General features: G+C 39.3%; 3 protein-coding genes and 2 pseudogenes across 3 annotated transcripts; 4 read left to right on the top strand and 1 right to left on the bottom strand.

The window, feature by feature from the left end:
- Positions 1–45,665: 45,665 nt before the first annotated feature.
- LOC101701256 (transformer-2 protein homolog beta pseudogene) lies at positions 45,666–46,721 on the top strand (annotated as a pseudogene).
- Positions 46,722–47,575: 854 nt separating this feature from the next.
- Positions 47,576–94,903, top strand: LOC101702748 (uncharacterized). The gene is made up of 4 exons (XM_021247272.2): positions 47,576–47,737; positions 91,717–91,843; positions 92,032–92,092; positions 93,110–94,903. The coding sequence occupies exons 1-4, from the start codon at positions 47,735–47,737 to the stop codon at positions 94,482–94,484; spliced, it is 1,566 nt and encodes a 521-aa protein (XP_021102931.2). The 5' UTR covers positions 47,576–47,734; the 3' UTR covers positions 94,485–94,903.
- Positions 47,744–85,121, top strand: LOC147821657 (ubiquitin). The gene has a single exon (XM_087199612.1). The coding sequence runs from the start codon at positions 73,410–73,412 to the stop codon at positions 73,641–73,643; it is 234 nt and encodes a 77-aa protein (XP_087055738.1). The 5' UTR covers positions 47,744–73,409; the 3' UTR covers positions 73,644–85,121.
- Positions 94,904–98,822: 3,919 nt separating the features above from the next.
- LOC147821656 (programmed cell death protein 5 pseudogene) lies at positions 98,823–109,869 on the bottom strand (annotated as a pseudogene).
- Positions 109,870–109,881: 12 nt separating this feature from the next.
- LOC101703132 (uncharacterized) lies at positions 109,882–129,973 on the top strand. The gene is made up of 4 exons (XM_087199607.1): positions 109,882–110,273; positions 125,147–125,273; positions 125,414–125,474; positions 127,167–129,973. Exons 1-4 carry the CDS (start codon positions 110,097–110,099, stop codon positions 128,890–128,892), a joined length of 2,091 nt encoding a protein of 696 aa, XP_087055733.1. The 5' UTR covers positions 109,882–110,096; the 3' UTR covers positions 128,893–129,973.
- The last annotated feature ends 9,774 nt before the right edge of the window (positions 129,974–139,747 follow it).

Genomic DNA, 139,747 nt, shown 5'->3' with positions numbered 1-139,747 from the left:
CACTCTGTTTTCCTGATGTGAGCATTCACTCCTACAAATTTCCCTTGTAGGACTACTTTCATTGTGTCCCATGAGTTCCAATATGTTATATTGGCATTGTCATTCAATTGTAGAAACTGTCTAACCTCTTCTTTAATTTTATCTGTAACACATTGTTCAGTAATGTGTTATTTAATTTCCATGTGTTTATGTAGTTTTTGTGGTTTCTTTTGCCATTTATTTCTAATTTCATTGCACTATGATCTGATAATATCCATGGGATCATTTCAATTCCTTTTCATTTACTTAAGCATGTTCTATGAGCTAGTATGTGGTCTAATTTGGAGAAAGTCCTGTGGGAAACTGAGAAGAATGTGTATGCTGTGTTGTTGGGTGGAACACTGTTGATATCTACTAAGTCTATTTGTTCAAAGGTTTGGTTCAGCTTTGATATTTAGTTGTTAATTTTTTGTCCAGTTGATCTGTTTTTGACAGGTGGAGTATTAATGTCCCCAACTATAATTAAATTAGTGCTTACCTGATTTTTCATATCCCTTAGTGTTTAATATAGTTGGGTGCACAGCTATTTTGTGCATAAAAATTTAAGATTGTTATCTCTTCCTCTTGGATTGTTCATTTAACAAGTGTGTAGTAGGCTTTCTTTGTCTCTTTTCATCAAGCTTGGCTTGAAGTCCATTTTGTCTGCAAATAGAATAGCTATCCATAGCTTCTCCAGGTTCCTGTCACATGAAATATTGTTTTCTATACATTAGCTTTCAGTCTATGGAATTCATTTTGAGTTAAATTTGTTTCTTATATGCAGCTTATTGTTGGATCTTCTTTCTTGATCCATTCTGCAAATCTATTTCTTTTGAAGACATATAAACAGCTCTGAAGAGAACTTGGTAGTGTGCTAATAAGGTGGACTTCATTTATGGAGAAGTGGACTTAATACAGATACTATTGATGTTTCTTAGAGGAACTGCATATATATAGTTGTCAACTATGGATTTCTTAGCAAGAGTCAAAATATTCTATTTGAACAATCTTTAATGGAAAATATATGTGTAATAAGAATGGATTCTGTGTAAGCATTTTTACCAATCCATTTTAGGTAAATTCTATGGTGTTAAGCAAGGTTTTAAAAAATTTTTATTGGAGTATATGAGTATAGCTTATTTTCCTTTTGCAAGCATCAAAATGTCATTATAAATAACCTATACAAATTTTTTATTTCTGTAGTAGATAGAATTAAAAATAAGATTCTAAGCATATGTATTTGATTTTTCAAATTCCTATCGACCCCTATTCTACCTCTGTTGTATATGATGCACTCAGTAGTAATTATTTAATAAAGGTAGTTTTTGGGCCTGTAAAAAAAAATCTATTTCTTTTGATTGGTGAGCTGAGACCTTTCACATTGATGGTAATAACTGATATATATTGACTTGTCTTTGTCATTATTTTTCTGTTATTGGTTCTCTTTCTTTGCCCTTTGTTCAATTATGTATCTTGCCTGGTGAATTCATTCTATTGGGATGTGTGTATTTTTTTGTCTGTTTCTAGAATATCCATCAGAACTTTTCTGAGTGCTGGTTTGATTGTCACGAATTTTTTCAGGTGTTCTTTTTCTTGGAAGTATCTTATTTCTCCATCAATTTAGAAAGACAGTTTTATAAGGTACAATTATTTGGATTGGAGATGCTTGAAATACTTCACCCCAAGCTCTGCTTCACTGAATGGTTTATGTTTTGAAGTATGCTGTGATTCTGATGCATTTTCCTTTATTGGTAATTTGTTTCTGTTCTCTAGTAGCTTTTAATATTCTATTCTTGTGTTGAATTTCTGGAATCTTGACTATTATATTCCTGTGGTTTTTCTTCTCATCATGGCTACTTGGAGTTCTATGCCTCACTTAATTGTATGTCAAATTCTTTTCCCATGGGTGGAAAGTTTTCTACTATTATTACTGTGAACAGCTTTTTATGTCCATTGTGTTGTCTTCTGATTTTTCATTGATTCCAATTTTTCTTATATTATTCTTCTTTGCATCATGTAGGAGTTATTGATTTTTCATGGTCCCTTTCTGTTTTTAAGAAGCCCTTCATTTGATCAACACCAAACACAGCATTGTTTTTGAGGTCTGATATTTTGTGTTCACATTGGGTGAGTCTGCTGCATATGCTTTCAATATAATTTTTAATCCCATAGGTATACCTTTGTATCTGTCTTATGGAATCCAATTCTTGCCTGTGTTGGGCATTCATGGTTTCCCCAAGATGCTCTATTTTTTAATCTGTATCTACTCTAGATTCACTCATCATTTCCTTAATTATTGTCATCATCTCTTTAGCCAACTGTATGATTATTTCTGATTTGTTTACATCTAGGTATTTATTCATTTCCTTTGTTACTTCTGCTGCTTCCATTTTATAAAATTCAGGTGAGCAGCTTTTGATTTCTTCCAACTCAATGTCCTCTGGCCTCATTTGGTTGAATTGTTTGTTTAGATTGCATCTTGCTGCTGTGTTTTTTCATCTTCTATTTTTATTTGTCTTCTGCATTTAGCCTTGAAAGCTGTTTCTGGTGGGTAGTTTTATTACTAGGGTAACACTTTGTTAAGTAATGACTACTTTTCAGAACTGTCTTCTATGTTTAGCTGGATTTTGGCCTTTAAGTCTGTCCCAGTATCCTACCTCTTCTGTTTTTTACAAGTGAGAGGTTACAGCCTGTTTGACCTAGCACCAAGTTCTATCATACTGGGCTGCTGTAGTGTTTATGACCCCCAGACAATCTTGGTATTGGCATGGAAGAAGGATCAATTTATCACATCAGCTTTGTCACCTTGGCTAACTTAGTATAAACCAGTGGTAACTATGGCATCAAACATAGACTGGAAAAATGACAAACTATAGTAACTAATTCTTTGTCACATTTAACCCTAGGTACAAGATTTATAGTTATATAACAAAATCTAGCACAAATCAGAAAATTACCTACAGTATATTCCCTTGATAGAGCAATTTACCCCCTTTTGCCATAAAGCAGTATTCAGTTGTATATAGTAAGATATAGTTTACCACCTATTGATACATAAGTGTAATCGGTACATGTGTGGAAGTATGGAGAAAGCAGGCCAAAAGAAATAGATTATGAGTTTAAAAAAAAACAAAACTGTGTTAGGGCTGGGGATTTAGCTCAGTGGTTCTGCCGCCTGCCTCACAAGCACAAAGTCCCAAGTTTGATCCCCGGTACCAAAAAAAAAAACCCCAAAAAACTGTGATAGATCTGAAGATTGTGTTAACTGATGAAGCAGATCCAGTTAAGGAGTAAGGGGTAATTAGTTGTATTAGGTAAAAGTAACAGAGATGACCACCTAAGAGAAGGTTAGATGGTAGGGAGTGGAGATGAAACTAGATTACAAGAAAATAAGAAAAAAATACTAAGGCAACCAGTTGAAAAAGAGAATGTGAGAAAAGAAAGTGGAGAGAGAGTAAAAGGGGGCCCTATTCAAGCACATAAATCAAATCAATGTTAACCTAGAGGGAAAGGTACATAGGTGGTTAAACTCCAGCCTCTGCCAAAAATGAAAAATGAAAAAAGTACCAATAATTAAGAGAAAAAAACAGATGAAAAAATAGTTCCTATGTTTTTGCAGGTGAGTGTTTAATTCCTGGGTCAGTAGTCTTTAATCTTACAAGTCACATTCCCCTTTGGCTCTCTATATAGTCTGTGAGTTTGTATGGAGTTCATTCAATTCAAGGGAGCCTCTCTCCGTAGTTCTGTGACAGCTGTTCAAGCTGGATAACTGGACCAGAAAAAGTATGGTGCCTTGCTTCTGAGACTCCTGCTGTGGATTTTTTTCTTATTGAAGATCAATGCTGGTTACCCAGTGGATTTCCCAGTGTCTTTGGGAGAGGCTTCTGATACACAGGGTACTGTGGGCTCTCAGACCTAACACTCCTGTCCATGCTCAGAGGAGAAACAAGGACAGTGAGAGCTCAGTGTAGGCTTAAGGGACCCCAGGGTGGTGAGTACAGACTCAAACTAGACCACTTTTAGTGGTGTGTGCCAAATGAAGTTCCCAGTTCACTTGTGAGAACCTACAGAATCCCATCAGTGACTTAGGTATGCTCAGGGTCCAATATTGAAGAGTCCTAACATAGGCAGTGGTTGCTTGTTTATCTGTTCAGAGTCTGAAAATGAATGAGTGGTTGGGGGAGAGAGCATGTCCCTGGTCACTTGCCCCTGGTGGGTGCTGGCAAAAAAATGCTGGCAGGCTGTGATGTTCTCTGTTTGGAGAGAGGACAATGAAGTGAGAGGCCCTATATCCAAGTCTACCCTGTGTGGCTTGACTATGCCATGCAACTTGGATCCCACCAGCTATTTGAGAGCTTCTTGAAATGGCGGTTCCTGTGTTGTTTGCAGGTGGCAACTCTGTGCAAAGCCCTTCTGCACTGCTTTGCCTCTTTTAAAGTCCTATGCATGTTTTGTTTGATCTACAAGTCTCCTCTCGGAAATTGATTTTTTGCATGACAATGTATGTCCCTCCCCTTCTTCCAATTACCTATGTTTTTGGTTGATATTCTAAGTCTCTCTCACATGATTCCTCTTCTATTCACACATGTTGCTCTCCCACTTATTCAAGTTTTATTTGTCCTCTATTTTATTGCGGTTATTAAAGACCAAATAAGCCACATCAACCAAGTGACTTATCTCAATTTGTGGGCTGATTCGGAGTTTTTCAAACTTTTTCCTAATATCTGGAGCTGACTGACTAATAAAACACTGCCTTAGGACAATCTGAACTTCTCTAGACTCAGAGTATAAGTTGGCATATTTACGGAGTTCCTCTCCAACCTGGAGCTGAAAAGGAACTGGATTTTCATCAGAGCCTTGACTAATAGCCCTGAGTTTATTTTAGTTCACAAGTTTGGACATCTCTTGCTGAATACCTGCTAAAATGGCTTTGATGTATAACTTTTGATTGGCTTTTCCACCCACTGTGTTATAATTCTACCCAGGCACCTTTTGGGGTCCAAATGCAACAGCAGTTTGCTGATTATCAGAGGGTACATCGGTGAAAGGTTCATCATCACCCTACTTTGCAGCCCTTATAAGCATTTTTCTTTGTAATGTTGTGCAGCAAGTAAGCAGGATGAATTGTACATCTCACCAGACCAGATGAAAAGACATTGTTACAGGGCCAGGGATTTAGCTCAGTGGTTTTGCCGCCTGCTGTGCAGGTGCAAGGACCCGAGTTCAATCCCCGGTACCAAAAAACCCCAAAAACAAACAGACATTGTTACGACATGGAAAACATATGCAAATTTTTCAGGTTCCTCAGAAATCCTACCTGTTCATCTTGAATCACTGAATATTCATAACCTCAAACAAGACTTGTTCAGAAGGCATTTAAACAGAGTTAGGTGCAATGGATGGTGGGTTTTGTGGACAAGAAGAGTTGTAGGAAACCTAACAGACCTATCTCTGACTTAGTTCCTAGCCCTTAGTGGGAGCCTGACAGCATCTCCTCATAGTTTCTGAGCCTTTCAGCCCAAAGACTATGACTTCTTAAGGGAAAATTACTTGGTATGAGGTCATAGAAGCAATATCAAACTATTCATTTAGTGAATTCTTACATTGGAACAACCCAGGACATTCTCTAGATTGTCTATTAACATTTTACATTTTTATCAAAGTATGCCCTGGTGAAGCTAAGTCCCTGGGTACTGGGTATTTCTACCTTCTGTGGGTGTGTGTCACTTTTCTTTAGAATTTTAGAATCTCCCCTATGTCCACAAAGAATCCAGACAAAGAATATAGAAGTAGCATGCCTCCTAGCCAGTTTTTAAAACCACCTAATATCCTCCCCAGGGAAGGATACCAATTTCCTACTCAACAAAACCCTCAAACCTTGAGAATTTTCCTATACATGTGACACTTAGCCTTTGGCAGAGAAACAAGCATTTCAACTGATGGTTCTCATTATTGGGCAGTCTATGAACAAGGAGTGAAAGATTCATCCAGAAAAAAATCCTCATCTCACTAGGTGAGCCACAAATGATACACATCTGATGACAAAAACCTCAAAATAAAAATCAGGCACAATGTATATTCAGTCAGCAAATACAGGTTACACATCCTTTTAGAATGGGGCATAAACTTGGGGCCATAGTTATCACAACAAAAGCAAAACCATGTAGAAAGGAGAAAAGTGAACCACTGGAGGAGACAACTAAAGGTAGGCATTAGGACCTGAGAGCACACCAGCTGCATCAGCCAGTGCTGGTGCCTCTCACATTCACGGGCAGAAGTGGGACAAAATTTAAAATAGAAAACTTTTTTTGTCCTTTTCCATCTCTTTGTCTCTCTGAGATTCTCAGCTCCAAAAAATGAAGTAATGTGAATTCTCCAGCAGAGGAAAGCCTTAAAAGAGCTGGGGGACGAGAGGGAAACCAGAATTTCTTCAAGAGAGGGGGGACAAATGTAACTCATAAAAAGCACTCACTCCTTGTAAGCCTATTACAGGCCCCTCAAACACCCTTGGCATTAAGCAAATGCCTGCTGAAGTTTAGAAGGTGCAGCTCACACTGCCATTCATATTCCACAAAGAAAAGCAACAATTGCAAGTGGTCCAGTCCCAAGGAAGTTGCCTGGAAGACTCTGTCCAAGACAAATGTCCCAATCCAATTATGGGCTGGCATGCCCCCTCCAATTTTAGGCACCTATGCCAAAGCCAATATCTATCACTCATCTCCTAGCCATGTCCCTTTGAATCAGCTCAGGTCCACTCCCCCAGAGGGAAGGAGATTTATGGACACTGAAAACAGAGCAGCGCATTGTGAATATCATAAGTAAAATGTCACCAAAACCATTCCACAGGGGCTCTCCAACCCCTGCAAAGTCAGAAGCCTTTTGCTTCACAGTCTGGTCATCTTCAAACAAAAATCAGCATACCCACTCATTCCAGGGATCAGTCCCATACACCCAACAAAGAGGAAGAGACAGAGCACCCCCTCCCTAGTGAGAAGAGAGTCACCTTTCTTTCTGTCTGGGCTGGTTTTGACCGCTGCCTGGTGGCTGCTAATATATAGTGAGGCCTTCTGAGGTCTGATGATTTCTCCTGCGCTCTGCTGAATTCTCCTAGCTGGCTTGCCAAATGGTACCATGTGATACATCCTCAGGTAAACACGTTTCTTTTGCACAATAAGCAAAATTTTGCAAGCACACAGTTCAAATGGCAAGTGAAAAACAGCTACATTTATGGAAGATCATGGGAAATTGTGCTCAGAGCAAGTCTGTGATAACAAAAATGTGACACGCATAAAAAAGTAGTGCTGGAATGACAGGAAGGCAAAAAAACTACACACAAAACACGCCCCACTGAAATAAATGATATGCACCCAGATGCCTTCCACTGAATCTCTAGGTAAGATGGACAGAAATGATTGGCCAGGTGCTAAGTGATCTTAGACACTCTCAACATCCATGCCTATCCCACAATTCACTTTCATCTTAATTCGATTTATGATATGCAGTACATATTTTTGATCGTTTAGTAAGTTTTGAGTAAGATAATTGTGACTGAAGGTCAGGTCAGGAAATGCAACATGCATGTACTCTCACCTGAGCATCAGAAGTTACCTGGAATTTTGTTATGTTATTTTCTACCTTTCTTATGACACTGAAATGAGGAATGACTGATGCGGTTGGAGGGGAGTTAGTTCTTCAATTCCATTGTTCTTACTGTACAGTTTCAGTGTTGTCTAGAAGCTTCATACTATCCACACATGTTGCATCAAGGATTATATAATGAGGGAGCTATTGGAGATGTCATCTGGCAATTTGCACGTAAAGTAGAAAACGCCACCAATTTGAAGACCTGACAGAGTACTCCATATAGTATAGCACTCAAAGAAAATCTCTGGCCAGGAGCTTCCCTTTTCATGGGAGGACAATTCTCTCCAATGCAGTATTCAATTGGAGGTTTAAATCTATCCTACAGAGACATTCAGCTTCATCTTTGTGTGTGTGTGTGTGTTTGTGCCTTTTGTGAGCAATTTGAGCTAAAGTCCTTCTGAGGCTTCCTTTTGAGCCAGTCTGTAGCTTGAGGTTCTTGAATTGTTTGTATCAGAGAAAAGTTTAAATGAAGAAACATTACACTATTACAGATACTGGGGTGTGTTTGGAGAGTTCTGTTGTGATTGACTCTGACTGAAAATACTTTGTGTTGCTTCTTGGCTCTTTAGAAACACTTTAGTTGCCTATGACTTAGAAAACAGTGACTTTATTGTAATACAACATGGCCCATATAATTAAAAAATTCCCTCAGATTTTATGCAACTGTTTTAAAGAAAATATGAAGGAGAAAATTTTTTTGGTACTGGGGATTGAACTTAGGACCTTGTGCTTGAGAGGCAGGTGATGGCACCACTAAGCTAAATCCCCAGCCCTGAAGAAGTAATTTCAACCAGAATAATATGTATAGCTTCTTTCTTTGCCTGTTTCTGGATTAGTGACAAGTGCAAGTAAAGCCTTTTATGCTCATTGACCATGCAACTACTTGGAATACAGTGGTGAGTGACTTATTGGGGTTTACATTCTCCCTTATTTTGGCCAATACTCTTTGCTTTTTTTTTTTTTTTAACTTATTGTAACTAGCGAGGTGTGGTGGCACATGCCTATAATCCCTGCACTCAGGAGGCTCAAGTAGGAGGATTGCTGTGAGTTTGAGGGCAGCATGGGCTATATAGTGAGTTCAAGATGAGGCTGAACTACATGATGAGACCTGGTCTCACACACACACACACAAAAACCAAAAACATTTGTAACCAAGTGGAGAGTCCTGAGGAGATTCTTTTTAGGTTCTTGTCCTGAACAAAGAATTGGACAAGACACATTGAAAATAAAGTGAAGGTGTACATTTAATGAAAGTGGAAATGTGGTGTTCTATAGGGTAAGGGTCATTGGAAAGTCTCACAGTTGTCCCATGAATTAGGAAAAGTGGTTTTTTGTTTCCAAGTATTCTGGATTGGCTTCTTCCTCATTTAAACGAGACACGGAAAGTTCTCCTATCCAAAACCACATGTTGTAATCCCAGATTTAAACTGTCCTACCATTATTGGTAGGACATTATTCTAGAAATAACTCTCCAAATAAATGTTACCAAGGTGGAGGTGGTCACTTCTTGGTTTCCAGGTTCTTCTCATTTTGAACAAATAGTTGAACAAGACAAGCAAAATCAGTGACAATGTTGATTTCAAAAGTGAATGTTAAGGGTCAGGGATTTAGCTCAGTTGTTCCGCTCCCTGCCTCGCAAGTGCAAGGACCTGAGTTCAATCCCTGGTACAAAAAAAAAAGCGAATGTTAAGGTAGAAACTGACTCTGCAGAGTGTGATTAAGAGCAAAATAGAGGAAAAATACAAGTACACTCTGGAGGACACTGGACATACTACTGTGAGTGAAGCCATGGTAACACTTTCAGTGTCATCCCAACTCTTTATTCAGTCCACACATTGTGTGAACCCATGAGAAAGGGCCTTGGGAATTGTTTATCTCTGGGAATCATTTGGCATGTGCCCTAAGATCTTATAATTAACAGCTTCTGCTTACACCCCCAACCAGTTTTGCCATGCCCTGCCTTCCTGCCTCAGTACAGAAAGACTCTCCAGGCATCTTGCCAGATATAAATGGAAGATTAAAATTAGCACTTTTTTGCTTGGTCCTGTTGTAGAATATAGTTTATTTGTTTAGCTTATGAATTATGCATCTAGTTAGGGGAAAGGCTTGAGATAGATTGGTTAATCAGCCATACTTATGAACCAAAATAAGACTATATAGTGAACTAGGGCTGTGGACCAAGAATAAACTTCCTTGGGGTGTGAGAGAAATTTTAGGTTTACTAGAGGTATAGGAACCAAGTGGCACTCAAAGAGGTATAGGGAACCAAAAGCTTTATTAGCTAGTGAGTCCAGAGGAGGTAACACTCCAAAGTCTGAGCCCCAAGTTTCTAAAAGAGCAGGGTTTTATACACTTGTTTCAGTTGGGGCAGGCTAAGAGCAACTTGAGTGCAATTTTACAAAAGCAGAAGTGTTGTAGGTGGGTTATCTTTTGGAGAAGGGTGACCTGGATAGTGGGTGATGAAAGCTTGTGTACAGAAGCAAAAAGAACATTTCAGTTATGGAGAAAGAATATTATATTGGGACAGCATGCATCTGGGAGAGTTATGGAGTAACATATCAGGATGTGGTCTAACTGTTGCTATCTGTTGGTGCCAGGGTAATGAGCAGAGCTGAGGGGGGCTTTTATTTTCTGCCACATTTCCCCTCTTAGATATCCCTACATAGGCACAGCCCTATAGGGCATCACTAGTTCTTATGGGATGGTAGGGTAAGTTTTTACCAGTAGCTAGTGTACTGACTGGTTGGTGAGAGCTTGAACCCAGATCTGGAGAAACTCTGTGATTCACCTGAAAAGACATGAGCCAAACAGTGGCAGGAAGAAAATGAAACTTGGTGGTTGGATTAAGGGCATTAGCCATGTAGTTGCTCCAGGAATATAGCCATAATCCATTTGTTTGGCATAGTTTTAATTTGTTGGCCCTATCTCTCAGCTTTTTGGCAGCACCTTGTATAATACCTGACTGATTATTGTAAAAATAACATTCTTCTCCCAAGAAATCAAAGAATTCACCCTTTTCAGCAGTTAAAACATCTAAGCTTCACCTATTTTGGAGGGCCACAGTTATCAGGGAGTCTCCTTCACTTTGTATGGTGAGCATAGAATTGAAAATTTCTTTAACTCTCTGAGACCTCTTGGGACAGTGACTGGTATGAAATTATAGAAGTGGCCAATCCTGCAATACTGGTGCCTACACCAGAAGTGATATCTAGTCCCACTAGCAGGGGTATCAGTATGGGGAGTTGTCATTGTCTAGTGTCTGTGTAAGTGGGGACCCTGAAGCTTTGTTCTTCTGGTGCAATGTCTATTTTGAGGCTAAGGTATGCCAGAGTACACATTTCTGTCCAGTTGGCTTGGAGACAGAAGTAGGCAGAGCTGCCACAGAGCCAGAATATTCCCAGGGTGCATAGGCAGAAGTGGTTAATATTCAGACCTAAGCAGGGACTGTGTTGTCCTCATCAGAGGCCATAGAGGTAGAGACACATAGCCAATAATCTTGGGCCAGAGTGGGGTTTATCTGATTTAACATGGAATGGACTAGGTTTTGGGTCCTTCATAAGTGGGTGGGGGGTGAGGGGTTGTTTTGAGCCTGTATTGGTATGGGGATGGAGATATATGTTAGGAGACAAAGAAAATAATATCCATGAGGTTTCCCACCAATAGAATTAGAGTTTAAATTAGCAAGCATCTTTTGACCTTGGTCCATCCTTCTGGAGCAACTTTAGCTCGATCTTTTATGAAGATCAGGGTCATTAAGCCAATGATGGGCAGGGACCAGGGATGGAAGTTCATTAAAATAGTCTCAAGGGAGGGGATCTTCCTGTGAACTGCATCCTCAGGCATCAGCCATGCATTCTAGTCAGCTTCTGGTGTGGCTAAAGCAGGACTGTTGTCTGTTGGTAGTTTCCAATGGAGTTTTGTTCTGAGTAGACCTCAGGGTGAGAGAGAGCAGTCCAGGCACCTCTGTAGTCTGTAGGGTAGGTCTTTTTGACCCTTGAATGGTGTGTCCAGAGGACTGTATCTGTAACTTTCACAGCAATAGGGGTACCAAGCAAAACAACATGAGACCCAGTCCATATAGGCTGAAGTGGTTCTTTTCTTCCCAGTCTTTAACCCAAACTGAGTCCCCTAGTTAGAATGGGTGTGGAGGGGTGCCTAAAAGGATAAGGATTCTCTCAGGGACCACTTTGTGGATGTGTTGAATATTTTTCCTAGGGCCCTCATCTCAGTGGTAAGGTTGGTCTCTCCTAGCTGTCTGATATCAACTTTAAAGGCCCTGATAATTGGAGGGGGCTGCCCAAACAGAATTTCATAGGGGGAGTACCCTGAAGGTCCTCACATGCATCACACTTGGAGCACGGCCAGGGACAGCATGTCAACCCATGATGCCTGGGTTTCCTGACAAGACTTGGCTAGGGTAGTCTTTGGGGTGCAGTTCATGTGCTCTACTTTTCTTAAATGCTGACGTCTGTATCCTGTATGGAGATTCCATTTAATTTTAAGCATGTCTGCAAGGGTGTGAACAATATCTGTTACAAAAGCTGGCCCACTGGCATTTCCTATGGTTAGTGGAAGCCTGTACTGAGGGATGATCTCTTTCAAGAGAAGGTTGACTACCTCTTATGCCTTTTCAGTCTGGATGGGAATGGCGTCCTCCCAGCTTTAGTATGTGTAGACGAGGACAAGTAAATATTTGTTGCCCCAACTTGGTTTGATTTCTCTAAAGTCTATTTCCATGTCTTCAAATGGTGAGGTTCCCATGTGTTGTATTAGGGGGTTAGATTTTGGCCTTCAGAGAGGATTGTTTTGGGCACAAGTCAGGCATTTGTGTTTTATGGTAGCACAGAGGAATAACAGCCAGGGGACATAAAAACACCAACCTAACAGAGTCTCCAGGGGAATCACCCCACTGCAGACAGGCAGGTCTGCCTATGCCCTACCTAGGTCCTGAGTCGCACAGAATACGCCAAATCAGGCCGCTGCAGACAGGCAGGTCTGTGCACGCCTGTTGGGAGCAATGCTACATAATTCTAGGGAAAAATCATTTGGTTAGCCTAGTTCTCTTGCCTACAGCCCAGCTACAGAATAACTCCAGTTTGGCCTCCGGTCACAACTGAGACTTCAGTGATCCAGTGATGCTGTGATTCTCCAGGACAAGAAACATCCTGGGAGAACAAACATCTGCTCAGTTCCTCATTGTTCTTGGACTGATTAATATCTTGTTTGCCGGAGATGTACTGAACTCTCTGCAAGCCTTCCGTTACACCTTGTTTATCCCAATGTGAACTGTTGAACTCTCTGCAAGTCATTTGTTACATTTGTTTCTCCCGATGTACTGAATAAAAGGTGTGGTAAGCTGCGGGCTTTGTCTTTGCTGCCCAGAGCAGCACTGATCAGAACCAAAGCTCAGCTTCTTCTCAGTCTCGTTTTTCTACCTTTCCTGTAATTCGCCGTGTGCTGCCGTGGCTCGCAGGAGACCAGGACTCACTGCAGAGGTTCTGGTAACGTCCCCTTCCCCTGTCCCCTACATTTGGCGCCCAACGTGGATGTGAATCGGATCCAGGGGTGAACTCGCCTGTGAGACAAACTTGGAGTAAGAGAGACAGCACACGGATCTCCCAGGGTGATTTCCGGACTAGGACGAGGGACACAGGTGGTAAGTGTGTCCAGCTGGGGATAATTTTCTGTCTTTGCTGAGTTATAACTATGGGTCAGTCTCTGTCAACAGAACAGCGTAACTTTGCCAAATTACTTAAGTCGCTGTTAAAGCAAGCTATGTACCCAGTACCTAAGGGTGCTGTGAAGATTTGTTAAAAGACATGCAAATGTATATCCCATCTTTTCCCCAGGAAGGGACAGCTTAACTTAATATCATGGGAACGTGTAGGTACCGCTCTCTGTGAGGCCTGGCAAAGGGGTAATTGTCTCTCCCCTGAACGTTCCCCTCTTGGGCCTTAGTCCACTGAGGTCAGAGTTGCTAGCCATTATATTTGTGATTGAAAACTTCCCTCCCCAACCTCTTAATATTTTAAATGATTCCTCTTATACAGTTTGGTTGACTCAAAGACTAAGGAGCAATGGTCTACTCTACCTTAGAACCTAAATTATTAAACTTGTTTTTAAGATTACAAAAAGCCATATGTCAAAAAATTTCTCCTGCCTTAATAACGTGGGGGAGAGGTTTCGCCCGTGCCCTAACAGATAATGAAAAAATCTTGTGGCTGCCCTCCTGGAACGTGAGACAGTGGGTCAAGCTAGTGGAACCGCCACCATCTCGCAGAATGAGTGATAGCACCCTGGCTGAAAGCAATGAGCCAGCTACACCTCAGGGACCCACCTCACCAGCGACAACCAACAAATCCATGGCAGGGTCCAGGACTGAGATGATGCCCCCAGAGGAATGATAATTATAGATTTATGGTAAAATTTATAAAGGTGGGGGACAACTTCAAAATGCTCTTTTTATATTTACAGGTATAAAAACGCTTTCATTCCTTCTGATTCTAATCTCGAGATCTCTGTTAATTGACTATTCCAAAGTTTTTGACCAGTCATACAATTATAAATCTAATAATCATAAAAAGGATATTATGATTCAATTTGGCTAAATATATTTGAGTGCACTCTAATTTTATAAATTGTCTTATATGTTTGTCTGTTGTCTGTTGTTTGTCTGTACAGTTGAGCTCAATTTTTTTTTTCTTTTCCTTTTCACCTTTTGAAAAAAATTTTTTTTAAAAAACATATTCACCTATTGTTAAATTGGCTTACAGATAAATGTTATTAAATTAAAGGCATGCCTTCCTTCCCAGGTTGCTAACTGATCAAAATGCCACCGAGATTTATTTTATAAAAGTAATGTCTATTGTCACCTACATGCAATAATCAGATTGCAATAAGCAGTTGTAAAATAGGAAGATATATATATTCTTATTCTTTGTTTGTCAAAATAGGTAGAGACTGTGGGTACTCCCTTTGGTGAATAAAGAAGTGGCCACCCAGAAAATAATTATTCTGGTCTTAATTCATTAAAGGGACCCCCTAGTAATTTTTATAATCTTATGGGAGACACACCACAACAAATATTGTCTCAATGTGTTATTATAAATTGATTACATTGGTTATCATTGAAGTTTAAATTCTAAATATGTTATAAATTGATTACATTGGTTATCATTGAAGTTTAAATTCTAAATATGTTATAAATTGATTACATTGGTTATCATTGATGTTTAAGCACTAAAAATGTGATTGTAAAATGTTTACATTGGTTACGTTCTGAATGTTATTGTAATATGTCCACATTGGTCATCTTCAAAAGCTTAATTTCTGTGTCATAAAAAAGAGTGTTATTAGAAAGACGGTTTTGGTACCAAACTACAGTGAAGAACATAAGGTTTTATGTAACTGTGATATTTATTACTGCTCCTTTTCTGGTGTACAAAATGTATTCATGCCCTCTAATTGTATGGGTTTTCTAACATTGTTTATGGTAATAACCTTTTGATTCAGGTATTTGCCCTTCTCTTATGCTCCAGCCACCTATGAAAATAGGCACACTTGTAGGCTGATAAATTTTCCTTAGATGACGTCCTATAAAAAGATAGCTACTCAGGGATCCAACCACAACAACAACTATCATTGGCAATAATAACAGTTTAACTATATTTTTATTCCAAAATGCTTATATCCAGGTAAAATTATAATAGTTGAATTCACTACTCCTCTTACAATGCTAATGTTATTGATCTTCTCTTCTGGGTGTTCAACAACCAAAGTTTAGAGACCAAAACTGAAGAGGTATTTGGGCTAAGAAGGCAGCCAATATTTTGGCCCTGGCCCTCCAAGGTCAACAACAATAACAAAAAGATCCAGGACATGAGGGAACCATCTCTGAGATCCTGCATTTTTGTTAAGTCATCCAACCTCCTGAGCAGGGAGGTTGATGAACACCAAAACAGTAAAGATCCAACAAAAAGTGTGCCAAAGGAATGTCACCTGGAGGAAAAAAAATCTCCCATGCTTTCGCAGGAAGCAACATGGTCAAGCAAGGCCGTGACATATCCTGATGCGTGACACTGACAGAGGAGCTAAGAGGCTCTATGCATGGTTCCAAGACAGTGCCGGTGGAGACTTAATTGACCTTGTTAGATAACAAGAGATTGATTTTATTTAATATAGGTCTCACCGTAACTTGGTCTTAAACACCCAGTAGAAAAGTATAACTAAAGACAATAGTTATTTGAGTTCAACAAAAGTTTTAAGTTTTTAAACCCAATGTTTAAAAGCAAATTGTTAGATTTTTTAATCCTTTTACAGCCCCAATTAAGAAAAATTATGCTTATTATAGACAGCTAAGCCAGTCAAACTATAAATCCTCACACTACATAGGGACAAGCCATTGTTGGGTGTGCTTGCTTTTCAATAAAACCCCTTCACATAAAACAAAAAGAAAGGGAGATATGTTGGGAGCAATGCTACATAATTCTAGGGAAAAATCATTTGGTTAGCCTAGTTCTCTTGCCTACAGCCCAGCTACAGAATAACTCCAGTTTGGCCTCCGGTCACAACTGAGACTTCAGTGATCCAGTAATGCTGTGATTCTCCAGGACAAGAAACATCCTGGGAGAACAAACATCTGCTCAGTTCCTCATTGTTCTTGGACTGATTAACATCTTGTTTGCCGGAGATGTACTGAACTCTCTGCAAGCCTTCCGTTACACCTTGTTTATCCCAATGTGAACTGTTGAACTCTCTGCAAGTCATTTGTTACATTTGTTTCTCCCGATGTACTGAATAAAAGGTGTGGTAAGCTGCGGGCTTTGTCTTTGCTGCCCAGAGCAGCACTGATCAGAACCAAAGCTCAGCTTCTTCTCAGTCTCGTTTTTCTACCTTTCCTGTAATTCGCCGTGTGCTGCCGTGGCTCGCAGGAGACCAGGACTCACTGCAGAGGTTCTGGTAACGTCCCCTTCCCCGGTCCCCTACACACGCCCTACCGAGGTCCTGAGTCACACAGAACACGCCTAATCAGCCCGCTGCAGACAGGCAGGTCTGCCCACACCCTACGGAGGTCCCTAGTCGCACAGAATACGCCAAATCAGCTCTCTGCACACAGGAAGGTCTGTGCATACCCTACTGAAGTCCTGAGTTGCGCGGAAGACACTGAATCACCCCGCTGCAGACAGGCAACCACCTGGTTCCACCCTACAAAGACGCAGAGGACACCAGACCACCAGACCAAGGTACTGAGTCCCGCTGTTCCTGGCCCAGAGGTAGGGGCTTCTGAGCCATTGTCCCACTGCTCCTGGTCCAGAGGAAGGGCCTTCCCAGTCACCATCCCTCCCACTGCTCCCAGCCCAGAGGAAAGGGCTTTTGGGCCACCTTCTGTCCCGCTGCTCCTGGCCCAGAGGAAAGGGCTTTTGGGTCACCATCCCTACCGCTGCTCCCGCAACTCACCCAGCTCAGAGGAGGTAATTCGTGCAGGCGCTAACAGCCCCCCACCCCAGTCGAAATGAGAAAACACGTAAATAAGTCTCAAAACCAGACTTCCAGATCACCTACAGCAACCCCAAAGGGAAATGAGATGGAACACTCCGATACTCAACCATCTGGACCCACTGAACTGGCAACAAAAGGGGACCTGGAAAAAATGAAATCAGAAATAATTTCTCAGATAACAGGAGAAATTGTGCCCCTAGTGCAAGACATGATTAATAAATCTAGAGAGGAGCTCAGGAACATGATGGAATCCCAACATAAGAAACAAATGGAATCCATAAAACAGATGCAAATAGATTTACAGGACAGAGTCTCCAGGGAAGCTTTTCCCAAATGGGTGATGTTATGTCATTCTTGGACAAATGAGTAAGCAATACGTTAGGATATGAAAATCCTCATCTCTAGCAAGGTCCACTATTCTCCATTTTTGAAGGCTCTTTCGGCTTGGGCCTACTGGTTTTCTTCTGGGGTGTATTTTGGCTCATGATTTCAATGTTACTGGGCAGCTATGTAAAGACTCTGGTGGTTACATCAGGTAGGAGCTTAGTTGTTTCTTGTGTTAGTGTCAGCACTGTGGCCTGGTATTTGGCCACCTCTTTTGCTGACAGACCTTCCAGTTGATTTCCCTTTATAATTAGACTTATTCTCTCTCTCTCTCTTTTTTTTTTTTTGGTACTGGGGATTGAACTTGGGTCCTTGCACTTGTGCAGCAGGCGACAAAACCACTGAGCCAAATCCCCGGCCCCTAGACTTATTCTCTTTTTATGTCCATGGCAGTGCATAATGGCCACGCTTTTTGGCTCCCAGAGAGCTTCCAAAACTTAAATCATCTCATCTTTGTTTTTTTGCCCCCTCCAACTCTTAGTAATCCTTTCTTTTATATCCCTGAGGATGGCTTCTTAGTATCTCATGAGAGAGAGACTTTGCCCCCTTCAGAATTAAAGTCCCAAACTGGCTTGGTGTCTTGGGGTGGATCCTCTTGCTTAATCTTCTAGGTCTAGGATCCCCATGGGGACCTGTCCAGGCAGTCATGTCCTGGCTTCTGTGAGGATTTTGTGACTCTCTTTGGTGTTGAAGAGTATGAGAAGTTGGTGACAGTCATGCCAGGTAGGGAGGTATGTCTGGAAGATGGACTCCATGAGATCAATGAGGTCCTGGGGCTTTTCAGAGTAGGCTGTGGTGTGATATTTCCAGTTGAGATTATCAGTATTGGTAAAAGGCTGGTAATAAAGTGAGTTGACCAGGCTGGATAGTGCCATCATCTAATGTACACACAGGGTCATGTGCTTCTCAGAGGGGTACCTGAATAGCTACCTGGTCGACATTGTGTCAACCAGGGATGGTAGACAAGGGGCTCATCTGGGTGATATGTCTCAATGGAAATAGAGGCAGTGGCAGAACTGGATCATGGAAGTTCAGCTGGGGGTGGTGGATCTGAGGGAGGTGGGCTGTCTTGGAGGTCAGATGGCAGAGGCACTGAGGGGGGTTCAAAAAGTAGGGTGGTGGCTGTAGGTCTTCTTTTGGTACCTCCTGGTGAATAATCTTTTTCTGGGCAACCATGCCTTTTTGAGGTATGGTTGGGGACTCAGGTGACAAAAATCTGACTCTGTCCCTTCCTATTAACACAGAACCAGACCCAGGGTGGGAGGATCTGAGAAATTTTCATCCTGGAGTCAATATAGGGGAACTGGTTGGGGTGGCCTGGTTTATCAGTGATGACTCTTCAGACTGCCCAGACAGTTTAGGCATCTAGAGTTCCTTCAGAGGGACATCCTATATTGAAGTGGGGCCAGTCTACCTCACAGAGTGTCTGCAGCCTCTGGGGTTTAAATTTGATACCATATTCTCCACTAAATGTCTTTTTTAAATTCTTGAGCATGCAGTCTAACATTGTAGGTTTCCCTTCTGTATTTTCCGTGGTGTATGTGGTGTCCCCTGAATGATGTCACCACAGACAAAGGAAGGTAGTCCCCAAAGGAGACAATTCAGATGCATAGGTGGTCTAGCCCCTTGTGGGAACTTACACATGTCTTGGCTAAGGTGCACCCATATGAACTCAGGCTCGGTCAGTCTTCTATATTGGGTGATGAGTCATGGTTATGCCATATGATGCCACCATGGAAACTCAGGTTAGGACCCACTCAGACTCCATAGCACATGCCTTGGAGCCACAAATATGTTCACATTTATTCATACAGGCACTCAGATGTTATCACAGTCCATCCAATCCTGGGCTTATCTTGACACTGGGGCCTCTATGAGACTCTGTGAGGTGATCAAGCTCCCCTTCCATTTGTGGGTGGGCCTGACTGGGACATAGCCCCAGGGCCTTACCTTGTACTGAAGTCTTGACAGAGAACTGGTCCACCTCTACTCTAAGTCTGGTCTGGAGAACTAAGTGCAGTCAATTGATGATTACCCTTGCCTTTAATTGAAGGAGGCCCCATCAATTAAATGGGTACATACTACCTCATTGCCCTGGAAAGGGCCCTCATCAGCCACTCTTCAACCCAGAACTGGTGGTCAAGGGGCCAGTGCAATTGGTTTCCTGGTCAAGGAATCAAATTGTAACAGCAATTTTAGGTTTACCAGAGGCACAGCAACCAAGGGGCAGTCAAAGATGTGGAGAGAACCAAGTGCTTTATTATGGTAGCAGGCCCAGAGGAGGTAACACTCCAGAGTCTGAGCCCTGAGCTTCTAAAAGAGCTGGGTATTATACACTTGTTTTGGTTGGGATGGGCTGAGAGCAAGTTGAGTGGAATTTTACAAAAGCAGAAGTGTCGCAGGTGGGTTATTTTGGGGGAAAGAGTGTTCTGGTTAGTGATTGGTGCAAGCTTGTCTACAGAAGCAGAAAGAGCATTGTGATTATGGAACAAAAATATCATTTTGGGACATTGTGCATCTGGAAGAGTTGTGAAGTAACATCAGGATGTGGTCTAATCATTGCTATTGGTCAGTACCAGGGCGATGAGGAGAGGTGAAAGAGGTTTTATTTTCTGCCACAAGAGCATATGGAATGCAGCACACTCCCTACTAAATAGAGTTAGAGCCAGTCCCTACTAAGCTACTGAGTTTTCATAAACTTAAAATGTAAAATAACCAATTTTTCTCTAAAATCTTAAGTTCCTTTAAACCCTGCATGCTAAGTAACTGCATTAGAGAGTCTGAGTTCTGATTGGTCATTTTAAATCTAGAGAGCTACTTGTGATAGTGGCCACTAAACAATTGAACAATGCCTATGTTCTACTCATCCAAAAAGGTTAGAGCAAGGTGCCAGGGGGATATTCCACATTTAGGATTCTCCTCCTGGAGAAACCAGGAATCTATTTTCTTCTCCTTATTTTCAGTAAAATCTCTGCTAACTTCCTCCTTTGTACTTGAGACTTCATTCCTTGATGCTGTGAGACTATCATAGACAGCTAAGCTAGTTAGAAAATATTATAAGGCAGTTAGGCAAGGCCAGCCATCAGCACAGGTCAGGATTCAAAAAGGATGAACTACTACACCCATATACTTTCACTAGGGATGAATAGCAGTGATTGATATTCTAAATAGATATCAATCATCTTAATTGGGGACCAACCCCTCCCAGCTCATTTCCTTTCCAGAAAATCTTGACTCCTTTGCTTGCTATGTGACCTGCTTCCCCAATTGATCTCCATTTCATCAACATTACCTAAGTGGCTATATTTATAATCTTTTTTTTTTTTGGTATTGGGGATCGAACTCAGGACCTTAAGCTTGTGAGGTAGGCAGCAGAACCACTGAGCTAAATCCCCAGCCCTATTTATAATCTTATTGGTTGTTCATAGTATAGTCCTACTTCATACTCACCTTGTGATTTTCCAATTGATCTTATTAGTTGACTCTAGTTTTTTCCCACCTTGAACCCACCTCACTTCATGGCTTTGCTCAATGACACACTTTTGAGAAGCGGGTTGGGTGGGCAACCCACTTTCTGGTCCCCCTTCTGTTTATCATAGACAGAATCTACCTTTCTCTCAATAAATTCTTCCTACTCTTATACTCTGTTCTTCTTAGAATTCATTCTTTAGTTTTAGAGAACACAAACTTGGCATTTCAAATGTCTAGCAGGTTGGGAGTATACTATTTCCCTTACATTATTTAGATTATCTGGAAGTCCTATATCATATACCCTATATCAAGACCATGAACTTTGTACAAAATTAACTATTTCACTGCAAACATGCCAAATCTAAGCGATTGAAAATATTAGGCTTTGGGTTGTTCTGTGTACAGTGTTTAGAAGTCCTGGAGTCATTTTAGTTCCTTTGTTCTGTACATATCTTCTGGGTTTTTTCTGACTTTTGACATAATCCATTCAATTGTTCAGTTTCCAAAGCCCTAATCTCCTATTTGTTTTGTTTTGATAGTTTTGTCAAAACTTGTATCTGCTAGAGCTCTATTTTTGCCTTCTGCCAACTTCATTCACCAAGTAATAAAATGGAGAATTTGACTACTGATAGTTTGCCTCTTTGTTTTCCTCCATGGAGGTTATTGTTCCTAAATGGGCTTGTTTTTCCCTACATTACAGGCTTTGATCCATAGATCCAGGATTAGATAATGTTAATTCTAACCAGCTATATCTAAAATTTAGCACAACGGCAAATGTCTAAAAATCTGAGGAAAGAAATTTTTAAGTTGAATAAGACCTGTAAGATAGAGAATAAAAGCTTTAGAAAATTCAAATTCAAACTCATTGGGCATGCAATTTCCTTTGAGATGTATATTTCTCATCTTCAAATAGCAATCTTACCTTCAGACATGCAAGTTTGGGATTAAGTACTCATGTATACTTTCTTTTTCAAAAATTATAAGTGGTAATGTTTGGTGTCTGTTAAATGTATTTCATAGATTGTTGATATCCATGTTTATGTATAGCAGTAATGTAAGATCAAAAGATAGTTATCTTTAAAAAACTTTCAGACCCTAAAAAGAAAATCATGCCATTACTTTAACTTTTAAAAACCTAGTAAATGATAATTTGTTTTGTGTGTGTTGGCACACATGTGAGTATTGTATATTGTGCCTCTATGTACACTTCTGTTTGCACATCATGTGGGTCATATTGGATTATTTTAAAAATTAGAATATCAAATAATTAAGAAAACATAAACCATAGTGCTTTTTCATCCACATGATATTTAATAAATATTTAAAAGATGAAGTGAAGTTAACAGAACTGTCAATATGTATTTTGCCTACCATAGTCAATTGGAATTATATTTTAGGTGTTTGACTTTCCAAAAATAATTTTCTATTTCACAAAGTTTATAAGAAAGACTGAGGAGCATGAAGAAAATTCAAATATAAATTCTGACTTTATTATGATCTTAAAGATTTGGTAATAATAGTTTTACACTGAAAAAATGTGGTCTACATATAATATAGCACTTGGTTGGCATTCTTTTATTTATAAGTTTAAATTGTTTAGCTTCTGAAAACTACATGTAGCAATAATCAGTGGGAAACCTGCTTCTAGTATTAACATGAGGTTCCTTAAAAGGCAGTATGTTTGCTAGACATTGTTTAATAGTGTTATGGTTTATACAGCTAATGGCTTTTAGGCCTCTGAGTGTACCAGAAAAAGAAGATACATGTCATCCTTTTAATAAGTAGAGGGTAAATGCTCAGTTCCTCTTGTTCCCTAACCTATGGTGGTCTCCACATCATGACTGCATCTGTTTTGCATCAGTTTTCTTCAAGAATTCTCTAAGGACTTACTTCATGAGCAAGAATGGTTTGCATAGACTGACAGCTTCTACTTGTTTATTCTACACAGTCAGAAGTTATCAAGTTGGATAACAGATATCCCCTATGGCTTGTTACAAAAGTGAAGTGGAAGAAATTGAAAAGTTCCTGCTCATTACACATTAATCTGATTATAGTCTATGTGAGATGTCCCTTACTATGTTTATAAGAAAGAATAAAAAATATTTTATGCATTGACTTCTGTCTGAGTAAACATGGTCCAGGCATGTTTTTTCCTAATTTCTTGAATGAGTTAGGTCCACAGAAAGTGCATAAGAGCTTCCTGAATTCTGGAATGATGAAGCCAATATGTGCTGATGTGCAATGAGCATTTCCTCCTGTATTTTGTGGCTCTTCTTAGATCATCTCAGTTTTTCCATTTTATTTTATTTTTTTTAATACAGTATTTTCATTTTACAAGATTTTACTATAAAAAATGGTGAATTCTCATAAAACAACTGAGAACCTAACTACAGTTACAGAGGCAACATATAGCTGCTTCAATGCAAGAACGTACTTCCCCTTCTATCTCTGCAAAAATTTTTTTTGTTAAATTCTTTTATTGGTACATTGTAGGTATACAACACAATTACATTTCTCATTGGGAATTGTACCTTTACATAATGCATCTTAGTTCTTATTTTTTCCCCATTCCTAGCCCTCCCTTCACCCCTTCCACCCTTCCCTATTTTACAAAGACTTTATTTCCATTTTTTCCATTTCTCATCATTTTTCCTTTCCCTTCTTTCCTTTCCCCTGCCCCTCCCACTACCCCTACCCCTTTGGACCTTTTCTTCCTATTTTGCATTATTGGTTATTCATTCTAATCACTGGTAGTTTTTCCATTTTAAATGCCCAAAACTCATAAAGTCTCCGAGAGTTTTTCAACTAAATCGCTTATAGGCATTCTCATTATCCAGAACAGTTTCTTTTTCATGACATGAGAAGTTGGTTTGAGAGTAATTCATTGGGATTAATGTAAATATTGAAGTTCAAAATCCCAGAAAACATTTCAAAGAATTTTAAATACCTTTTTGTTATAGCACATGTAGTAGACACATTTTACATTTTCATTATAACTTTTGAGCATTTTTCTTCTCAGTAAAACACAGTTCTGGGACCCTAACTTCCATTTGTCACATTTTGCAGGGGGGGGGCAGCATAGAGGTAACTGTTCAAAATTAGATTAGATAAATATGGGAGTTATTTACAATTAATGTACAATACTGAAGTTATTTTAAGCATAAATTCATGTATGCCTTCCTTTTCAAAAATTATAAATGATGATGTTTGGGGTCTACTAAGTGTATGTCATAGATTGTTGATATACATGTTTATGTATAGCAGTGATGTAAGATCAAAAGATAGCTTATCTTTAAAAAAAGTTCAGAGAACTTCTAGAAAGACTATTATTTTGAACTGTAGATCAAGTAAAAAAGAACTTTAAGTAATAAGTCTCAAACAGATTGAAGGTTATGTTTGTTCATCATTGTGGGATATATTAAAGTTAATAATTTGTACCAGGATGACTCATTTAATATTCTAGTAAAAGTTAATTTTAGCATCTTTTGTTGTAATGAGTTAATGGCTAATATTTATCTGATCTATTAATGGGTTTGTTTATGTAGCCTAATGCTAATTTACAGATAGCTAAGTTAGGTAGGAATATTATAGGCAGTCAGACAGTTCTAGGCCCTCAAGGTAGTCATGCAGAAGATGAGCACAAATTACAACTCTGGATGGAATCACATCTGTTGGAGGCCAGGCCTCAAGATACAGATGGAATGAACAGGCCTACATACTTCTCCAGGGGATAAGAGAATTGGTATCACCTGGTCCAATAAAGTCTGGACAGACATCAGTCACCCAAGTGGGTGACTAAGAGCCTCTAATCTGTCACTTCCTAAAGGAAGTCTGTGTTCTTTCCGTGTATAGTTGCTGTATGAACAGCTTCTCCATTGGCTCAATATTATTTAAGTGGATATATTTGTAATCTTATTGGTTCATCACAGATTTGACCCATATTGTACCTACCTCATGATTTTTCTTGTATAAAACTTCCTTTGAGAACTCTGCTCGGGTCACAGAGAACCCGGCCCATCTTGCCCGCGCCAGCCAGGCACATCCGTGGACGCCACAGAGGGGTCCCCGTCGCAGGGAACCCGCCCCATCCAGCCCGTGGCCCCAGCAGCATTCCACTTAGCTGTGGGGGCGTCTGCAGGAACACAACCCCCCCCCACACACACACCCGCTCCTCTGGCCTCTTGGCTGTACTGCCGCTAGGTTCCACATTACAAAGACACAGGGGACACCAGACCACCAGACCACCGTACTGGGTAAGCGGGAGGGATCATCACCTCCCATCGGAACCAGGACTATCTTCAGGGGAAGGGCAGCTGAAATGTGCAGTACAACCCTGAAGAGTTCAACCCTAAAGGAGGACAGGGAGCTCACCGTGGGACTTGCAGCCAGGAATCTGCCTGAATCTCACGGGTCTGCAACTGGCTTGCTGAGACTCATTGACTTATATCTGCACACTGCTACCCACGTTGTCTATTGTGACAGCAGAGACGTGCCCTGAAGGAGGTCCTTCGTTTTCATTTTTATTTTTTATTTCCAAAATTAGTATTATTTGTTTGTTTTCTTTTTCTCCTGTTATCTTTAATTTTTTTCCTACTCCTTGCAAATTTTTGTTTTTCTCTCCTTTTTTTTCTTTCTTTTCTCTTTCCTTTCTCTCTCTTTTACACTGACTCTTGCTGTCCCACATTGTTCATCTCTCTTTTTTTGTTGTTTTTGTTTTGTTTTGTTTTGTTTTGGGGTACTGGGGATCAAACTCGGAACCTTTCACTTGTGAGGCAGGCAGTGGCACCACTAAGCTAAATTCCCAGCCCTCATCTCCCTTTTTGTTCCTGTTCTGGCCCTCATTTGGATTTCTTCTTTTCTTATTATTATTCTCTTTTTCCTTCACTCACCTGTGTCCTCTGGCCTCACTGCTAAGCTTTCCCTATCCTTCTACCTATGTATCCCTCCCTCCCCAACTCTTTCTAACTCCCCATCCCGAAGGGTAAAGTTGTTATATTGAAGAGTTTATTCACTATAAACATATGTTGGGTTGGTCCTCAATTTTGATTTAATTCACACAGTTAAAGGTGATAGATTAATAACTACCACAAAATTCTAAGATGTACTTGATGCTATGGTATTGCTGATTGTATCCCTTGGGCTAAGGTGTTGTTATTGATCTAGTCAGTGGTCCTTCCTGGTATAATGATAATAAGATAGCCTCAGAGTCATTAGAGATTCAAAACCGAAAGACTAGCTATATCTGGAAGACACCTCTGAGAAGCAATCATTCCATAAGGGTTCTAATTACAAGCAACAAAGATACTTACAATAAACAATTTTGAAGTATCAACCCAGGAGTTAAATCAAGGACAGTACCAAAAACAAAAATGAGAAGACATTTAAGCAAGGCACAAACTCAGACTTCCACCCCACCAAGGGTAAACCCTGGGGGAAAAGAGGTGGGAAAGTCCAATAATCAACCACCTGGACACCCTGAACTGATAGTACAGGAAGTAACCAAACAGATAAATGAGGTTTTAGAAAAATTGAACACAGAAATAATCTCCCAGATATCTGCAGAGATGGTGAGCAGAGTGAAAGACATGATTAGAGGCTCTAGAACAGAAACAGATAAAAAAGAAATATATGAGCTCAGAAACATGCTGAAAGTTATGAATGCCCAGTATAAGAAAGAAATGGAAAAAAAAGAAAGAAATGGAAACCATGATCACCCAACATAAGAAAGAAATGGAATCCATGAAACAGATTCAAACAGATATTCAGGAGATTAAAAACTCCACTGAAAGTTTGCACAGCAGATTAAGGGAATCTGAAGGTAGAATATCAGATATAGAAAACAGGATCATGGTTAAGGACCATGAAAACAGAGATTTCTTAAAAATAGTAAGGGACCACAAGAAATCAATCCAGCAGCTGCTAGATGATGCAAAGAAGAATAATGTAAGACTGATAGGAGTCCACAAAAAAACAGGAGAAATTACAGTTGACATAAAAAAACTGTTCTCAGAAGTAATAGTGGAAAACTTCCCAGACAGAGGTGGAGAATTAGACATACAGATAAATGAGGCATATAGAACTTGAACTAGCTAAGATCCAAAAAAAATCTACATTTAGACATATAATAGTCAAGATCCCAGAATCCCAACAGAAGAACAAAATCTTACAAGGAGTTAGAGAAAAGAAACAAGTCACCTACAAAGGAAAGCCCATCAGAATCACAGCACACTTCTCAACACAAACCTTCAACTCATGGAGAGCCTTGAGTGAAGTATTTCAAGCCCTAAAAAAACTAACTTCCAACCTAGACCGTTGTATCCTGCAAAATTATCTTTCAAAATTGATGAGGAAATTAGATACTTCCAGGACAAAGAACACCTGAGAAATTTCATGAACACCAAACCAGCACTACAAGCAATTCTAAACAATATCCTAGAAAAAACAATGAAGGTCACAACTCCATGAGGCCCCAATGAGGGAAGCCACTAGGCAAGGTAAGAAACTAATGGGAAAGGGGGGAAAATAAATAAAAGAGCCAACAAAAGTAAAACATCATGACAAGGATGAGTAAATATCTATCAATTAAAACCATCAATGTTAATGGCCTCAGTTCACCAATCAAAAGAAATCAACTGGCAGAATGGATTAAGAAGCAAAATCCAATAATATGCTGTATACAAGAAACACACCTAACTCAAAAAGAAATTCATAGACTGAAAGTAAAAGGATGGAAAACTGCTCTCCATGCAACAGAAACCCAGAAAAAAGCAGGGGTAGCAATCTTATTTGCAGACAAAGTAGATTTCAAACCAAAACCAATTAAGAGAGACAAAGATGGTCACTACATCCTTGTGAAGGGAACAATCCAAGAGGAAGAGATGACAACCCTAAATATATATGCATCAAATACGAATGTCCCCAATTATACAAAAGAAATATTAATGGACAGGAAAAACCAAATAAGCACTAACAAAATTGTAGTGGGGGACCTCAATACCCCACTATCACAAATAGACAGATCATCTAGACAAAAAATTAACAAGGAAATTCTAGAACTGAACCAAGTTATTGAACAAATGGACTTAATAGACGTTTACAGAGTGTTCCACCCCACAAAATCAGAATACACATTCTCTTCGGCTGCACACAGGTCATTCTCCAGAATAGACCACATCCTAGCTCATAGGACATGTCTGAGTAAATGTAAAAGAATTGAGAACTTGGCTCATTGGCAATCCTCTTTTGGGATCCCTTCTGTGTCTCAGGAGCTATCTCTCAATAAACTTTTTCTACTCTTAAATTTCATTGTATTTTAGAATTCATTCTTTATTTTGAGTAACACAAACTTTGCATATATGACATCTATCAGATTGGGAGTTATATTTATTTCCCCATATCACTAGTAGTTTAAGAAATGTAAAAATGCTTACTTGCCTCTCTAATAAACTGTTATTATCTTACTATCTAGTCTTTGCTTTAGATAAGTACTTAAAATGCATTAGTAAAAAACTCACTTTGTTTTTACAAAAATGTCTGCAATTCTCAAAATAACATTTATCTTTTCCCACCCTAACGAGGCTATGTTTTTTTCTAGATGTACAGTGTGTACATCTATACATGACACTTAAATTAGGGACACTCATATAAGTTATAATATGTCCTTCAAACTGGTGAAAATATTTGTGTCAGATATAATTTTGTGATGATCTCAAATTATGTTTTGAATTGATCATATACCTTAGCAACATATGTTTTGAGTAAAACACTTCTATTTAGAGACAGTTTATTAGAAAAATAAGAATTCAAAATGTAATGCTATAAATAATGTCAGCATCTTTGAGTTTTTGTGGGTTTTTTTGGTACCGGGGATTGAACTCAGGACCTTGCGCTTGCGAGGCAGGCACCGGAACCACTGAGCTAAATCCCCAGCCCTAATGTCAGCATCTTTATATTTAAAATGAAAAGGGTTAGGATATTGTTCTGGAGGGATGGGAAAGGAGTAGAACCTAAAACAAAGCTTTAAAATATTTTTACATTACTCAAAATAATTTCATGAGCTGTATGTTGTCTTTTATTAGGTTTTAAGTGTTCAGCAAAATTCCAACTTCTGAAGTTCATATTCCCCTAGATATCTGTTTAAAGTTTTGTTTTACAATTCTGATCAACTACATTACTATTATATATTATTTGCCTTATTTTTAAAAGTGTTATTGTCCAGGCATAATACAGTCAGTTGTGATTGATTTCTTTAATAGTCTGTAAAAGAAACTAAAACAGGTTGCTAAGTTTCTACCTTGTATATTGCTTATAATCACTTCATTGGCAAAATCAACATTAGTCTTGGTAAGAAACAGTCTAATTTAAAAAAATTGTGTTTTTTCTTTATTAGTACATGTTTGTAGTACATAACAATTACATTACTTGTAGGAAGTTGGTATCTGTATATAACTCATTGTAATTCTTTTTGTATCCCTTGTCCCTTTCTACCCTTCCCTATACCTGCATCTCTTGGTCATAAAAATGTGTTTTCAGTTGGTTGAAAAAACATTAATTCTTTCACACTATATTTAAAATTTTTACACTTTTGCATGTGTATACATAAAAAAAAATCCTGCAGGTATTGTTGAAATGTAATCCTTGGTCTTTGTAGTAGTAAATTATGTGCTTTCTCCTAAATGGTAGTTTACATTGGTTTACAGCACAAGAGGACTCTATGTTTTGGCTTAATATAACTTTCTGACAAACCTAATCTTGTCTCATGGAAATATTTCTTCACCTAACTTCATTATTCACTGCATCCTAGTCCAAATTTACATTACTGATTGGATTTGCTTTGCTTTTATTGGCTTGCTTTCTATCTACTTATAAGCTTTATACATATTGTTTGTCAAAGTTCTAATATGTTTTGTGTGCTAACTTTAGAATGTAGAGAGTTGAACTTAAGAGTTGACTCTAGATAAACTCAGCTTAAGAGACACATTTTCTAAATCTCTGATATTGCTCAAATTTGCCAAGAAAGGTTTTATGGAAATAACTCCAATCCCCTGTCACATCTCCTCTAAATGATTATGACTAAGAAAAGCTACCTCAGCATCAAGGACAGGGCATAGGTCATTAACTGTCAATGCCTTAAGGATAGAAGGAATGCAATGAGATGGGGAAGGGGGGAGAGTTGTGAGCATAAAATAGGTACTCGTGTGTCAACCCTACCAAAAACAAGTAGAACTATAAATTTTATGAAAGATAGTTTTTATGCATGATTGCAGAAAATCACAAAGCCCTTCTGACAGGTGTTGCTGTCTGCTGTCTCTGAACTTTAGCTTTCACAATTTCCAGTGATACATTTGTAGATGGAAGCACCCAATTTGAGTATCTTATACCCCAGCTACCCAACATTAGCCAGCCGTCTAGATGCTGTGGCACTTCAAGGCCTTCAAGACTGAAGGATGGGTGAAAGCAAAGGGGATCTGCAACCAGCTCTACAGAATGAAAGTATAAAAGTTACATTTTCTTTTTTAGACATAAGCAGCTTCTCCAAACTTTCTATAGCCGAACACATAAACCACAACCCGTCTTCCTTTCAGTCCAGAACAAGTGATAGAATATGCAGATGCTGGCCTGTGGCTGAAACCATTTCCCTTTCCAGAAGAAAGAAAAGAATTAGCTGAAAATGCCTAAAATCCATAAACTCTCTGTGTTTTCCATCCTCTCTGCTCTGTGCTATAAAATTCTCTTTCAAAACTGTTAGAAAAGTATCTTTCAAAACTGTAAGTGCGGAGATTCTGAGGTGAGGCAAATAGCACCCTCCATTTTCTCAGTGGAAGCTCTAAATAAAATTTTTGTACAGGTGAGTGTTGTGACACATGTCTGTCCCAGCACTTGCGAGGCTGAAGCAGGGGATAACTGTGAGTTTAAGGACAATCTGGGCTATTTAGTGAGTTAAAGACCAGTGTGAGCTATACAGTGAGACCCTGTCTCAAAAAACCAAAAAAAGAAATAAAAGTTTTATATTCTTTTACCAAAATAAAATGTATTTTAAAATTTTGGTCAGTGCTGAACAAAGGAACCTGAGCTTATGCATCTAAGTGGCTGGCAACACACATAAACAGTTTCTACACCTAGATAAACACTATGTATCCAAAATTACCGTTGAATTCTGATGAATGTTGGCTATGTGTCTGAATCCACTGGCATTGTGGATCAGTTTCCCTGAACCTCTATCATGTCATATGCCAGCCAAATAATTGAGTGTTCATGGTTCCTTTATTTCTACCCAATGTGCTACAGATTCCCCTTCTGACAATCTATCCTTCCTTTCCTTGTGTTGTATTTTATTTACTTATTTTATTTTTTCTGGTACTGGGGATCAAACTCAGGACCTTGCACTTGCAAGGCAAGCATGGTGCCACTGGGCTAAATCCCCATCCCTGTGTTGTATTTTTTCTGGAATAAACCACAAGGCTCAAAAAAACTCTTCACATATTGTAATAACTTAGCAATTAAATAAAAAAACAAGAACAGCCAAATGGAAAAGGTGTTTATAGCAAGGACTGAAGGTACTGCATATGCCAACTGGAAGACCAAATCTCTAAGCCTAACTATGTGTCTACAAGGATTCAAAATTTGAAAACACTTTTTATGGGATTTTTGTATAATTTTCTGATATATTCACATAATTGATGAGGCTTTGGGGTTTTTTTGGCTTTTTTTTTCAGTACTGGGGACTGAATTTAGGACCTTGCGCTTGCGAGGCAGGCGGCAGAACCACTGAGCTAAATCCCTGGCTCGAGGCTTTTTTAAAAAAAATTCTTTTATTAGTACATTTTAGGTATACAACACATTTACATTTCTCATTGGGAACTTGTACCTTTACATGATTTATCTTGGTTCTTATTTTTTCCCCATTCCTAGCCCTACCTTCACCCCCTCCACCCTTCCCTATTTACAAAGACTTTGTTTCCATTTTTTCCATTTCTCATCATTTTTCCTTTCCCTTCTTTCCTTTCCCCTGCCCCTCCCACTACCCCTACCCCTTTGGACCTTTTCTTCCTATTTTGCATTATCAATTCTTCATTCTCATCATTGGTACATTTTAGGTATACAGTCTAATGACATTCATCATTGGAAATTTGCACCTTTACATAATCTTTCTTGGTTCTTATTTTTCACCCTTCCCCTGCCCTCCCTTCAACCCCTCCATCCCTCCCTATTTACAAACACTTTGTTTCCATTTTTCCATTTTCTCATATTAATTCCATTCCCTTCTTTCCTTTCCCCTACCCCTCCCACTTCCCCTTCCCCTTTGCCCCTTTTCTTCCTATTTCACATTATCTATTCTATTATACCTTTTAGTCCTTATTTATACTTTCAGTTTTTCACACTAGAGAAACTTCGGTATTTGAGACTTTTGTTTTTAATCATTCCTCAAACTCAATTTCTTTTCCCCTTTGCACAGGTCCTGTGGATGGATGTTATGGCTTATATTTAGATATCCCCCTAAAACCTCATGCAGTCACAGCTGGGGTTTTTCATAGGTGGCTGGATCTAGGGTGTGTGCTTCTGGGATCAAGGATGTGATGCTCAGATTGAATCATGGTATGATGCTAGGATTAAGACTGTCCCATCCTGGGTGTGAGTACTATATACCCTAATGGTGGTGGCCTGGATAAAATAATAAGAGACAGAAAGAAGGTCATTACTTGTTGCTTGCTTCTCCTTTATTACTTTTCTGCCTTCTGCCTGCTATGAACTGTTTCTGTTCTGTAATATCCCTCTGCCATGCCACCCTGGTTTGGAGCCAGCCAGCTATGAAATCAACCATCTACAAACCATAAGCTACAATAAGCCTTTCCTCATTCAACCTTGGGTGTCCAGTATTTTATCTCAGTAATGGGAAAAGTAACTAAGATAGTGGGATTTAACCTATCAACCCATTTTTCAATTAGAAATAAAAATAATTCTTAAAAGTCCCACCTTTTAAGCATTTCTTGATCTTCCTGTAATGTGAACCATTCCTAATCAAGAAAGTATGAACAGTTGTCCAACCACTAACCAACTTATTGGCATACAGTGTACAGAATTTTCACTTCACAGGTTTCAAGGATATTAGAAAGTCTTTTATCAGAACCCTTAAAGTATGGTCCTCTAACACAATATTCTATGTATATTCTCATACTTCCTGTGGTGTGACAAGAAATACAGAACAGCAAAAATAAGTATGTCCCTAGAATTTACCAGTAATATCACCATATTTGTATGAACCTGTAGGGGACAGGGGAAGGGGACGTTACCAGAATCTCTGCAGTGAGTCCTGGTCTCCTGCGAGCCACGGCAGCACACAGCGAATTACAGGAAAGGTAGAAAAATGAGACTGAGAAGAAGCTGAGCTTTGGGTCTGATCAGTGCTGCTCTGGGCAGCAAAGACAAAGGCCCCAGCTTACCACACCTTTTATTCAGTACATCGGGAGAAACAAATGTAACAAATGACTTGCAGAGAGTTCAACATTTCACATTGGGATAAACAAGGTGTAACGGAAGGCTTGCAGAGAGTTCAGTACATCTCCGGCAAACAAGATGTTAATCAGTCCAAGAACAATGAGGAACTGAGCAGATGTTTGTTCTCCCAGGATGTTTCTTGTCCTGGAGAATCACAGCATCACTGGATCACTGAAGTCTCAGTTGTGACCGGAGGCCAAACTGGAGTTATTCTGTAGCTGGGCTGTAGGCAAGAGAACTAGGCTAACCAAATGATTTATCCCTAGAATTATGTAGCATTGCTCCCAACATGAACCAATTTCAAATGTATAATGAAATAGAGGTATATCTTTAAGCCTCAAGCTGAGTAAAGTCTAGGGTAGTATTGATTTTTCAAAGGGAGGGGTATTTATAACATGTTTAGGCTTTGAGTGTAGAGATAATTGGATGAGTTAATAATGGTATGGAAGAGCCAAGAAATAGGTGATGAGAGCATGTAAACAGAATATGTCAAAATGTAAACTGATGCTGGCTGAGGTGGTGCACACCTGTAATCTCAGCACTTGGGAGGCTGAGGCAGGAGGATTAACGTGAGTGCAAGGCCAGCCTGGGCTACATAGTGAGTTTGAGGCAAGCCTGAACTACATATTATTCCTTTGTTGTTGTTGTTATTTTGGTTCAGGGATCGAACTCGGGACCTTGCACTTGCAAGGCAGGCACCAGAACCACTGAGCTAAATCCCTGGCCCCTGAACTACATATTGAGACCCTGTCTCAAGAAAAAAAAATGTAAATTGAACATGTAAATTCCTACACCACTAATGGGAAATATTTCAGAGACCAAGTGTCCAAACCATCACCCAAACCCACTTATTTATCACAAAATGCCAACACTACATTTAAATTTGAATGCTCAGCTGTTGGGACAATGCTGGGATGAGTTGGCTCATATGCTAACAGAGAGGGCTTTGTGTGCCCACTGCAGCACAGAGGCCATAGGTTCACCACCACTGATCTACACTCTAAGCAGTTTGTGAAAACATTCTAGTAGAATAATGATGGAACCATCAAAATATAGGACAAATTGGAAAATTTACATTTCATTAGTTGTTTTTAGTTCATATTTTGTCAAATGAAAATAACTTTCCTGTCATCTTTGTTTTCTAGTACAGTAGAGAATAATTCTTCATGACTTTTAAATCCATAAGAAGCTCATTGAATCTTCTTTTTTATGTCATAAGAAAGGTCAGAAGGAAAGCAAAGACTTTCCTTGTTTATTTTTCAAGAATTTGAACTTAGAATGCTCATCTCATTTAATTAATATTCATCTCATTATTGCTCATATAAAGCAGGTGAATAAACTGTAGTGGGAAGCAGAGACTTATGTTCAGTGAAGTTGAAGTTGAAGAAAATTCCTTTGGTGAACACTAGGCTGCAGATTTCTCTGTGTTGTGGCCTCCAGCTGCCCAGAACTAGAAGGGAGTTAAGAGTGACAAGCTTCAGAGCAGTGGAGAGCAGATGAGTCATGTGTAGGTGTTGTTGGAGCTTTTGTCTCTCTGAAGGTCTTACTGGCTTGGTGGGGCTATTTCCTGGAAAATGGTTTTGTTGTGCAAACTGTTGCTTCAGCCAGACTGAAATATGAACATATTAAGAAAATATGTAAAAAGCAGTCAAGGAGAACTTATATATATAGTCTTCTCAACAAAGGATCCATGCATTTGACAGTTTCATTTCAGACACCTACCATGAATTTTATTATCTTTTTGTTGCTGGGACAAAATACCTGGTTACAGAAGTGAAAGAAGAAGTTTTATTTTGTCTTAGGGTTTCAGAGATTTGAGTCTGTGTTTGACTGTCTCCAATGCAGAAAAGTCATGGTGAATAGAAGTGAAGAAAGCTAACGAATATATGAGAGCCAGGAAACAAAGAGCAGGGGAAGAGCCTGTGGTGAACATGCCAGGGGCCAGATATTGTCCCTAATATCACACTCATGACTCAAATAGATTCACTTTAAAGTGTGTTTTATTAATATCCTATGTATCTTTGAAGCCAACAAGTTGTGTAATAAAGATTGTGTTATGACTCCAAGTAACATTTCCTGTCTAGTGTACATTAAAGTGTTGAAAGATGGAGAATTTTAACCTATGAGGAGGGAACTACAGAGCCTGGGTCACACAGTCTGAAATCTTTAGGTGGCTCTGCCTTGACACCAGTAAGTGAACAATTGTGTACTCCTCTTCAGTAATCATTCTTCCCTTCATAAATGGGAGTAAATTTATTTTTATAGATTTTCTTTGTTACCTTCTATGAACTAGCGTGCCTATCTGCAGCTGTTGGAATATTTACTTTTCTTTAATTTTGACTCTTTTGCAGCGTATCACTATCACTTAACTATATTTCCTTCTTTTATTCAATAATTGTACTCCTTTTTGGCATGTATTTATTTTCTTGACTTAAAATAAGTAAATAGAAAGACTGTGAAACAGAATTGTTTATGAAGCAAATGGCCTCACTCCAAATTTTTGCCCTCACATCAGATGTTTGCTTTATTATATGTGTCCTATCCTGGCTTGGATGTATGTTTTTTGGGGGTTTTTTTGGTACCAGGGATAGAACTTGGGTCCTTGCCCTTGAGCAGCAGGCGGCGAACTGCTGAGCTAAATCCTGGGCCCCTGTTTGTTGTTTTTTGATGTAAGGATATTTCTCTATGAACTTTTGATTCTAAAAGTATCTAATCAAACTTCTGACTTTATTTTTAGGAAAACACACAGGATGGGTGAACAGTAAGAAGACATAGGCACCTCTGAAGAGGTACAAGCAAGTCCTACTTCAGTGTGATGATCCTTCAGACTGGGTCCGTCAATATCCTAGGAACAATCCTAAATTTGAAAGGTTTTGTTGAGTCTATCTTTGTAGGTAACAGGGAAAGGGGATGTTACTGGGACCTCTGCAGTAAGTCCTAGTCTCCTGCAGGCAGCACAAAACTTATTATACTTATTATAGAGGAAAGGTAAAAAAAAAAATGAGACTTTGATAAGAAGCTGAGCTTTGGGTCTGATCAGTGCTGCTCTGGGCGGCAAAGATGAAAGCCCCCAGCTTACCGAGCCTTTTATTCAGTCCATTGGGAGAAACAGATGTAACAAATTTGCAGAGTTCAGTACATCTGGATAAACAAGGTGTAACAATCCAAGAACAATGAGGAACTGAGTAGATGAAGATTTTGTTCCTCCCAGGATGTCTTCAACTGGTGTAATCTTGTCCTGGAGAATCACAGCATCACCGGATCATTGAGGTCTCAGTTATGACCAGGGGCCAATAATGAAATTATATCTCAAAATGACATAGCTGGGCTGTAGGCAGGAGAACTAGGCCTAATCAAATGATTTTTCCCTAAAATGATGTAGCATTACTCCCGACATATCTTGTGGGTTTCCCACAAGGAGGTAGGGTAGTAGGCTTTTGTTTTTTGTTCTTGGGTCAGTGGATGACTGTAGACCAGCAATGAATCAGTTACATGATGAGGCTCTATGAACTGTCCAATCAGGCATGCTAGTCAGAGAAGGGAATCTTTCCCTGTCAGGCACCAAAGTCTGAAGCTCCCAATGTCTTGCTGAGGAACACCCAAGCTCGCTCAGTGTGACTTGATCTGTGAATTCTATTTACTGAAGGCTGTGTGGGAAGGAACATAGGAGCATCTCAATCATGATAATAATGAACAAGCACAAGCATTATGTGTGGAGTAGGTGATACAAGATTTGGTTGGAACTGGAAAGAATCAGCTTTGGGAGGAAATTGGCCTCCCCACATCAGCTGAGGTTTCTATGTGCTTGGATGTCAACTGCTGCTACTACACCCTTGGTCTTTTCTGGCCTTCAGGATGGTAATGTGGCAGCTACCAGTGCCTAAGCATCCTACACTGTCCTAGTGATGTGACTTTAGCATGGGCAGAGCTCTGTCTTGGGTAGCTCATTGTTTGCACCCTTGCTTCTAAACCCAATGTGCAATGACAGCAGAAGGGTTGTGTGGACAGTTGACTCATGTGCACCAAATTGTGATGTGTTGGTGCCTGTTCTGTTTTCTCCCAACAGTGGCCCTGTCATGATTTATATCTAAAATATTTCCCAGATTTTCCATATGTTTTGAAGATTTTTGGATTGGGGGTATCATAAGTTCATTAGAGGATTTATCCAATCTTGAGTTCAGGAGTTGAATGTTCTGTGAGGAACCAGGATCTGGTGGCAGGTGGATCACTGGGAGTGGGACCTGAAAAAGTGTATTCTCATCCCCAGAGCCTCCCTTCTCTCTGTTTTCTACCTGCCATGGGTTGAGCACCTTTTCCTCCACCATGAAATTCTGCTATCTTGTTTCTGCCTTAGAGCCAACTGATCCTGGACTGAAACCATGAGAAAAACATACAACTCCTGCTTCAACTTGTGGTGTTGGTAGTTTTTTACAGTGACAAGAAAGTCACTAAGACATTTATTCATGCTGGCTTTGATACCGGTTTCAAATGCAAATTCTCAAATGCACATGCTTTCTCTTCAACCTATAGGGTGTTTATAAAGGGCATGAAAATCTAAACCAATGTTTAACATTGCAGGGAACAAGGCTCACTTGTAGGTCCTTTATGATCCATGGTACATTGCTTTTATATCCATAGTAATGAAAGGGTGAAAGAAAAAAGAAAAGAATGAAGCAAACAAAAATAAACACAGAAACAAAGGACGTTTCCCTTACAGTTTAGATTGTCAAGAAAATTGTAGAAGTCATAGATTCAGAAAGGTAAAATGAAGATAACCTTCAAACAACAAATTCCATAAGGGGCTCCTTGTTAACTTCACACTGAGAATCCATGTGAAGTACATGGATTTTTGTGTCAGTGGAAGGAGAGATAGGCACCACCTCTCACATCACTCTTCACACAACTAGTTGGTTTTTGGAAATGGTTTAATACATTATTTGCAGATTGATGTAGCCCATTGTAGAAAATGATGTTAAAGTTACAGAACCAAATGTTAGGTCTACGTGAATATCAATGTTTAGGCATCAGTCGGTGTTCTGTGTAGGGAAGAACAATGGGGGTAGACAAAATGTATATAAAGAGGGCATGATGGAAAGTGGGGACATCAGCTTCTGAAACAGTTTGATATCCCTTGAGGTTAGAATGTGGTTAGTGGGACAAGAAACAAGGATTGTATTCTAGTTTGGGCTAAATGTGGGTCAAAGTTCACAGTCCCGAAGGAAAGAGAAATTTAGGAAATGTTACAGTAATAAGTCCCCTGTTACTACTAATCAGTTCACCTAGTTGATGTTTAGGCAGAATTGGAAAGTAGAAAATTATGTCTGGCCATTCTGTGGGTTTAGTGTAGTGTGGACCTCATTGTCTACATGTCATGGGAAAAGTACTAGGAACTGAAACCTGACATTTGCTCTGAGCTATATATTATTATTATTATTATTATTATTATTTTGAGACTGTGTCTCAGTGTTGTACAAGCTGGAGATTGAACTGATTGAACTTCTTTTTCTTTCCTTTTTTTTTTTTTGAGACTGGATCTTTTTATGTAGCCCAGGTTGGCCTTGAACTCACAATGATCTTCTTCCTCAGACTCTGAGTGCTGGTATTACATTCATGTGCCACCATGCCTGACTGGAGATTGAACTTCTGAACTTCTGACCTTCTTGCCTCAGCCTCCCAGAGAAGTATGACTACAGGTGTGGATCACCAAGCCTAGTTAAGGTGGGGTTTTGTAATCCCTTCTACTTACCAGTATCACAGTGCTGTACCACAGACCCCTGTAGTCAGGTTCCAGTACCCACCTGCCCAGTATATGACGAAGGCCTGAGAAAAAGAATACACTAAGAGACAGAACTAAGAGAGAGAAAGTAGGGTGCCAGGACGACCAATGCTGGTGCAACCGACAAAGGCCCTGGACAGTCCCAGACACTGTCTTTTATTGGCAATAAATTGGGGTAAAGGTGATGTATGGTTTCTATGGAAATTATGTAAACAAGGCTGATAAAGGACAAGACAAAGCATTCTCAAATTAGGAACAGAATAGACAAAATATATGGCTGTAATTAGAACATTGTTCTTCTAGTCTGAAGGTTTAGTTGTGGGAATGGAAATTGGGTGCAAGTTACTCGGACCTGACCTCAGCACGTAGGCTTCAGCCAGACTCACTTCTCAAAACAGGCCAATTGTTGGGTTAACTCTTTACATCCTGCCTTGGGCATAATCAATATTATGGTCCTTTGCAGTGCTGGGTTAAATTAATCATCATCAACTATTTGGTTTTATATCCAGCAACTTGTGGTTTTTCCTCCATTGTTAAGGAGGTACATGTGAAAGACACTTATGAATCCTTCCTGCTACAGATAAATGTCAGTAAATTTTGATTACTTGGCTGTGTGATATATTTTTTTGAATAATGTTATTTTTCCTAGATTCTAGAACAGAGAATTTAAAGCTATCATGAATTTTGGAAGAGTGGGAATGTCTACGTCTTTTATCATCAGCTCATTTGAGGCAGTTAGTTATCTTCAGTTTGGCTACTAGAATAGTTCAGTGTACCACCCCTCAATAACTTCCAGATGATGGCTCATGCTGGAACACAACATTACATGTTGTGGCCTGCAGTCTGCACTTGAGCAGTGTACTAGGACTGCGGTATGAATTTGTCAAAATTAGGGTAACTTTGGGTGTGAGATGAATATTGGGCCCACCATTTGCAGTTGGAAAATTGCTTCATTTTTAGCAAACACATTTGAGTTCAGAAGAGAAATTGGAAAAAAGTGTTTAACATTCTGAGTGTGGGTTTAACATTTAAACATTAAAAAGTGCTTAACATTCTGAGCTAGAGTGATGCAGGTTTCTTCCCTGAGCTGCTTCCCTTTTGCTACTTTTGCAGCTGTTTATAGAAAATAGAAATTACCACACGGATTTAGAACTTTTCATGATTTACCCATACAGTGGTGATATTTTTAGATGGAAACTGAATGTAGAGAATGATTGGATCTGGAGAAGCAAAGGAAAACTTAGAAGTAAATTATTTATTTTATATTAAGCATCAATATGTGTAAAGACCCATCAGAAAAGCAATGCAGGGGAACAAATCATCTATGATTGTCTCTAGCGCATCACTCTGATTTCATCTGACTATTCAGCAAGGTGGCACAGCATAGAGCTTTTGGAAAATCTTTAGGCTTTATCATTTTGTCACTAAGCAGACTGTTATTTGACTTAAACCTTTCAGAATTTTGAATGAGTTAATAATTGAGCTTAATATAAAATTTTTATGATGTTAAAAAGATTGTGATTTATTTGTGTCAACCTATTGGCCATAGTTTTGTAGCAAGTGTCTTATTTCAGCACTTTGTTCACTTAAACCAATGCCTCTGCTTTTGTTTTATTCTGGTTGCTTTTGATGTTATTAAAAATACTGTTCCTGTTTTCAAGTGATAATGAACGAAAAGTTTTGACAGAATAAGACAAAAATTAGTGGAGTGTAGAGAAAAAATGAATTCAAAATTTGTGTAAAACTTTGTTACATAAATTTGTCATATAATGTTTCATGGGCCCTGGCTTTTATGTTGTGTGTGTGTGTGTGTGTGTGTATGTGTGTGCGTTTATTTTTGGTTTTTTTGGTACCGGGGATTGAACTCATGACCTTGCACTTGCCAGACATGTGCAGTGCTGCTGAGCTCCATCCCCAGCCCTATGCCCTGGCTTTTAAACCAGAGATTGAGATTAAAACAGAGATAGAGACTGAGACAGAGACACAGACATGGAACACACAAAGAATATTACTCTAATTATGCCAATGATACTTTCAATTTTTCACAAGTTGTAGAAAATTCTATCAAAGTGTACAGAGCATTAGTGTACCAACCAAATGAGAAATTGCTTGCTCCAAAATGTTTTATTGTTTGTGATTCATAAAGCTCTCTCAGAGAGAACTCTAGTCTGAACAATCATGTGCTGCTGTGTCCTCAACATTACCACGTCACTGAGGCCACTTTATATCTGCATAAGTAGTGGCTCCCCCACATTTCCATCACTGCTCCCTGTAACATTGCACTATGTATTCTGCCTTTCTCTTTCCCCTGTACTTATTTTTGATCATTTGTTTCCAGTGCACACTGTGAGTTCAAGGAGAGCAGAGACTACAGTAGTCATTTATAGCACTGAAATCAAGACAAACATAGCCTAGAAATGGTAATTGCTCAGGGAATTTTCTAAATCAATAATACGATGTAAGATCTCACTTACCAATTGTAAAGAGCTCATATTTTGAAAAGCTACGATAATAATTAGAGTTTAGTTTCCTGGAAAGGCAGGTAGGCAAAATGACTTCTAAATGGCTCTTTTCTCTCTCTCCAGTTGCTACTTTGGAGTTCCCAAGTGGCTACTTTTGCTCTGAGCTAGAAAAAATAGAAAGAAAAATATATACCTTTATTATTGTTTCCCCAGAGGAGACATGTAATGAATGTACAATTTCTGAGCAAAAATTGGCTATCATGTCCATTGTAAAAACTAATCTCGTCCGCTTGATTGAATTGAGAGCTGCCTAGGAGATTAGTAAATTACACCTGTGGCTATGTCTGGGTGGGTCATGCAGGCCTGGCCATATGGAACATATCTGGTCCATCCCCCAGTCTCTGTGGCTCTTCCCACATGAAAACACAAACATGCTTTACATCTTAGCCATTGAGGAAATGCAAACTACAACCACAGTGAGGTTCCCCTTCATAATTTAATGAAGCAAGCTTTGGTAAGGATTCAGAGAAATTAGAACCCTTACACATGGTGCAGCCTCTGTGTGAAATACCTTGGCATTTCCTGAAAAAGTTGAATATAGATTTTCTGCACTACTCAACCCTTCCATTTCTAGGTAGATGCTCAAAAGAACAGAAAGCATGTATTCAAACAAAAATGAATGTGTTCTTCACATCTATCAAGTCATGGCAAGGAAAGAGTCCTAGCAAAAAACTTGATCCAAGTGGAAAAAAGAATTTTTGTCTCAGCCTAGAGAGATGGTGAAAGTTAAACAGATTTAAGGATTTGCTATTCAGGTTGAAGCCTTTCAATTTCCTGACACAGGGGCTCTGTGGTGGTCACCTAGGAGTGTCTGTACTTTGAGCAAAATACATGGAGTGTTTCACATAGACTTGAAATCTGGAAAAGCAGTAACCACAGGAAAGGGGTGAGGGAATAAATGAAAGGTACTTCCTAACATGATTGCAGGTGTCTTATAAGTTTGAAATTATTGAGAAGTAAAATTTTTTTTACAATATTCATGTCAATATTATGCCAGAAAAAGAAACATCAATCTTCACTCTACTGGCTAAGTGATTAGTGAGCTTTCTCATTGTGGAAACATCCACAAATAAAAAGGGGGAGGGCTGGAGATTTAGCTCAGTGGTTCCACCACCTGCCTTGAGAGCACAAGGTCCCAAGTTCAATCCCCAGTACCAAAAGAAAAGGTGGGGGGGGGGGAAAGGGAGGGAAACCTTGGCTCGTGTCTATGAGGGACTCAATTCATGATTGTCTGACTCAAACACAGCAACAGTATGGAGGAAGTATGTGGCAGAGCAGAGCTTCTTTGTTCATGGTGGCATAGAAGCAGAGCAGGGAACAGTACCATAGAGAAAGGTGTATGTGACCGCACAGAGACACCAAGGTCATACCTCCATGTCTTATGCAGACACACCCACATGTGTACACCAACAATCCCTGAGTAGATTTCAAAGCCAATCAAGGTGACACTCCATATTAACTGTCATTTACACGACATTGATTAATTACATCATGTTGTATGCTATTATACATGTAGTTCATCATTAGTAGTGGGGTTAATCTCTACCTTTGCAAAATTTATCAATTAATTTTTTTTTTTGTACCGGGGATTGAACTCAGGTCCTTGTGCTTGTGCAGCAGGCATGAAATCACTGAGCTAAATCCCTGGCCCTTATCAATTAAATTTTATCATAGCTTTTCATGTATAGGAAAAAGAAATATATATGTGATTTATATGGTTATTAATATCCAGTGTAGGGTTTGAGGAATACATTGGAGACATGGAAGCACAGCCTTTTCAAATAAGCATCTCAGTTTATTTTTCATGGAAACAGAGAAGGGACAAAACTGATGCTGACTAAGCAGACTCATGGATGAACAACTTGCTTCTAGACAAGCAGCATACTATAACATTATATCATGCACACCATATGGAATGGTTGAGCAAAATTTTGAGCTGCAACGGCAGAGTTCAAAGCATTCAAGAAGAATGATTGACCCTAGTTTGTGTTGTGGAAGTGGAGAAATGAAAAAATCCTCTGGATATGGTAGGAGCCTGGAGTTTTTCCCATCCTGAGTCTTGATATCCAGCTACCTCAGATGCCTGATGTAGCTGCTAGGTCAGTGGGTCTCAATATGTGGATATGTCTGGAGATTTTTTTTCTCAAGACAGAGAGGGAGTGGTGTCTCGCTAGCATCTTAGGTCTTTGGGCCACAGATGGTGCTAGATATCATACAATGATTTTTAATTAGCTTTCATTACAAGGAAATAATTTTATGGTATATTGACATGGTTGAGTAGGATTTGGGGTTTTGACTAGGAACTCAATCTCAAACCTTTTCCCCCTCTGCACAGATCTGGTGGGTGAGTCTTATCCTTTCATCCCACTTGTTAGTTACAAATAAAAATTATTTTTATAAGTTCCACCTTTAAGCCTTATTCAGACTTTCTGGACTTCAGATTCTTCTCCATCAAGAACCTAATAACAGAGCAGGGTGTGGTGGCCGATGCCTGTAATTCCAGCGCTTGGGAAGGAGAGGCAGGAGGACTGCTGTGAGTTTGATGCCAGCCCTGGCTACATAATGAGTTTGAGCCCATCCTGAACTACTAGCGAGACCCTGACTCAAAAAAATAAAGAAATAAAAGGAAACTAATAACAGTTCTCCAGGCCATAATAATCTTATTATGATAAAAAGCAGAGATGTTTCATATAAGACCTTTCAAGGTCTTTGAATTTCTTGTATCTGAATTCCTAAACTAGGATCTAATAATGTAATATTCCGAGTGTTTTCATAGTTCCTGTGGTTTAATAGGCTCTGCAGAATGACCACAATAAATTTGTCCCTAGAGTTTACCCAAAATAGCACCATATTCAACACAACACAGTTTCAAATAAACAACTGAAACAGAAGGATGGGATTTATCCTCCAGAAGATTAAATCTTAAGTTAGTTTCACTATTTGCAAGGGAGAGTTACTTATAAATGATTAAGATTTGACTAGAAATATCATTAGATGGGTCTCTAGTGCTGTGAGAGGATCAAGAATTTGTTCTAAAAAGGTAAACAGAATATGGGTGGAGGGAGAAGATAAGGTCTCTAATGCCAAACCTCTATGACTTGACCAGACTTGACCAGCAGTGTGCTTTACTAATATCCTGCACACCTGTCATGTCAAATAAAGTATTACTCATGAGTGACACATGACTCTGGGTAGTTTTCCTTCTAGCAGCATTAATGTACTGGAAGACAGAGTTGCAGCTTTTGAGGAAGAAACTTCAGGACACAGGGAGCTTACAGTCTGAAGTCCTTAGGTTTCCCTGCCGCAACACCAGAAAGTGTGTTTATTCAGCAATCATATTCCTTTCTTTGGCTTTTTTTTTTTTTTTGCTTAGAATGAGTAAATCAAGAGATACAGTATGAGAAATTTTGTCCATGAAGCCAATGACCTGATTCCTAATTTCTCTCCTATCACCACAGAAGGGCCTTCCTGCCTTCCATTGTGTCCCGGTCTTCCCTGGATTCATGACGCTCTCTCATAGTGATTTCTCTATGATGAATTAACTCTGAAACTGCCTTAGCAGACTGGTGACTCCATTTGGAAAAGCAATACACAGGAAGATCCCACTGAGTCCAGTAAGAAGACTGGAGTAGCCAGGCAGGGTGGTGCATCAGTGTAAACCTGGCACTGGAGAGACTGGAGCAGGAGGATCACAGCGAGCTCAAGACCAGCCTGAGCTACATAGTGAGTTCCAGAACAGACTAAATTGAAAGTTAGAGCTTGCACAGAGGTGGTGTGGAGCGCTTCGACTCTGAGCGGCTGAGCAACCCGATCATCCTGCAGGCTTTGGCGAAGCCTCTATAGAGAAGGCAAGAGCTGCGAAGCCAGGAGTCATGAGGAACAGCGGCGAGCAGAACTACGGCGAACGGGAATCCCGTTCTGCTTCCAGAAGTGGAAGTGCTCATGGATCGGGGAAATCTGCAAGGCATTCCCCTTGTAAGGTCTCGCTCCAAGGAAGATTCCAGGCGTTCCAGATCAAAGTCCAGGTCCAGATCTGAATCTAGGTCTAGATCCAGGAGAAGCTCTCGAAGGCATTACACAAGATCAAGATCTCTCTCTTGCTGTCATAGCCGTTCTCGTAGCAGGTCTTACAGTCGAGATTATCGCAGACGCCACAGCCACAGCCATCCTCCCATGTCTACTCGAAGGCGTCATGTTGGGAATCGGGGCAAATTCTGACCCAAACTGTTGTCTTGGAGTGTTTGGATTGAGCTTGTACACCACGGAAAGAGATTTAAGAGAAGTGTTCTCTTAATACGGTCCCATTGCCGATGTGTCTATTGTATATGACCAGCAGCAGTCTAGGCGCTCAAGAGGATTTGCCTTTGTGTATTTTGAAAATGTAGACGATGCCAAGGAAGCTAAAGAACGTGTCAATGGAATGGAACTTGATGGGCGTAGAATCAGAGTTGATTTCTCTATAACAAAAAGACCACATACCCCAACACCAGGAATTTACATGGGGAGACCTACCTATGGCAGTTCACGCCGTCGGGATTACTCTGACAGAGGATATGATCGGGGCTATGATGATCGGGACTACTACATACATACAGAGGAGGTGGTGGTGGAGGAGATGGATGGAGAGCTGCTCGAGACAGGGATCAGATTTACAGAAGGCGGTCACCTTCTCCTTACTATAGTCGTGGAGGATACAGATCACGCTCCAGATCTCGATCCTGCTCACCTCCTCGCTACTAAAGCATGAAGATGAAGACTTTCTGAAACCTGCCATAGAGCTGGGATATTGTTTGTGGACAATATTTTTATTGTCTGTTTAAAAAGTGAACAGTGCCTAGTGAAGTTAGGTGACTTTTACACCTTTTATGATGACTACTTTTGGTGGAGTTGAAATACTGTTTTCATTCTGCATTTGTGTAGTTCGGTGCTTTGTTCAACGTGTTTTCAGAAAAGTATGTTTTGCATGTACTTTTTACTGTCTAAATTTTGACTGCTGAGAAGTTTCTATTGTACAAAACTTCATTTAAAAGGTTTTTCTACTGAATCCAGGGTAATCTGAAGATCAAAGCCTGTGTGTAAAATGCTACCAAATGGCAAAAAGGAACAATAAACAGTTTTGATTTTTCTTTCGAACATTGATGCTTAGCAGCACTATTCAAATTTTTTATCAGTAAATTCGAAGGCGAAAATACCCATTTTCCTCCAGTCCGTGAAACACCATATTTAATATACCTGCAACGAAGTGTTAAAAATATGCTCTGTAAGGGGCCGGAGATTTAGCTCAGTGGTTCTGCTGCCTGCCTCGCAAGCGCAAGGTCCTGAGTTCGATTCCCGGTACCAAAAAAAATATGCACTGTAACTCTGTACTCCTCGTATTAGAACTGTTTTTCAATAAAGCAAATGCTTAATGCTTATATAAATGTGGATTTGTCAACCTGTATGTAATCTGTATTATGTATAGCAGGGAATAAGAAAAGAGTTAAAAAAAAAAAACAAACCAGACTAAATTACATAGAAAACCCCTATTTTAAAAACAATAATAAAAAGACAGAAGCAGCTCTGCACTGCAAGGAGTAAGCTCTTCTTAAATGTAGGCTAGGACAGATCAGCATCCTGAGAGACTGGTCAAGTAGTGTCTGGGTTACAAACTCCCGTTTGAGTGGCACTCAAGCTGGCAAGGATTGGCTTCTGTTGTCACTTTCGGCTCAGAGGGCGGGCAGTGGCACAAGAGCCAATCAGAGTTGAGGGGTGGGTCATATGAACAGTCCAATCAGGTGGCCCGGGGAGGAGGGCTCTGTTTCCTGGCTCCAAAGCCCACATCCTGAACGCAGGGCTGAGAGCCGCCCCAGCTGGCTAGGCCGTCCTGCTTTAGGATTTCTACTGGCTGCAGGCTGCGGGAAGGACCCGAAGAGACCCTCCACTGACAATGGTGAGTTTGTGGGACGAGTGCCCTGACTCAGGACGGGACGGGAAGGAGCGAGGCCTGGGCGGAAGCGGTGGGAACAGCAATGGCGCCGGCGCCTCTTCGCTGCTGCTCGGATCAGAGCTCCTCCTGGTCTCCGCGCCGTGGACATTCCCTCCCTCCCGCCCTGCCTCAGGCAGGTCTACACTGTGTGCCCAGCACCCTGTCTGTCCACACCCGCCAGCCTGGAGTGCCGTGTCGGGCAGCCGCAGCTACGTCTCCACCTGTGTGCAGAGAGTGGGAATTGTGGGGAGACCCTGCTTCCGGTGGGGAGTTAGCCTGGGGTACCTGTGCTGTGCTGGTTCCCTGATCTCATTCGTCCCTCCGGCTGACCTGCAGGACCTCAGTTTTATAAAGGTCTGTGATGCGGGGTCTCAGCTATGCCTTAGCTCTGCGGGCCAAAGCTCCTCGATAATGAGAGTAAATCACTAAATTTCCATTATATGCCCACTTTGGATAAGTGGTGAGTAATGCCATGAGAATTGAAAGAAAGAATCGCCAGGCGTACACATATAACCCCAGCACTCGGGAGGCTGAGGCAGGACTTTGGTTGTGAGTTGGAGTCTAGCCTGGGTCACCTAGTGAGATCCAGGCCAATCTGAACTAGTGAGACCTTGCGTCAAACAGCAACAAAATATTAATGAAAAGAAAACAAAAAGAAAGAAGGAAAGGGAAAGGGGGAAAGGGAAAGAGGGGAAAGGGAGGATAGCTTAGAAGGAAGAAAGGTTCTGTATTGCTGCCCATGTGAGTAGGTGGTAGAGTGCTTACCAAGCATGTAGTGAACTCCTGTGTTACATACACAGCAATTCAAAAACAATTATGTTAATGATATAGTTGGTTCCTCTACCAACAGAGCACACTTCAGTAAGGCCTTCCCATAGAGTTTAGAATGCTGAGAGAAATGGAGGGAATGTTAATATGTGAGCAAGCGCAGGAGAAAGTGTTCCTGGTAAGGAATACTTCCAGAAGGGACTGCCTGTTACACACACAGTGTGAGAGTCATTAAACTCAGGCATCTACACGGACGTGATTCGGTAGGAGTGGGAAAGCATAGGGCCAGCACCTCAAATCATTGCTATAGTCCTTGGACTGTGCACATTGTTTCAAGAATTGGAATGCTGATGGAGGTGGACGTTATATTCCACATATAGGTGATTCTTTTTTTTTTTTTGGTACCGGGGATGGAACTCTGGTCCTTGCGCTTGCGCAGCAGGCGGCAAAACCACTGAGCTAAATCTCGGGCCCCATATAGGTGATTCTTGATGGTGTGTTGCCAACACTTAGGGTGATGTAATTTATTTATATTTCTCCATTTACTCTTAAATACCATTTTCTTTATTATATTATCATGTGTTAGTTGATTACATCTTGTGTTGAGCATTTTTCATGTGTGAGCTTTTAACGTGAAGTTGTTTCTGTGTCATAATGTGTGCTGCATATGGTATAATATCAATTTCTAATTCAGTTAATAGTACATAGTAAAATGACAGATATCTGTGACTAAGCTAGGAATGTACAGCATGCTACAATCTCTTAGTTTTTGTTAGTTCTTTAATTTTTCCAACATATACAATGATGCTATAGGGAAGTGAACACAATTTTATGTACTTCATTTTAATGTCAAAACTTTTTGTTTATTACCTGCCTAGTGTTTTCTGTGCATTATATGAGCTTAGAGTTTCTGTAGGTTTTTAATGTAATAGATGACAATTTATTATGCAGTAGCCCATTTGTACATTTGTTTTTTTGTTTGTTTGGTTTTTTGGTACCAGAGATCGAACTCGGGTCCTTGTGCTTTCGGGCCACGCAGCGAAAACCGCTGAGCTAAATCCTCGCCCCGCCCCCTTGTTTTGGTCAGTGACTTTTTTTTTTTTTTTTTGGTACTGGGATCGAACTGTGGACTTTGCGCTTGTGAGGCAGGCGGCGGAACCACTGAGCTAAATCCTCAACCCTTATACATGCTTTTAATAGTTCTCATTGTGTTTTATAATCCAGGGTGAATATTGAGCATGGAATTTGCAATTATTTGTTGAGTTATTTTCAGTTTTATCTTGCTGATGTTTCACTGATTTCTGAAGTGAGATATTTGAATATTAAGTTGAATTCTTTGTTGTTTTCTAATACATGCATTGTTTTAAATTCTTCTGGAAACACTCCCTGAAATGATAATATGTAAATTCAATTTTAATTATGAAAACAATAATAATTTTATAAGCCATTCTTTTCACACGTCTTTTAAAATTTGTGATTTAATCTCTATTTTTAAAAGTTTACCAAGCATTTTTCTGCTGCTTGGTTTCCAGTTTAATTCCAGTACTTTTTGAGGGCTCAATTGACATTATTTCCATTTCTTTGAATATGTTGAGCTCTTTACTGTTGCTCCATTTATTTGTCTTGGTAAATATTTCTTGTGGTTTTGAGAAGATTGTTTCCTCTACATTTGTTAGATAAAGTATTAACCAATATTCAGTGAATCTACTTGGGGTGATGATGATTTTAAGTATATCATTATGATTTTTTGCCTTCTTGTCCTCTTAATTATGGATATCGTGCTTTTTAATCTTCAAAAACATTAAAAAATCTCTGATTTTCACTTTAATTTCAATTTTTTTTTCATGTCATTTGATGCTTTGTTTAGTAAAATATTAAGGGCTAATAGTACTTCTCAAAGAATCTCATTTTATCATGATAATCATTGTCTTTGAGGTACAGATTGAATAATGTCAAAATAATAAAGATTCAGTAGATTTTATTGAATCAATGCAAGATTAGTTTATCTTTCTGGATAACATTCTATTTGATGTATATTTGTATTGCAAACTGTGAATCAAGGGCTTCACATTCCCCAGAAGATTCATAGGAGACACATTGTGATGGAATGGATTGATGAATTCCAACACTTTCAGAGTAAAAATGGACTGCAAAGTTCTTGTATATTTAGGTTGATTTCTACTATGAAGAAATTTAAGAACTAATGTGTGCTATTGATTAGGCTTGTTTAGTGAGGGGTTTGAGTTTATAGAATTCCTGCATGGTAAAGCTGAACTGAAACAGTTCTCAAGAATGTATCAACTGTATACATGACAGCTTCTCCCTGTTTCTTTGAAGGCCCTGCACCTTCTACCTTGTGGTCACAGAATCTATACTAAGGATGTATGGTCAGACATACTCAGTAGTAGATCTGCTAAATCATTAATTAAATCATTAATTCTCAATCTCTGTGTTGTAGACCTGCAAACAGCTAATTTATACACTGCTGTCTATATCAGTTTGCTATTTTAAATATATTCTGATTTGTTTTGTTATATGTTTGTGATTTTTTAAAAAGCAAGCAGTATCCCTTTTCTATCATATATAAACATTAATTGATATTAAGGGATATAACTACAATTTTTTTTTTTTGGTACCAGGGATCGAACTTGGGACCTTGCACTTGTGAGGCAGGCGGCAGAACCACTGAGCTAAATCTCTGGCCCCAATAACTACAGTTTTTAAAGCAAGCATTCCATAACTCAAGCAAGTTAGATCTTATTTCTGCAACTGTTGCTGAAATATGGCTTTGCTATTGTTAAATTTCATGCCAAAAGACTTACTAGGCTATATCTGTCTTTTTAATTGTCAAAGTTTGTGTTCATTTAAAAATAAGATGGTAAACATCTTTTGCTGGGATGTCAAATAGTGTCAGTTTTAAGTAGTTGTAGCTAAATGGATGAACATGAAGGCCATATTCTTAAGTGAAATAAATAGGACACACATGTATAAATACTGAATAGTTTCTCTGGTGTGAGAAACAGAAAGCTTGAGGATCAATGAGGGTCAAAATGTATAATAGATAATGTGAAATAGGGACAAAAAAGGTCTGAAGAGGAAGTGGGAGGGGTTAGGGAAAGGAAAGAAGGAAAAAATAAATACGAAAAAAGGGAAAAACAGAAACAAAGTCTTTATAAATAATGAGGTGGAGGAGTTGAAGGGATGCCAGGGGACTTGGGAAAAAAATAAGAACCAAGAAATATCATGTAAAGGTACAAATTCCCAATGATGAATGCCATCATATTGTACACCTAAAATGTACCAATAAACTTAATGAAAAAATAAAATAAAAATTAAAAATCCAAAAAAAGTACTTGAACATAAAAATTGAAGCATATTAATCCATGCAAAATGAAAAAAACCTGATGAGCTGATAAACTGACTCAAGATTCATTCTAGTTACAAATAATTATCTTCTAAACTGTGGGTGGAGATAGTGATTTTTTTATGTGTAGTCTGGAAAGTAATTCAGAGTAATTTGTAATTCAAAGTGATTCAGATCTTTCCCAAGGGGAAAGTGTTATCTCCTGGCTGGCAACACCAAAATGTTGTTGGGCAGTATTGTCAGGTAGCTCCTTTAGAAATGGGTCACCAGTTAAACTTATTCCAAGTCCTTCATGCCTCAAACAAAGAAATGGATGAGACAAGCCAAAAATGTGTGCAGTGTTTATTTGAAAAGTGAGGAGTGGCATCCAGGAGACTGTGAGCACATGCATGCGTGCGCGCGCGCACGCACACACACACACACACACACACACACACCCGGCAGGCACACGGGCTGCTAGTTTGGCCTTGCGGTCAGATGCTGGTAGTTGTGTCCTGCTCCATCCGGCTTGCCCCACCCACTTGCCTCCAGGAGACCATGAGGACACCCCGCCCCCCACCCACAGGCCCACTGGCTGCCAGGTTTGCTGCACGGGCACCTGCACCAACAGCCAGCGCCCCCCCCATCTCTCGGCTGTGCAGCTACCTGGTTCCACACTACAGAGCCACAGGGGGACATAAAGGCCATTGTCCTGAGTTGCAGAGGTGAACAGCAGAGAGAGGGCCTCTCTCAGGCTCCCTGATGAAAACTGAAGCCCACTGGAAAAGTGAAGATAATCTCTGTAATATAAGCACACCAGATCGCCGTACTTGGTAAGTTGGAGGGATCATCACTTCCCATTTGATCCTGGATTATTTTTAGGGGAAAGACAGCTGGAACCTGTGGTAGAGCCTTGTGGAGTTCAGCCCTGCAGGAGGGTGGGGAGCTTAATTTGGGACTTCCAGCCAGAAGTCTGTCTGAATCTCACAGGTCTGTGACTGGCTTACTGGAACTTATTGACTTATAACTGACAGTACCAAAAACAAAAATGAGAAGACATTTAAGCATGTCACAAGCTCAGGCTTCCACCCCACAAAAGACAATTTCTGGGGGAAATGAGGTGAAAAAGTCTGATAATCAACCACCTGGGCACCCTGAACTGATAGCACAGGAAGTAACAAAACAGATGAATGAGGCTGTAGAAAAATTCAAACAGAAATAATCTCTCAGATAACTACAGAGATGGTGAGCAGAGCGAAAGACATGATTAGAGACTCTAGAACAGAAACAGGTAAAAAATAGATGAGCTCAGAAATATGATGGAAGCCATGAATGCCCAGCCTAAGAAAGAAATAGAAACCATGATCGCCGAACATAAAGGAATGGAATCCATGAAACATATTCAAACCGATATTCAGGAGATTAAAAACTCCATTGAAAGCATGCATAGATTGAGGGAATCTGAAGATAGAATGTCAGATATAGAATTCAGGATTGTGGTTAAGGACCATGAAAACAGATTTCTTAAAAATAGTAAGGGACCATGAGAAATCAATCCAGCAGCTGCTAGACGATGCAAGGAAGAATAACATAAGACTGATAGGAGTCCATGAAAAAACAGAAAATACAATTAACATAAAATGTTCACAGAAGTAATAGTAGAAAACAAACTTCCCAGACGGAGGTGGAGAATTGGACATAGAGACGAGTGAGGCATATACAACTCCAATTAGCCATGATAAAAAAAAAAAAATCTACGCCTAGACACATAATAATCAAGATCCCAGAAACCCAATAGAAGAACAAAATCCTACAGGCAGTTAGAGAAAAGAAACAAATCACCTATAAAGGAAAGCCCATCAGAATCATGGTAGATTTTTCAACACAAACCCTCAAGTCAAGGAGAGCCTGGAGTGAAGTATTTCAAGCCCTAAAAGAAAATAACTTCCAAGCTAGACTGTTGTGTCCTGCAAAATTATCTTTCAAAATTGAGGGGAAAGTAGATACTTCCACAACAAAGAACACCTGAGAAATTTAATGAATACCAAACAAGCACTCCAAACAATCCTAAGCAATATCCTAGAAAAAGACAATGGAGATCACAACTCCATGAGGCCCAAAAGAGGGAAGCCATGAGGCAAGGTAAGAAACTAAAGCAAAAGGAAAAGAAAAAAACAAATAAAAGAACCATCAATAGTAAAACATCATGACAAGGATGAGTCATTATCTATGAATTATAACTATCAATGTTAATGGTCTCAATTCACCAATGAAGAAAAATAGACTAACAGAATGGATTAAGAAGCAAAATCCAACAATATGCTATATACAAGAAACACACCTAACACAAAAAGAAATACATAGACGGAAAGTAGAAGGATCAAAAACAGTTCTCCATGCCACAGGATCCCAGAAAAAAGCAGGGGTAGCAATTCTATTTGCAGACAAACTAGATTTCAAGCCAAAATTACTTAAGAGAGACAAAGATGGTCACTACATCCTTGTGAAGGGACTGGGATCTTATTAAAAAGCTTCTGCAATGCAAGAAAAACCACCAACAGAGCTAAGAGACAACCTACAATGTGGGAAGAAATTTTCAGCAACTGTACCTTAGACAAAGGACTTCTATCTAGAATATATAAAGAACTGGAAAAAAATCAGACCCCTCAATTTCAAAGACCCAATTCAAAAATGGGCATCTGAAATGAACAGACATTTCTCAGACAAAGAGGTAAAAGCAGCAAACAAATTTATATGAAAAAATGTTCAACATCACTGGTTATTCGAGAGATGGAGATGAAAACAACACTGACATTCCACCTTACCCCAGAAAGAATGGCTGCTATCAAGAAATCAACCAATAACAAATGCTGGCAGGGGTGTGGAGAGAAAGGAACCCTTCTCCATTGTTGGTTGGAGTGCAGACTGGTGCAACCACTGTGGAAATCAGTATGGAGATACCTCAAAGAACTAGGACTGGAAGTCCCATTTGATCCAGCTATTCCCCTGCTGGGTATCTTCCCAAAAGAATTAAAAGAATCTTACCACAGTGATATATGTGCACCCATGTTTATAGTGGGACAGTTTATAATGGTAAAAGCTTGGAAACAGCCCTAGTGCCCATCAGCTGGAAACTGGATAAAGAATATGTAGTACTACTCAGCCATAAAGAACAAGAAACTAGAGACATTTATAGCTAAATGGATGCATATTGAGGCTATCCTCTTAAGTGAAATAAATAGGACACATGTAAATACTGAATAGTTTCTCTAGTGTGAGAAACTGAAAGTGTAATTAAGGATACACACGGATGAAATGGCCTAATAACATATTTCTCGGATTGTGTTTCCATCACGTGTCATATGACTGTATTGCAATTTAAATGAGGGAGAAGTTTGGCTTATGTGGAATCTGCTAACTAACTGGAGGCTTTTTTTTGTTTTTCCAGATCATTATTTGTTCAATGTTGGTTTTGGGAATCTTTCTGAAACAAATCACAACCTCTGGTGTCTTATTGGTGCTTGAGCTGCTTTTTCAAGTAATGTGCAAAAATGTTTAAGTGCTTTTCAGTTTTGTTTTGGTTGAGATCTACTGTATTTGAATATTGTAGTTTTTTCCCCCTTGCATTGTTCTTCTTTGAATGGTTTTAATTTTTGTATGTGTGTGTCTGATAATAAAGTTATTTAAAAGTTTTTTAAAAAGTGAGGGTTGAAGGAGTAAGGGAAAATCCAGCTCTACACTGTGAGCTTGGGCTGAAAAAGAGAAGAAATGATAAAAAGAATAAAAGTAGAAGTATACTCTGTGTCTGGGAGACACAGCCTGGTCTCCTATGAAGGTCACAATAGCAAGCTCCTTGTTGCATCTGTGTCTTTATATGCAGGCCACATCTTGTTGGAACTCACAAAAGTTCTACATACAGGGTCCTGGTAATTATTTGGCTCTGTCTGTATGTTAGAGAGAAATCTCAGATGAATTATCAAAGAGTCTGAGAGCCATGGTCTTAGCAAGATCTTGTTTACTTATCTGTATCAGCACAGGAACCTTGCTTTTTGAAGAGAAATTGTCTTCCAGAGGCTCACACGAGTAGCTTTCTCCTTTTGCGTGATCTTGTTTTTCAGACAGTTCAGGTGGGATTAATTTTAATCTAGAAAGGTGATTCCAATTATCTATCTCTGCCCCTTTACTGCAGTTGGTTTTGTGAAGATCCCTAAAAAAGTGCTCTTCCATTTTGGCTTTAACTGGTCTGCTGGTGTTCCCTTGCTCCAGGTTTTCACAAGCACTTGGTCTCCAGGGCAAACTTTAGGTGGTCCCCCTAGGCCAGGAGCGGGCAGGACCCTCATCACATACATTTGCTGTTGATTTCCAATTTCATTGCACTATGGTCTGATAATATGCATGGGGTAATTTCAGTTCATTTCCATTTACTTAATCATGTTCTATGAGCTAGTATTTGGTCTGTTTTGGAGAACATCCTATGTGCAGCTGAGAAGAATGTGTATTTTGATGTTGTGGGGTGGAACACTGTAGACATCTACTAAGTCCATGTGTTCAAAAGTATGGTTCAGTTCTGATATTTCATTGGTGATATTTTGTCTAATTGATCTGTCTATTTGTGACAGTGGAGTATTGAGGTACCCCATTACAATTGTATTAGTGCTTACTTGATTTTTCATGTTGGTTAATATTTGTTCTATATAGTTGGGTACACTAGTATTTGGTTCATATGTATTTATGATTGTTATCTCTTCCTTTTAGATTGTTCCCTTTACAAGAATGTAGTGACCTTCTTTGTCTCTCTTAATTAGTCTTGGCTTTTAATCCACTTTATTTGCAAATAGAATAGCTACCAAAACTTTTTTTCAGGTTCCTGTTGTGTAAGAGTATTGTTTTCCATCCTTTGACTTTCAGTCTATGAATTTCCTTTTGAATTAAATGTGTTTCTTGTGTGCTGCGTTTTGTTGGATCTTGCTTCTTGATCCATACTGCCAGGCTCTTTCTTTTGATTGATGAGTTGAGACACTTACATTGAAGGATATAACTGATATGTATTGATTTATCCTTTTGTTATTTTCCTGTTGTTGGCTCCCTTTTCCTCCTCTGTTTAATTTCTTGCCTTGCCTAGTGGATTCATTCTGTTGGGGTTCATGGAGTTGTAATCCTAATCTCTTTCTCGAATATCTTTCAGAACATTTTGGACTTCTGGTTTGGCGTTCATGAATTTCCTCAGGTGTTCTTTGTTGTGGAAGTATTTTATTTCTTCATCAATTTTGAAAGATCGTTTCATAAGCTACATCAATCTGGGCTGGAGATTGTTTTCTCTCTCTCTTTTTTTTTTTTTTTTGGTACTGGGGATCAAACTCAGGACCTTGTGCTTTTGAGGCAGGCGGCAGAACCACTGAGCTAAATCTCCAGCCTTGAAGAGTGTTTTCTTTTAGGGCATGAAATTCTTCACTTCAAGCTCTCCTTGACCTGAGGGTTTGTGTTGAGAAGTCTGCTATGATTCTGAAGGGCTTTCCTTCATATGTGAGTTGTTTCTTTTCTCTAATAGCCTTTAATATTCTCTTCTTGGTTTGGATTTCTGGAATCTTGACTATTACATGCCTAGATGTAGATTTTTTTGATCATGGCTAATGGGAGTTTTTTTTTTTCTTTTTCTTTTTTCTTTTTTTTTTGGTACCAGGGATCGAACTCAGGTCCTTGCACTTGTGCAGCAGGAGGCGAAACCACTGAGCTAAATCCCCGGCCCCATTTTCTTTTCTTTCTTTTTTTTTTTTTTTGGTACAGAGATCAAACTCGGGTCCTTGCACTTTCAAGGCAGGCAGCAGCGCCACTGAGCTAAATCCCTGGCCCCTAATTGGAGTTTTGTATGCCTCATTTATCTGTTTGTCAAATTCATTTTCCCTATTTGGAAAGTTTTCTGTCATTCCTTCTGTGAACAGCTTTTTTATTTTTGTTTTTTTGGTACTGGGGACCAAACTCAGGACCTTGCATTTGCAAGGCAGGCATGGTCCCACAGAGCTAAATCACTGGCCCTATCTTTTTTATGTCATTTGTGCTATCTCCTGCTTTTTCATTGACTCCTGTCAATCTTATGTTATTCTTCCTTGCATCATCTAGCAGCTGTTGGATTGATTTATCATAGTCTCTAGCTGTTTTGAAGAAATATTTCTTTTCATGATTGCTAACTGCAATCCTATCCTCTATATCTGATATTCTGTCCTCACATTGGCTCATTCTGCTGTGTATACTTTCAGTGGAATTTTTAATCTCCTAGGTATCTGCTTGAATCTGTTTCATGGATTCCATTTCTTTCCTATGCTGGGCATTCATTTCCATCATTTCATAAGTTCCTTTTTTTTTTTTTTTTAAATCTGCTCTAGAGTGACTAAACATATCTTTCATTTTGGTCACCATCTCTGTAGTTATCTGAGAAATTGTTATTGTTTCTGATTTCATTTTGATTTTTTTAGAGCCTTGTTCACCTGCTTTGTTACTTTCACTGTTACCATTTTAAAGAGTCCAGGTGGGTGGCTTTTACATTGTTCCACCTCATTGCCCGCTGGGTTTGTCTTTGGTCAGCTGGAAGTCTGGGGTTGCATCTTGTTTAAGTGTCTTCTCATTTTCTATTTTTTTGTTTAGTTTAATTCTTGGGTTGATGCTTATAACTTGTTTATGGCAAGTAGCTATATTTCTAGTATTTCGAAGCCTTTGCAAATGATTACTTCTCTGAAGTATCTTCTAGATGTAGCTGGCTTTTGAATCTGTTGCAAGATCCTACCACTTCAACTTATTGCAGATGAGAAGTTGCTGCCTACTTGGCCTAGCCCCTGGTTCTTTGGCACTAGCCTGTAGTATTTCTACAACCCTTAGGCAGTCTCAGTCTTGGTATACCAGGAAAAAGACATGATTAGAACAATTATGTCACCTTGGCTAAAGTAGTACAATCCGCAATAACAATAGCATCAAACAACCCAGAAAACGACAAACTATGGTAACTCTTAATTTGTTGCCTTTAACTGTATGAGCTAGATGTGTGGTTATATAACAAAATCTAAAATGTATCAGAAAAGTGTATGCTGTAAATAAGCCCACAATATAGCAGTTTTACCCTCTAGAAAGAAAATATAAAAGGAGTTGTGGGGAAATATAGAGAAATACAAGAAGAGGAAGAGATTAGAAGCAAGGCTAAAGGACAAAGGATGATCACGCAAACTTTGGGAAACTGATAAAGAAGACAGGAGGGAAAGGGAGAAGGAAGAAATAAAAACAAGAACAGAACAACAAGAAAACTAGAAACACTGTCCACACTCATTTAAAAAAAAGACCAAACAATCAAAAACAAAAGAAAACAAAAAGAGATAAATGAAAAACAAGAAAATAAGAAAAAATATTGTCCATTTCAAGGTGTGTCTCTGCTGTCATTGGAAGATAACAGAGGCAGAGAACAGATCCAAATTGATTAATCCCAGCAAGCCAGCCATAGCTTTACAGCAGGGTAGTGGATAATCCCAGCAAGCCTGCACCTTCAGTTCCACTGAAGTTCAAGGTGGTTTCTGGCTGTGAGGCTGGAATTGGACCTGTGGAGCCTGCAACAGTCTTTATGCCACCCACTGGCTCAAACTTGGCTTCCTCCTGGTTGAACTCAGCCGCTGGAAGCCACTAGATAGAGTTGGCCCACAGATGTTCTGAGTTTTGAACTTAGTTGTCCCCTCTCCAAGATGGCTACTGGCTGATCGCCTTCTCTTGGGGGATGTCCAAACCCCAACAAGTTACCAACCACTGCAGTCCACTGCTGTACTCCACTAGTGCGTTTCTCCATGGAGGTCTCTGGCATAGCCCAGCAGTCACAGTTCATCTGCAGGTTTGAGTCACCCTTCTCATGCAGTAGTAAGTCCAGGCTTAGAGAGGAGGCACTACCTGCAACCTCTTTTTTCTTTATTGGAGATTCTCTCTTCATTCTCCCTGTGGGCTTTAATTCTTACTTCATATCCTTCCTTGGTCCCTGCGACCCACTTCTCTCCTTCTTCTCTTCCTCACTTTGTTTTATTCCAATGGATGAACACCAAACCGCAGAGAGACTCTCTGTGCTGCTCACCACTCCACCATCTGCCCGAAGTCTGCTGGTCACATATATTTGGATAGCCTGTTGTACTTGGCCTGGATTGATGAGATATTTGTGAGAGTCCCGTAGCCTCTGATATTATCATATCAGAGAATAGAAATAGCCTTCCATATAACATTTCAAATGGGCTCCAACTTAGCCCAGTTTTGGGTATGCTACAAACTCTCATGAGTGCTATGAGTAGCAATCAGAGCCAAGACTCAGACATCTCATGGCAGTTTTGCCATTAGTCCTAGTCCTATGAAAACATGAGTCACCATTTCCAATATAGCATATCTTCCCATATGAAAGGAATTAAGTGTTTTGTTTTGGTTTTTTTGTTTGTTTTTTTTGGTACTGGGAATTGAACTTGGGTCCTTCTGCCTATGAGGCAGGAGTGGAACCACTAAGCTAAATCCCTGGCCCAGAATCAAGTGTTTTTATAGCCTTCCACTGTGTCCCTTGTGGAAGGACCAGTTTGTTTCCTAAATACCACTAGAATCACTTTTGAATTCCCCTTTGTCCTAAGGTCTGTTTATCTTCCTGGGGAGTACAAACTAGATTTAATGATTCCTCTGGAACTGAGAATAAGGCTAGTGTCTTAAGGGGCTATAAGGCTATCCTTTTTACTTCCTTGTCAGCCTTCTGATTTCCCAAGGAGACTTCAGATATGTTTCCCTGTTGCCCTCTACAATGCACGACTGTGACTTACCTAGGAAGATTTACCGTGTCTAAGAGTTGTAGAATTTCCTCTTTTATAGACTATTGTTTCTTTGTCAGTAAGCCTCTTTCTTTCCAGATTGCTGTATGTGTGTGTAGCATCAGAAAGGCATATCTAGAGTCTGTATAGAAGTTTAAACTTGTTTCTTAATATCAGTCCCCAAATAATAACTATCAGTTCTGCCTTCTGGGCAGAAGTTTCTGGGGGAAGAGATTTAGCTTCAGGGACCTGTTGTCAACTGACAACCATATAACCTTCCTTTCGATGTTCTTTTCAGAAAAAGCTACTCCCATCAGTGAACCACACCTCCTCAGTATCTTGGAGGGAAATGTCACTGATTTCTTGCCTGCTTGGATAGGTCTGGGAGATTACTTGTTCGTAAGAGTGGCTAACTTTTGGGCTACTATGCATCAAAGTAGTGGGATTAATAATAGTGCAGGGTTTTTTTTAATAATAAACTGAGGGGTGTCTAACAGCATAGCCTGATACTAGATAAGTTATTCCCCTGTTAACCACAAGTAACCTTTTGTCTCCAGAATAGCTTTGACCTGATGGGGAGTCAGAACTCCTAGGCTGTGTTCCAAAGTTAACTTTGTAGCTTCTTCTCATAGTACAGCTGTAGCTGCTATTCTCTGGCAGGGTAGCCATCCATCAGCTACCTCATCTATTTTTTGAAATGTATGCCCCTAGGTGGGGTTCTTGTCCTAGCCTTTGTGTCAAGACTCCCAATGCAATTTCACTGTTTTCTGATACATAGAAAAAGAAGGGCTTTTAAAGTCAGATGTCCTCAGTTCTGGAGCATGAGTAAGGGCATGCTTTATTTTTCTAAAGGCATTGTCAATCACTTTTTCCATTATAGGGGCACAGGCTCATGGCCTTTTACAGCCTCATATAAAGGCTTTGTCATTAGTCAAGAATTATGTAGCCAGATCCTATAAAAGCCTGTCATTCCCAGGAAGGAATGAATCTGTCATTTGATGACAGGAGGCTGGAGATCACGGATAGCCTAGATCTGGTTCCTAGACAGCTGTTGTTCCCCAAGTGTAAGAATATATCACAGATATTGTACTTTTTTGGGTATATATGAGTCCTTTCTTTGGAAATTTTATGCTCCTTCTTAAGAAATGGCATAAAAGTTGAGTTTGTACGGTGTTATGATTAGATAGTTCTTGAGTTGGGATCCAGACTAGAATATTATCTACATACTGTAGGATGGTTCCTTTTTCTAGCTTGAAATTCTTCAAGTCTTTTTCTAGTGCCCAAACAAAAATGTGAGGGCTTTGTCTCTAAACCCTTGTTAAGAAAACTGACCAGGTATATTACTATTTTTCTCTTGTAATGGCTTTTCCTATTCAAAGGCAGACAGAAAGTGAGAGTCAAGATGTAACAGGATGGAGAAGAATATGCCTTTTGAATCAGACTCAGAACCAATTAGTATCCCTTGGAATGTGAGAGAGAATTGTATATGTATCTGCCACCAGAGGACAGATTGGAATAACACCCTTGTTAATGAGGCAGAGGTCTTATACCATCCTATCTTCTTCTGAGGGCTTTGTTACAGGGAGAAGGGGGAGAGTACTGCAGGGGCATTGACAAAATTTCGAAAGGCTGTATTTGAGAAATCTGTCAGTGTGAGGCTGGAGGCCTTTGTATGCTTCTTCCTTGATTGGATACTGCTTTCAGTTGGGAAATACTTAGGGTTGTTTACTCTTGTAACTCCTGGCATAGCTGAATTTGCCTCACCAGGTATTTCCTTATACCATGCGGTAGGGTGTAACCATTGGGTAATTTGGTCAGGTAAACCTAGTGTTGTCCCAGCAAGTAAAATCCATTTAGGCCTTAGCTGCAATTTAGAATTGGCCCTAATTTTGTTAATAAATATCTTTCTAGCAAAGGTATAGGACACTGTGGGATAATTAGAAACTTGTGTTTAAACATTTGACCTTCAGAGTGACACATTTGAGATGGAGTAAAGAATCTCTGACTAGGAGTCCCTTTGACCTTGACTATGGCTATACATGTAGAGGAAAGTTTGCCATAGGAGGAAATCAAACGTAATGAGTTGTCCCCCCCATTTATAAGCAGTTGAATTGACTCCCTTATGACATCCAGAATTACCCAGGGTTCCTCAGAGGAGATCGTGATGTCCATGGATAGGGGCATTGTAGTTTCCTCTGGGGCTGTTCAGATGTCAGAGCATGAAATGAGGATTTTAGGTGGCCTATCTCCTCTCTGAAAGTGGGGACAGTCAAATCTCCAGTGCTATGAGTGAGGCACATCAGCTGTCTTACACACAAAACAGGGCTCAGGCAGAGGTTTGGTGCAACCTCAAGCCCAGTGTCCAGTTCCTTTGCACTTGAAACAGGACCGGTTGTTCCTTGGGTTATTTATTTTTTTTATTTTTGGGTACTGGGGATTGAACTAGGGACCTTGTGCTTGCAAGGTAGATGCCAGATCCACTGAGCTAAATCCCCAGGCCTCCCTGGGTTATTCTTTAGACGACCTGCATGAGTTTAAAACACTACTAATAGCAATAGCTATTATCTTAGCCCTTTTCTTTTGTTTCTCCTCTGGGTCTGGACTGAACACAGAAAAAAAGAAAAGAAAAAAAAAGCAGCCGTACCCTGCAATTGGGCCATAGGTGTCTGTGGCCCCATCTGAAGTTTTTGTCACTTACAATAGATATCTGGGACTGACCGACAGAGGAAATGTTCCATTATTATCCCTCCTTCCCTGAAAGATGGAACTATAGCGGTATATGTGTGAAAGGCTTCTGCTAGTTACTTACAAAAGCTAGCTGGGTTTTCTTCTGTGACCTGTATGAATGCATTCATTTTATCCTAATAGAGTTTTAAAATCACCTTTTCATCCCCATAATAAAAGGAGCTACACACAATTTCTAGTCCATGCTGAGTATTATAGTCCCAGTTTGGTTCTGTTGAGGAGAGAATAGCTGTTCCAGAGTGGTTTCCTTCTCTTTTTAAAGCATATTGTTCATCAGTGTAGCTCCTAGCCTCTTCTAGGATTCTTTATCTTTCATTGGAGGTATAGCAAGTGGCCAAGATAAGTTAGACATCTCACCACGGCAAGTCAAAAGAAGCGACTAAGTTTGGAACTCATCTTTAAACTTACTAGGGTATTCTGATAGTTGGCCTAGCCATTCTTCGCATTGCTGGACATCTGCAACTGAAAAGGGGGAAAGTACTCAAGTATTTTCTTCCACCTGCTACTTTTCTTTGCCACAGAACAAGTTGTGAACCAGAATAATAAGAAGCACCACTCTGGGTATGACCTCCAGGCTCAAAGGTGTCTGTACCCAGTGGGATTGAGGGCTGCCAGAGGAGGCTGCCAAGGGAGCTAAGGAATGTTGGGTTCCTCTGGTTCCCTAGGTTCTGCTGGAGTACCCTGGTCACTTGGAGGGGATGGACCTGATTTATTGGTGTGAGGATTATGGAAGGGAACTCAAGAAGACCTCCTAGTGTGGTTATCCTCCCTAAATAGATCAGTGAGACTCAGTTCCTTTGAGAGATAAGTGTGGATATCAGAACAAGGTCATTTAAGATATCTTTTACTTCCTTGGGGCCCACATTAAGTACCACAGTTTTTGGGCACTCCCTTTGATGGAATCACAAAAAGCCTGAACATGAGGCTATTTCACTCCACCTTTTATGTTCCAAGCCTAAATGCTATAACTGGAGAATAGTCTCATAGTTTAAATTACATCCTGTATCCATCTTTTGGTACCTCCTACTTCATATTGAACCCAGATCATATTACAATTGTAGATAAGCTATTCTTGTTTTAATTATCAGAATCAAACCTGTCTCATCAAGGATGTGGCCTAGTGGGAAAGTTGGTGGAATCTGTGTGGTGAAGAGATCCAATAGATTTCCCATCTGCTTGCTTTGGGATCTATAGAGAGGAGACAGCTAGGCCTGCACTCCTTAAGATGGTACCCTATTCATAAGGAAGAGATCTGAAGTCCACATGATGCCTCTGGTGAGAGTTTTATAAGTGTGAACGGACATCTCCATTTCAACCTTAGGTCAATACAGTTATCAAGACCACAGAAGCACAGAAGGACTCCCCCAACCCTGAGAGTTTTTGTCTCTAATTTGGGGACCCATTAACTCCTTAGGGAAAAGGGAGCTGAGCCATCTGCTGTCTTCTTGTAGTCCAAACACCCATGAGGTAATGGCAGAACTTTCCCAAGCAAAGTTCTCTTAACCACTTAATTGAACCACTTGATGGCCCAACTTGTATTGATTCTAAGCTCCTTGCTGGCTAAGCTGGTATTTCAAGTCTTTTGATGACTCCACTTAACCAGAGTGAAACCATATAGGCAAAATATTTCTTGCATTTACTCTGATGAAAAAAGTACTAAGACCTGGGATGGCTCTATTTTTATATACTCACAGTCACTTTAATTTAGTTTTAAGTATTAAATGTTGTTCTAATACTATATATGTCTAAATTCATTTCATGATTTACTATGGAAGTAACAGATTACTTAATAATGTGCAGTAGTTTGCATCAAAAGCAAGTGGGTGGAATGAGAAAGTAGTTCAGTGGTAAAGTACTTGCTTTGTGTGACTAATATTCTGGATTCCTTCCATTCCTGCACTGATTGAAAAACAACAGAACATTTGTAAAGCTGTTCCATCCCCATACTTTCTAATTTTTCTCTATTACAATCAGTATAATATTTACATTTTGCAAATATAATGTTTATAGTTTGTCCTAAGACATATAAAGGTTTATTGTGTCCTAAGAGAATTTATTATGAGTTGCCTACTTTCTATTTAGTAAACAGTCTAAATGTATCTAATATTACTGTCTGCATATTGTTAAGTGCATTAGAAGAAATAATTGCTACATTGCACTTTTGAAGCCTTTTAAAATTTGCAACTTCAATGATCTACTTATGTATGATTAATGATTTAAATATTTCAGCTTACAGCTCTTTGACCTTATCCTTTTTAGTACTTGAATTCCAGAGAATTTTTAAATCTATTTGCAACTTTATGCTGGTTGCCCAGCAATGCAAACTCATGGTTAAGTTGACCATTTTGACATTGAAATTGTGATTCTCTTGCTTTAAGTACACTATTTTTAGAATCTATGTTTGTAAATGTGTAGCACCACTCCTAGCTTCCTACATTTCCTATATAACTGGAAGTTTGGTATCTGGAGTGAATAACAATAATACAGATATAAAATAAATGTAAATCAATACATTCTAAATTATCAAGAAAAGACATATTTGGGAGAAACATTTTATAAGAGAAACCTAATTAAAGTATGTTTCCTAGAACATATGCACTATGATACCTATCATAACATGTCCCACCATTCTTGTCTTCAATGACTCCAAATGCATGCACTTTCCTGTAGTCAGTGTTAATAAAACCCAACTAGTTGCTAAAGTCTGGTTTAACCCTTTAATATGTCATACTCTATTCACTATTCACTCAATGGTGAATGTTAATGAAAGGGAAATAAACTTTTCTGTAGCTAAAGCTGGACTTGCTAACAGGGAAAGATGACTTCCCTCCAATTCTTTTAGCATGCCTTAGCCTGCCTGTGTCCAGCTCCCTCAAACATCTCAGAATTTTCTTTGTTCTTAAACAGTTTTGTTACTCCTGCTTTCCTGCCACATGCAATATGTTGAACCCCAGTGCACTGGGTTAACCAGTGAACCCACTATATGTGAAACTCTGTAACCAATAAGGTTGCTGGGCCCATATAAATAAATAAAGCATTGATACTTGTAACTTTCTAACCAATGAAATGATGTTAAATGCCTTGTTCCTGTAACCCCGCCCCTTCCCTAAGGGTATAGCAACCTAGCTCTGGCTCAGTTGTTCAGTCAGTCTCTTTGCAGAGAAGTCCCAGACTGACCCGCCAGTGTTAAGAATAAAGCTGTACCCTTTGCCTCTGAGACTCCTGGATGTGTCTTCCATTCTCTTGGGCTACCTGCACTGAGCTGTAACACTAGAGCTGTATATACTGGCTGGCACTTTGCTGCTACATTGTGGGGGCTTGTCCAGGATGAATTGACTGCACTGATCACTTGATCAATGGTGGAAGCCCTCCCTGGCCCTTTGAAGAGATGACACGCCCTCAGAGTCCTTTCTCTGAGTCTCTCCAGAGGACAGAGACAACAACTGCTCGCAGCCTGGGGATTTCCAAACCCAAAGGGAGTAAGGATGCATTGTTTGGTCTGGTCATCAGAGGAGATAAGACCCTGGAGCACTCTCACTCGTTTGCTTCTTAGACCTGCCCCAGTTTTGGGCAGAAGGAGGGCCTGGTGGCCCCTGTAGGAGAAAAAAAGCTTCTCATGGCTAGAACGAAAGCTTCTCACCTGTTTTTTTTTTTTTTTTTTTGGTATGGGGGATTGAACTTGGGTCCTTGCACTTGCTCAGCAGGTGGCAAAACCACTGAGCTAAATCTCTGGCTCTCTCACCTGTTTTTTACTCAGTCCTGGTTGCAAGAATGAAAGCTTCTCACCTGTTTTGATTTGGTCTTGGTCTCAGTTTGCCAGTGTGAGGGACCCCTTGAGGGAAGGGAGTTGGAATCCAAATGTTTGTCATATAAAAATATGTAAATGAATGTAACAGGTAACATAAGCCATAGGCTGTTTTGTCCATACTGCTCCACAACGAGATAAGAGTTTTCTTTTATAGGCTCCAACTTTGGTCTTTTTGCTTCATAGATTGTAACTTTCATTTCATAGGCTCTGGACGTTTGTTTCATAGATTCTTGTTGGGGTTTTTTTTGGTACGGGGATCAAACTCAGGTCCTTGCGCTTGCACAGCAGGCAGCAAAACCACTGAGCTAAATCCCCAGCCCTCATAGATTCTTGTTTTTGTTTCATAAATTCTGGCCTTTGTTTCAGCTTTTGTTTCAAAAGTATCTTAATTTTAATTTGTGTGCTTTAAATGTTTGCATATTTCTTGTTTCTCTCTTTTGTTTTTTTTTTTGTATCCTGGATTGAACTCAGAACCTGGCACTTGCGAGGCAGGTGGTGGAACCACTGAGCTAAATCCCCAGCCCTCTTGTTTCTCTTATGCCTTGTACTTTGTTAAAATTAGGTTTTATTCCTGTTTTGTATATGTTGCATTTGGACTTAGTTGCTTAAAAATATTTTTAAATGGGTCTGTTATAATATTGCCTCAGATAAAGGCAGTTCAAGCTTTTATCTATATCCCTTATAGAATGTCAAACAGTGGTTACTCTGCCAGCTAGTAATTGCCCTTGGGGCAGCTGCCACTCTCAAAGCAGAGAACAGATTTCTCTAGTTGCCCTCCAGTGAATCTCCACTCCCATTGACGCCAATGGCAAATGCAATGTTGACCACATGGTCAGTTGGGTTCCTTTCAGAGACAGATCTCTGATTGCATGGAACTAGTGGAAACTGAGTTGACAACTGAGGGGTCATGGCCAGGGCTACTCTCTGACAGATACCCAAAGATCCTTCAGAAGAAACTAGCTCCAGACAGCCCATCCAGGTATTCAGCAGAAAATCTCCATATCTTCTCCCTATCTGAGCTCCTCAGTGAGGTGAAAGGGGAACTCTTGTCAGTGATCATCAGATACCCTCTGTCTCAGAGTGATCTGAAATGATCCTATCAGAGCCCTTTCTTAAGCCTCTGTTAAGAATTGAGCTACAGGTTTGGACTGTTTTCTCTACTAGTAAGATAGGACTCCATGTCAGATGTAAAAAGCAAATCTTTGATAGGTTAAAAACTACCTGAACTGCGCCCCCCAGCCATGATCTTCATCATTTGTATGTGTAGGAAAAAATACCTTTGCCAATAGTTTGTGGACTTTGTAACTTTCACTGTGGACTTTAGAGTGCTATATGGTGATTTTTTTTTTTTGATGTTTAAATGGCTTAAATTTTATTTGGACTTTTTCTCTCTGGTAGTGAATTAGTTTTCCCCTTAAACTCTTCTCCAATTTGTTGGGAGTTAATTTGATCATGGCTAGTTGGAGTTCTATATGCCTCACTTATCTGTATGTCCAATTCTCTACTTCTGAGTGGGAAGTTTTCCACTATTCTGTGAACAGTTCATGTCAGTTTTACTTTCTCCTGTTTTTTCATGGACTCCTGTCAGCCTTATGTTATTCTTCTTTGCATCGTCTAGCAGCTGCTGGATTGATTTCTCATGGACTCTTATCATTTTTAAGAAATTTCTGTTTTCATGGTCCTTAACTGGGATCCTGTCTTCTATATCTGATATTCTACCTTTAGATTCCCTTAATCTGCTATGGATACTTTCAATGGAGTTTTTAATCTCCTGAATATCTGTTTGAATCTGTTTCATGGATTCCATTTCTTTCTTATGTTTGGTGATCATGGTTTCTATTTCTTTCTTATGCTGGGTATTCATGGCTTCCAGCATGTTTCTGAGCTCATCTATTTTTGGTTTGTTTTGTTTTTGGTACTGGGGATCAAACTCAGGACCTTGTGCTTGTGAGATAGGCACCGGAACCACTGAGCCAAATCCCCAACCCTTATCTATTTTTTATTTGTTTCTATTCTAGAACCTCTAATCATGTCTTTCACTCTGCTTACCATCTCTGCAGATATCTGGGAGATTATTTCTTCTTTCAATTTTTCTAGAGCCTCATTCATCTGTTTGGTTACTTCCTGTGCTATCAGTTCAGGGTGTCCAGGTGGTTGGTTGATTATCAGACTTTTCCACCTCATTTCCCCCGGGGTTTACCCTTGGTGGGATGGAAGTCTGAGTTTGTGCCTTGCTTAAATGTCTTCTCATTTTTGTTTTTGGTACTGTCCTTGGTTTAACTCCTGGGTTGATACTTCAAAATTGCTTATTGTAAGTATCTTTGTTGCTTGTAATTAGAACCTTTATGGAATGATTCCTTCTTAGAGGTGTCTTCCAGATATAGCTGGTCTTTGTTTTGAGTGTCTAATGACTCTGAGGCTATCTCATTTTCATTATACCAGGAAGGACTACTGACTAGATCAATAACAACCCCTCAGCCCAAGTGATAAAATCAGCAACACCATAGCATCAGGTACATTGTAGAAAATGACATTTTGTGGTAGTTATTAACCTATCACCTTTAACTGTGTGAATTAAATCAAAATTGCAGACCAACCCAACATATGTTTATAGTGAAGAAACGCTTCAGTATAACAACTTTACCCTTCAGGATGGGGAGTTAGAAGGAGTTGGGGAGGGAGAGATAGGTAGAAAGATAGGGGAAGCTTAGCAGTGAGGCCAGAGGACACAGGCGAGAGAAGGAAAAAGAGAATAATAGAAAAATAAAGAAGAACTCTGAATGAGGGCCAGAACAGGAACAAAAAGGGAGATGAACAATGTGGAACAGCAAGAGTGAGTGTAACAGAGAATGGAAAGAGAAAAGAAAGAAAAAAAAAGGAGAGAAAAACAAAAATTTGCCAAGAGTAGGAAAAAAATTAAAGAGGAGAAAAAGAAAACAAACCAAAAATACTAATTTTGGGAATAAAAAATAAAAATGAAAATGAAGGGCCTCCTTCAGGGTATGTCTCTGCTATCATGATAGACAGCATGGGTAGCAGTGTGCAGATAGAAGTCAGTGAGTCTCAGCAAGCCAGTTGCAGACCCATGAGTTTCAGGTAGGTTTCTGGCTGCAAGTCCCAAGCTGAGCTCCCTGTCCTCCTGTAGGATTGAACTCTGCAGGGTTGTACTGCAGGTTCTAGCTGCCCTTCCCCTGAAGATAGTGCCAGTTCTGATGGGAGGTGATGATCCCTCCAACTTACCCAGTACAGTGGCCTGGTGATCCAGTGTCCCATGTGTCTTTGTAGTGTGGAGCCAGGTGGCAGTACAGCCAAGAGGCCAGAGGAGCGGGGGTGGGGGTGGGGGGTTCTTGCAGGCACCCGTGCGGTTAAGTGGATCACTGCCAGGGGCTCGGGCTGGATGAAGTGGGTTCCCTGTGACTGGGGACCCCTCTGCAGCATCCTCGGATGTGCCTGGCTGGTGCGGGCTGGATGGAGTGGGTCCCCTGTGACCAGGGACCCCTCTGTGGTGTCCATGGATGTGCCTGGCTGGCACAGGTGGGAGTTAATTTTAAAATTAACCACCTTTTGGTTAGACCCCCTCACCTTTTGAAGGGTCAAACTGAGATAGCTTACAGAGGCTGTTTTGTCTTACACTAGGAAAATAACAATCAACTGCTTGCATTTCTGTGTTATATACTAACTAAAATTAAAAATTTAGGCCATGGAATTTAGCTCAGTGGTTCCGGCGCCTGGCTTGCAAGCGCAAGGTCCCAAGTTTGATCCCCAGTACCAAAAAAAAAAAAATTTAGCCAGCCTTTCTCTTCCTTCATGTGCATGTAGGAAATTGATAAAGTTGCCTGTAATAATATGAGGATTTTGGCTTCTAAGAGGACCTGTGAATTTCAGATACTCAGTGAATTTACGCTTGATCTTAGCCAAAACGTTGAGAAGCGATAAATACTTTGTGAATTTAAAATGCATCTTAAAGGAGTAAACTGGTCTTGCTGCTAATAAAGGTTGCCTAGGTGAATGTCTGAGCTTTCTCCACCTAGGGCCCAGGGCAAAATCTCTGACCTACCATCCCTAGAGATGATTTCTTTTGGAAAAAAAGTTCCCTAATTAACTGTTGACCTCTTTCAAGGAACTAGAATGCAATGGTTTAAATCTCTTGGTTTGCTAGCAGTACTTCCTTCTCTAAACATGATTGTTATGGCTAAAGTCAATTGTGACTTGTGCTTTGAGAGTACCTACTAGAGTAAGGATATGAGTTCCCTAAGAACGGTAAGATTTCAGTGCTAGTAAAGAATTGAGAACTCCATATCTGAACCTCATACTCCTTTGGAATGTATTAAGGAGCATTTTTCTACATCCACACAGGGTGTGCCTACCTCCTAGAGCCAAAGTAAAATACAAAGAAAAGTATTGACTATGATACTATTTCACAACTAAAATTGTACTGTAAAAAAAAAAAAAACAAGGTTAAAATTGCCTTATGTTCAGACTTTCTTTACATTAAAAAGTAATCTTCACTTGTGTTCAATATTTATTTAAAGAGGAAAGCCCTAAACAGTATAGTTAAAACACTTTCATTCTCTCTCACTCTTTCAAGAGGCAAGAAGAAGCCATTCAGGTTCTTTGATTATTAGTTTAATTTTCTGCTTGACAATGCAGTTAGAGTCAATCATGGCTTTTGTCTCTAGAGACATGTAGCGTCCTTTGCTAAGGACTACAGATCCACCATAAAAAAGCTCCTGATCTTAATTGTCTTTCTACACCTGAAATGGTCACCCTTCTGTCCCTTCACTGCCTGCAGTGCCCCTAAGAAATAACACAGTTCTCAACAGTATTTGATTCGAGACCCTTCCCTACTCTGTGGCTGCTGGATTTCAAGACAAAGCTTCCAGAATGGTGAGTTTTCCCTCCCTGGAACCCTTCCAGAGTAAAGCTGACTTTCACTTATTTCTGGGCCATAAAAATACTGGTCTAGGTTTAATCCTAAAACTGTTGAAGACTAAATGTAAATGTTAGCCTAAATTTATCTTTTAGTCCTCAGGCAGAATTGGAGATAGAATCCTCTTATGTCCCTCAAGAATGATGATAGATAAATGTAATTAAAGACATGGTTCCCCCAGGTTGCCAGATGATCCAAATAATGTCAACTGGTTTTACAAATACAGTACATATTGTTGTCTATATATAATAACTCGGGAATCTTTCATTGGTCAAAAATAATGTTTTAATTGTTATGATCTGGTTCTCATAGGTTATGTAAAAATTTGTTGAGATAATTAAATAAAGACTCTTGGGCTTAAGAAAACTACTGTACAGAAAAAAAATTTTAAAAAGAAAAAAAAAAGAAAACTACTGGACAGGACTCCTCTTGGTAAATAAAGGAGCAGTGGCCTGGAAAAAATTTATTCCAGCCTTTGTTCACAAAGGGGATCCCAATAATTTCCATACCTTTGTGGGAAATACATGCTAAACATTATTATTGTGATATGTATACATTTGTATGGTCAAATGGCTAAGTTTTCTGAGGAAAAAAATAAGGTTTTATTTTAAATGCTCTTGGTACAAAACAAAGTTAAGGAACAGAGGGTTTCATGTAACTGATACTCATTGTTATTTCATGGTGTACTAAAAACCATTCATGCTTTCTGGGTATACAGGTCTTCTAAGATATTGTTTATGTTAATGATCTTTTTGTTTCAGGTTTCTGTCTTTCTCTTATACTCCAGCTACTTATGGTAAAAAGTACAAATCAAGCCAACATGAGATAACCAATCAAATAATAGTTTTTCTTATGAACTTTGTGATGGATATATTATGTGTCACCACAGTTAAGGATGCTCAGACATCAAACAGTCCAAACAATGTCACACACTAAAATTAAGGGCTAAACATTATAAACTTCTAAGGTACATTTATAGGCTGATATGTGTGTTCTCTTTAGATGACATCCTATTAAAGGATAACAAATAAGAGTTTTCTATATGATATTTAATGTCTTGTAGTCAAATAGAGGTGTTTGACTAGAAGACTATTATTCCATACTAAGATGGACATTTGAGTGTATTAGAAAGAAAATGTCGGTGATGAGCGGCTTTGTCGAGTAAGCAGTTGGTTTTTCTGGTGGCCTGACATTTCTGGCAATTTGTGTTGCTGCATCTTCACACTCAATAACAGGTCAAAATGCAAATCTTCATGAAGACCCTGACTGGCAAGACCATCACTCTGGAAGTGGAACCCAGTGATACCATTGAGAATGTAAAGGCCAAGATCCAGGATAAAGAAGGCATCCCTCCTGACCACCAGAGGCTCATCTTTACAGGCAAGCAGCTGGAAGATGGCCACACTCTTTCTGACTACAACATTCAGAAGGAGTCCACTCTGCACCTTGTCCTCCATCTGAGGGTTGCCTGTTAGTTTTTCAGTGCCCAGTGATGGCAGTATTCTGCATTATAGCTATTGGCCCCAATTTAAGTTTAGAAATTATCAGTTTCAATAATAGCTGAACCTGTTCGAAATGTTAATGAAGGTTTTGTTGCATGGTAAAAAAAAAAAAAAGAAAGAAAGAAAGAAAGAAAATGTCATCACGATCGTCATGCTAAAATACTACGTGTGGCTGTTGATCTTAAGTTTTTCTATATAACGTATAACTTGTCTGTTAACATTCAACTACCAAGACAACCATGGTTGATAAAAATAAGAATCCTCTAACTATACTTTATATTTCAAAAGTGCTTAATGTCCAACAAAATTATAATACTGACCTTCTCTTCTGGGTATTCCACAACTAAAGTTTGGAGACCAAAAGTAAAAAAGATAACTGGGCTAAAAAAGACAACAATATTTTGGCCCTAGCACCTCAAGGTCAACAAAGATCCAAGACACAAAGGAACCTTTCCTACAGGATCCTACATCTTTGATAAGTCACTCAACCTCCTGAGCTGGGAGATTGATGGGTACTAGAGGACAAATGTACCATGTGCCAAAGGAGGGTCACAAAGAGGGAAAAGTCTCCCATGCTTTCACTGGAAGCACTATGGTCAAGCAAGGCCATGACCCATCCTGATGGCTGACACTGACAGGAGCTGAGAGGCTGTATACATGGTTCTAAAATAATGCCTTAGGAGACTTAACTGACCTTGATAGATAACAAGAGCTTCATACTGATTGACACAAGTCTCACTTTAACTTGGTCTTAAACACCCAGCAGAAAAGAATAACCAAAAGAGATATAAAATAATGCTAGATATAAAAAGGGGCTCCAATCGCTGACCCCTTCTGGCGGTTTCCAGCTATACTTTTAGCTGACCATGGTTATGAATCATTAGGAATAAAAACTATGGTAAAATCTATAAGAGCTCAACAAGAGTTTTAAATTTCTTGGCTAAATTTGTCCTTCAAATTGTCTCTATCTTACAGCAACACTAGAGAGACTTACAACAAAATATCAGATTTATAGATAACCTCCATCAATAAGGGTCTAAGAGTAAACAGGTTACAATCACTATTTCAGTTCTTTCCCGAACCTGGCTTTCCATTCTAGTGCTCATGCTTAGATTAATCATGGTCTAATTTCTTTAAAATTTTGTTTATTCTTGCCAAGAGCCTCCCAAACTCCAAATGGTCATGCAAATGGAACCAAACACAAATGTGCTAGACTTCTTCTATCAGGATCCACCAGATTGGCCTTGTAAAAAGTTCATAACTGCTAAACTACAATATGACTTCTATGTTGGATTCTAAAGTCCCCTGGACCTTCTCCTTTCCTCTTTGAGGAAGACTATTACTAGTTCTTCCTGGTAAAAACATTTGTTAGCTATATTCATAACAACCCCGGTGACATTATTTAGTCCATTTATTCTTTAGTGCTTCTTTGGTTTTGTCTCATCCAGACTTATAGCTACTCAAGATGACAATGCCTGATGCACATTGAGGGCCTTTAGACCTTCTATAGAGTATCTCTGACTGCTGATCACAACTATGACCTTCTTCAGCCAGAAGTAGAATGGTCTTCATCCTTTACCCCTTCATGGCAGTTAGGGGTACTTCTTCAGAGGGAAAAATATTATAGATAGGTAAGTTAATTAGGTATCTTGTAGAGAGTTAGACAGGCCCCCCCTCAAGACACCAGCCCTCCAGGAGCCAACACAGTGAGGAGCCAACATGAAGAACTATTGAGGCACATTCACTGGTTCCACTGAGATTTCTGGATGAAGCTGTTAAAGTTTCAGAGATCCAGCCATGGATTCATCACTCAAATCAAGAGGGCCCATCACAACAACTCCTGGGAGGCCCACACCAACGAGACAGTTCCCTTAAAGATTATACTGAAGAGACAGTGTGCTCAAAGCCCTGCTCCTGTAACTCTGGATGCTGGCAGGTTGACACACTGCTGAAGCCCGAGGACCTCAACCCATGAACCACTGCTATGCATTCTGGGCTTGGTCTTTCTCTGAAATCTTTACCCTTGCCTACCTCACAGTGATTGCCTTTATTCTTGACATGGGGTTAGTGACTGTTACTCCAGAGGACTGGAACACTTCCCAAAAATATTTTCTTTTAGCCATATGTTGGGATTTTATGCTAGCATTTGGTGTCTTACCCTGTTTGTCCTAGTCAATGTAAATGTACAGGGCAGCCAACCTGCATATTGGGTGTTTGAAGCTAGAATATATGCCAGACCTGATCATAGGTTTGACGCACAATATCTGGTCTTCAATACCCAGAAATGGAAGCCAGGACAAAAGAGTGTTTCACTATTTTTGTTCCTTGCCCCATACAACATTATGGATGACCCTATATAACAACTGACTGTGGGGGAATTTGGTGGGACCAAGAATACTGTGTGGAAAACACTGGCAAATATTTATTTCCCTGATGGAAAAACCCAGTAGCTGATCAACACTGTAGTCTGGATGGGCCTGGTCCCCTGGAGTCCACTGGAATTACCCACACTGTTACACTGACTCAAGAGGACTCTTACTCAAACACTCACCAATGGCAGGATGTTCTGATTGTAAGCAAGGTAAATGTAACCCCTTGCAGTTTATAGTTGAGGATCCTGCAAACCCAAGATGGAGTCTAGCCTAATTTGCAGATATAAGAGTAGATACCTTGGGCTGGGGATTTAGCTCAGTGGTTCTGCCACCTGCCTCACAAGGGCAAGGACCGGAGTTCAAACCCTGGTACCAAAAAAAAAAAAAAAAACCTGAGGAAAAGACCCATGGTGGATCCTCCAAATTAAACAAGAATGGAAGGTCCCATCCCAATCAGACAAAGTGAGATTGCCCACATTCTTAAACCCCATTCTTATTGAAGCTATGAAAAGATAAACTCAATCAAAATGCCACAGAACTCGATATAATTGAAGTGATAAATAGCACACACTGAGTGCTGCTGGCTGCAGACCCCATCCTTGCCTCTGACTGTTGGTTATGTGTACCCCTGTCTCCCCTTACCTATCAAGCAATAGGAATATACACCAGTCTTGCCCTACTAAATCAGACTGCCAATGCCCCTAGATGACTCTTAAGTCATCCCACTAAGAATAATGTAATAGCAGACTGTAGAAACTCTCACTACCAAAACTACCATTGATGCCCCAACAGGAACTTTCTTTGTCTGCAGAGATGGACCATACCACTGTTTCTCAGCAACTTATCAGGGATCCTGTGCCTAGGCCAACCTCATCCCAGACTTTTCCATATATACATCAGATGCTATGTCACAGGTCCCCACTAATCTTTGGGCTCCTTCCACTAGAAAAAAACAATCCTATGGTATTACCCATTCTTGAAGGCCTGGCTATTGCAGACAGCCTCATTTTAGGAGCCACAGGTGTTGGTCTGGGACAACAACAATACAATGCCCTTGGATGGCAGATTGCCAATGACCTAGACACTGTCCAAAGAGCCCTAGGAACAATACAAAATCAAATAGACTCTTGGGCAAATGTCCTCCAAAACAGGAGGGGCATAGACTTGTTGACAGCCCAACAAGGAGGCACCTGCCTGTTCCAGGGAGAAGAATGTTGTTATTATACCAACCAATCAGGAGTAGTCAAAGAAACTATATAACCACTAAAGGAAAGGGTCAAACATTATAAAAAGAAATATGAACCACAAGAATCTTGGTGGGATGCTCTGAGTAACTGGAGACAATGGCTAGGATCCATATTGGGACCCTTGTTTGTCATTGTCCTACTCCTAACAATAGGGCCCTGTTTTATAAACTGGTTTATATGGTTTGTTTCAATGCCTCAATTCTATAAAGATCCAGGAATCCTACCAACTCATGATGACCTCAGAATCAGGCACTCACACCTACACCTGCCAAAATAAACTCTCCAGATAGTTAATGAATGAACTAGAATCAAAAAGTGGAGGGAATGAAAGGGAAATAAACTTCTCTGTAGCCAAAGCTGGACTTGCTAACAGGGAATGATAACTTCCCTCCAGTTCTTTTAACATGCCTGGGCCTGCCTGGGTCCAGCTCCTTCAAACATCTCAGGAATTTTCTTTGTTTTTAAATAGTTTTGTTACTCCTGCCTTCCTTCCTTATGCAAATTAGCTGAAACTCAGTGCACTGTATTAACCAATGAACACACTATATGTGAAACTCTGTAACCAGTAAGGTTGCTGGGCCCATATGTAAATAAAGCATTGATACTTGTAACTTTCTAACCAGTAAAATTATGTTAAATGCCTGATTCTTGTAACTTTGCCCCTTCCCAGCTCTAGCTCAGTTGGTCCATCAGTCTCTTTGCAGAGAAGTCCCAGACTGACCCACCAGTGTTAAGAATAAAGCTGTACACTTTGCCTCTGAAACTTCTGGATGCATCCTCCATTCTCCTGGACTATCTGTGTTGAGCTCCTGTATGTACTGGCTGGCATTTTGCTGCTACATTTTGGGTGCTCATCCAGGATGAATTAACTACACTGATCATTTGGTCATTGGTTGAAGCCCTTGCAGAAGGAGCAGGGATCTTCCCGGCCCCTTGAAGAGGTGATGCACTCTCAGAGTCCTTTCTCTGAGTCTTTCTGGAGGACCAGGGATGACAACCACCCACCACCTGGGGTTCTCTGAACCCAGAGGGAGTAAGGGTGCATTGTCTGGTCTCATCACTGAAGGAGAGAAGACCCAGGGGAACTCTCACTAGTTTGTTTTGTTAGACCTGCCTCAATTTCAGGCAGAAGGAGGGTCCAGCCATTGTTCTACGAAAATAAATGTGTTGTAAGAGCAAAAGCTTTCTCACCTGTTTTGATTCTGTCTTGGTTGTGAGAGCAAAACCTTTCTCACCTGTTTCGACTCAATCCTGATAGGGCTGGAATGTTTTAATCTCTGAATGCTTGATGAATGTGTACATGATTGTATCCGATGGTGTAAGTCATAGACCATTCTGTCTGTGCTCCTTGGAAAATGAGAGGTTCCCTCTCCAGTCTACAGAGTGTGAGTGGGCTCACTCTGTGATACTGTAGACTCTAAAAAGAGCAAAAAGGGGCCATTATGTGACATGTTTCCAAAGCCTGAACCATCTTTAAAGTGCCCAAGAGGCCCACAGCCAGACAAGCTCCTGAGTGGACTCTCCTCAGGGTGTCCCCCACCCTTTGTCTCACCATCATTCACAGGTACACCACATACACATAGGGAGTCAGAATGGGTGCAAGTCAATCAAAACATACAGTCCTTGATTGTATCCTGCAGAATTTTAAAAAGGGCTACTCTGATGATTGTGGAGTGAGAATGAAACCCCAGAAGCTCTGTGCCTTTTGCAAGACTGACTGACCAAAACTTTGTCCCAAATGGCCACCAGAGAGAACCTGAGATGTTAACGTTGTTCACCAAATTTGGAACAAGGTTACAAAGCCAGACAAAGAAGGCCATCCTGACCAGTTTCCAAATATAGATTCCCTGGCTCAGTCTTTGCCTAAATCTGCCACCCTGGCTCCATTTCTGCACTATGGGAAGGAGAGACACCATCCTGATGATGCAAAAGTGTCCTGTAACCCCCTCAGACAAAAATGCAATCAGAGGCCACCAAAAATAAAAACCAGAAAGGCTCTATCTGATCCTCTTGGAGGAACCAGCCCAGGGAGAGCTATGCCTACCTCCACCCTATGTGCCACAGCCCCAATCCACTACTGTGCCACCACCACCTACACCTGCCACTAGTGCTCTGCTGCCATTGCCAAACTCTATATGCTCACCACCATTGCAGCTGGCTGCACCTGACCCCACCCCAATGATGTCATCTGATCCCACCTCATCAGTGCTCCCTCTTACAGTACCTGTTCCTGCCCAGGCTCTTTCCGTGCCAAGGCCTGCCCTTCTCATGACATCTCCAGTTCCAGTTACTATTCTTGCCCAAATACTTCCAGAACAGAAGCCAAGTTTCACTCCTATCCCAGCATTTCCAACACTTGACACTATGCCACCACCCAAGAGGTTACCTGGACTCACCCCAACCTTTTTGCCTCAGATGATGCCCGTTGCTGTCTCTCTGTGAACCCTGCCACTGAAACAATGCCTCCAATCAACCACCCAATCTGAAACACCCCCAAGCTTTCAGATGCCATTACTTTAATACCCAGAACCACCTGGTCAATCTGCCTTGAGATATTACCAGCTCTTCAGTACCAGTGATTTATTAAATTGGAAAAATCACTATCCTTCATATACTGACCAGCCACAAGGGATGATAGAGCTCATGACCTCCATTTTCCATACTCACCAACCCACCTGGTATGATTCCCAACACCTCCTCACAAACCTCTTCAGTACAGAAGGATGACAACGCATCATGAATGAAGCCCAAGAATGGATGGAAACACAAAATGGGCACAGAACTCAACCCAAATCAATGGATACCAGTAGCCTTGCTCAAAGATTGACTGCAATGGAACTATAATACTGAAGATGGACAGAGAGCTCTAAATCAGTACCAAAATGCTCTCCTCACCAGTATCAAAAAGGGAGGAAAGAAGCCTGTAAATATGTCAAAGTTAACAGCAATCATCCAAAAATCAACTGAAAGCTCTGTTGAGTCCTATGAATGGCTCTGTGAGGCCTGCCAGATTTATGCTCCATATGATCTTTAACTAGCGTGCAACCAACAGATGACTAATACAGCTTTCATTGCCCAGTCAGCTGACAACATTTGAAAAAAGATCCAAAAGGCTGAGGGGCTCCCAGGCATGAATACTACCCAGCTACTGCATATTTCCCAGAAGGTTTTCATGAATAGAGAGAAAGAAGAAAAGAGAACAACAATGTGACCAAGCTGCTGTCCTTGCAGCAGTTATGGGAAAGGCACCTCCTAATGCAGGCCAACCTTAACAACAACAAAAGGAAGATCCTAAGACCTCACAGATTAAAAATACTAAAAGTCCCCTTAGCAGACCAATGTTCATATTGTAAAAATTTGGACATTGGAAAGATAAATGCCCATTCCACCAAGGGAAAAAGGAACCAAATAAGCCTGACCCTCCAACACAGCCCAAAGCTCACAGTCCTGACCTGCTCTTTGTTTTACCAAGCCTAACTGAATAGAACAGACCAGGCTCTATTAAACTGGGCCCCCAAGAGCCCACTGGTCATTGCAGAAATAGGGGGCAAGCCTGTGACTTTTATGGTAGACAGTAGGGCTAAACATTCAGTAATAACTCACCTTATTGCACTATTAGGACCTTGATGTCTTCAAGTAGTCAGAGCCTCTGGAATTTCAGAACAAGTTTTGCCAAAGCTGATCCTGTGAAATTGGGGGTCACCTAGTCAAACATTAATTCTATATAAGCCTGAATGCCCTGTCCCACTCTTGGGGCATGACCTCCTCTCTAAATTGGGAGCCACTATTTCCTTCACACCAAACCAACCAGCCTCACTCAGTTTCAACACCACACATCAAATATAATCTTGACCTTGATTGACCCAGGAAGATGAATAGCACCTCCATGAGACAGAACTGCCAGATGGCCAAAACCCTGAAATTTTAAAAACACTTTTTCCACAGGTTTGGACCAAAGACAGCCCTCCGGGACTTGCCAAAAACCATGCCCCATTGGTAATTAAACTTCATTCAACAGCCACCCTGGTTGCTATCAAACAGTATCCGATGTCACAAGAGGCCCAAATCAGTATCCATCCTCATATTTCCCACCTGAAACAATCTGGAATTTTGATAGAGTGTTAGTCACCCTTCCCAGTGAAAAAATCCCGGTGGAGACTATAGTCCTGTACAACACCTCTGCACCATCAACAATGCTACCACCACTCTACAGTCTACTGTTCCAAAGCCATATAACCTGTTAAGACTGCTTCCCCCAGATGGTGCCTGGTTCACCTGCCTGGATTTAAAAGATGCTTTCTTCTGCTTACAAATCGCACCAGCCAGTCAACCCCTTTTTGCCTTCAAATGGGAAGATCCTGAAACAGAGAAAAGGGCGAACTCACCTAAACTCGCCTACCACAAGGGTTTAAATATTCTCCTACTCTTTTTGGGGAAGCACTTGCTGCCAATTTGGCCAGGTTCCCTCAGACTGACTACAGCTCTTCCCTTCCACAATGTGTAGATGATTTGCTACTTTGTAGCCCTGATCAATCAGACTGCTGGAGAAGAACTCAAGCTCTCCCCCATCTACTGGCCACAGGTTATACAATCTCCTGGAAAAAGGCCCAAATATGTAAATCCAAGGTGCGATATCTGGGTTTTGACCTAGAAAAGGGACTCCGATGGTTAGGGCCTGGGAGAAAAGCATCTGCTCTGTTCTGAGATCAGAAAACAAGAAACAGCACTGGGAATTTTGGGGAGTTGCAGGATTCTGCCGCATCTGAATCCCAGGGTTTGCTGAAAAGGCACTGCCCCTCTAGAAGATGCTGTCAGTAGACACAAATGAGCAAACAACATTTAAGTGGAATGCAGAACAAGCTAACTTTCCAGGCCCTAAAGCAGGTGCTTTCTACTGCTCCTGCTCTCAGCATACCTGATGTAACCAGACCTTTTATTCATTGATGAAAGGAGACACGTGGCTTCAGGTGTCTTGACCCAATAAATGGGACTCTGGGAGAGGTACATTGTATATCTGTCAAAGAATTTGGATCCTGTGGCAAAAGGTTGGTCTCCCTGTTTAAGAGAGCTGGTGGCAATCATCCTCCTGATTAAAGAAGCTGATAAACTGACTCTGGGGGAAAATTTAACTGTTCAAGTGCCACATGCTGTTTTGGAGCTTCTCCACAGCTGTGGACACTGCTGGCTTTTAAACAGCTGAGTCACTCATTATCAAGGATTGCTCTGTGAGAATCCCCGACTTACCTCCCAAATTGACAAAGCCTCTAAATCCAGCCACCTACTTGCCCACTGAGTTTGGCCTTCCAGACCATGATTGCCTAGCAGTGACTGATGAAATTTTTGCTAGCAGACTAGACCTACAGATAGAACCCTTGACTGATGCTGAGTACACCCTGCTCATGGATGGAAGTAGCCCAGTCAAGAATGCTATCTGTCAAGGTGGATATGCTGTTGCCACCATGGAAGAGGTGCTCCTAGCTGGACCTCTCCCACCGGGGTCTGCCCAGAGAGTGGAACTATATGACTTGATCCAAGTACCTAGATGGTCAAAAGGAAAAAAGGTAAACATCTATACTGACTCCAGATATGCCATTGCTACTGTTCACATACATGGAATAATCTATAAGGAGCAGGGGCTCCTAAAAGCAGGGACAAAAGGAAAAACAAAAATAAAATCTCCCAACTTCGGATTGAGATCTGGAAGCCAAGAAAGGTTGCTATCATTAACTGTGAGGGACACCAAAAAATAAAGGGCACTGTTACCCTTGAAAACTATAGGGTAGATGAAGCTGCTAAGATGGCCTGTAAGAGTTCTGCCTGGGAAATAGATGACCAAATAAAAGCCCAAGGGCATGCCAAAGGCTCCCTGTGACAAAATCCTAACCCTACAAAGTGGGCCCTTCTATTACACAGAAAAGGAAAACTTATGGGCAAGACAAAAAGGAGGATACCCTGCCAGATAATCAAGTTGTCATCCCAGAAAAGCTTGCCTACTCATGGTTGAAACAACACTATGACATCACCCATGGAGGAAAGACTGCCATGAGTCAACTCCTGAGTCGATATTATTATATACCCGAACTAGCCTCAATTTGTGCATCTGTCAGCCAGTGATGCCAGATATGTGCCAAGGTTGAACCAACCTAGGGCCTCAACCCCCACAAGGCGTCTGACATAGTGGACTCTCCTTTTGAAAATATACAAATAGATTTCACTGAAATCAAACTCTTCAGGGGCTATATCTCATGGTGCTCATTTGCACATACTCAGGATGGCCGGAGGCATTTCCCACTAGAACAGAAAAGTCAGTTGAAGTCTGCAAGGCCCTCTTAAGAGAAATCATTCCAACTTGTGGACTGCCCCTGACTATAGGTGGCGACAGTGGGCCTGCATTTGTGGCACAAGTGACCCAAAAATTGCCAGGGATGTTAAGAGTCAGATGGAATCTACACACAGCTTATAGCTATACCTTATAGACTTCTGGAAAGGTTGAAAGAACGAATAGGACCCTAAAGTCAATTTTATCTAAGTATTATCAAGGAATTCAGGTACCATGGGTAGATTTACTCCTTGTGGCCCTACTCAAGATCCAAAGCTCACCAGGGGCCCCCAGATACACACCCTTTGAGATCTTATATGAAAGACTACCACCAATAATAAAAAGCCTCCAAGGAGACTTGCATTAATTTTGTAACATGTCCTTAAGGGAACAGCTCATACAATTAGGAAAAACATTTTCTCACCTAGATAAAAATATAGCTGAAAGACCTACCATACCCACAGATACACCTGCACACACACACACACACACACACACACACACACACACACACACACAATCCTGAGGACATGCTATGGGTAAAAGATTGGAAAAAAGAACCCCTACAACCTACATAGAAAGGGCCTTATATGATAATTTTACCCACGCCCACAGCTGTTAATATTTCAGAACCCAGCCATGAGTTCATCACTCAAATCAAGAAGGCCCATCATGACTCCTGTGAGGCCCACACCAATGAGACAACTCCCTTAAAGATTACCTTGAAGAGACAATGTGCTAAAAGCCCTGCTTCTGTAGCTCTGGACACTGACAGGTCGACACATGGCTGAAGCCTGAGGACCTCAACTCATGAACCATTGCTATGCATTCTGGACTTGGTCTTGCCCTGACATCTTTATTCTTGCCTACCTCATAGTGATTGCCTTTATTCTCTCTTTTTTTTTTTTTTTTTTTTTGCCTTTATTCTTGACATGGGGTTAGTGACTGTTACTCCAGAGGATTGGAACACTTCCCAAAAATGTTTTCTTTTAGCCATATGTTGGGATTTTATGCTGGCATTTGCTGTCTTATCCTGTTTGTCCTAGTCAATGTAAATGTACAGGGCAGCCAACCTGCATATTGAGTATTTGAAGCTAGAATATACGCCAGACCTGGTCATAGGTTTGATGCATGATATCTGGTCTTAGAAACCCAGAAATGGAAGCCAGGACAAAAGAGTGTTTCACTATTTTTGATGCTTGCCCCATACAACATTATGGATGATCCCATATAACAACTGACTGTGGGGGAATTCAGTGGGACCAAGAATACTGTGTGGAAAACGCTGGTAAATATTTTTCTCCCCAATGGAAAAACCCAGTAGCTGATCAACACTGTAGTTTGGATGGGGCTGAAACCCTGGTATCCTCACCGTCATTATGTTGTGATGGTTGGAATTGCCCACACTGTTACAGCGACTCAAGGGGACCCTTACTTAAACACCCACCAATGGCAGGATGTTCTGATTGTAAGCAAAGTTGATATAACCTCTTACAGTTTATGGTCAAGAATCCTGGAAACATGAGATGGAGTCTAGGCCGTATATAAGATATAACAAATTAAACAAGAATAGGAGGTCCCATCCCAATCAGACAAAGTAAGATTGCCCACTCCCAGAAACCCCATTCTTATTGAAGCTATAAAAGGAAAAACTCACAAATCACCACAGAACTTGATATAATTGAAATGATAATAACATACATCAAGTGCTGCTGGCTGCAGACCCCATCTTTGCCTCTGACTGTTAGTTATGTGCACCCCTGTCAGGCCTTACCTATCAGGCAGTAGGGATATACTCCAGTCATGCCCAACTAAATCAGACTGCTAATACCCCTAGTCCACTTCTAAGTCATCCCACTGAAGTACAAGGAAACAGTACATGTTGTATGGGAAATCCCACTAAAAATAATGTAACAGCAGACTGTAGAAACTCTCACTACCAAAACTACCATTGTTCCCCCAACAGGAACTTTCTTTGTGGAGATGGACCATATCACTCGTCACTGACTTATGAAGGCTCCTATGCCTTGGCCATCCTCATCCTGGACTTGTCCATATACACATCAGATGCTAGGACCCCACTAATCTTTGGGCCCCTTCTGATAGAAAAAAATAAGGTCCTGTAATATTACCCATTCTTTTTTTTTTTTTTTTTTGGTACCGGGTATCGAACTCGGGTCCTTGCGCTTGCGCAGCAGGCGGTGAAACCACTGAGCTAAATCCTCGGCCCAATATTACCCATTCTTGAAGGCCTCGCTATTTCAGTAAATCTCACTTTTGGAGCCACAGCTGTTGGTCTGGGACAATAATAATACAGTGCCCTTGGATGGCTGATCACCGATGACCTAGATGCTGTCCAAAGAGCCCTGGGAGCAATACAAAATCAAATAGACTGTTTGGCAGATGTAGTCCTCCAAAACAGGAGGGGCATAGACTTGTTGACAGACCAACAAGGAGACACCTGCCTGCTCCAGGGAGAAGAATGTTGTTATTATAGCAACCAATCAGGAGTAGTCAGAGAAAATGTACAACAAAGAAAGGATCAAACAGTACAAAAAGAAAGATGAACCACAAGAATCCTGGTGGGATACACTAAGTTACTAGAGACCATGGCTGGGGGCCATATTAGGACCATTGTTCGTCATTCTCCTACTCCTAACAATAGGGCCCTGTTTCTTAAACTGGTTCATACACTTTGTCTCCCAATGCCGCAATTCTATAAAGGAATCTTAACAACTTATGGTGATGTCAGAATCAGACACATGTACACCTGCCAAAATATAGACTCTCCAGATAATCAACTAGGGTCAAAAAGGGGAGGGAATGAAAGGAAAATAAACTTCTCTGTAGCTGAAGCTGGACTTGCTAACAGGGAAAGATAACTTCCCTCCAATTCTCTTAACATTCCTGAGTCTGCTGGGCTCCGCTCCCTCAAACATCTCAGGAATTTTCTTTGTTCTGCCTTCCTACCATATGCAAATAAGATAGAACTCAGTGTACTGTGAACCCGCTGTGTGTGAAATTCTAACCAATAAGGTTGCTGGACCCAATATAAATAAAGAATTGGAACTTGTAAACCTGCCCCTTCCCTAAGTGTATAGCAACCCAGCTGTGGCTGAATGGCGGGGTCAGTCTCTTTGTGGAGAAGTCACAGACTGACCCACCAGTGTTAAGAATAAAGCTGTACACTTTGCCTCTGAAACTTCTGGGTATGTCCTCCATTCTCCTGGACTATGTGCATTGAGCTGCTGTATATACTGGCTGGCACTTTGGCACTACAAAAGTATCTGGGAATTTGAGGTCGTGCGCATAGTGTAATTTTTAGTGGATGAGAGAACATAAGATTATAATTTTTCAAACAATGGGAGTGTTCATTCCTTTTTATCATAAGCTATTTTGAGGTACGGTATTCATTTCTGCTTATAGGGTGACTCGTTTCACCCTATGGTAACTTCAGAATGATGACTCAATGAAAAACATCAGCTGCTTTGGACAAGCATCTTCACTTGAAACAGTGTATTGGGGCAGCATTCTGAATTTGTCAAAGTTTTGATCACTCTGGCTGGTGTATTAATTTGGGGCCCACCATTTTTTGGTTGAAAATTGCTTATTTCTCATCAATTAATATACATTTAAATTCAGAAGAAAAATTGGGAAAAGACAACTGACTGTAGGTGTTTATCTCTGCTCAGAATTGAGGCTGAGGACCTGAAATTTCATCCTGTGAAGATAGCTAAGTAGGAGATGAAGAGGCCCCCAATTTAAATTTCCTGGTTTCTCATTTTTCCCTGTCTCATCCCCTGTGATTTGGCTGTGTGGGCTGCATGGCACAATGTGTTGTGTATAACCTCAAGAGTGTGTTCAACCTTCTGAGTGTGGGCTCTTTTGGGAACTGCAATGAAGCGGGCTTCTTCCCCACCCAGCTTCCCTTTTGCTTCTTTTGCAGCAAGTTGCTTGCATAAAATACAGGTTACTATCCACTTGAGAATTTATATTTATGATTTAACCATAAGATTATGATTTTCCTAGTTAAAAATGGAGTGAAGAATTGATTACATTTGAAGAGCAAAGAAAAATTAAAAGGGTTTTTTTTTTTTGCATTCACCATAAATATGCCTAAAGATACATATAATTATGATGCATGTGAACACCACTTATGGTTCCTTCTAGTACATCTCTCTGATTTCATCTAGCTACCCCCAGTGTGAGCACAGGATGGATTTTCTGAAGTCTCTTTAGACCTTAGCAATCTCATTAAGCAAAGTGTTATTTGGTTTCAAGTCTTTGGAATTCTGAATAAGTTAATAATTGAAGTTAGTAGATCATTACTATTATTCTGGAAAGATTATTTGTGGTTTCTTTGCCTGAATTTGTTGTCTGTAGGATTGTAAGAAAATTTATGTTTCAGCCACTCAACTTCCTTACTCTACTTCCTCTGGGCTTAGGTTATTTCAAGTTCATTATTAAAATTATTTTCTGATATTAAAAATGTTATTATTGAATTTTTCTTTAGGTAATAATGAATTAGAATTTTTCGTAGAATAAGAAAAATGCTAGCATGCAGGTGAAAACAAAATCTGTATAAAATTTTCATAGGAAATTTTCATCTAATATTTTATATATAGGTGGTTTTATTGTGTTTTACCAACAGGAATAGTTTAATTTTTGTATTTTAATTTTTGTATTTAATTTTTTAATAGTTTAATATTTGTCCATCCAGTCATATATTATGAAATCCTTAATACTTAAATGAGCTTTTCATTTGAAACAAGTGTCTTAAAAATTTGTGATTTCATCTCTGATTCTTAGACATATTTTAAATATGTTGATTTTCAATTTCACTTCAATACCTGAGTCTGTTTTGCATGAGTTTTAGTTCTTTGAACACAGTTAAGTTTTTTTTCTGTTTCTTTACTTCTATTCATACATGTTTGCAGTATATAATGATTAAATTCATTGTAGGGAGTTGGTACATGTCCATAACACATTTCAATTCTTTATTTCCTCCCTAGAATTTAAGTTCTTTCATGTTGACTTGACCATGGTCTATTTGGGTGAATATTTCTTGTGATTTTGAGAAGACTGTGTACTATATAGTTACTAGGTAAAGTATTATACAATATTAAATCAATCCCTGTGAAGCATGATGCTATTTTAACTGTTCCTTTACAGATTTTTGTGCCTCCATCAGCTATCAATTACTGAATGGATTTTTTTTGAAATTTTCAGATATATGTGAGAATCAATGACTGGTAGAGTATGTATCAGGACTGTTCTTTTTAGAGAACTGCCTTTCATAAATGATCTGATCGCTGTAATTATTATCTACTTTTAGATACAAATAGAATAATATCAAATTAATATATCTTCTGCTGAATCAATGTTAGACTACTGTTGGTTTTTGCATAACTTTGTATTTAATCTATCTTTGTAAATGTCAACATAATCATTCCTGTGCAGGTGGGCATAGCATTGGTACCATAACCCAGATGTGTAGACATTGATCATATCTGATATCTGTTCCCTGTTGTTCTGCTAATGGGCAGTATAGAGTTTGACCTCTGCTGGTGTTCTGTGGGTCTCCTGTTTGCAACTGTGCTGCTTTGCCTATTTGCCCTATGTGTGAATGATAACTCATCTTTTCATACATAAGTGCGGACACACAGATACAAATTAATGTGTACTTTCTTAATGGTGATTTAGTGTTTAAATATTTTGGAATAAAATTTATTTTCAAAATTATTGGTGATATTGAACAATAATAATAATGTAAGTATCCTAGGAATATTCAGAAAATTTCATCATTGGGCTTGGGCAATGGAGAGTACCCAGTTGATTGATTCCCTACCTGACTTGAACCTCTCTTTCCCTATGACTCTCCCACTTTGGTGACTTTTCCTAAGGTTACCATGTGTGATTCTCTATTAATTGTGTTATTTCAGTTTCCTCCCTTAGAATTTTCAATAAGTGAGTATTATAGAAATTGCAAAGAGAAATATTTTCAGAGGCTTTTTTTTTTTTGGTCTCATTATTGTTCACATGTGCTGATATCGGGGATATCAGGGGAATCAAGGGCAACATGTGAATCAAGGGCCCTGTGAATCAAGGGCAACATGCTTTCTCATCCATTCCATTGATCATGTGGTTCAGGAGTTTTCAAGTTTACCTAAAAGAGAATCACATCTATCTCCAGGAATAATAACACAGTGTTCTCTCTGGACATTGGAAAGAAGTCACTGAACTGTATATTTTGCCAAACTCCAAAGTAAAAGAAATGAGTGTACAGTGTATTATTTGATTTTCTGTTCTTGCATAAGTCTGTTTCCTTATTGTATTCTTATACACTTCATTTTATTTAGTAATTTTCTCAAAAAAGCTTTGGTTCTTGTTTTCTATTCAGTGTTTTTGCTTGAGTTAGATATGTTGTCAAGTTTTTAGATTTGTGTTCATCATCTTTGCTCCCTGTACAAAATTATTATACAGTGTATGTAGCAAATATTTCTTGTCTTGTATATATCCCATGATTGTCTTCTGAGGACACTTTTTTTCACATCAAAGTTATTTCACCATGAATTCTCAAGGAATTCAAGTTTGTTTCTTATTTCAATATGTAACTTAATTATTGTACATAGAATAGAAGAGTATACAATTCAGGCTTCCAAATACATACCTGATTCTCCCTGCACATAAATGAAGTAGATTGTGATTTCTTCCAGGACCCAAAACACTAGATGTATCATGAATTAATATTCTGTTTACATGTGGACTCACTGAAGACTTTCTTGCTTGAGATCCACTTGTCATTCTCTCCACTAATGGTACAGTCTCATGAAAGGTGGAATTTGAATGTCTTTCATGTATATTATGTAAGCTATCACCCTTCTTGCTTAGAAGGTATTGAATGTTGTTAGACTTTTATTATGCTATTTTTTTTAATTGAAAGTGTCATTTGTAAATGACATGATTTTGAAGCTTTCCTTTTTTGGGAGAGAGTTTGAGGCACAATCTCACATTGTATTTCCGACTGGTCTTGAATTTACTATGTAGACAAGGGTTGCCTTGAACTCATGGCACTCCTCCTGTATCAGTCTCCAAAGTGATGGAATTACAGGCATGTACTACCACACCTGGCTGGATTTTCCTTTTGTGCCTAACTACTTTGTGACATATTGGTTTTCAATGTATATCGTATATTTTATTCATCTTCCCTTCATTGCTCTTCCATACTCCCCTAGAATCTCCTATCTAAGAATACAAGGTGGCCATTTGATGATACTGAGTTACAAGATAATATGCCAGGCTTTCCCTCTTTTCATTGTTCATAGACTCGTTCCAATAAAACTTTTCCATGAACATTTTAATTAGCATTTATAAACCTTATTTGATGTTCAATTATGTTCTTTTCTGTGAAGCCAAATTTAAGTTTCAAAATGCTGCCTAAGTACAATCAAAGAAAGAAAGATTCAATGCCATAAATGATAAGATTTGAAGAGATACTACCTATGGTTTATCAAAGCCATTCATGGGCCAGGGATTTACCTCAGTGGCACCACCCCTGCCTCACAAGCACAAGGTCCTGAGTTTGATCCCTGACATTGGAAAAAAAAAAAGACATTCATTAGCTATTCATCTGCCCCAGTGTTTTATGGATTGTAATCTTGTAGGCACTGTCTGTGAGCTCTGCTGTAGAGACAGTGCACAGATACCCTTGCAGTGACTGAGGAGTAAGAACCACTGCTCCTATTCTGCTGGTGTTTTAGCAGTGAATAGCAGTCTGGCATCAGAATTGCTATCTGAAAGAAATGTGCATACAAATGGAATTGATGACCAAGACATGGAGTTAATATTTGAAGGATTCAGCCTCCACTCAGTTGTTTTGTTTTGTTGAGACAGGGTCTCACTGTGTAATTCAGGTTCCCCTTGAACTCACTGTGTACCCCACACTGGTCTTGAAATCATGGTGATCCTCCTACCTCAGCCTCCTGAGTGCTGGGATTACAGACATGCACCACCACACCTGGCTCTCAATTTAACTTTTTATGAGAGTTGAGATATCCCAAACTGTGAGTCTCAACCTTCCTTTGAGAAATATATGTATGATCATTTAGGAGGCAGTGACCTTTGAAGATGTGGCCGTGAACTTCACCATGGAGGAGTGGGCTTTGCTGAATCTATCTCAAAAGGAACTCTACAGAGATGTGATGTGGGAAATCTTCAGAAACATGGCAGCTATAGGTAAGATGACATTACTCAATCAGAGAATGTTGTTTGTTGCTCATCAGTGCAGTTTCATTCAATAAAATGTGAAAACATTTTGAAGAATATCTCTGGCCTGGTTATATTATGTCAGGAATTTAACTTAAATCTATTAAATTTTATGTAATAATGCAGTGATTCTTTATATTTCTGTGTCTGCAATTCAGGGAGAGACTGGGATGACTGGGAAGTTGAAGAAGAGTATGAGACTTACTGGAGAAATCTAAGGTAATTTGCACTCACAAGGAAAAAGAATGTTCCTCAGTGTGTGAGCAGAAATATGACAAGAAAATGAGGCCATGTTCGAATTTATTTAGTTTCACAAATGTTCTCCAAAGATGTATACAGCTTGAGTAAGTGTAATCTGACAATTGAATATGGAAATATTCCAACATAGGAAACTGAGTTAGTACTGATATCATGCAACAAGTGACACTATCTGACATAAAAGTATAAACGTGGTCAACATCATGAAAATGTATAAAATTGCATTTAGGTATAGCATGTACGTGTATATGAAAAGAATAAATTTGGAGTTTTGACAACAACCCATCTTCAGGATATCTATTTATATATACATGTGAATATGAGACATTTGGTATCTAAAAATTGCTAACCTTGAAGCAGTATTCAAAGTGCAAGTGAATGCTATTGTTGAATTAATAGATCTTTTCATGCCATCCTGCAGAGAACTGTGTCCATATATGTTTTAAAATTCTCAAAAGGCCCCCTCCAACATTGGTGATGGCAATGTTAAGTACAGCAGTTATGATAGTCAATATCTAGATAGCTCAAAAAGAAAAACTAGAAGTTCTGTTTGACCCAAGCATACCTCTCCTGGATCTATTGTCAAAAGAGCTAAAGTCATGTTATACTGAAACATGCATGCCTGTAGTCAAAGCAGGCCAATTTATGACAGCTGAGCCTGGAATCAGCCTAGATATCCATCTTTAGGTGCATGGATAAAGAAAGCTTCTGATAGGCCCAACATGATGGTGCATTCTTGTAAACTCAGCACTCTGGGAAGTTAATTCAGCAGGACGGTGAGTGGAAGCTCAGCCTGCGCACCTGAATCATCATTGTGAATTTCTTTCAAAGTAAGAAATATAGGGGGCCAGGGATTTAGCTCAGTGGTTCTGCCTCCTGCCTCGCATGTGCAAGGTCCCGAGTTCAATCCCTGGTACCAAAAAAAAAAAAAAAAAATCTAAAATTTCACCTTTGTATCTTTTTTATTTTCTTTTACAGAAATGAAGCTTGGAATCAACATGAGGAAATATTCCTTTGGACTCTAGATGCTAATGTACACATGAAACAAGATAGTTTAAAACCAGCTGAAAGCCTTGCTTGTAGAAACCCCCTGGTTGAGATTTTTTCACTAAATATGCCCATCATAGCTCACAGTGCACTGAAGCCATGTGAGTATTTGGGATCTGAAGAGAAGCTATACAAATGTAATGAACATAGAAGAACTTTCAGTGATTTCCAGTCTTTTCAGAAGCATGCAAGGACAAAGACTGGAGAGAAGCCTTATGAATGTGATCAATGTGGGAAATCCCACTCAGATCTTAGTGAAACAACTCACCTTAGAGAGAAGACCTTTGTATGTAAGAATAATTTGAAAGCCTCCAGCACATCCAGTGATGTTAAGATCCATGAAAGAAATCACAGTGAGGGGAAACGCTATGTATGTAAGCAATGTGGAAAAGCTTTTAGCACACATCGATATTGTCAAATACCTAAAAGAAGTCACACTGGGGAGAAACCCTATGTATGTAAGCAATGTGGAAAAGCTTTTAGTACACAAGGTTATTGTAAAATACATGAAAGAAGACACACTGGGGAGAAATCCTATTTATGTAACCAATGTGGGAAAGCTTTCAGCACACGTGGATATTGTCAAATACATCAAAAAACTCACTCTGGGGAGAAACCTTATGTATGTAAGCAATGCGGGAAAGCTTTCAGCAAGCGTATTACATGTAATATACATGAACGAAATCACACTGGGGAGAAACCCTATATATGTAAGCAGTGTGGAAAAGCTTTCAGTGCACACTCTTATTGTAAAGTACATGAAAGAAGTCACGCTGGAGAGAAACCCTATGTATGTAAGCAGTGTGGGAAAGCTTTCAGCGGGCGTAGTACATGTAACAGACATGAAAGAAATCACACTGGGGAGAAACCCTATGTGTGTAAGCATTGTGGGAAAGCTTTCATCAGGCACAGTGAATGTAAAATACATGAAAGAATTCACACTGGTGAGAAACCCTATGTATGTAAGCAATGTGGAAAAGCTTTCAGTACACAGAGTTATTGTAAAATACATGAAAGAACTCACACTGGGGAGAAACCATATGTATGTAAGCAATGTGGAAAAGCTTTCAGTACACAGAGTTATTGTAAAATACATGAAAGGACTCACACTGGTGAGAAACCCTATGTATGTAAGCAATGTGGGAAAGCTTTCATCAGGCACAGTGAACGTAAAACACATGAAAGAATTCACACTGGGGAGAAACCATATGTATGTGAGCATTGTGAGAAAGCCTTCAGCACAAAGTATTATTGTAAAATACACGAAAGAATTCACACTGGAGAGAAACCATACATATGTAAGTAATGTGGGAAAGCATTCAGCACATGCAGTTATTGTCAAATGCATGAAAGAATTCACATGGGGGAGAAACCCTATGTATCTTAGCAAAGTGGGAAAGCTGTCAAAATACATGAAGTCTCATTGGAAAGAAACTTTATATATCTAAACCTATTTTTAAAATCCTGTGAAAATTTCTAGATCTATAGAAATAATTAACATAAAATGTTTGATGTCAATATTCATAAGTTTTCCTGAAAATACAATTCCAGATGGAGATATCCTAAAGTACATAGTGTGTTTTTCAGTAACTTGCTTATAAATATCTGTATTGTATATCTGTATTGTTTAATATAAAAATGTTGAGTTGACATACTTATGTGTTTTTTGTGTCCTTGAGCTTAATACATAGGGTCTTTTAATTAAAAGTGGTGAATTGAAATGTGCTTTTTACTTGTGTATATGTAGTTTTTGCTTTGTCTTTAAAATTGGGAAGTATAAGTCCCCAAAAAACTTGAAAAAATTTCGTTAATTGTTGAGATTTTACCACTACATTTGTTCTAACTTTTTGGTGCATATACTTCACATTGTGTGTGACAAAAGATGTTTTTGAATTTGATGCTATATTTTATAGAAGGATATATTTTCAGAGACTTGTGAATATGTGTTTTTGACAAAGTTGAGTTTTTGCACAACTTGCAGATTAGCACATGTTTTTTATATCCTCCTAACTTATCATGTACATAATTTTGTATATTTTTTAAAATTTTGGATCCAGTAGCATTTACATGAAATTTTATTTTCTTATTATCATCAAATTTTACTTTTCATGTTTATATTGCTATGACTTAATTTGCTGGTAATTTTTCCACCACATGTACCAAAAACAATTACCATACCGCTATGAGTTTATGATTTCTACATAGCAGCAGGTTCTTAAATAGTCTCTAAAAGGATATCATGAATTATAGTAATCTCTCCAGAAAATATACATGATGGTGTGACATCAGTAAAAACACTTGAAGAAATTGTTGTCAACTGTGGAGTTGTTTTGGGGAGAATGATTGCTATTGAATTTAATGAAGGAACTGGATTTATTCTGTTCCCTGCTGCTGTGATATCATTCTAGCTTTGGTGATAATTGTTTTTACCTAATAAATTGAACTAATGGCATGAAGGAAAACCTAACTCATGAGAGTCATCAGTCAGTTCATTAAAAACTGAAATTTACTAATTATAATTCAGATTTTCTTCTGTTATACCAGGTCTTTTTTTGGGGTTTTTTGGTACCAGGGATCAAACTTGGGACCTTGCACTTGCAAAGCAGGTGGCAGAACCACTGAGCTAAATCCCCGGCCCTGTTATACCAGTTTTTGAGAGAAATTTATACAGTGCCATTTTTTATGGCTCATAAGGACCATCGTCTGATGTTTGAGGTATGTGATAATTGCCTTCAAACACACGTACTGGGCCAAGGAGTGTGCATGAGTCCCAGTTGGTCTCCTCTGGCTTGTGTTTTTTACAGTCATTTTAACCTTGAAATATTTTATAAAATGTATTACACAGTGTTCTTGAATACAAAAGCTGCTAAATTTCTGATGGGTTACATTGTTACAAACGTATGATATCATGAAAACGTAAGTGAGAAATGCATTAAATACCCATAATGCAGTAAACACTATAGCTTGCCCTAGCTGTAATTATGCTTAGACATATAAATTTCTTTCTAGTTGTGTAATACCATCCAAAATTACATCCATTGTATATCTGAACTATCCAGCATATGGAATATAGTACGCTGCCTAGTACAATGTCAGTTTTACACCCTGCAGCATATGACCAACTTCCCTACAGCCCACTTCTGCTTCTCACCATCGCCAGAGTGTGTATTGCTATTTGAGGTAGTGATGGAATATTGAAAATACAGACAATTTATCTTGAGCACATTTACTTTCCCATTATTTTACCTTGAAAAAAATCTTCCTGGCCCTTGTGATGTATGTTTGTAATCCCAGCAACTTAGGAGGCAGAGGTAGGAGGAAAACAAATGTAAGATGAGCCTATTCAGTGTTGTAAGAACTGTCTCAAAATATATGTGAAAGCTCTGCAGTGATAGTTCAGTGCTTTAGTACTCCTAGGTTTATTCCCTAGTATCTAAATTATGGTAATACAAACCACAACACATCTGTGTTTGTCCTTTTCTTACATAATGGACAAGATCTAAGCCAAATGCTATTCATTTAGGCCTAGCATCAGGAAAGGTAGAGAGAGGATGATCATGGCTTTCAATCCAGTGATGGGGGCAGGGGCAGCTTAGCTAGATGCCTTTACAGACTGTGAAACAGTTCTCTTTATATCTGCATTTTAAGTTAAGGAAAGAAACAAGTTTAGGTCAAGAAAGAACATAAACAGGATAGGATCCAAGAAATCACTATTGCAAATCATGATTGTGTTGCTCAGGAAATATTCTTTCCATAGTAATATTTGTACAGCAGTCATATATATGCCTGCATCAAAAAACATAATGAAACATGAATAAATAGGCATTCCATGTTCTGAATATAGAGACAACAAAATTAGTTTTCTCAATACTCTTGATGGTATCTTTGGTAGAAAACAAAGTGGGATGACATAACAAAAAGGATTATATAAAATTTTAAAACTTCAGCACTAGGCTGGGGATTTAGCTCAGTGGTTCCACTGCCTGCCTTGCAAGTGCAAGGTCCCAAGTTTGATCCCCGGTACCAAGCAAAACAAAACAAAACAAAACTTTGGCACAGATATGGAAGCAAACAACAGAGTGAACAAATAACCTATAGGACAAGAAAAATTTTTGCCAGTTTCTCCCCAGAGAACTAATAGTTTGAAAAATCAGGCAAGTGGAATGAATACACATTTATCAGAATAAGTACAATAGCCAATAAATACCTGAAAAAATGTTCAGCATTTTTGCCCAATAAAGAAATGTAAATTGGAACAGCATTTTATTCCACAAAAAGACTTTTAAAAATGTTCATGAGGGTTCAGGGGGAAGAGGAACCATTCAACGTTGTTGATGGAGATGTAAAGTAGTTCAACCACTATGGAAGTCAGTGTAGAAAGTATTCCAAAAACTAAAAATAGTAACTCCATTCAAGTAACTCCATTCGTCTTGTATCTTCCCCAAGAGTTAAAGACATCATATTTTAGTGGTACATGTGTATTCTTATTTACAGTGGCAATACTCTTTCTGTTGGGCAGCAGCAATCAAATATCAAGGGCAAAGAAGTACTACTCTTCAATGTACTCTTTAATAAATTATATGCAATATTTTATATTATGAAATGGGCTATATGTTAGATTATTTTTCCTGGCTACAGGTCAACATAAACATGATAAGCATGTTAATGTACAAAGGGCATAGCTATAATGTTCAGTAGATTCAGTATATTAAATGCATATTCAATATATTTTATTTCAGCTTGGTTAATCAAATATGTCCATTTTGTACCTCAAGGAATATCTGTAACTACTTTGACTTTTTTCAGGTTGTGATGCACATAACACCAACCTCATTACATTCTCTCCTCAGTTCAGTGTTGTGTTAGCGTACTGCAGGGTTTTTTCCACTTTTCTAATGTTATGAAGGAATTTTTAGATTTCCTTGTATAATCAGAGGCTGAATACTCTTATAATGGATGCCTAAGGGCTTAAACCTGGGGAAGCCCTGACTGTTCAAATGAAGGTAGAAGATTAAGAACAAGAAGAAGCAATACTCCAACCATAGCCCAAAAGGAAAGGCTTTGAAGTTCCATAAGGAACCACTAAAAAATGTCTGTGTCCACAACTAGAGTCTAATGTTCTTGGATGATAACAGTACCAAACATCACACCTTTTTAAAGAAATTCAAGTATGCAGAAGCTTATCTTTTCCACTTTTTTTATTCCCTCAATGCCCAGTTCTCTTCAACACCTATTTTTCCCCAGGGGCATTTTTTTTTGTTTTTGTTTTTTGTTTTTTGGGTACTGGGGATCTAACTCGGGTCCTTGCGCTTGTGCAGCAGGCGGCAAAACCACTGAGCTAAATCTCCAGCTCACCTATTTTTCTCAATACAGTTGTTGCCCACTCAGATCAATGGCCCATGTACCAGTTTTTCTCTCTAGAAGGACACACACAGACACACATAAGTGTTATTTACCAGCATGTCTCAAGTCAAAATGATGACAAGATTAACAATCCAAAATGAAAACAATTTAATAAGTTTAAATGTTTATTAATATTTGTTTGCACCATATTTTTACATTTGTTGTCAAAAAGTGGCACATGTATACAGCACATCTGAACACTTTTTACTTCTTCCCATCCTCTTCTCCCCTTTCCATCCATTTCTTTCTTTCTTTTTTTTTTTTTTTTTTTGTACTGGGAATCGAACTTGGGACCTTGTGCTTGTGAGGCAAGCTCACCACTGACCATTTAGCTCAACCACTGAGCTAAATCCCTGGCCCTCCATCCATTTCTTTATCCTTGTTATGGCTTGTGTCTAGATGTCTCCCCAAAGCCTAATGTAGTCATAGGTGGGGTACTTTCAGAGGTGGCTGGATCTAGAGTGTGCATGATTCATGGTGAAGTGTTAAGCTCAAGGAAACTAGGATTAAGGGCATGAGTGCTGACCACACTAAGTAGTTTGGATAAGATATAAGGGGCAGAAAGACACTGTTATGGTTCCTCCCTTGCTTTTGCTGTCTTCTGCTTGCCATAAACTGGTTTTCTTCTGTGATGCCCCTTTGCCAAGCCACCCTGGCTTGGGGCCAGTCAATTGTGGACTTAAACCTCTACAACCTGTAAGCTAAATAAGCCCTGCCTCCTTTAACTTTGGGTGTTGGGTATTTTGTCTCAGCAATGAAAGAAAAGAAAGACCACCCTGTTCCCATTTGTAAAATATTTCTCTAATTTTCCAATTACTGATCTTTTATTTTTTCTTATAAAAGTTAAACAGAATACACCCAAAAGTAAAGTAAGTCATCTGTAGATCGCAGCATCTTGAACATGCAAGTGTATAAAGATTTTAGCATCTTTCCTTTGTTTCTAAAGAAAATCCGCAGAATAGGATTCCAAAAAATAGAATCCCAAATGATGGGCATGAGACCACATTGTGACCCCAGAAATGGAGAGGCACAAGTATGCAGCACAAGCATGTGGTGATCACTAGTGTATGAGTTCAATACATGAAATCTAATGCACCAGATTCACTTACCAAAAACTTTGAGGCAGAGCTGCATGGGTTTTGGGTCACAAGCTTTGACCCTATATGTCCAACAGTTGGGCTGTGGCAGTAGCTAAGATAATCATAGCCCCTCTTTATCCACATAATATTTCTGCCATTTTAGCAGGTTCTAATAATATTAAAATTTTTGAAATGAAAATTGACAAGGTTCAAATCATAGGCAATTCTCAGCAACATACTTAAATTTCATGCCACTATGACCTATCATTTATCCCAATTAATCTCATCACATAGCTGTTGTGTTAAGTCATGTCTTGACAAGAGGGTGAGCACAATGACAGGCAACATTCAGAGAAAGATATCACATTCACATGGCCCTGATTACACCATGTTTCATTGTAACCTGTCTTAGTTACTTTCTTTGTTGCTGAGACAAAATACCTGACTCCCCAAGTTAAAGGAGGAAAGGCTTATTTATCTCACAGTTTGTAGATGTTTCAGTCCATAATCAGCTGGCTCCAATGCAGAGTGGCACAGCAGACAGGCATCTCAGAGGAAAAACAGTTCATGGTGGGCATGCACCTGTGCTAAATGACAGAGTTGTGTCCTCAGGTGCCCTCAAGCACCTTCAAATGCCTGGGCTTTGACACATCTGCTAGGAGACCCCTACACCCCACCCTTTCAAAGATCGGGTACTACCACTTCTTGTGACCAGCACACAAGGCTTCCCTTTGTGCCCAGAGCCCACAAAAACAATACAGGGTACAACACATAACCACCAACCCCATTGCTATTGCAGCACCACCGAGAGCCACCCAGCACCAAGTGGATCCTAGGGATTCCCACCATTGGTTCAGGTGGTCTTGCTGCAAAGCCTAGATGGTGGACACCTCTTTGTCCACCTCTTGTAAGGCCTCTAATTTCTGTTCCTGGTGGTCAGGAATAGAAACACAGCGTTCTACGTGTAAGACAGCACAATTGTCTCCCTGGGCTGCAGTCAACAAATCCAGACCAATATGGTTTTATAACACCACCTTTCTCATCTGGTACATTTCATCCACGAGCAACATAGAGACTGGGACATAATATTGAGGGCCTGTGCCATGTTTTGAGCTAGAGCTTCAACTTGGAGGGCTAGGTCTATAGTCCCTGCCCCTGGCACCAGTACTGCCATAGGATAAAACCATTAGGCCAAATTGTTTGCAAAGAAAAGCATATGTTCAGCAATGTATTACTGTATTTTTAAATAATCGAGATAAACACTATCAAAACAGATGTTTTATACAACAACCCAGTCCAGATGTTTCCTAGAACATGCACGGTATGAGAAACTTAATCATCCATGCCTGTCATTGCACCAAATGTATGCACTTTCCTGTAGTCAGTGCAAAAAAAAAAAAAAAAAAAAAAAGAACCACCACAACAAAACCAACCAAACTGTTAGCAGCTATGTTCTGGCTTAAGGCCTTAATACATTTGTCTTATTTTATTCCATCACCATAGTGAATGTTAAGACAATAATTATTAAATAGGTGAAGAAAGAGAGCATAATGCACAAAAAGTTGTTTATTAACATAGAATTATTAAGAAACACTGACTGGCCTCTTAGGCTTGTGTTCTCATTTTTCACCTGTTGGCAAATGAACAAATCAAAGGAGTCTATGTATTTGATTAAGAATGAAAAAGGTAGTGCTACCATGACCAGCTGAAAAATAGGACATTAAAATATTTTTTCTCTTCTAATTATTTGAGAGATTGAGGCAAACGGATTAAAGGGCAGCACTTTCCATCCTGTAAAGGAAATCACCTCTAGAAGCACAAAGTGGCTCAGAGGAATTTTGCCTGTTATTTACCTAATCACCTAGGCAAACATACTTAGCAGCAAGACAAGTCTACACTTTAAGGTTTAATCTAAAACTTCTGTGTCTGTAAAACTTCACAGGTTAAACTTATATTCATCAACTAGCAGCCACATTCACATTTTAGTAAAGGCACCTTTACCAGTTTCCTGTACACATGTGAAAGAAAAAGGCTGACTAAAATCTTTTTATTCTTGTTAGCATATAAAGATACAAGTGTAAGTTGCTAGCTGATTGCTAATTTTTTTCCATGAAAAGTTTTTGTAAACTGCCTCTGCCTGGCTTCCTGAAGGAAGGGGCAGTCCAACTACAAGGTGGTTCTAAAGTTAACTCCCAACGAATTGGAGAAATAAAAGCCTAAGCCCCCTAAAAAAACCCAACATCATTACATAGCATTTTAAAAGTTTACAGTAAATGTTTTAAAATCTGCAACTTATCAGCGAAGGTATTTTCCTTCCCTACACACATAAATGATGAAAACCAGACTTAGAAGGGGGGGTGGGAGAGAGAGAGGGAGAGGAGGAGAGAGAGGGAGAGGGAGAGGGAGAGGGGGGTTCCCTTTAAACTTATTAGAGATCCTTCCTTTCTCTAATTTTACATGCTTCTATAAGGAAAGTGTAAAGTAGCAGAGAAAGATCAGAAATAAGACCAGGAAAGGAGATCTTTTCTTCTCATGCTCACGGTGGGTTATCGAAGACAACTTGCTTCTAAGTCATCAGTCTCAGCCTGGAAAGGTGAGAATGGGGAAACTCAACAGTTAAGATTGCCTCCTCACCAGTGGAAGATGAGATCAGAAAGGAAATGGAGGCAGAACAGGACCAATATTTTCTCTAGAGTACAGAGAAAAAGTGAACTGGAGCATCTCAGTGAAACCTGTCTCCCAAGTGTTAAGAATGGCCACCGACCTATCAGCTTTTAACTGGTGGATGAGGTCCCAGTTTTATTAATAGGCACGTATATTCCTTAAATATAAACTACCTTTCATAAACTCATTTTACAGAATTTTATATCAAAGTACACTAGGGGGCGCTCTAAAGCGATTTTTCCTAGTGCTGTTGTCTGAGATAAAATATCAAAATGGGCGAAATGGGTTAAGTAAGGAACGCCAAAATAAATTCAGCAACTAGTCCAAATGTAACATATAAATTTGCCCCCCCCCGATGCACCTGGCCAATCAGAAATGTACACTTCATGCTTGCTAATTGTCAACCAATCATGTAACTGCTAAGTAGAAAATCTCCAAACCTTGCTGTAATCTCTATAAAAACCCCGCTAATTTGAAATTCGGGGCTCTCGATCTTCGGTGACAATTGAGAGTCCCTGCTTGAGCTTGAATAAACGACCCTCGTGCGTTTGCATCGGAATCGGCTCCTTGGTGGTCTTTGGGGACTTCGCGATCTGGGCACAACAATACTGCTTTGTGTTTCCATTCCTAGGTAGCTATCCAGAAGAACTGAAGACATGCATTCAAATAAAAATGGATGTGTTCTTTATGTCTGTCATGAACTGTCCCACAGTAAGTTCCAGAAAAAGAAAACTCTTTCCAAATAGAAAAAGAATTTTTCTCCCTGGGAGGGCAGGTGGTGAAAGTGAAGTGGGCCTAAGGGTTTCATTATCCTATAAAACCTGCACTGACTTCCTGGCAGAGCATTAACCCTAACCTAATTGTAAGAGATGAACTTAACAATACACTGAATGTTAGCCCTAACCACATGCCAAGTATAATATAAACTCCAACATTAACACTTCGTTACAAACCTTACATTAATATAAAACTAATTCTAACCCTACCTTAACCCATGAAGCCTAAGCCCAAGTCTGAATTCTAAGTTCTAATCCAACACCCAACACCAATGCTAACCCTGACATTCCCCCTAACCCAAGCCTGGTTCCTGACTGTGGGGTTTCCTCTCCTCATCAGCTTCCCTGTCCATCCTGGCCCCTCTCTACATGTCCAAACTCCTCCTTACCTGCTTCACCCCACACTCCTGCTGTTCAGGTCTCAGGGAGGCTTAGGGCAAGCATGACAGGGAGGTGAGGCCTGGGGTTGGCAAGGACTGGAGTTGGTGAGGCCAGAGGGTGCTCATGCCCAACCTGCCCAGAGACTGAGCCCTGGACAAGATCGAGGTTGTGGAGGCTCCTCACCTGCTGAGGAGAGACATGAGCCAGTGCTCTGTGGTCCCTCTTCTAGGGGACTGTCTGCAGGACATAAACCACCATGGGCTACAGGTCCCTAACGTAGGTGGCCACCTAGAGCCCTTTGGACGTCCCAATAGGGCTGCCTCCCTCTGCACCCTCTACCTGCTGGCATCAGGGAAGTCAGCACCACCTTTCTTTCTGCACAGAACTCTTCTTCTTTTCTGCCAAATTCATGACTTTGGCAGAGATGTCGAGCATGTGATCCTTGGCTCCTGCCAGCTTTTCTCTTTGTGCCAAATCAGTGAGAGGGACTTGAAAACTCAAGACTGCCATTAACATGTTTTCTGCACCTTACTATTTAAGATTACTCATTTTCGGTACAAAAAAAAAAAAGATTACTCTTTCTCCAAATTTTATTTTATTTTATTTTTTTTGGTACCGGGGATCGAACTCTGGTCCTTGTGCTTGAGAGGCAGGCAGCAGAACCACTGAGCTAAATCCCCCACCCTCTTTTTCCAAATTTTAAAAACAAAGAGTGATACTTCTGTGTATAACTTAGGCTAGATCACCACATAAACATCTTGTTTCCTTTAAATTTATTTTTATAAATAAATGCTAACCATTGAATTTTTGCTTTCATCTTCATTTAAATTATTGTTAATTGTTCTGAAGGCAAAAATCATAAAAATATATGCGTCACAAACAAAAATACAAAATTTATTGACAATTGTGTGTGTGTGTGTGTGTGTGTGTGTGTTTATATGTAGTTCTGGGGAATAAACCCAAGGTCTTACACTGAGATACATCTCTACCCCATCCTCACCCCCTTTTCCTGAGACAGGGCCTCCCTAAGTTACCCAGGCTGGCCATAAACTTGTGATCCTCCTGCCTCAGCCTCCTGAGTAGCTGGATTACTGGCACCACCATACCCAGCATTAGTAGATTACTTACAGATGTAGAATATAACATTGAAACATCTCCAACTCCTAATCACATTGAAATAAAATTTCAGTGTCCATCCCATTGTTAATATTAAAAAGAAAAAACCCTAGATAAATTAAACTTAGCAGATTTTATTAGAGCAAAGAAAATAAAGGATTCCCCTACTTGGCAGAACCTCAGATCCAGAGAAAGTTCAAAGAGCCAGGGCATGTGGTGGGAAGGGCAACAACTGTGAGCTGAACTGAGGCACAAACACAGCTCCCCTGGTTACAAAATCAGTTTAATTCATGACTCTGCACTCGACAAGCCCAGTTGCTATAACTAGCTAAGCCTCAGCTATTTGTCAAAAGACTACAGTCATTTTCTGGGGTTTCAATCCCTATTCTTTGAGTTACAATGTTTGGTGAAGTTCAAGAGGGGGCTCCGTTGTGAGTGCAATAAAGTATCCTGTCTCTTAGCTGGGCTGGAATTGTGTGACTCAGTGTCAGAGCACCTACCCCAAATACTTATAGTGACCTGATCAACCTTCAAAGCCACACAGAAATAGGGAAATGAATAACCATAACTGTAACAAACAGCAGGGAAGCAGACACAGTAATAAGATAAAAACCAAGTGTAACTGCAACATCCACAATGTTAACAACAGCATTGCCAGGGACAGAAATGACACAAAATAATGTTTTAAAATTTGGTAAAAATATAACTAAGAGAGAAGAAAACAAGGAGAAGAAAGTAAAATAATATATTAAAAGAGGGAGAATGCAGAAGAAAATAAAAAGTGAAGGCTCCCCCAAAAGAAAGTGAGCAAGAGAAAATAACAGAATATAAGCATTAGAAGGAGGGGAAAAGAGAAAAAGTGCAAGAAAAAAATTAGCTAGGTGTGGCGGCACACATCCGTAATCCCAGCACTTGAGAGGCTAGGGCATGAGGAGTGCCATGAGTTCAAGGCCAGCCTGGGCTACATGGTGAGGACACACGACCAGCCCAAACTTTACAGTGAGACCCTGTCTCAAAAATAATAATAATTTAAAAGAAAACACATACACAGATATAGACATAGATAATATCAATTTATCAATCAACCAGAAAATTTTATAAAGTCCTCATTAGAAAAAAAGGATGAGACAATCTTGTGCTGTGATCGAACATGCAGACAAGAGTGCGCGTCCACTCCCTGTGCCAATGTGCACTTCTCCCTGTACCCTCCTGGGCTGTGTGCCCCTCAGAGAAGAGCAGCATGGGAATCATTTATCCCTTTCCCCTCTCATACTGCTGGTCAGGCTGCCAGCTGGAGTTGTGTGGAAATGGAGCTGCTTGAAGTAAAGCAGCTTTCCTGCTCATCAGTACAAGGCAGCATGGAATGGGAGTTGATCCTAGAAAGATTCACTCAACACACTTCCAGGCCAGGGCTGATGCAGAGCTCTGCTGCTCATCTGGGTCTGTGGTGCCCCTTGAGAAGCCAACTCAGGGGGCAGGGGATCAACTGCCCCAGAGAAGGATGTGCAGCTGGTCCCATACAATCCACTGCCCATAACTCTGGCTTTCTGAGCCAAGTTCCTACAAGCAATCACATGTGGCTGCTCATCTCCAAACCCACTTCATCTGGCTGGCTGAGCCACCGGTCTTAGAGTGAAAGTGACCTCCTCTTTGCCATATCTCTGCCTGGGTTGCCTCTGCATATATTCTTCAGTGGGGCTGCTTCAGCGGCATCACGTTTGTGCCCTAAGAACACATATAAATTCTTACTCTTTTTTTCCCCAAATGTAGTACATCATGTCCTAATTCATATTTTATAGTCCTATTATTTAGCAATATAGTCTACACTATTTTATGGTTCAAAATGTTAACATATATTTCTTTGATACCCAAATCAATGAGAAATAGTGGACCTCAGGAGGGAGAGAGTTGCAACTGCATCTGTCACAAAACTGGAAGGGCCCATTTTGGGAGATGGGAAGCTATGTTATATTTCAAAACCTGAGATAAAAATTGGTATTCAAGCAAAGAACTGTATCTCAAATGATAATGAATATGCCTTCTGTGTATGATTTTCTCTGTAAATAAACAATTCCACATCTCTACACAGTCACCCACTGGCTGTTACTCTGACTTTAACCCTTAACCTTTAAAAGACAGCAATAAATATAGTATCTCTTGTTAAGTTTATCAGAAAGTAGCTTTTCAAATTGTAAATAGCCTCACTGATGTACTTGGTAATTTTGGCCTTTTTTGGGGGGATTCTTTCCCTGGAGAGCCCATCAGAACATGTAGAATACAATTTACCTGTGATATTTATATCTGTGCTCGTATGAGATCAAAGTGGTACCTTTGTGGTGGTGAGGGCCTGGAGGTCTTCCAATTTGGGGACATAGCTTCCCACAGGCTGGGAACTGAGGGGAATCAAAGCTAGCAGGCCCGATCCAGCACCTGGTGCAGCCAATCACATGGAGGGTGAGCAGCAGGGGCAGGGTTGGCCATGTGAGAGGCATCTGGGGGCAAAGATCCTCAGTGTCCTGAGGCCTGGCCACTTCAGACAGGACCTGTGGGGCTGTCTGTGTCTCAGACAAGTCCCCTGGTGGGCCAAGCAGATGCGGGTAGCTACACTATTTGAAAGGAAGAGATAATTATAAATGATTAGGGTTTGACTACAGAAATAGTTAGATGGGTCTATAGTGCTGTGAGAAGAGCAAGACTTTGTTCTAAAAAGGTAAACAGGATGTGTAAATCCCTGGGCACAGACCACCTAGTGACAATATCCTACTGGGATGATGAGGGAGCCAGCAATACACAGGAAAAAGTGGACAGTTCACACTGAATTAGCTGTTTTCTACACATTTGTCATATGGATATAAGTTCATGGCATATATCTTTTTTTGTGTGTGATACTAAAACAACTTTATTTTGCATAACAAGTTTATTTTTTAAAGGCATATAGACAAAACAAAGTAAACATTTAAACAGATTTTTACTTCTGCCCTAAAATTGTTCCATTAAGCATCAGTCTCTAAACATTTTTAGTTCAGTAATCATCATCTTCATCAGAGTACATTTCTTTTCGTCTGTTGAATTTAACTGTTGTTTTCTTTTCTGTTTGTTGGCTTACTTTTTCAAGGATTTCTATTAGACCTTGTTCTGAGACCTTCCCACTTAGCTGTCCATACTTTGCCATCTGTATAAGGTAATTCTCTACTGCTTTCGTTTTTTCAGGCTTTACAAATGCTAAGTTATTTAACCTGGCCCGGGCTGATTGATCCAGAACTTGCGCTAAGATACTGTTTCTCATTTCTGCTTCCCTGTGCTTTGCTTCCTGTTGTGCTGCATCATTAGGATCCCCGTTTCGATTGCAGCTCGGCCAGCCTCTGCTTCCTCAGCGCCTCCAGCTCCTCATACGCTGTGGCGCGACCTTCGTGGAGTCGCATATATCTTTTTTAATAAGTAATAATTCTTGCATGTTTTTAATCCATACACAATTGTCTGAATGTTTTGAATCCATATACAATCCATACAGAATTGTCTTTTTCTTCTTCATTAATAAGTACAGAAAGAAAACAAACACGCTCCTAGTTTAAACACACATACTTGATTTGAGTGTTTCTGTCTTGTAACTCATCAATATTAGTGTAAAGCACATGAATAAATTGTAAAGGAGGGCACAGCCTTAAGTCTGGCAACTTGAACCAGAGATGTACATTGAGCCTAAAGAGGAAAGGTCATGACCATCCCCTTGGGCCCTCCTGGGCTGCAGATCTATTTGGCATGTTGCCATCAGCTGCTCAGAACAGCTTAGAAGGAGTGGTGACAGCCACAAGCTGCAGAAGAGTGGAAAACAAGTGTCTTCCATGTGTGGAAGTGGAAAACGTGTCAACTTTATTGGCGGTTTTTTTCCTTTCAGAGGTTCTTACTGCTTACCATGGTGCTTTCCCTGGGAAGTGGTCTTGATATGCATAGAGTTCACACTAAAACATGTTCAGATGAAGAAAATCTTCATTTGAACATGTTTTAGAGCATTCGTAGAGATAACTCATTTATATAGACTTCTAAAGAAAAGGTGGATGAAATTGGCAGTTTATTTTGTTTAGACACCTACTGTAAATTTTACTAGTTTTTTTGTTGTTGTTGTAAGTACAAAATTCCTGACATACAGGACTTAAATATAAAGGGGTTATTTTAACTTATGTTTTCAGAGATTGAAGGCAGTTGTTATTTGATTCTAACAGAAATATCATAGTGGAAGGAAATGAAGAAAGAAAGATAACCGCTACATGAGAACCAAGAAACAGAGCAAAAGCGGTGTCAGAGAGGAAAAAGAGGGAAAAAGATAAAGTCCCTGATTTCACACCTCCTTGACTCCGCCAGACACACCAGCAGTGTGCTTTACTAATATCCTATGCAATTCTCAAGCCAAACAAGGTATTAATCAAGAGTGTCACATGACTCCAGGTACTATTTTCCTTCTAGCGATATTAATGTGTTGAAAAACAGAGAGTTTCATCTTTCGAGGAGGCAACTGCAGGGCACAGGGAGCTTACAGTCTGAAGTCTTTAAGGTTTCCCTGCCTCAGCACCAGAAAGTGCGTTTATTCAGCAATGATTTGCCTCTCTTTGGCATGTATTTTCTTGGCTTAGAATGAGTAAATCAAGAGATAGAGTAGGAGAAACTCTTGTCCATGAAGCCGATGAACTAATTCCTACTTTCTCACCTCTCACAACAGCAGGGCCTCCCTCTCTTCGTTGTGTCCTGGCCTTGCTGGACTCATGACACTCTCTCTCACAGTGGTTAGTGACTTAACTGTGGAACTGGCTCAGCAGACCTGGTGTCCCGATTTGGAAGAGCAACACACAGGAAGAGCCCACTGAGTCCAGCATGAGGACTGGAGTAGCCAGGGCTGGGGGTACATCACTGAAAACCCAACACTGGGGAGACCAGAACAGGAGGTTCAAGGGGAGCTCAAGACCAGCCTGAGCTACACAGTGAATTCAAGAACAGACTAAATTACATAGCAAGACCCTGTCTTCAAAGCAAAACAAAGACAGAAGCAGTTCTGCCAGGCCAGGAGTAAACTCTTCCTAAATGCAGGCTAGGACAGGTCAGCATCCTGAGAGACAAACTGGTCGAGAAGTCTCTACCTTACAATCTCCCTTTTGATTCGCAGGCACGCTGGAAAGGATTGGCTACTGCAGTCACTCTAGGCTCAGAGGGCGGGCAGTGGAGCAGGAGCCAATCAGTGTCGAGGGGCGGGCTGTATGGACTGTCCAATCAGGTGGCCCGGGGTAGGAGGGCTCTGTTTCCTGGCGCCAAAGCGCAGATTCTGAGCTCTGTGCAGGAGCCGCCGGGCTGCGCAGATCGCCGCGCTTCAGGATCTCTCCAGTCTGCAGGCTGTGCGGGAAGGACCCGGGGAGGCCCCCAGCCACGCCATGGTGACTTTGTGGGCCGGGTGCCCTGACGCGGAACTGGAGGGTTAGGGGCGAGGCCCGGGCGGAAGCGGTGCGGGTAGCAATGGCGCCGGCGCCTCCTCGCTGCCCGGATCCGCGCCCCTCCCGGTCTCCGGTGTTCTCTCTGTCCCTCCTGCCTGGCCTCAGGCAGGGCTACACTGTGTGCCCGGCACCCTGTGTCTCCAGGGCCACCCGGCCAGCCTGGAGCGCAGTCTCCACCCTTGTACGAACAGTAGAGATGGTAGGAAGACCCTTACTCCGGCGGGGAGTCATGCTGGGGAGCTGTGGTGTGCTGGGTCCCTGAACTGCTTCGTCCCTCCAGCAGACCTAGAAGACCCCAGTTTTATAAATACCTGTGATACAGGGTCTCTTTTCATAGCACATCAAGCTGTGGAGATCTTTGTTCCCTTTCCCCTACCCCTCCCACTTCCCATTCCCCTTTGGATCTTTTCTTCCTATTTCACATTATCTGTTATACATTTTGATCCTTATTTACACTTTAAATTTCTCACACCAGAGATACTATTCAGTATTTACACATGTGTGTCCTATTTTTTTCACTTGAGTATCGCCTCAGTGTGCATCTATTTAGCTATAAATGTCTCTAGTTTCTCATTCTTTATGAGAATACTATTCTGAGTAGTACTCCATTTTATAAAAAAAACAACACATTTTCTTTATTCAGGCACCAGGTGGTGGGCATTTGGGCTGTTTCCAAGTTTTAGCTTTACAATCTGTGCCATTATAAACATGGGTGCACATGTATTTCTGTGGTATGATTTTTTTTAACTCTTTTGGGAAGATACCAGCAGGGGAATAGCTGGGTCAAATGGGACCTCTAGTCCCAGTTTTTAAAGATATCTCCATATTGATTCCCACAGTGGTTGCACCGGTCTACACTCCCACCAACAGGGGAGAAGGGTTCTTTTTTCCCCACAGCCCTGCCAGCATTTGTTATTGGTTGATTTCTTGATAGCAGTTATTCTTTCTGGGGTGAGGTGGAATCTCAGCATTGTTCTCTTTGCATCTCTTAAATGACCAGAGATGTTGAACATTTTTTCATATGTTTATTTGCTGTTTCTACTTCCTGTCCAAGAAATGTCTGTTCATTTCAGATGCCCATTTTTGGATTGGGCCTTTAAATTTGGGAGGTCAGAATTTTTAAATTCCTCATATTTTTCTAGATAGTAGAGCTTTGTCTGAGGAACAGCTGGCAAAATTTTTTTCCCACATTGTGGGTTATCTCTTCATTCAGTTGGTGTTTTCTCTTGCTGTGCAGAAGCTTTTTAATAAGAAGAGATCCCAGTTGTTGATTTTTTGTGCTACTTCACATGAGACTGAGGTTTTGTTCATAGAATCTTTTCCTGCAACAATGTCTTCAAGAGTTCTACCTAACCTCTCTTCCAGCCAGTTTAGTGTTTCTGTTTTAATATTTAGATCTTTGATCCATTTTGATTTCGGTTTAGTGCATGGTAAGAATTATAGGTCTAGTTTTAATCTTTTTTGTTGTTGTTGTTGTTGTTTTGGTATCGGGGATCGAACTCGGGACCTTGCGCTGCAAGGCAGGCACCGGAACCACTGAGCTAAATCCCTGGCCCTCTAGTTTTAATGTTTGACAAGCTGAAATCCAATTTTTCCAGCACCTTTTATTAAAGAGGCTATCTTTCCTCCAGTGAGGGTGTTTGGCTCCTTTGTTGAAGATGAGGTGGCTGACTGTGTCTGGAGTTCTTTCTGCATCTTCTAATCAGTTCCCCTGATCCTTGGGTCTGTTTTTTTGCCAGTACCATGCTACCATGCTGTTTTTATCACAGTAGCTTTGTAGTATAGTTTCAAGTTGGGGACTGTGATACCCCCTACCTTGTCATTGTTGCCTAGAATTGCTTTTGCTATTCTAGGTCTCTTCTTGTTCCAAATGAATCTTTGGAGTGCTTTCTCAAGTTTTGTGAAGTATGCTGTTGGAATTTCAACTGTGATTGCATTGAATCTATATAGCAGTTTTGGAAGTATGGCCATTTTCACTATATTGGTTCTTCCTACCCAGGAACAGGAGATCTTTCCATTTTCTCATATCTTCTTTGATATCTTTCTTCAGAGTGCTGTAGTTTTCAGAGTAGAGAGGTCTTTAATTTCTTTGTTTAGGTTGAGGGATTTGTTTCTCCAGTTCTTCTCTCAGTGAGTCTTTTGTTTGTGTACAAGAAAGGTATTGATTTTTGTTTGTTGACCTTGTATCCAGCTACTGTGCTGAATTGGGTTATTAAGTGTAGAAGACTTTTGGTTTAGTGCTTGGGGTCTTCTATATAGAGCATCATGTCATCTGCAAATAATGACAGTTTAACTTCTTTGTTTTCTATCTTTATTCCTTTTATTTCTTTCTTTTGTCTAATTGCTGTGACCTACGTTTGCAGAGCTATATTGAACAGGAGTGGTGATAGTAGACATCTTTGTCTGTTCCTGATTTTAGTGTGAAGGATTTCAGTTTTTGACCATTTAGTGTGATATTGGCTGTTGGTTTTGCATAGATGGCTATTATCATGTTGAGATAAAAACTGTCTATTCCAATTTTCTGTAGGATTTTTTATGATGAATGGGTGTTGGATTTTGTGAAACACTTCTTCTGCATCTTTTGAGATGATCATATGGTTTTTGTCCTTGGGTCTATTAATATAGTGTATTATATTTATTGATTTGCATATTTGAACCATCCCTGCATCCCTGGAATGAATCCCACTTGGTCAGGGTATATGATCTTTTTGGTGATCTTCTGCATTCTATTTGCCAGTATCTTATTGAAGATTTTTGCATCTATGTTCATTAGTGAGATTGGCCTGTAGTTCTCTTTTTCAGTTGGGTCTTTCTCTGCTTTTGGGATCAAGGTGATGCTTGCTTCCAGGAATGAATTTGGGAGTATTGCTTCCCTTTCAATTTTATTGAAGAGTGTAAGCAGTAGTGGCAATAGTTCTTCACTAAATATGTTGTAGAATTCTGCAGTGAAGCCATCAGGACCCGGGATTTTCTTTGTTGCTAAGTTTTTAATTACATTTTTAATTTCATTGATTGATGTTGGGTTGTTTAGACTTTTTATATCTTCGTTCAACTTTGCTAATTCATATATATCTAGAAATCTGTCCATTTCTTCTGTGTTTTCTATCTTATTGGCTTATAGCTTCTCAAAATTAGGTATTGGTAATCCTCTGGATTTCTGCTGGGTCCACTGTAATTTCACCCTTTTCATTCCTGATTGAATGGATTTGGGCCTCTTCTTTCCTTTTTTTTGATAAGGTTGGCTAAGGGCTTGTCAATTTTATTTATTCTTTCAAAGAACCAACTCTTTGCTTCATTGATTTTTTTTTTTTTTTGTATCATTCTCTTAGTCTCCATTGCGTTGATTTCTGCTCTGACCTTTATAATTTCCTCCCTTGTATGAGCTTTGGGTTTGTCCTGCTCTTCTTTTTCTAGAAGCTTGAGGTTCAGCATCAGGTTGTTTAATTGAGCTCACTCTATTCACTGCTATGAATTTCCCTCATAAGACTGCTTTCATTGTGTCCCATAGAAAGTGTCTGATGTCTTCTTTAATTTCTTCTGTGACCCATTGGTTGTTCAGGAGTGTGTTGTTCATTTTCCATGTGTTTATGAAATTTTTGTTGTTTCTTTTGCTATTGAGCTCCAATTTCAATGCACTATGATCTGATAATATACAGGGGATAATTTCAATTCCTTTGCATTTACTTAAACATGTTCTGTGAGTAAGTATGTGGTCTATTTTGGAGAATGACCCATGTGCAGCTGAAAAGAATGTTTATTCTGATTTTTTGGCATGGAACATTCTGTAAATGTTTGTTAAGTCCATTTATTCAAGAGGTTGGTTGGGTCTAGTATTTCATTGTTTATTTTTTGTCTAGTTGATCTATTTGTGACAGTGGGGTATTGAGGTCCCCCACTACTATTGTATTAGTGCTTATTTGATTTTTCATGTCCATTAATATTTGTTTTATATAGTTGGGTGCACTAGTATTCAATTCATAGATATTTATGATTGTCATCTCTTCCTCTTGGATTGTTCCCTTTGCAAGGATGTATAAGCCTTCTTTGTCTCTCTTAATTAGTGTTGGTTTGAAATCCATTTTACCTGCCGGTAGAATAGCTGCTCCTGCTTTTTTTATGTTCCTGTCGCATGGAGTATTGTTTTCTACCTTTTAGCTTTCAGTCTACAGGTTTCTTTTTGAATTAAGTGTGTTTCTTGTATGCGTCATATTGTTGGATCTTGCTTCTTGACCCATTCTGCCAGTCTGTTTCTTTTGATTGGTGAATTGAGACCATAACATTGATGGTTATAACTGATATGTATTGACTTATCCTTGTCAGGGCTTTTTCTTATTGTTGCATTCTCCCTCTTTGCATTTACTTTCTTGTCTTCCCTGATGAATTCATTCTGCTGGGCTTTGTGGGGTTGTGATCCTCATTGTCTTTTCCTAGGGTATTGTCTAAAATTTTTTTGAGTGCTGGTTTGGTATTCATGAAGTTTCTCAGGTGCACTTTGTCATGAAAGTATCTTATTTCTGCATCGATTTTCAAAGATAGTTTTGCAGGGTACATCAATCTGGGTTGGAGGTTTATTTTAGGTCTTGAAATACAGGCTCTTCTTGACTTGAGGGTTTGTGTCTGAAGGACCCTAGTTAGCAAGACAGACTTCATATTGCTGCTTGACCCACCTGCCTGCCCTTTAGATGAACTCAGAAGGAGGAAGCTTAAAAACGTCCTCCCCTTAGAAAGTCTCTTTAGAAATAACAATTAATCAACTATTGTTTTACAAATGTTCTAACAGCAGGATGTTCTGCTTCTGTACCTTTTGCTTGCTTTACTAGTTCTATCCCATAGGGGGGCCTAGAAACTATTGGCCTCAAAGGTGTATAAAATATGTGAATCTTCCCCCAGTCAGGGCTCGAGTCTGATGCTTGGCTTGGGTCCCGGCCGGTAATAAACTCCTGTGTGGATTTAATATCGGTCTCTGGTTGGTTCTTTCTCACTGGGTACAACAGTGTCGAGAAGTTGGCTATGATTCTAATAGGGTTTCCTTTGTATGTGATTTGTTTCTTTTCTCTTAACTGCTTGAGGTATTTTGTTCTTCTGTTGGGTTTCTGGGATTTTTTTCTTTTTTTGTAGTACAGGGATCAAACTCAGGACCTTGCACTTGTGAAGCAGGTGTGGTACCACTGAGCTATATCCCTGGCCCTGGATGTTGACTATTATATTCCTAGGTGTAGATTTTTTTTTTTTTTAATCACGGCTAGTTGGAGTGCTGTATTCCTCATTTATCTGTATGTCAAATTCTTTTCCCCTGCTTGGGAAGTTTTCTGCCATTACTTCTGTGAACAGTTTTTTTAATGTCATTTGCACAATCTCCTGTTTGTTCATTGACTCTGATCAGTCTTATAGTCTTCTTTGCATCATCTAGCATCTGCTGGATTGATTTTTTGTGGTCCCTTGCTGTTTTTAAGAAATCTTTCTTTTCCTGATCATTAATTGTAATCCTATCTTCTGTATCTGAGATTCTGTCCTCACATTGGCTCGTTCTTCTTCATAAACCTTCAGTGGAGTTTTTAATCTCCTGGATATCTGTTTGCATCTATTTATGGATTCTGCTTCTTTCCTATGCTGGAATTCCATCGTGTTCCCCAGCTCCTCTATTTTTTTATGTGTCTTCTCTAGAGTTATTAATCATGTCTTTCACTATGGACACATTTCTGTTGTTATCTGAGAAATTATTTCTGCCTTTATTTTTTCCAGATTCTCTTTTGTTGCCAGTTCAGGGAGTTCACATGGTTGAGTTTCAGATTGTTACATCTCCTTGCCCCTTGGAGTTGGCTTTGGTGATCTGGAAGTCTAGTTTTGAGACTTGTTTAGGTGTCTTCTCATTTCAGTAGATGCAGCCTGCTGTGCCTTTGTTGAGGCAACTTTCGCTCACCCAGTGGTCTTCAACTGTCAGCAAACCATGGGGGGCCCTTTTCTCTGCTGCTCACCCCTATCCCAATTCCTGGGTTCTGATTGGTGGCCTTCTGGATCCCCACACTGGGTTGTTGTCTGGGTGGGCTTCTGGCTGGGCCCTGGGCATACTTAGCAATGATACCTGGACAGGGCTCTGTGTGGGGGCTGCACACCCAAGCTGCTGGTGTCTGAGTCCCTGGCTGGGGCCTGTGCCCCTGCACTGCTGTTGTCTGGCCGGGTTTCTGGCTTGGGTTTGCATGCACTTATGGATGGTATCTGGGCAGCCATCTTAATGCTTTTTAAAATCCCCTTTGCCTCCCTTCCTTCTGCCCTCTCTTCATTGCATATTCCTTTTCCCATTTGCAAAAGGTCTTGCATATTATCAAAAAAATACTTAAATTTACTAACATCTTTCATTTGGTAGATGTCACATAAAAATGATGATTTAATCTCTGATTATTAGTAATTTTCTAAGTATACTTCTTTTGTTTTCTAGTTTCATTCCAAGATAGCGTGAGCGCTTACTTTACATGATTTCCCTTCTTTGGATACATTGAGGTCTTTGTTATTCCTCTGAACATGGTCTCTGTTGGTAAATATTTCTTGTGATTTCTGAGAACATTGCATTCTCTGCAGGTATTAGATGAAGGTATTATACAATATCCATTGAGTCCACATGAGGGATCATATTTCTCATTTTTACCCCTCAATGACAGATTTCTTTTTTTTAGTAGTACATGTTGGCAGTACATGCAGTTTACAGTCATCTTGGGGAATGTATACATGTTCATAATACAGCTTGGTCCTATTTTAAATCCCATTTCTTCTTCCTGCCTTCCTCCACTAAACCATTTTTTCTCCATTTTCATTCTTATTTCTATTATTAAACTTACCTCATAATGTTTACATTTATTGATGTTATTAGGTTTCTGTACTTGGTATAACTTTATTCTACTTTTTCCCCCTTCCCCTTCCCCTCTTCTCATCCTTGGGTCTCCTAACACAAGAGCTATCCCTTTGTTTCTTTCTATCTGTCCTTTGTTGTGCTCCTTGTACAGTAAGTCTTCAATTTATGAACAAGCCCTGTTCTAGGAAAATGTTCATAAGTTGGATTCATTCATAAGTTCAACAAAGCAGGTCTTATACACACCTTTGACACAAATGTACAGTGTATATTGCTTTACACTTCCTAGTAGTCCCCTCCACATCACCACTGCTTTTCCTCTTGCTTCTGGACATCTTGGCCTCTGATTGAGCACTGTACTGCCATACACTATCACACTGAACAGGAAGCACACAGTACCACAACCGTGACAATGCCTAGTAGACACATGAGCTACTTCTGTGATTTGTTCACATCTATGAATATTCATAATGTGAGTTCCATTCATATCTGTGAAAGTTTGCAGTTCAAATGATTGTATGTTGGGGTTTACTGTACTTTTACTTACTCAAATGAAAGATACGTTACAGTATTTAAGCTTGTGTGTCTGGTTTATTTCTCTCAACGTTATATTTTCCAGGTGCACCTGTTTTCCTACAAATGTCTGAAAGTTGTCCTTCTTTAAAACTGAGTAGTATTCCATCATGTGTAGGTGCCACATTTTCTTTATCTATTTGTCCATTGATGGGCATACAGGCTGCTTCCAGGATTTAGCTATTATGAACTGCGCTGCTGTAAACATTGGTATGCATATGTCTCTGATAGTGTGATGTCTTAAATTCTTTCAGGAAGATACCTAGAAGGGGATTGCTGGGTCATGTGAAATTTCTAAGTTTAGATCTTTAAGCAACAGTGGACCCTTGACTTACAAACTCAATTTGTTGTAAATCAGATTGGTCAATTGAGGGCTCAAGCTCCTCTACACAGCCTTCCAAGTTTCTCTCCTGTACACAGGCAGATCTGTGTCCTTAGACATTGGGCCTAGATTTCTCAATGAACCCCACACAGGAAAGGCTGTTGTCATGTTCCTTCCAAAACTCTTTAAGGGTTAAATCTATATCTGAGACCATCTGGAAGCACAGGTGGCCAGCATTCAGATCGTAATTCAAGACTTTGGTCATAATGATTGCTATTCTTTCTGGTGTAAGATGGGACCTAGTATTGTTTTACTTTGTATTTCACTAATGACTAAGGATGTTGAGCATTTTTTTATGTTTGTTGGCCATTTGGATTTCTTTGAGAAATCTCTCTTTCTCTTGTGCATTTCCTGGTTGGGTATTTTTTAGGTGGTCTGATTTTTTGAATTCTTCATATATTGTGGATATCAGTCCTCTGAGGAATGGCTGGCAAACATTTTCCCCTATGCTGCATGTTGTCTCTTCACTCTACTTAATATGATATACCTAAGGTTTTTAATTTGGTGTAATACCATTTATTGTTTCTTGCTCTTATTTCTTGTTTAATTGAGGTTCTGTTTAAAAATCTTTTCCTAAATATCTGTTTTCCAGTGTTTTACTAATTATGTCTTCCCATACGTTAAATGCTTAAGCTTTAATAGTTAGATCTTTTGAACAATTTTGATTTTGATTTAGTATATGCTGAAAGATGCTTTTAGTTTCAATATTCTGCAAAAAGATAACCAGTTTTCCTAGCACCACCTGCTGAATAGTCTGTTGTTCTTCCAACATATGCTTTTGGCCCCTTTGTTAAAGATCAAATAGCTAAGCCTGTCTGAAGTTGTTTTTTTTAATTCTCCATTCTTTTCCACTGATTCATGTGAATGTTTTTGTTCCAGTGCCTTGCCATTTTTATCACTGCTGCTTTGTAGAATAGCTTGAATTCAAGTATATTGATGCCTTCTGCTTTGCTCTTGTTGCCTATGATTGCTTTTGCTAATCTGCCACTCTTCTGGTTCCATATGAATTTCAGGATTTTTTCTAGATCTGTAAAGTACTGTATGCTTTTGATGTTTTGATTGGGACTGCATTGAATCTGTATAGCATTTTTTCGAGTATGGCCATTATTTTATTTTTGGATTTTTGAGACACTATCTTACTATGCAGCCCAGGCTAGCCTTGAACACCAGTATTTACCCCAGACTAACCTCAAACTCTGAGAAATACTGCCTCAGCCTCCTGTCTCCTGGGATTACAAGCACATACCGCCATAGTCTACAGGAGTATGGTCATTTTGACAGTATTGATTCTGCCTATCCAGAAGCAGGGCACACATTTCTATTTCCTGATGTCCTCTTGAATCTCCTTTGACAGAGTACTATAGTTTTCTTTGAGGTGGTCTTTGACTTCCTTGGCTAGGATAATTCCTACAGTAGGTATTTTATTTTTTTGATGCTCTTATGAATGGTATTATTTTCCTAGTATCCCTCTCATCAAGTTCATAATGGAGTGCACAATGCTAATAATTTTTAGTTGCTTTTGCATCCTGCTACATTGCTGAAATTGATTATTAATTCTAAGAATATTTTTGATGGAGTTCCTTAGGTCTTCTATGTAGAGTATCATGTCATGAGCAAATAATGGTAATTCAAAGTCTTCCTTTCCTGTATACTCTATATCCTTTTTATTACTTTCTGTTGCCTGAATGCTGTGGCTAATGTTTCAAGTACTATGTTAAATATAAATGGTACTAGTGGGGCCAGGGATTTAGCCCAAGTTCACTCCCCAGTACCAAAAAAACCAGAAAACCAAACAACAAAAAAATAAGTGGTACTAGTGAACATCCTTGAATTGTTCCCAATTTTAGAGAGAATGCTTTTAATTTTTCCCATTTAATATGATGTTGGCTATTGGTTTGTCATATCAAATTCAGGCATGGTCCTTCTGTTCCTAATTTCTTCAGCATTCTAATGAAAGAGTATTTGGATTTTGATGAATGCTTTTTCTGCATCTATTGATATGATCACATGATTTGTGAGCTTGCTCTGTTCGTGTGATATATTACATTTATTGATATATGTATATTGAACCATCCTTGCATCTCCTGGATGAAAACTACTTGGTTATGATATATCACCTTTTTGATGGCATGCTGTATTCTGTTCACTAATATCTTGTTGGGAAATTTTGCCTGTTTGTTTATTAGAGAGATTGGCCTATAGTTTTCTTTTTAAGTTGGGACTTTATCAGATTTTGGAATCAGAGTGATGCTGGCTTCCACAAGTTAATGAGGGGGAGTATGCCATCCCTTTCCATTTCTTTGCAGAGCTTGAGGGGTAGAGATGATACAACAAATTCAACAGTGAATCCACTGGGTGCTTTAGTTGATATATTCTTTCTTACTGTCTCTGTTTCATTGCTTGTTATTCACTTTTTCAGCATTTTTTGTGTCTTTTTGGATTAGCTTTCGTAATTTGTATGAGTTGAGGAATCTGTCCATTTCTTTAAAATTTACCAGTTTGTTGAAATATTTTTCAAAGAAATTAGTATCTTCATTTTAACAGCATCTGTTATAATTTCTATTTTTTCATTTCTAATTGCATTGGTATGAGTTTTCTGTTTTTCTCTTGTTAAGTCTGGCTAAGGACTATTAGAATAAACTATTTTGTTTATTCTAAACCAGCTCTTCAGTTTGTGATATTTTGAATATTTTTGTCCCAATTTCATTGATTTCTGCTTTCATCTTTATACTTTGCCGTCCTAACTTTGCTTTTGTCCTGGATTGTTGTTTTTCAAGTATTTTAAGATTTCTTGTAAGATTATTTATTTGAACTTGCTCTGTTTTTGTAATATGAGCATTGATTGCAGTGAACTTCCCTCACAGAACTGTTTCACAGTGACCCAAAGTTGAACAGTGACTTGTATAGGCATTGCCACTAATTTCCAGGATTGTTGACATTTCTACCTTTAGTTTTGTATGACCCATTAGTTGTTTAAGAGTGTGTGATTAATTTTCCAGGTTCTCCTACCTTTTCTATGATTTATTCTGTCATTGATTTCTATTTTCATTCTACAGTGGTCTGATAAGACACATGATTTTGACTTTTATTTAAGCAGGCTTTGTGGATTAGTGTGTGATCTATTTTTGGAAAAAGTACCCTGTGCTGCAGAAAAGAATGTCTACTGAGCTTTAATGGGGTGGAATACATAGTAAATATTAAGTCCGTATATCCAAGAGTGTGGGTCATCTCTGATATTTCTTTATGATTGTGTATTTATTTGATCTTTTATGTTCAGCATTATGTTTTATGAAGACAGGTGATCCAGTATTCAATGGATAAATACTTAAAAACATTATCATTCTTGTTGGATTGTTGTCTTAACTAATATGTAAGTGACCTTTATCTCTTCTAATCAGCTGTAGCTTAAAGTTCACATTGTCTGTGATTAAACTTGCTATCCATACTTGTTTTGGTGGACCTGGTGCATGAAATACTGTTTTACATTCTTTAATTTTTAGTCTATGCATATTGCGTTGCATTAAATAAGTCTTTGAATCCAACATATTGCTGAATTCTGTTTTATTGATGCAATCTGCCAGTCTGTGTCTTTTAATTGAAGAGCTGAGGCCATTAATACAATTACTGAGATGTCAACACATCTTAAGTACTATTATTTCATTATTTCTCTGTTCTTGACTTCGTTTTTCTTTTCCTGTCATTTTTGTTATAGTTTGCCAATTGAATTTGCTTGTTGTTTTCATTTTATCTGGACTTTTAGCTGTACAGACACTAGTCATTTAATGACCAAGTTCTGCTCCTGTGAGTAGTTCATTAAGTAAGTTGGTCACTAAATGAGAAATTGTATAGAGTATGTACATTACAATATTGAGATCAAAGGATACTCAAACTTGACTTTGCTTTTATTTGAATAATTCTTACCTGTAGTACTGTAATGTATAACTGAACATAAAACTACAGTACTGTACTATGCACTACAATCAGCAAACCTAATAGTGCTTTATAAAAGAAGGTATACCATACAAAATAAAGACGTTGAGCCTCCACCAACAAGTTGTACAGAACTGTACAAAAAGAAAAGACAAGTCATACATAAGTCTAAGCAGTGGTTTGTAAGTCTTAATTATGTCTCAGTCATACGTCCGAAGAGTCATTAAACAGGTAGCTTGTTAAATGAGTAATACATGTATTAGACATCATATTATCAAATTAGATGAAAATGATTTGTTTTTCTTAAGAACATAGTCTAATAATGTTTAAAATACAATACAGCAACCACCAAGAAATCATCACATTAGCTGGGTTTGGGGAATATTGATCCCACACATGTTGGAAAAAGCAGGGATACAAATTATTCAGAAAACCCAGGATGTTGTACCAATGATATGCTCATCAATAATCATGCTTGCCAAACAGATGCAATCCATATGTAATCTTTAGCAAATCAATAAAGCATCTAATCCTATATTACTTCACATGCCCTCTCCTGGCATTTTAGCAGTTTCCATGAATTCTTCAAGGTTACATTGATCACACAGTTGATATTGCTAGAAGCTGTTTGTTAAAATGCAATTTTGGCTTATTAATAGTTTGCAGGTCATTGCAGGGGATCAGTGAAACAAAAGTATTACAAGATATCACATGAATCTGCCTGACTCTAAAACTCATTGTAAATGACAAATATCCTTGCTAGTGAAACTGGCATTAATGAAGCTACTGCTCTGTCCACTTCTTCAATAAGCACCTTGAAGGATAGAAAGACATATAAAATATGTACTAAAGGAATTTACTAAGAGGGGGTAAGACAAAAATTAAACACATAACACTATCACAGCCAAGAATAGCAGTGATAATTTTTTAATAGCTTCCTGTGGTTCAGAAGTATACATATAACTTTTTTTTTTTGGTACTGGGGATCGAACTCAGGTCCCTGAGCTTGCGCAGCAGGCAGTGAAACCACTGAGGTAAATCCCTGGCCCATATATAACTCTTGAGTAAATATGTGCACCCATATGATCTGAGACATTCCTGCATACCAAAATTTTCAAAGGTAACATCACTTCTAAAGAGTTTGTTTATATCTGAGAATTTATTTAACTCCAAATGAATCAACTTTATTTCCCCTTAGGAACTGTTGGAAGTAAATAGTCCTTAGATGTGAGCCCAATAGAAAGAGTGCATGGATACATTTTTATGGCCCTTTGTCACAGCTGTTCTGCCTGTATCGTATGTGATCAACCAGTTTCAAAACCGTGTTCCAGATCACTGCCTTCTGCATCAAAACAAGGAAAGCATATCTGTTGAGGTTGCATTTTTGGCTTAATATCCAAAATATATAAGGTAGGGCCAGGGATTTAGCTCAGCGGCATAGCACCTGCCTGGCAAGCGTGTGGTCCTGAGTTCGATCCTCAGTACCAAAAAACAAAATATATAAGGTAACTTATTTGTTTCCAGTATTAGACATTATAGAAGTAAAACATATTTTGAAGACATTTGTCTTTTCATGAATGCTATGCCTTTTTGCACAATATGCTTAGTGAATGTTCCTAAAATACAGTAGGCTACATATATTCTTCACTTAAGAACTGAGTACTGTTCCTGTGATTAGGTCACTAAACGAATGGGATGCTAAATGAAGAATTCTATACAGTATGTACTTTTGAAGTACATATCCGGGTCAAAGAAATGGTCAAAGGCAACTCCAACTTGGTGACTTTGCTTTTATTTGTGTAACACTTACATGCATACTGTAATATATAACAACATAAGGTGTACGGTACAGAGAAATACATTGAAGCTCTATCAATATGTTTAGAACTGTACAACAATGAAGATGGGTCATAAGTCTGAGTGTTGGGCCATAAGTGAGAAACAATATGCCTCAGTTGTAAATTCAAACAGTCATTAAAGCAGGTAGGTCATTAAATGAGGAATATCTGTATTGGCTTCAGTGTTTCTGTCTAGGTTATTCTTGAGTATTTTCTGACATTCTGGTTTAGCATTCATATGTCTCTTGAGCCGGTCTTTTTCATGAAATGACCTTAATTCTTCATCTATTTTGAAAGACAGCATTGCTGGGTAGGTGAAACTAGGTTGAAAGTTATGCACTCTTAGGGCTTAAAATACATCACTCCAAGCTCTTCTGACCTTTGAGGTTTATGTCTGCTGTAATTCTAATTGGTTTAGATTTATAGGTGATTTTTTTGTTTTTCTATGCTTTAAATTTTTGTTGTGATGGTTTTTGGATATCTGGCAGTAGAATAAGTATATGCCTTGGTGAGCTTTGTTTTTCACCATAGTTTTTTGGTCTTCTCTAAGCCTCACATACTTTTATTTTTAACTCTTTTCTTATCTGTGGTGATTTTTCTACCATGATTTCTGTAAAGATATTAATAATTCCATTTTTGTTATCTTCTAGCTTTTCTGTAACTCCAGTTAGCCTTAGGTTGATCTTTTTATTGTTGTCTAGTAGTAACTGGATGATTTTTCTTATCTTTTTTTTTTGTTCTCTTCAATTTCAGATTGGCTGGTATATCCTGGGGTTCTTGGGCTGGGAGAATGGGACACAGTGTGTGGCTGGGAGGGGACACTCAGTTCCATCATCCTCCCTGGGCTGGGTGCACAACCCTAGACTGTGGCTAGGGGCATGGCATTCATTTGGTTGGTCCATCCTCACATTTCCCTTTCTAGTACACCTTAGGAATTTTTATATCTCTATGACAGGTAAGCATTTGATGCTCTTGAGCTATAAGATAATATGTCTTCTTTAATCTAATTTCATTATTAGACATTCTCCAGTGAGTACTGTAATGTTTTTCATTAGCATTTTAAATTACCATTGATGAATTTTCCTTTCTGTTTAATTACAGTTTTGTCTATGAAACCAGTTTCAAGTTTCACAATGCTGTCTAAATATAATCAGAGAGAGCAAGGATCAAGTTCCTAAATAATAATTTGAAAATAGATATGTTTTCTATGTTCTGTCAGAGCAAGTCATTAGATATTCATCTACCCCAGTTCTTTTTACCCTATGTCTGATGTTGTAGGCTCTCCCCATGAACCATGCTTTACAGACAGTGTGGAAATAAAACTGGGGTTGACCAACAGAACCAGTCTTCCCATTCTGTTGTTTGTTTAGCAGTGAATTCCCATCCAGCATCAAAATTTTTGTGGGACTCAGCCTCATTTCAGCTTTTTATGAGTAGATTTAAAATAATAATATTGTTTTGTGAGTCTTACTCTTCTTTCTCGAAATATATTTCTGATGATTTAGAAGGCACTGACCTTTGAGGATGTGGCTGTGGACTTCACCATGGAGGAGTGGGCTTTGCTGGATCCATCCCAGAAGAAGCTCCACAGAGATGTGATGTGGGAAAACTTTAGGAATGTGGCCTCTACAGGTAATTTATTTCGTTGGAATATGGAAATCTTTTCATAAATCTTCCAGGCATCGTCAGAGTAGACTGTGAATCTAACTGGAAGCTACTAATTTTTATGTAATGTAGTAACTCATCATTACATTTCTTTTTCTATACTTTAGGCAGAAACTGGGACAACCAGCAATTTGAAGATGAGTACAAAAGTTACCAGAGAACGCTAAGGTGATTTGTACTCAAAAGAATATTCCTCAAAGGTCAAAAATATTAAAACCAAGCAAACTACACGAACAAGGCCATGTTCAAAAAAAAAAAACACAGAGAGCCAGGCATGGTAGCACGTACCTGTAATCCCAGAACTTGAGCAACTGAGGCAGGAGTTCATGGGCAGCCTGTGCTATGTAGTGAAGTAGGGCCAGCCTGAACTCTGTAGGGACACCTTGTCTGAAAAATCAAAAACAAACAAAATGAGGCCATGTTCAAATTTATTTAATCACAAAATTTCTTCAAAGATGCATACATGTTTATTGTCAAGAATCTGACAATTGAATACTTGAAATATCTCAATATCTGAAATGTAAGGAGTATCAACCTTATGCCACAAGTGACATTACCTAATGTAGAATAATAAATTATTTTCCATGTTCAGAATTATAAAAGTTTGTATGAAATTGTATTTAAGCATTGATTATAGGTATATATTAAACATTTTATGTTTAGAAGAGAGTCAAGGGCAGGATATCCAATTACATACAAGGGTATTTTAAAAGACTGCTTACTCATCAAACATTATGTAAGTAATGTTACATGTATTTAAATGTAGTATACATATTAAGTATTTGCAACATTAGTAACCTTGAGGAACTATTCAAAAATCAAAATGAATTCTCCTGTTTTGATAATAGTTGTTTTCAAGCAATCCTCAAAAGCAGTTGGTCTATTTATGTTCTAAAATACAGTATTAAGAGGCACATTCCCATAATGTTGGTAGGAATGTCATTTTAGTATAACATCTATGGAAATATATAGAGAGGTTCCTCAAAAAAATAAAAATAGAAATTTCATTTTATCCAGCAATACATCTACTGGGTGTATTCTCCTGAAGTTAAAGTAATCATATTACATGCATACATGCATATCCATGTTTCTGGTAGTAAAACTTACAAAATTGAAGCTCTGGAAACAGCCTAGATGCCCATTCACAGATGAATAGAAAGGAAAATGGGATAGCCAGGGCAGGATGGAACATACTGGGAAGCTGAGTCACATTCATGCTCAGCATGGGCAACTTAATGATTGAGGAGACTCAGTCTCGTAATAAAAAGAACTGTGAGAATGTAGCTCAGTGCTAAAACTCTGGGTTAAGTCTCCAGCACTGAAAATCATGTGGTGTGTATAAATAAATAATAGAATGATATGCAGCCATAAAGGAGAATGAAGTGTCATTTGCCAAGAAATGAATGGATCTGGAACCCACACTGTGTTAAATAAGGTACACACAGAAAGTTCAATATCATGTGTTGTATTTTGTATGAGAAATGCAAGGTATGAATTAAGTAAAATAAAGGAGAGGTGGTAGAAAAAAGAGGCAGACATCTTGGAAAGGCTGAAGAAGCTCAGTGAAAGGGAGGGATAGAGTCATGGAGGAAAAGAGTATGAAAAATAAAATATGGAATACATATGCACCATTTGTTCAAAATGAAAGTAACCAGTATGTACTGCAAACATACCACCTTCAAACTCCCAAGTGAATACTGTTTTGGTAAAAGCTGTTTCCAAGCCATCATTCAGAGTGTATAGTAAATTCATGATCAGATATGCTTAGGGGCCATCAAATCACATTTCCTCCTAGTAAACTAGTAATATAAAGATACTTTTAAATGTGAATGGTTATTTTGTTGTTTTTTTTTTTAACAGAAGTGCAGAGGTAGATAAATGCTGTCAATATAAATTGTGGTATCCACATGGAGAAATGGTTTTTATGACTCGAGATACAAATGTGCACATGAAACTGCTTGATATAAAACCAGGTGAAAACCTTGCATGTGGAAAGCCTCTGATTGGTCATTCATCACCAACCATGCAGATCATACATAACACTGGACTCAAATCATATGAGCTCCATGGATTTGAACAGAAGCTGTCTAGCTATAACAGACATGGGAAAACCTCCACTGACTTTCAGTCCTTTCAGAAACATGTAGAAAAAAATCCTGAAGAAAAACCATATGGATATAAGCAATGTGGAAAATTCTGTGATTGTACTGAAGGAAGTAATGCTGAAGAGAAATCCTTTGTATATAGGCAAGATGTGAGAGCCTTCAGTACACACGATGATGTTCAAGTCCAGGAAAGAAATGACAGCAGGGTGAATACCTCCATATATACACAATGTGGAAGAGGTTTGAAGTTGCACCTTGACAATCAGAAACAAGAAAGAACTCACACTGGGACAAAAGCTTATGTATATAAACACAGTTGGAAATCCTTAAATAACACTTCATTTGGTAATCATGAAAGAACTCACATTGGAGGAAAAGCCTACATTTGTAAGCAGTGTGGGAATGCTTTTAGCACACACAGTTATTGTCAAAGTCATGTTCGAACTCACAGAGGGGAGAAACCCTATGTATGTAAGCAGTGTGGGAAAGCTTTCAGCACACAAAGATATTGTCAAAATCATAAACGAACTCACACTGGGGAGAAACCCTATATATGTAAGCAATGTGGGAAAGCTTTCAGCACCCAAAGTTGTTGTGAAAGACACGAACAAACTCACAGTGGGGAAAAACACAATATATGTAAGCAATGTGGGAAAGCTTTCAGCACACGCAGTTATTGTGAAAGTCATGAACGAACACACACTGGAGAGACACCCTATGTATGTAAGCAATGTGGAAAATCTTTCAGCACACACAGTAATTGTCAAACACATGAAAGGACCCACACTGGAGAGAAACCCTATATATGTAAGCAATGTGGAAAAGCTTTCAGCACACGAAGATATTGTCATAGTCATGAACGAACTCATACTGGGGAGCCACCCTATGTATGTAAGCAATGTGGGAAAGCTTTCAGCACACACAGTAATTGTCAAACACATGAAAGGACCCACACTGGAGAGAAACCCTATGTATGTAAGCAATGTGGGAAAGCTTTCAGCACACAGAGTCATTGTAAAACACATGAACGAACTCACACTGTGGAGAAACCCTATGTATGTAAGCAATGTGGGAAAGCTTTCAGCACACATAGTTCTTATCAAATACATGAAAGGATTCACACGGGAGAGAAACCCTATGTATGTAAGCAATGTGGGAAAGCTTTCACCACACACCGGTATTGTCAAAGACATGAACGAACTCACACTGGGAAGAAACCCTATGTATGTAAGCATTGTGAGAAAGCTTTCAGCACACACAGTGATTGTCAAATACATGAAAGGATACACACTGGCGAGAAACCCTACATATGTAAGCAATGTGGGAAAGCTTTCAGCACACAGAGTCATTGTAAAACACATGAACGAACTCACACTGAGGAGAGACTCCATGTATGTAAGCAATGTGGGAAAGCTTTTAGCACACGCAGTTATTGTCAAAGACATGAACAAACTCATAATAGAGAGAAACTATGTATGTAAACAATGTAGGAAAGGTTTCAGCACACACTAGGTAGAAAACACATGAAAGGACTCACTGGAGAAGAATCCTATGTATGTAAGCAAGGTGGGAAAGCCTTCAGCAAATTAAAAAACAGGAAAGGACACTGCATTGGATTCATGAACAGAAAATCAACAATGAACAATATTGGAAGTGTTATTTTTCTCATTCAAATTCAGGACAGTATTCACATGATAGGGAAGCCATATGTATGCAATAAATATGGGAAAGCCGTATTTTCACTGACCTTGACAATTAGGAAAGAACTCCCACTGGAGAGAAAGCCTATGTAAATAATGTGTGAAAACTTTTATGATTCTTATACCATCAGAAACCATACAAACTAAAAATGAGATTTTGTGTAAATACTGAATGTGAGAAAGCTAAGAATCGAGTGACAGACTGAGGTGTGTTAGGAATGAGATGCACTTTCAAAGCACATGTGCAGAGAGTCTTCCTCCAATATATCTGTGGAGTTTGAAATATGCACAATATTAAAATCAGAATAACAAGGCACCTTGCATCCAAGTCTTCAATACATGGTCTTTAATGGACATTTTACATGCAAACCATCCCCTTAGTTGTATGGGTAAAGTTTATTCACACAATGAAATTTTATCAAGTCTTAAATCCTTCATTTGTGACAATGTAGATTAACCATTATGTGAAATATCTCATGCATAGACAAAGCTTGATCATATTTTTTGCATCTAAAATGTACAGCTTTAAGAAGCAGACAGTTTAGTGATGGTTGGCACATGCGTGGGTGGGAAAGTTGAGAGATATTAATGAGAAAGCATGGTGTTTCTCTTGTTGAATACAAACAAAATGGCAAAGATCCCATGAGACTACAGTGATTGATGTGGTGCCCATGTAGCATAATTTGCCAAAAGGTTTTAGTGTTTTCTCCATATACCCAAAAAGTGATTGTGGTAGGTGATGCAAATGCTACCTAGAAAGAATGTAATTTCACAATATAAATAACATATTGCACTGTACATATTCAGTGTATGATTTTTTGTTGTTGAATGAAATGAATACAATTAAATGTAGCAAAAATAACATGACTGGTTTTATGCTGTGTCCACAGGAATCTCGTTTCTTTGATTTTTGCAAATGTAATTTAGCTTATACTGTATTTCTGAAAGCATTTAGTGTTTTAGTGAAATTTATACTTGGTTCATTGGAAATATAAAATGATTTTTGTGGCTATAATTTGGAAACAATTGACATTATCATTTCATCTTATTTTAACAAAGTTGTTATGTATGTGTCCAGAAAACTTTCTACATTTTAAAAGCACTTAATCTTATTTGCAGATTTAATTCACTAAACATGTTTTCAAGGTGTATACATTTTCCTACAAATGTCTTGATATAGCCAAGTAGTATTTCATTATGTATCAGCACTTGCTTCTTCCTGAGAAGATTAAGCTTATTCAAGCATACCCAAAAATTATTACAGAGGACAGAAAAGGAATGTTTAAGATGCAGTTTCTGAGGTCATCAGAGGATCAGCATAGAATCCAGTGTGATGGCACGTTTCAGTTTCACAAAGTCAGTACAATATATTAACAAATGCAATTCATTTCCCCCGCTTGCCACTTCTTTTCTAAAAAGACAGGTGTTTCAGCATGGTCACGTCTCATTGCTTAGCTCAAATACCTGACTTCTGTCAAACCCACTCCATTAACTTCACCAGTGAGTTCTACATTCTCTGAGTAATATAACCCTACTTGTCATTTTGCACCTTCCCCTACCACCTCAAGGTTTAATGTAGTAATATTATTGCAGATAGGTAAGTTAATTAGATATCTTGTATGCAGTTAGGGCGAGCCCAGAAGGAGCCAACAGGGAGGACAATGGACACATTCACTGAAGGCCAGAATTGTAAGAGGAGAGAAACTACCACACCCATGTAGGAGGAACAGCAGTGGTTGATATTCTAAATAGGTATCAATCACCTGGGTGGGGGACAAAAATCTTCCAAGAAGGATCCCTGACCCACCCCTTTCCACCAAAAATCTTTGCTCATTCCTTATATGCTTGCTACGTGACTCATTTCCCCATTTGATCCCTGTTTAATCAATATTACCTGGGTGACAGTACTTGTAATCTTATTGGTTGGTCATGGTTTTGTCCCACCTCATGCCCACCTTGTAAATTTGCATTGGGTTTTATAGTTTTGTCCCACTTTGTACCTGCCTCACCACATGGCTTTGCTGTATAAAACATTTTTGAAAAGGGGTGCGTGGGCATCCCACTTTCCAGTCCCCCTTCTGTCTCTCTTAGAAGCTTTCTTTCAATAAATTTTTCCTACTCTTAACCTCCGTTGTTCCTAGAATTCATTCTTCAATTTTAGGGAACACAAACTCGCATTTCTGATACCTAACAGGTTTGGGAGTTACATCTCTTCCCCCATATCCATATCTTCACTGGCTTCTTTCAAAATGAAAACATCCCATTAGATTTTTAAGGGGCACATTTCACATCTGTGACCATTTTGCAGCTTTAAGACCTAATTTGTAATATTTATGCTGAAGGCACACATAATTAGCCTGCATATAGCAAGCACGTCAAAATTTTAAGCCTGCATTCAGTACCCTGTAAACATACACTTAGAACATGAGTGTATCCAACATACAGGTCTTTGTCCATGGATTATATTTAGAATATTTTAAAGGACCTTTTGGGGTGCACTTCTGATTGACTGGTTTTACTGATGAAGCACCTGAAGCTAGAGAAATTTAAAAATGTCTCAAGTTCTCATAGCTTGGGTTACGTGAAAAAGCTGAAATGTATGTGTGTGGGTGTGATTCTACTCTGTTCTGCCCCTATTTTGCTTTTCTCTGGCCTTATGCCATGATTCATCAATTGTTCTGTCCTCCAGTCTTTCCCTTGGTCTCCATTTATTCTGCAAAGAATTTTTTGTGACTTGATCTTATCATGTCCACCATGTACTCATGTTAGTATGGATCCTATTATGAGATGCCTTGGTATATGCACATCTGCTGGTTGAGTCAAAATATTACAAAATAAGGGAGAGGTTATGGCTCATTTCTGCCTCCTCTGAAAGCTCTCTAAGCTCCATGCCTAGCGAGAGTTGCAGAGTGAATGTTTGATTGCTGTAGAAAGGGTGATAGGAATGGAGAATACAATAATGAGAATTGGCTTCACTGACAGATAAAAAATATGGAACATGTTAGCTGGCTTATATACAAATGCCTTGAATCTTTTTTTGTGTGGTACTGGGAATCAAACTCAGGACCCCTTGCACTTGCCAGGCCTGTGCAACATCACTGAGCTACATCTCTGGCCCGAATCTTCATATATTGAATGTTTAATGAAGTGAAAATTGAGGGATAGGAAAAATGTCACTTTCCAAATCCACAAAGCTATCTCCAGAGTCATTCTGATGCCCACAGTTAGGGAGACTGTGACACATAGGAATAAAGACCACAAAAGTCTGTCCAGTTAGGTGGTTTCTAGGTGATGGTGATGATTATGCTTTGAAACTAAGGTACCTGTGCCTGATTGTTTCCTCTTTCTGAGCATCAGTTTTTTCTACTTTAGAGGAAGTTGTGTTGGCCAGGTGAACACTCTGAGATGTTAGCTGGTATTACAATTCTGTTTGGAATCTTGAGTGTCCAAGGAGCTCCACTTATACATTGGTGATACAGGACCAGATGTGCTATCCTTGAGTCAAAGAAAAGTCCTTTCTTCAGCTTCATGTTATCTGTGTTTTCCTACAGATAAAGAAGGCTGGGGAAACTAACAATGCCTTGAGTTTGGTGATTATGTATACATTCTCCACCATGATCCAATAAGTAAATCTGTATTGCATGCATAAGAAGAAGTTGATGTCTTTGGAGACTCCAGGATCTGCCCTCTTTCCCATCTCCATTTCACTCCTGACCAAAGCCTTTGATAGCTATGCTGTTTAGCCCTTGTGTGACAGAACCATCAATAATGAGCTGATAGAGGCAGTCGTTGTTAACTAACAATTTACAATTCTCATAAGCTCTTTTCACATTTCTGCTGAGATGAGAAATTATACCTGATGTGTGTTACATTTCCTCAAAAAAAAAAAAAAAAGGTAGTAGAGACCTTCCTGAAATTTAGGGGAATTAAAGAGGAAGAGTCACAAAAACCCATTTGGTGCCCACTGGGCTGCACAATTTCCTGCCTTGTGGCCTCCAGCTCCCCAGAGCAGCTCTAGAAGAAGAATTAACAGTGACAAACTTCAGGGCAGTGGAGCGCAGGTGAGTTATGTCTAGGTGCTGTTGGGGCTTTTGTTTCTCTAAAGGTCTTACTGGTCAGTGGGGCTTTTTATCAATGGTTTTGATATGCAAACTGTTGCTTGAGTCAGTCTGGAATAGGTACATATTAAGGAAATGTGTAAAGAGTAGTCAAGGAGAAGAACTCATATATGTAGTCTCAACAAAGGCTTCATGCATTTGGCAATTTTAGTTCAGACACCTAGCATGAATTTTATTAGCTTTTTGTTGAGGGAACAAAATATCTGACTACAGCACTGAAAGAAGTTTTATTTTGTCTTAGGGTTTCAGAGATTCAGCGTGTGTTTGTCTCAATGCAAAAAACTCATGGTGAATAGAAATGAAGAAAGCTAGTGAACATGTGAGGGCCAGGAAACAGAGCAAGGAAGGAGCCTGTGGGGAAGGAACATGCCAGGGGCGAGATATTGTCCCTAATTTAATACTCATGGCATAAATAGATGTACCTTGAGGTATGTTTTACTAATATTCTATGTATGTTTCAAGGCAACAAGTTCTTCAAAAAGAGTATCTCATGACTCCAAGCAATATTTCCTGTCTAGTAAACATTAAAGTGTTGAAAGATGGAGAATTTCAACTTGTGAGGGGGGAACTACAGAGCATGGGTAATATATAGGCTGAAATCTTTAGGTGCCCCTGCCTTAACACCAGCAAGCGATCAACCATGGTCTCCTTTTCCGCACTCTTCCCTTCATAAATGAGAATATGTTTATTTTCATAGGTTTTCTTTGTAATCCTGTGTGAACTAGGGTGCCTGTCTGAGGCAGTTAGAATATTTGCTTTTTTTAAATTTTGACCCTTTTGCAGAGTACAGCTATCATTTAACTTTATTTCTTTCACTTATTCAATAATTTTATTCAATTTTTGCATGTATTTATTTTCTTGATTTAAAATGAGTACATTGAGAGATAGCACATGAGAAAGACTTGTTCAGAAAGCCAACAGCCTCATTCCAAATTGTTGTCCTTTGACATCAAGCGTTTGCTTTTTCCTGGCTTGGATGTATGTTGTTTTTTGATGTAAGGAGATTCTTCCGTAAACTTTTGATTCTTGAATTATCTGATCAAAGTTCAGCCATCATTTTTAGGAAAACACACAGGAAGAGCCCAACAGTAAGAAGACATGGGCACCCTGAAGAGGTACAAGCAAATCCTACTTTGATGCAATGATCCCTCATACTGGGTCCATCAGCATCCTAGGAAGAATCCTAAGTTTGAAAGATTTTGTTGAGAGTCTGTCATGTGGGTTCCCCACAAGCAGGAACAGTAGTGGGTTTTTGCTTTTTGTTCTTCGGGGCTCAGTGGGTGAACCATGGAGCAGCAGTGAGTCAGTTGTATGAGGCATGCTAGTCAGAGACCGGACAGCAAAGTCAGAAGCTCCCGATGTGTTGCTGAGGGACACCCAAGCTCACACAGAGTGAATTCTGTTTACTGAAGGCTGCATGGAAAGGAGCCTGGGAGAATCTCAATCCTGAGAGTAATAAATGAGCGATGTTAAATGACCTAAGACAAGGAAAATGCATTGCGTAGGTGACACAAGGTTTTGTTAGAACTGGAAAGAATCAGCTTTGGTAGGACATTGACCTCTCTACATCAGCTGAGGGTTCTGTGTATTTTTATGTCAACTGCTACCACTATACCCTTAGTCTTTTCTGGCCTTCAGGGTGGGAATATGACAGCTAGAAGGACCTAAGCATCCTACCCTGCCCCAGTGATATGGCCAGAGCTCTGTCTTGGGTAGTTCAGTGCTTGCAGCCATGCTTCTAAACACAGTGTGCAGTGACAGCAGAGCAGTGTGGAGACAGTTGACTCTTGTGTACCAAGCTGTGATATGTTGGTATCTGTTTTGCTTTTTCTCAACAGCAGCCTTGTCGTGATTTATATCTAAAATACCTCCCAGATATTTCATGGGCTTTGAATATTTTTGAATTGTGGGTGTCACAAGCTCATCAGTGGATTCATCCAATCGTGAATTCAGGAGCTGAATATTCTGTGAGGAACAAGGATCTGGTTGGAGGTGGGTCCCTGGGAATAGGACCTGGAAAAGTGTATTCTTATCCTCAGCTCCTCCCTTCTCTCTACCTCCTGCCTGACATAGTTGAGCATCTTTTCCTCCATTATGAAATTGAAATTCTGCTACCTTGTTTCTGCATTAAAGCCAACTGATCCTGGACTGAAACCATGAGAAAAAAATATACGTCTCCTCCTTTGACTTGTAGGTATTGGTATGTTTTCCCAGTTACAGAAAAGTGGCTAAGACACCTATTCATGCTGGATTAGATACCTGTTTCAAATATGAGTTCTCAAAATGCACAAGTGTTCTCTGCAACCCTGGGCTTCATTGTGATGACAGTAAATGCCTAAATTTCCAACTGCTTTTCCACATTGCCAAAGTCATTGTAGGGTGTTTATAAAGCCCATGAAAATCTAAACCAATCTTTAACATTGCTGGCAATGAGGCTCACTGGTAGGTCACTTATCAAACATCCATCATTTCTGTGTTACATCCATAGCAATGAAAGGATGAAAGAAAAAGAAAGAAAGAAAGAAGCAAACAGAGAAACAAACAAAAAAATAGACCATGAGACATTTAAGCTTGTGTCTGATTTACTTCATTCTATATTATGGTCTCAGGGTGCACCCACTTTCCTGCAAATGAGCCAAGCTTATCCCTTATTGCACAATAGCACTCCATTTTGTATAAATACTACATTTTCTTTACCCATTCATCATCGATTGAAATGTAGGCTGCTTCCAAGATTTGGCTATTGTGAATTGAAACATTTCTTTATAATTTCATCCTGTTTTGCTAAATTATAGTGTTGAACATTTTTAATATGTAGTCTTTAGCATATGTGAAATTATCTCTGTCTCACTCTTTGTGCTGCATATGGTGTAATATCTACAATTTCTAATCTAGTTTATAGTTGACTTGTAGTTAAATGACAAAGTTTTTAAACTAAGCTAGGAATGTATACCATCTTTATAACTCCAGTAATCTTTTGATGGTTCTTTAATTTTTGCAACATATACTATGGTGCTATATGCCAGTGCAGACAATTTTATGTGTCCCATCTCAATTACAAGACCTTTTGTTTTGCTCTTTTCTTTGTGTTTTCTCTACCTTTCCTGTATAATCTTAGATTATCTTAGGTTTTAAATTAATAGGTGAAAATTTTTCAATAGTCCATTTGCCTATTTTAAATAATTTCTTCTCATCATGGTCTATAATCCTAAATGGTCAATGAACAATGGAATTGGAAATTATTTGTTGAATTTGTAAAAATCTGATGTTGTTTACCTAGTTTCTGAAAAGAACTATTTGAATCTGGAGTTGAGGTACTTGTTCTATTTTTTATACATTCACTCATTGTTTTAAATTTCTTTGGAAGCACACTCTGAAAGAATAATTAGATTTATTTCCATAATTCTGAAATGCTTAATATTTTATGGAGCCATTTATCTGACAAATATATTATTTAAAAGTTTGTGTTTTTGAATTTTCTTTTATTAGTACACATTTGCATTACATTAATCTTACATTCATCTTGAGGAGTAGGTACATGTACTCAGTACAGCCTGTTTCTTTTTCTCACTCCCCTTCTGCTTCCAAGATGCCCTCCCTTCATCTGGAAATTCCCATTCCCCAGTTTCATTCTTGATATTATTCCTAGCTCAAGTTTATAACATATAATGTTTATACTCATTGAAGTTACTAGGTTCCTGTACATGGCACTTCTTAATTCTAATTTCCCTTCCCCTCCCACATGTCCCTCACCCTCTGTCTCCTGGACCTATTCCCATTTGGAAGAGATGTATCCCTTTGTCTCCTTAGATCCATCATTTATTATGCTTTCTTTGTACTTTGCCTTACTCAAATGAAAGATGCCATACAGTATTTAAACTTCTGTGTCTGGTTTATTTCATTAAGCATTATATTTTCCAGGTGAATCTTGTTTCCTATGAATGTCTCAAATTTATCCTTTGACTGCTGAGCAGTATTCCACTATTTGTAGATAAGACTCATTCTTTATTCATTCATTTGTTGATGGTATGCAGACTTCTTGCAGTATTTAGCTATTATGAATTGTGCAGCTATGAATATTGGTAAACATTTACTATGATGTTTTTAGCTCTTATGGAAGATACCTAGAAGGAGAATAGCTGGGTCATATAGTATTGTAAATTTTAGTTTTGTGAAAAATCTCTATACTGATTTCCATAGTGGTTGTACTAGTTTACATTCCCACCAGCAATGTAGGAGAGTTCTTTTAACACTGCAGCATTCCCAGCATTTGTTATTATTTGACTTCCTGATGATTGCCATTATTTCAGGTGAAAGATGGAATCTTAGCATTGTTTTAATTTGAATTTCTCTAATGGCCACAAATATTGAGCATTATTTTATATATGTTGGCCATTTGTAATTCTTCTTGGAGTGTCCATTTATTTCCCTTGCCCAATTTCTTGATTGGGTCTTATATTTCAGGTAATCTAATACTTTTGAATTATTTATATTCTATATATTAGTTCTCTGTCTGAGGGATAGCTGAAAAAATATTTTCCCATTCTGTAGGTTGTCTCTTCAGTCTACTTATTGATTCTTTTACTGTACTGATGGTTTTTAATTTGATGTAACCCCATTTGTTGATTCTTGCTGTTATTTCTTGTTCAATTGAGGTTCTAGTTTAAAAATGCCTCCCTACACTTATGTATTTCAGTATTTTACTGATTTTATCTTCCAGTAGGTTCACTGTTTCTGTTTAACATTTAGATTTTATCTACTTTGACTTTAGTTTCCTACATGAGGAAAGATATGGGTCCAGCTTCAATCTTCTGCAAACAGATATCCAGTTTTCCCAGCTCCATTTGTTGAATATTCTATCTTTCCTCCAACACAAACTTTTGGTCCCATTGTCAAAGATCAAATAGCTGGGGACATTTCTGTATGGCCTGTTATGTTCCAATGATCCACATGTCTGTTTTTTGCCAGTACCATTGTTGTGGATTTTCCTGGGAGTAACCGAAAAACTCACAGGAGACAGAGAAGCAGGGTAAAACAACAAAATTTATTTCCTAGCAGGCCAGTCCCATAGGAACATGCCTTCAAGGGTTCACCCAGAGTTACATTGGTGGCTAACATTTATACAATTCTGGTCATGTGGTTTACAGAAAGCTTAGGGTCTATGTGTAATTTTGCTCGTGAGGCATGGTGACTATTATCTCGGTGTGGACATCTGGCCTCACTTGGGTGGGGGTTGCAGTTAGGCAATGTTGCAGGCATTTGCTTATCTCATGCCCACAAACTTGTAGTTAATGGCAAACCATCTGGTATTACTATTCTGAGAAGTGAAACAAGAAAGTGAAGCAAGTTACAGAAGCAGAATGAGGCAGGCAGTTATTCTATATTATTTTAGATTTTCCTTCACATTTCCCTATTTGTTTTGATTCATGATGATTCTTCATCATTGACATTACTAATGTCCCTGCACTCTACATATCTTGAGGAGATTAACATCTGGTAGTTCTGGATAGAGTTTATTCTTTGTGTGATGAACTTGGTTATCCAATTAATAACACAGGGGCCTATTGTAGCTAAGGCTAGCAAAGCGAGTAGTGGTCCAGAAAGGACCCCTAACCATGGTTTCCATTTAGATAGGGCCCAGTTGCCCCATGAATTTGAATTTTTAATGTCAAATTGTTCTCCCATTTTGTGTAACCTTCTTTAAAGTTTATCCATAGATTTTATTACTATTCTAGACTTACTAGTATAGTAACAGCATTCCTCTCCTAGATATAAGCAAGTTCCCCCATGTTTTGCAGTGAGTAAATCCAGTGCTCTTTTATTTTGTAACATCACATCTGCCAAGGAGTTAATTTGCCCTTGGAGTGTGAGGATAGAGGCTCTTACTTCTTCCAGACTTTCTTTTACTTGCTTTCCTAAAGACATGTACTGTTGTTGACCTACACCAAGAGCTGTTCCCCCTAGGGCAAGGCTTCCAGCAGTGGTTAGTCCTGCCATTATGGGCACAACAATAGGGTCCCTTTTCCTCTTGTTGAGACCTCTGATTGTGCCAATTTTTAGAGGTACATTTGTCATGTCAGTCAGGGCATAGACTGACAACCTGGGAATTAAAATTCCTGTGGCACAGAGTCCAAGGATTTTTGGGGAGAACATGCTATAAACTCTGTCTCCACAAACAAAGAAGGTCCCTTTAGGATCAGAAACATTATTATCCCTGCACACAATGATATTTGTATACTCACAGGTCAAATTCAGGTGTAGTTTGTTTCCAAGAAGGCAGGTACTATTACCTATGGCCTCGGTAGGTTCTTCAATTAGCAGGGCTGAGGCCCCTAAGGTTGAGTCCACCACAATAGTGTTACTCACTGTAATACCAAGAGCCTGGAATGACATTTGGCTTAAGGGGGCACAGATCCAGCAATCAGAGGCTACTTCCGGGTCTGCTGCTAATAGGAGCCAGTGGGTGCTATTGATTGTTTGGACCATATCAATACCTGTGTAATTGGTCTGGCTTTTAT

Source organism: Heterocephalus glaber, unplaced genomic scaffold (assembly GCF_053883595.1).
Source record: "Heterocephalus glaber isolate CG9 unplaced genomic scaffold, H.glaber_assembly_v1.0 deba00001724, whole genome shotgun sequence".
NCBI classification, from domain to species: Eukaryota; Metazoa; Chordata; class Mammalia; order Rodentia; family Bathyergidae; genus Heterocephalus; species Heterocephalus glaber.
Note: the sequence above shows the minus strand (reverse complement) of the source record. Positions and strands in the feature narration are given on the sequence as shown.

What these genes read in the sequence shown, in the direction of transcription:
- LOC101702748 (XM_021247272.2), top strand. An exon ending in CAGAAACATGGCAGCTATAG is followed by an intron (nt 91,844 to 92,031) that starts GTAAGATGACAT and finishes TCTGCAATTCAG; the next exon opens with GGAGAGACTGGGATGACTGG. An exon ending in ACTTACTGGAGAAATCTAAG is followed by an intron (nt 92,093 to 93,109) that starts GTAATTTGCACT and finishes TTTCTTTTACAG; the next exon opens with AAATGAAGCTTGGAATCAAC.
- LOC147821657 (XM_087199612.1), top strand. Translation starts at nt 73,410, where the DNA reads ATGCAAATCTTCATGAAGACCCTGACTGGCAAGACCATCACTCTGGAA.
- LOC101703132 (XM_087199607.1), top strand. Translation starts at nt 110,097, where the DNA reads ATGGCGCCGGCGCCTCCTCGCTGCCCGGATCCGCGCCCCTCCCGGTCT. An exon ending in TTGTACGAACAGTAGAGATG is followed by an intron (nt 110,274 to 125,146) that starts GTAGGAAGACCC and finishes CTGATGATTTAG; the next exon opens with AAGGCACTGACCTTTGAGGA. An exon ending in AGTTACCAGAGAACGCTAAG is followed by an intron (nt 125,475 to 127,166) that starts GTGATTTGTACT and finishes TTTTTTTAACAG; the next exon opens with AAGTGCAGAGGTAGATAAAT.